The sequence below is a fragment of the Pongo abelii genome, chromosome 3, assembly GCF_028885655.2.
Source record: "Pongo abelii isolate AG06213 chromosome 3, NHGRI_mPonAbe1-v2.0_pri, whole genome shotgun sequence".
Classification (NCBI taxonomy): domain Eukaryota; kingdom Metazoa; phylum Chordata; class Mammalia; order Primates; family Hominidae; genus Pongo; species Pongo abelii.
Window position 1 is genome coordinate 66947796 of NC_071988.2, and position 121896 is coordinate 67069691.

General features: G+C 39.6%; 3 protein-coding genes across 9 annotated transcripts; 2 read left to right on the plus strand and 1 right to left on the minus strand.

Moving 5' to 3' along the window:
* Positions 1-20757: 20757 nt before the first annotated feature.
* On the minus strand, positions 20758-64091 carry SPATA18 (spermatogenesis associated 18). 7 transcript variants are annotated; one of them, XM_009240027.3, is made up of 13 exons: positions 63609-64064; positions 54879-54984; positions 54514-54629; positions 53081-53193; positions 45509-45604; positions 43620-43859; positions 38704-38971; positions 36878-37036; positions 35863-36038; positions 33282-33405; positions 30789-30872; positions 21218-21263; positions 20758-20910 (listed from the first exon to the last, which is right to left on the minus strand). In XM_009240027.3, the coding sequence occupies exons 1-13, from the start codon at positions 63693-63695 to the stop codon at positions 20903-20905; spliced, it is 1623 nt and encodes a 540-aa protein (XP_009238302.1). In that variant the 5' UTR covers positions 63696-64064; the 3' UTR covers positions 20758-20902. The 7 variants fall into 7 exon arrangements, 6 of the variants coding, with proteins under 6 accessions (XP_009238302.1, XP_002814840.2, XP_054409991.1 ...); XR_654761.3 differs by having other exon boundaries at positions 20845-20910; positions 33232-33405; positions 63609-63985; XM_002814794.5 differs by lacking the exon at positions 45509-45604 and having other exon boundaries at positions 63609-64091.
* Positions 64092-77032: 12941 nt separating this feature from the next.
* SGCB (sarcoglycan beta) lies at positions 77033-92850 on the plus strand. The gene is given in 6 exon segments (NM_001132393.1): positions 77033-77080; positions 81648-81857; positions 85411-85596; positions 86352-86543; positions 86865-86996; positions 90776-92850. Coding segments are annotated over 6 exon segments (960 nt in total). The 5' UTR covers positions 77033-77044; the 3' UTR covers positions 90980-92850.
* Positions 92851-94328: 1478 nt separating this feature from the next.
* LRRC66 (leucine rich repeat containing 66) lies at positions 94329-120719 on the plus strand. The gene is made up of 4 exons (XM_002814793.5): positions 94329-97812; positions 110947-111116; positions 116398-116587; positions 118170-120719. Exons 1-4 carry the CDS (start codon positions 97317-97319, stop codon positions 119954-119956), a joined length of 2643 nt encoding a protein of 880 aa, XP_002814839.2. The 5' UTR covers positions 94329-97316; the 3' UTR covers positions 119957-120719.
* The last annotated feature ends 1177 nt before the right edge of the window (positions 120720-121896 follow it).

Here is a 121896-nt window from a genome sequence, read left to right on the forward strand (position 1 = left end):
TGGCAATGCGGGCTCTTTTTTGGTTCCATATGAACTTTGAAGTAGTTTCTTCCAATTCTGTGAAGAAAGTCATTGGTAGCTTGATGGGAATAGCATTGAATCTGTAAATTACCTTGGGCAGTATGGCCATTTTCACGATATTGATTCTTCCTACCCAGGAACATGGAATGTTCTTCCATTTGTTTTTATCCTCTTTTATTTCCTTGAGCAGTGGTTTGTAGTTCTCCTTGAAGAGGTCCTTCACGTCCCTTGTAAGTTGGATTCGTAGGTCTTTTATTCTCTTTGAAGCAATTGTGAATGGGAGTTCACTCATGATTTGGCTCTCTGTTTGTCTGTTATTGGTGTATAAGAATGCTTGTGATTTTTGTACATTGATTTTGTATCCTGAGACTTTGCTGAAGTTGCTTATCAGCTTAAGGAGATTTTGGGCTGAGACAATGAGGTTTTCTAGATATACAATCATGTCGTCTGCAAACAGGGACAATTTGACTTCCTCGTTTCCTAATTGAACACCCTTTATTTCCTTCTCCTGCCTAATTGCCCTGGCCAGAAATTCCAACACTATGTTGAATAGGAGTGGTGAGAGAGGGCATCCCTGTCTTATGCCAGTTTTCAAAGGGAATGCTTCCAGTTTTTGCCCATTCAGTATGATATTGGCTGTGGGTTTGTCATAGATAGCTCTTATTATTTTGAGATACGTCCCATCAATACCTAATTTAGTGAGAGTTTTTCGCATGAAGGTTGTTGAATTTTGTCAAAGGCCTTTTCTGCATCTATTGAGATAATCATGTGGTTTTTGTCTTTGGTTCTGTTTATATGCTGGATTACATTTATTGATTTGCATATATTGAACCAGCCTTGCATCCCAGGGATGAAGCCCACTTGATCATGGTGGATAAGCTTTTTGATGTGCTGCTGGATTCGGTTTGCTAGTATTTTTTGAGGATTTTTGCATCAGTGTTCATCAAGGATATTGGTCTAAAATTCTCTTTTTTGGCTGTGTCTCTGCCCAGCTTTGGTATCAGGATGATGCTGGCCTCATAAAATGAGTTAGGGAGGATTCCCTCTTTTTCTATTGATTGGAATAGTTTCAGAAGGAATGGTACCAGTTCCTCCTTGTACCTCTGGTAGAATTCGGCTGTGAATCCATCTGGTCCTGGACTTTTTTTGGTTGGTAAGCTATTGATTATTGCCACAGTTTCAGCTCCTGTTATTGGTCTATTCAGAGATTCAACTTCTTCCTGGTTTAGTCTTGGAAGAGTGTATGTGTCGAGGAATTTATCCATTTCTTCTAGATTTTCTAGTTTATTTGCATAGAGGTGTTTGTAGTATTCTCTGATGGTAGTTTGTATTTCTGTGGGATTGTTGGTGATATCCCCTTTATCATTTTTTATTGCATCTATTTGATTCTTCTCTCTTCTTTATTAATCTTTCTAGCGGTTTATCAATTTTGTTGATCCTTTCACAAAGCCAGCTCCTGGATTCATTAATTTTTTGAAGGGTTTTTTGTGTCTCTATTTCCTTCAGTTCTGCTCTGATTTTAGTTATTTCTTGCCTTCTGCTAGCTTTTGAATGTGTTTGCTCTTGCTTTTCTAGTTCTTTTAATTGTGATGTTAGGGTGTCAATTTTGGATCTTTCCTGCTTTCTCTTGTGGGCATTTAGTGCTACAAATTTCCCTCTACACACTGCTTTGAATGCATCCCAGAGATTCTGGTATGTTGTGTCTTGGTTCTCGTTGGTTTCAAAGAACATCTTTATTTCTGCCTTCATTTCGTTATTTACCCAGTAGTCATTCAGGAGCAGGTTGTTCAGTTTCCATGTAGTTGAGCGGTTTTGAGTGAGATTCTTAATCCTGAGTTCTAGCTTGATTGCACTGTAATCTGAAAGATAGTTTGTCATAATTTCTGTTCTTTTACATTTATTGAGGAGAGCTTTACTTCCAACTATGTGGTCAGTTTGGGAATAGGTGTGGTGTGGTGCTGAAAAAAATGTATATTCTGTTGATTTGGGGTGGAGAGTTCTGTAGATGTCTATTAGGTCCATTTGGTGCAGAGCTGAGTTCAATTCCTGGGTATCCTTGTTGACTTTCTGTCACGTTGATCTGTCTAATGTTGACAGTGGGGTGTTAAAGTCTCCCATTATTAATGTGTGGGAGTCTAAGTCTCTTTGTAGGTCACTCAGGACTTGCTTTATAAATCTGGGTGCTCTTGTATTGGGTGCATATATATTTAGGATAGTTAGCTCTTCTTGTTGAATTGATTCCTTTACCATTATGTTATGGCCTTCCTTGTCTCTTTTTATCTTTGTTGGTTTAAAGTCTATTTTATCAGAGACTAGGATTGCAACCCTTGCCTTTTTTTGCTTTCCATTTGCTTGGTAGATCTTACTCCATCCTTTTATTTTGAGCCTATGTGTGTCTCTGCACATGAGATGGGTTTCCTGAATACAGCACACTGATGGGTCTTGACTCTTTATCCAATTTGCCAGTCTGTGTCTTTTAATTGGAGCATTTAGTCCATTTACATTTAAAGTTAATATTGTTATGTGTGAATTTGATCCTGTCATTATGATGTTAGCTGGTTATTTTGCTCGTTAGTTGATGCAGTCTCTTCCTAGTCTCAATGGTCTTTACATTTTGGCATGATTTTGCAGCAGCTGGTACTGGTTGTTCCTTTCCATGTTTAGCACTTCCTTCAGGAGCTCTTTTAGGGCAGGCCTGGTGGTGACAAAAATCTCTCAGCATTTGCTTGTCTGTAAAGGATTTTATTTCTCCTTCACTTATGAAGCTTAGTTTGGCTGGATATGAAATTCTGGGTTGAAAATTCTTTTCTTTAAGAATGTTGAATATTGGCCCCCACTCTCTTCTGGCTTGTAGAGTTTCTGCTGAGAGATCCGTTGTTAGTCTGATGGGCTTCCCTTTTAGGGTAACCCGACCTTTCTCTCTGGCTGCCCTTAACATTTTTTCCTTCATTTCAACTTTGGTGAATCTGACAATTATGTGTCTTGGAGTTGCTCTTCTCGAGGAGTATCTTTGTGGCATTCTCTGTATTTCCTGAATCTGAATGTTGACCTGCCTTGCTAGATTGGGGAAGTTCTCCTGGATAATATCCTGCAGAGTGTTTTCCAACTTGGTTCCATTCTCCCCGTCACTTTCAGGTACACCAATCAGACGTAGATTTGGTCTTTTCACATAGTCCCATATTTCTTGGAGGCTTTGCTCATTTCTTTTTATTCTTTTTTCTCTAAACTTCCCTTCTCGCTTCATTTCATTCATTTCATCTTCCATCACTGATACCCTTTCTTCCATTTGATCGCATCAGCTCCTGAGGCTTCTGCATTCTTCACGTAGTTCTCGAGCCTTTGTTTTCAGCTCCATCAGCTCCTTTAAGCACTTCTCTGTATTGGTTATTCCAGTTATACTTTCTTCTAAATTTTTTTCAAAGTTTTCAACTTCTTTGCCTTTGGTTTGAATATCCTCCTGTAGCTCGGAGTAATTTGGTCGTCTGAAGCCTTCTTCTCTCAGCTTGTCAAAGTCATTCTCCGTCCAGCTTTGATCTGTTGCTGGTGAGGAACTGCGTTCCTTTGGAAGAGGAGAGGTACTCTGGTTTTCAGAGTTTCCAGTTTTTCTGCTGTGTTTTTTCCCCATCTTTGTGGTTTTATCTACTTTTGGTCTTTGATGATGGTGATGTACAGATGGGTTTTTGGTGTGGATGTCCTTTCTGTTAGTTAGTTTTCCTTCTAACAGACAGGACCCTCAGCTGCAGGTCTGTTGGAGTACCCGGCAGGCTGTGTGAGGTGTCAGTCTGCCCCTGCTGGGGGGTGCCTCCCAGTTAGGCTGCTCGGGGGGTCAGGGGTCAGGGACCCACTTGAGGAGGCAGTGCCCATTCTCAGATCTCCAGCTGCGTGCTGGGAGAACCACTGCTCTCTTCAAAGCTGTCAGACAGGGACATTTAAGTCTGCAGAGGTTACTGCTGTCTTTTTGTTTGTCTGTGCCCTGCCCCCAGAGGTGGAGCCTACAGAGGCAGGCAGGCCTCCTTGAGCTGTGGTGGGCTCCACCCAGTTCGAGCTTCCCAGCTGCTTTGTTTACCTAAGCAAGCCTGGGCAATGGCGGGCGCCCCTCCCCCAGCCTCGCTGCCACCTGGCAGTTTGATCTCAGACTGCTGTGCTAGCAATCAGCGAGACTCCGTGGGCGTAGGACCCTCTGAGCCAGGTGCGGGATATTAATCTCCTGGTGCGCCGTTTTTTAAGCCCGTCGGAAAAGCGCAGTATTCGGGTGGGAGTGACCCGATTTTCCAGGTGCCGTCTGTCACCCCTTTCTTTGACTAGGAAAGGGAACTCCCTGACCCCTTGCACTTCCCGAGTGAGGCAATGCCTCGCCCTTCCTCGGCTTGCGCACGGTGCGCGCACCCACTGACCTGTGCCCACTGTCTGGCACTCCCTAGTGAGATGAACCCGGTACCTCAGATGGAAATGCAGAAATCACCCGTCTTCTGCCTCACTCATGCTGGGAGCTGTAGACTGGAGCTGTTCCTATTTGGCCATCTTGGCTCCACCTATAGTCTGTTCTTTTTAAAAGCTTCTGGGGAGCAATTTTCTTAGCTTTGTTTGAGAACATACTCCAACATTCAAGAGTTCCATCACTTTATCATTTCTTCTGCCCTTTCTGGTATTCAGTGATCAGGTCCCTTGTACCTTTGTTGGCTTCCTAAGAAAGTGACCCATCAGCTTCTAGTTGCTGTTGGTTTTGAACATGAAAACACTAATTGGCTTCATTCCCAGTTTTTTGAAGAATGGCTTTCAACTGTGACTTCTTAGGTATACCTGAAGGAAGAAATACTTTGAAAAATACCTCCCCTGCCTTGTAAAGACGATGGTCCAGTGAAAGGAATGACACTTTTATTCAACCAAACACCATGTGAAATTTGGACATGAAAAGGTAAGCCTGGATCTAAGTTGGGAATAAGGATTGGAGAGAACTGAGTTAGAGAAATATAGAATCCCTGGGAGCAATCTGGGAGATAAGTGGAAATTAAGGAAAAAGGAAATGAAGAAGACAAATTAAAATTGGAAGAAGAGCTAGCAAAGTGGCAAGAAGCATAGGCATTATGCAGAGTCCATGGTGGTGGCAGAGCTAGTGAGACATCATGATGGTGCTGGATGTCTTAAAACAACATTTAAGAATAAGTCTACAGTTAACTCGAACAACAGGAGAGTTAGGGATGCTCACCTCACGCACAGTTGAAAATCCATGTATAACTTTCAACTCCCCAAAAACTTAACTGATAAAAGCCTACTATTGATCGGAAGCCTTACCAATGATATGAACAGTCAATTAACACATAATTTGTATGTTATATGTACTACATGCTAATTCTTACAATAAAGTAAGCTAGAGAAAATAAAATATTATTAAGAAAATAATAAGGAAGAGAAAATACATTTACTATTCATTAAGTGGAAGAGGATCATCTAAATATCTTCTTTATCCTCCTTGTCTTCATGTTGAGTAGGCTAAGGAGGAGGAAGAGGAGAGGTTGGTCTTGCTGTCCAAGGAGTGGCAAAGGTGGAAGAATATCCATGTATAAGTGAACTCATGCAGTTCAAATCCACAGTGTTCAAGGGTCAGCTGTATTTAATATATAATTTTATGCTGATTCCCATGCAGTGTGGTGATACGAAGCCCCCTCCTAGTAAGATGAAGAACTTTGGTAAAAGTCCTGCTACAGTCTACAGCCATGTACTTAACAATTGTTTGGAGGAGAAAAATCAAGAAGAAGACCTCAAGTTCGGGGTAATATGGGGAAGAAAAATTGAAACAGCTTTAAGATGCAAAGTATAAAACAAAACTTCAGAGGACACAAGAACTCAGAGCCAGAGGTGACAGTGAATTTCAGAATTTTGGCTGGGAATTGAACTTTCCTGGTCCTTATTTGGGGGCTTGAGCTATTCTTATCTAGATTATAAAGGTCCAGGGAACTCCAGATGAGATCTGAGTTCCACAACCATTGTGTTTAATCCAGAATTTCCTACCAAAACCTCCCAGCTGGTTCATTCACCCTGCCCCCAGATAAATACAAACCACAAGTATTTGACCCTATTGGAGGGAACTTGTGTCCAGACACAGTGAATGTGTGGGCCACAGTGTGTGTATTTTCCCAGCAGCCTCTGCAATTTAGAGAAGTTTGCAATTCAAGATTTGTAAGGTAGTGGTATGAAAAAAGAAAATAGAATCCATCTGAGGTTTCTAGATGAGGTATGAATAACACAAATTCTTAACTTGCGCTGAGCTGTTTACTTTCAAAAGCATGTCTTCCAAATAAGAGACTTTTTGTCATCTTGACCTGGTGGAAATTTCAATCCCAAGTTCTTGACGCTAAAGACTATTTCACAGCCAAATTCTACCACAGGTACAAGGAGGAACTGCTACCATTCCTTCTGAAACTATTCCAATCAATAGAAAAAGAGGGAATCCTCCCTAACTCATTTTATGAGGCCAGCATCATCCTGATACCAAAGCTGGGCAGAGACACAACCAAAAAAGAGAATTTTAGACCAATATCCTTGATGAACATTGATGCAAAAATCCTCAATAAAATACTGGCAAACCAAATCCAGCAGCACATCAAAAAGTTTATACACCATGATCAAGTAGGCTTCATCCCTGGGATGCAAGGCTAGTTCAATATACGCAAATCAATAAATGTAATCCAGCATATAAACAGAACCAAAGACAAAAATCACATGATTATCTCAATAGATGCAGAAAAGGCCTTTGACAAAATTCAACAATGCTTCATGCTAAAAACTCTCACTAAATTAGGTATTGATGGGATGTATCTCAAAATAATAAGAGCTATCTATGACAAACCCACAGCCAATATCATACTGAATGGCCAAAAACTGGAAGCATTCCCTTTGAAAACTGGCACAAGACAGGGATGCCCTCTCTCACCACTCTTATTCAACATAGTGTTGGAAGTTCTGGCCAGGGCAATTAGGCAGGAGAAGGAAATAAAGGGTATTCAATTAGGAAACGAGGAAGTCAAATTGTCCCTGTTTGCAGATGACATGATTGTATATCTAGAAAACCCCATTGTCTCAGCCCAAAATCTCCTTAAGCTGATAAGCAACTTCAGCAAAGTCTCAGGATACAAAATCAATGTACAAAAATCACAAGCATTCTTACACATCAATAACAGACAAACAGAGAGCCAAATCATGAGTGAACTCTCATTCACAATTGCTTCAAAGAGAATAAAATACCTAGGAATCCAACTTACAAGGGACGTGAAGGACCTCTTCAAGGAGAACTACAAACCACTGCTCAATGAAATAAAAAGAGGACACAAACAAATGGAGGAATATTCCATGTTCCTGGGTAGGAAGAATCAATATCGTGAAAATGGCCATACTGCCCAAGGTAATTTATAGATTCAATGCCATCCCCATAAAGCTGCCAATGACTTTCTTCACAGAATTGGAAAAAACTACTTTGAAGTTCATATGGAACCAAAAAAGAGCCCGCATCGCCAAGTCAATCCTAAGCCAAAAGAACAAAGCTGGAGGCATCACACTACCTGACTTCAAACAATACTACAAGGCTACAGTAACCAAAACAGCATGGTACTGGTACCAAAACAGAGATATAGACCAATGGAACAGAACAGAGCCCTCAGAAATAATGCCGCATATCTACAACTATCTGATCTTTGACAAACCTGAGAAAAACAAGCAATGGGGAAAGATTCCCTATTTAATAAATGGTGCTGGGAAAACTGGCTAGCCATATGTAGAAAGCTGAAACTGCATCCCTTCCTTACACCTTATACAAAAATTAATTCAAGATGGATTAAACACTTAAACGTTGGACCTAAAACCATAAAAACCCTAGAAGAAAACCTAGGCATTACCATTCAGGACATAGGCATGGGCAAGGACTTCATGTCAAAAACACCAAAAGCAATGGCAACAAAAGCCAAAATTGACAAATGGGATCTAATTAAACTCAAGAGCTTCTGCGCAGCAAAAGAAACTACCATCAGAGTGAACAGGCAACCTAAAAAAATGGGAGAAAATTTTCGCAACCTACTCATCTGACAAAGGGCTAATATCCAGAATCTACAATGAACTCCAACAAATTTACAAGAAAAAAACAAACAGGCCCATCAAAAAGTGGGCAAAGGACATGAACAGACACTTCTCAAAAGAAGACATTTATGCAGCCAAAAAACACATGAAAAAATGCTCACCATCACTGGCCATCAGAGAAATGCAAATCAAAACCGCAATGAGATACCATCTCACACCAGTTAGAATGGCAATCATTCAAAAGTCAGGAAACAACAGGTGCTGGAGAGGATGTGGAGAAATAGGAACACTTTTACACTGTTGGTGGGACTGGAAACTAGTTCAACCATGGTGGAAGTCAGTGTGGTGACTCCTCAGGGATCTAGAACTAGAAATACCATTTGACCCAGCAATCCCATTACTGGGTATATACCCAAAGGACTATAAATCATGCTGCTATAAAGACACATGCACACGTATTTTTATTGTGGCACTATTCACAATAGCAAAGACTTGGAACCAATCCAAATGTCCAACAATGATAGACTGGATTAAGAAAATGTGGCACATATACACCATGGAATACTATGCACCCATAAAAAATGATGAGTTCATGTCCTTTGTAGGGACATGGATGAAATTGGAAATCATCGTTCCCAGTAAACTATCACAAGGACAAAAAACCAAATGCTGCATGTTCTCACTCATAGGTGGGAATTGAACACTGAGAACACATGGACACAGGAAGGGGAACATCACACTCTGGGGACTGTTGTGGGGTGGGGGGAGGAGGGAGGGATAGCATTAGGAGATATACCGAATGCTAAATGACGAGTTAATGGGGGCAGCACAGCAGCATGGCACATGTATACATATGTAACTAACCTGCACATTGTGCACATGTACCCTAAAACTTAAAGTATATAATAAAAAAGACTGTTTCACTACATATTTTAATCAGAATAATATCTACATTGATGAGTCTCCATAAACCATTTTCCAGGGCAAACCTATTTACTGGAAAAGCATGCATAAACCCCATTGCAACCTATTGATTGCAAACCCAACCTTATGATCCTCCAAAATGTCTTCTGACTTCCTGAAATGGTTATGTAGCCAGGTTCCAGTTCACAAGAAGCCAAAAGATCGTATGCAACTTTTTAGGGTCCAAAAATTTGAGCTGTGTTCCCTTTAAGATGGACTGGAAATCTGGAATTGAAAATGTTTCTAAATCAGCTTCTCCTGGGCTGTGTGCTCCAGCGGCTCGAGTTTCATTAGGATGACTTCTCGGGGCCTTCAGATCTTATTTCACATCAGGCTAAGTCTGGTCTTGATTAAAGTCACTGTGAGGAAAGCATATGGCAGGCAGAGAGACGGAGGCTGTGTAACAAGCCCCTGCAGGTTCATGCTGAAAAAAAGGCAGAACCTGTAAACTGTCTGCTGTTCCTTCAGTTTGGGCTCCAGATGAAATCTGAGCTTGCACACTGCCTGTGCTTATATATTTGAGTTAATTGAGTTTTTAATTATTAAAAGTAAGTCCAGTCAGGCAAGGGATTTAGCAAACTAAGTATTAAAATAACACATGACTGAGGCAAATTTTTTCTAAAGTTTCCCCAAACACAATTAATGTGGGACTCTTTGCTGTCATATGTTTCAATAGCAAAGGAGGGGTGAAGCTGTGACCATTCTCATTTTGTTAAGCTTTTGCATCTGCAGAGTGGGAAGGATAATGCCTTTAGCTTTTGAATTCCGTTAGGACCAGACAAAACACTTCTCCTAGGAAACACTTTCATTTGATGCAAGAACTAGCCATACAAAGAGGAAATGGAGCTTCTCTTCCTGTCATCACAGCTGCAGGCCAGACCAGACCAGAAATTATTCTGGTTACTTCTACAGATATAGGAAGGAGAGAGCCTTGCAGAGAAGTCTCATTACAGGATGAATTGGTGCATGGATTTTTGTCTTAAATGGTCATGAATTCTTTACGTTGTAGGAGAAAAAAAGCTTTAGAGGTACAGTTTCCATACTTCATACACTTTTGCTTGTCTCTTATAACCATGTGAAATATTTCAAAGTAGAAAGAGTATTACAGCAGCGTACTGTTTTTTAGAGCTATCTGCTCCCCTTCCTGTTAAAATAATTTTACTTCTTTCTCTTATGCATAGCTCTTAATTAGTTCTTTTCAAAAATGTTAACAGTTTCAAAAGAAACAGCAACGATGTGATTTTACCATAGCTGGTATGAGAACCAGGTCTGCCCTGGTAACCTGTACACTCTTCATGTTTTTCCCTGGCTAACATAGTGTCCTGCCTTCACTGGCAGCTTCTCCCAGGTAAAGTCCCAGGATTCTTGGAAATGCCCATGATGGCCCATGCCCAGGAACTGAAGGCTGGAGGCCCAGGGAACTCAAAGAATGAGCAGTGGCTACAAGGGAGAAAGGGATTGGGTTTGGGGAGGGTAGGTACACAGAGCAGTGAAATGCTCAGCAACTCCAGCAAGGAACAACTTGTCACTTTATAGCTGCTTCTTTGACGTTCTATAGAAATTTGGGTTCTCAGCCTTGCTTATTTAACACATCTTCCGTATTGTTTCAAATTCAGCTCCCACAAATGTTCCATTTTCTTCATCAAGAAAGTGAGTCTCTGGGAAGTTAAGTGACTTGCATAAGTTCACAAAGGAAGCCATGGGCAGAGCAGAAGTTCTCACCTCAATGTCCTGAATCCAAGGCTTGGGCACTAGTTCCACAGAACAAACAGCCTGACCATGTGGCTCAGGCGGGTCAGGAGTTTGTTCTCCCTGAGTAATAGAGCTATGCAGGGCTCAGCAATTCTGGAGAATGGGGATGGGATAACCCAGTTATCTGCCATCCTTCTAATCTACCTGTATTTACTCCAGTATCTCTCTCTCTCCCCTGTCTCTCTCCACTTCAAATATGTCCCTTACACTAACTCATCTACAGCTTTCTTTCTTGCCCACCGAAATCACTCTCTGCTTCCTTCCAGTGCTCAAAGAGAATTCCCACCTCTGGTAGGAATGTCTGGTTGCAGTGAGAGATTTTTCCCAGTTAGGGCAAAATCCAAGTAGAGAGGAAAGGAGAAGGGAGAGAAGGTAAGGAACACAAATCAACACCCTATATCTGCAAGATGGCACCTTAACAGGAGTCAACCTCAGGGAGTCATTTCTGGTCTTCTTTCTATACCCTTTTATTCCTGACACAAGTCTCCCTACAGGCCTTACATCCCTCTACAAAAATAAGATCTCCAGGGTCCTTCTTCTGAAGTTTCTGGCTTGAGGGTTATTTTAGAGTTGGCATCAACTCAACTCAGACACTACTCTAAGAAGGGGAAGATATTTTACTTCACGAGGAGTGAGTGATTTTTTTTCTTTTAAGACTCAAGGTGTGAGTAGCTTCTCTCTTTGAACCCTCCCTCTCAAAAAAAAAAAAAAAAAAAAAAAAGACAGGCTTTCTAGCTGGAATATTTTACATATTCAAAGTAAAACTGCCCACAGCCACATCTTGGGCCTTTTCAGCTTGTCAGTATCTGTGTGTGTGTGTCTGCTCACGTCTGTGTGTTCGTGCAGAATGGACTCAATCCCACACTCCTTAAGCCAGTCCTGGAAGGTCTGCTGGTCTAAACCTGAGGGGAACCAGCCCAGTGAAAACGCAGTACCTTTGGCTCAGCCATACCTTGCAGACTTCATTACCTGGAGCCCTAAACTTTGCACAGAGCATCCACAATCTGCTGCCCTCAAAGCATGGCTAGAGAAATAATAAAGTAGATACCACGCTCACTACTCTCAATAAAACCCACATAGAGTTGAAATATTTCTTTCTGCAGAGATTTTTTTTTTAAATAATTATTATTAACTCTATAACTTTTTTGCCTTCATACAGAATTGTGCCTCTTTCAAGTACCCTAGGAATTTCACTCTGGTGAGTTCCTACAATTTCTCTGAGAGTTGCTTAGCAATATTATTCCATCTTTTAGGGGAAAACTAAAACACTTACTTGAAATAACCCTAAGAGTTTCTGAAACTGAGTTTGGGTCATGTAAAATATTAATCATTTGAAAATCTTGGAAATCATAGAGGATCATGAAAGAAACCATTATTTTCTCCTTTTTTCCATGTTTAAGAGCAAAGACCTACATCCAAAACATTTGTTAACAAACTGCAATAAGAACTCTAAGTTGACAAGATGATGGTATTGGGTTGCATAAGGGGATTTTTTTAAAGTAGCAAAAAAAATGTTCTAGCAGAAAAGTTGCTTCCTGAGCCTTAATGGGAACAAATGCATAAATCCTTTACTACATATACAGTTATTTAACACTCCACATTTTCTTTTTTTTCCACATTTTTTTATTTTTTATTTTTATTTTTATTTTTTTCTCTCTTTTTTTTAATTGTCTTAATGGGATCAAATGCATAAATCCTTTATTACATATACAGTTATTTAACACTCCACATTTTCTATCACACTTTTTATTTTATCCGGCCACCCTCCATCAATTTATTATCCAAATTCATGGAGAGCAGTAAGACCAGTAATTAAGTTATAAATTTTATCTGAGGAGTTGCTATTTCTTTCCCAATTTGAATCTTATTACTAACTGGTATCCTCTCATTTCCTAAGCAACATTGCCATCTCGTGGCTAACTCCATACATTTCCCCGGGAAACACTAGGCCTAGGTGAACTAGAGAGACCCTAATAGGATCAATGATGAGAACTGATTTATGTCCCTAGAATTTCCTCCAATTGTGGATCAAGTTTGGTTGCAGAGGGAGAGCTCATCCCAGGAAATTGTACAACTTTGGTTTCCAGTAATCAGTGTCATTTTATCTTACATTATCACCTTTGGCTATTTGATGAAGAAAAGTTTAATTCAGTCAAGGAAAACACAAAGAGGAAAATCTGTCATTGCCACCAAGGCATCTCTTAGATCTATTAGCCCATGTATTTGAAATGCTGGCACACTCCAAGTGGAGTTACTTTTGGCCCTTTCCTGGAGATTTTCAGAACCTACTTGTCAACACTAAGATACTGTAATGATAAAAAATTATACCCAGACTTGAAAAGAAGAAAAATGCTTCAATTTTCATGAGTGGAAATTGCAACAAGTTCAATTCAAGTATTATCTTTGGAACATTTGCCAAGTAAACAGAAAAAGCCAAATTTTTCTATTCAGTGTTTGGGAAAATTTTAGTTGAGGTAGGCCACCTGTGAGATCTAATATTTGAATGTCAGTTTCACTCCATTTTAGATTTTTCTCTAGAGACTCATATGAATAACTATAAAGATGTTCTCAAATCTGTATCATCCAGGTGACATCTAGCTCTATTTGGCAGATGACCATGACTAATCAAACGATGACCAATAGGGACTCATTATTCTAAGTCTATGACTGCAAATCTCAGTGACACACAGTGAACACAGACTTGTAAGATAGAAGGAAATGACTTATTAGTTTAGTAAGAAAACATATTCTGTCAGTTCAACAAAGAAGCTGTCCAAATATAAACCACAAGATAAGCAAATTTTTACCTCTAGGGAATAAAGAATTACTATACTTTCTCATCCTTCTCCTTTTATTGAAAATTTAATTGCATAGCCCATAATTAGCCATTTACATACGAATTTTCAGTAAATTATCTATTTCTGGATTGTAGCAAATAACTTAACATTCTCAGTCTTTTAAATGGAGACATCATTTTCCATTTAGAAATTTCCATCTATTGCATGTATGATGCTGCCCTATCATATATGCAATAATTTATTTTTGCATATTCTCCTTGTTGGGCATTAAGGATGGTCCAGACCAATGTTTTTCAAACTTGGCTACTGATGTTGAAAATACAGATGTCCCTGGAGATTTTGATCCAGGGAGTTTGAGGTGGGATCCAAGAGTTTACCTCTAATAATCAAGCCAAGTGATTTTCATCATCAAACTTTGAAAATACTAGTCAATATTTTCATTGAAGTTACTCAAGATATAAGTATATTCAAAGCTCAGACTTATTGGAAGTGTAATTCATCTTAAAACTTGTCATTTTTTAATAACCCATATATTTTTTAAATGTGAAACATAATTTGAAATGTTCATAAAATGCATTCATGAATTATGATATAAATGAATCTTCACATGAAATGCTATTTAGTGTGTCCTAATTTTGAATAATATGTATTTGTCACTTTCATTGGTTCATAATTCCATTTAAGATTAGGGCCTGTATTTTTTCATAAATTTTTTGATGCCCAATATTTCTACATATTTATGAGGTACACATCATATTTTGTTACATGCATAGAATGTGTAATAATCAAGTCATGGTATTTAGGATATCCATCACCTCGAGCATTTATCATTTTGTTGTGTTGGGAACATTGTAAACCCTCTCTTCTAGCTATTTTGAAATATATATTGTTATTAACTGTAGTCACCCTAATGTGCTACTGAACATTAGTACTTATTCTATCTGCATGTATGTTTGTACCCATTAACTCACCTCTCTTTATCTCCCCACAATTCCCCCAAAACACACACAACCATCCCAGCCACTAGTAACTATCATTCTACTTTCTACCTCCATGAGATCAACTACTTTTAGCTCCCCCATGAGTGAGAATATGTGATATTTTTGTCTTTCTGTGCCTGGCTTATGGGTTCCTGTATTTAAGAAGCATAAATGGATTTGCATCAGGGAGATTAACTAGGAAAACTGAAACCACGAGAAAGAAAGAAATTATAAGAGAAGCAGGGAGAAAAAATAGAAGTGAAGATGAAAAGGGGTAAGGGACTTAAGGAAAAATAGAAACAGGAAAAACAACACTGACATAAATATTAGGGCTCAATTGAATTTTATTTTATGATACAGTTGATAGAAGGGTGTAGAAAATAGATGAAAGGAAAAGATAGAATAGACGAAAGGAAAACATAGATATAAAGAAGAGATTTCTGTAAAAGGTTTTGGCCTTTTACTTAGTAGATAATTTGTTGGGTGAAAACTCTGTTTATCTGGTGATAAAACATAACTCCAAATGGTCAGCAACATCTTTAATTTGAAGGAAACAGGTCCCAAGGAAGCATTTTCTAAAACAGATCTTCTGGCACAGTACAGTGGCAAGAGCTTCATGAAGAAAGGGGTTCCTTGGTGAAATCAGTTTGGAGAATGCTGCATATTAGATTCTCCTTCTTAAAGATTCTCAGGCACAGTAGAGGATTAGGAGAAGACCTGTTAAACTCACTCTTACCTCAGTGTTTTCCAGGCCTGTCTGACCATAGGACTCATTTCACTCTAAATCTTACTAACATCCTATAGAGTTATTGACAAGAGGGTGGGTTCAATATCAGAAAACCTGGGTTTGAACCTTCACTCCAACATTTACTAGCTATGTGACCTGGGGCAGATTACTTAATAATAACCTTAAGCCTCAGCTTCTCCCTGTGTGAAATGGGTTTAATAATGTAAAGTTTTGGCACAATGTCGGGTACATGGTAAATGCTGGATTAAGTACCAGTTATTAGTTATCTTTCAGAAGATATTTTGGGAAACCTATGAACATCCTAAGCTTTCTGTCAAATTATCAATAAAAAGTATCAAATTATGCCATCATTCTTAGAACATCTAGAAGAAATATATTTTTCCAATCAAAGAAAATTAAGAAGTTTTTATTTTATTTTTCCTTCCCTGCCTCCTCCCCAAACTTTTTTTTTCCAGTTAGGAAATTTCAAATCAAACTAAGAAAAAACATAAATTAGTCACATCACAGCAAGTCAATGATTTGCAGCAAGGAGGTGTCATAAGCAACAGTCTATAGTATAGACATAAATAGATCTTGGATCAAAGATAACCATTTCTAAGGTGAAGCTGCCTTAGAAAACCACAACTCTCTCACAGGCCAGTAAGACTGTGTTCATGCCAAACACAACAGTGGAATAGGCGAAACCTGGTTTCCTGCCCTTGACTATCCAACTCAGAGAAAAAAAAGCCTTCCTTACATAACCTGCCAACCTTAATCATGTACTAAGGGCCCTACGAGTCTGCATTGCTCCCTCTACCCATATGACTTTCAGGAAGAATCTAAAACCTCATTCATGCTATGGGGTTACTGCTCTGGATTATGTGCATTTGCATTCTAACATCCTTCAACTTCAGTCTGAGTAAAATTCTAAAAGTGAAATGTCAGGAATTTGCTAATAAAGTGTGGAGTGGGGAGGCCTTCCTAGGGAGGAATCCTACAAGTACTTCTGTGGAAAGTAGATTCTCCCACCTCTGTGTTCTCTGGTTCTAAAGCCTTATTTCTAAGGGTGCATGCAAGGTCCTTTGGGACCTACTTGGCATTTTCAGCACTTTACTTAGGCAGCATCTGGATTTTCTCAGATCCATTCTCACTGTATGTTACACCAGGCAGGGAAACCTCCTGTTTGAAGCCTGGATGAGTTATCACACATTGCTAAGTCTGGGCTTCCAGGTGACAGTGCCAGGAAAGATTGATTCAACCCTCTATCAACATCATGGACTTACTATTATCTCCCAAACAAGATGTCATTAACAGCCACTGCCCCATCTTTCAGAAAGATCACAGATCTATCCCATAGGTACACACTGCCAAGGAGTGCTAAGAGCACTCTCTCCATAACTGAAAGTTTTGCTCACCATTAAGTCCTCAGGGTCTAATGCAGTGCCTGGAACACTACTTAACAAAGCATCAGCAAGTGCTTCTTAAATGAATTAATGATGAATGAACAAATAACTTTTTTCCATTCCAACTTCAAACTTGTGACCCACAGAGCTGGGCCAATCCTAAGTATACTATTCTAAAGACATGGTTCCAAAACCTGTTCCCTGGCCTAAGAAAACAGAAATAAATAGGAGGAAAATGTCATGCTCAATCCTCAGCATCCCAACCCCAGAAATCAATTGTTGAAGTGTCTAATTCATCAAATTACACTCAAGGTCTTCAGACACTTGTCCAATTACTAAATAGTTTTGTAAGACATATTTTATCCCACATTTTAATACACTTATTTCCACTGCATCTCCAAAATTATGGCTTAAACTACATTGAAATAAACCTGTAACATAACCATTTATTACATTCATTTGTTGCTTACCCAGCAAAGAATAGAGATAGCTGCTTGGTGTTGATAGGCAGCTGTCAATGATACTATAGAAAGTACGATGTTCATGCTGACACCCAGTAGGCAGTTTTTTAAGAGTAAAATTGTCCCATTGCATTTCATTTTGAAATAAGAAAATTAGTTCCTCTTTTATTTTTAAGGCCTCTGCCCACACCGTATTAAGGCCAATGCACTTCATTGCTTTGGTATTTAAGTGGCATATACTGAATGTCACTTACCTATAGGGCTCCTGGGCTCATGTTTCAATGACCTCATGTGGTGTGTGACATTAGTTTCTTAAAAGCTCCATAGCATCTTGCCTTTAATTATAGGTATAAAATTATTCAAAGCAATACTACTAAGAAATCTTCCACTCAACCCAAATGTTATAGAATGCTATTGGCAGCAATCCACCTCATGAAGGATTTGTGGGGTACTTAAAAGGAAATTAGAATGGCCTGCAAATTGTCTTTACTTAGGAATACAGCAGGTGGAGCACCCAGCTATGGTCATGGGAGGTGCAAGAATTGATCTTATGAGCCCATCCTTCTCCCCACACTCATTTTGTTACTAATGATCCTAGGATTATAAGCTTAATAAATCTTTGTTAAAGGACTGAGTAATTCACCTGTGGCTGACATAATTGAGTTACACTATATTTTGTACTTCACCATACTATTTTTCTACTATTACCTTTCAAAGTTTTTTTATGTGCGGGTATTTGCTCCATAAATTCATGTATTTAAATCCTTCAACTGATATATAACATTTTCTCTTTTAATTTTGCTGTACTCTTATTTTGTTTATTTCTTCCATCATATCTGCTCTCTATGACACAAAAATCACCAAGGAATGCAACTGGACATGACATAAAACTCATAAAAACCAGAGCCTTGTCCACCACTATATCCCTAGAAGTGTATATTATGGGTAGCACAGAGGAGGTATTCAATAAGACTATGAATGAATAAATGAACAATCAATAAACAGAAAAACTGATACTGTATGTCATGAAGAAACAAAAAGAACAGGATAGAATCTTATTCTGAAATAAAAGTCAGTCTTGGAACAAGACTGAATAGTGTATCGGATGAACAGATTCCTTACATATAAAGTTGACACACCTTGATTGCTGTGGTAAGTGAAATAATGTAAGTGAAAGCTCCACAAAATGGTAAAGCACTACTCAGAGAGAGTGTCTTGAACATGACAATGAGCTGTGAATAAAATAAAGCTAGCAATTAAGGCTACAATATGGAATTGCAGCAATCCCATGGTCTTCCTCAGAGCAGGGTGCAGTAAGTATTTCTGAATGAATTTATGGTCCTGGTTTGGACCACAGACATTGATATGGTTTGGTTCTGTGTCCCCATCCAAATCTCACCTCAAATTGTAATCTCCATGTGTGGAGGGAGGGACCTGGTGGGAGGTGACTGGATCATGGGGGCAGTTCCCCCCATGCTGTTCTTGTGATAGTGAGTTCTCACAAGATCTGATGGTTTAAAAGCGCTTGGCAGTTCCCTCCTTGCACTCTCTCTGCTGCCACCTTGTGAAGAAGGCATTTGGTTCTCCTTTACCTTCTGCCATGACTGTAAGTTTCCTGAGGGTTCCCAGCTATGCAGAACTATGAGTCAATTAAAAAACCTCTTTGGTTATAAATTACCCAGTCTCAAGTAGTTCTTTATAGCAGTGTGAAAATGGACTAATACAGAGATTACAGATGGGTAAAGGACATCATTGAACTTGGGACTATGGAAGGAAAGCATTTTATTGCAAATAACTAATAGTTACAAAAGCACTTTTTAAATGTTATTATTAGATGTCAAGCCGAAAATCTAGAAACTAACATTTACCCAGGTTACAAAATAAGAGCTTTACATTTTTCAAAGTCTCTAAGGGTAAGGTACATCCCCAGATAAAATGAGTATAGGCCGGTCTCCTTTGGCTTCGTGGATTCTTTCCAAAATTTTTCCAGACTATTTAGCTTTCCTCGTGTAGTTATAGCTCAAATTAGAAACTTAAGAAACAGCAAGTGGCCAGGCAGGGTAGAAAGCAAATAAACTGAGCTACCTGTGCCTTTTTCCAAATCAGTATATGTGCTTGGCTCCTGAAAAAAAAAATTCTGATATGTAGGCATTCTCATTACTTAGTGAGATATTAGTGAAGACCTTTCAACATATAACACACAGTAACTGTTGCATAGTTTTAATAAACACTTGAATTCCTCACCCTATGATAAAACCAAGGCTCAGAGAAGTGAAGTAACTTGCTCAGTGCCACAAAGCAAGCTGATGACCAAGTCATGACTAGCAGTTACCTAGGCAGATAGTGATCCTTCCAGCACACTGCATTGCTTCAAAGTGATGACTAATGTAAATATGTAAAGAGGGCAAAAAAATTCAACTCATACTTCAGAATGAGGTGGTGACCATTAGACTCAAGGAACAGGCACTGAAGAGGTCCCCCAAACCTCCAGCACAGGGGTAAGATGCTTTAGAGAAGCTGTTTGTTTTATTTTCACCTGAAAAGCATCAGGTGCTGGTTCTGGCACTGAGCTTATGTAAAACTGAGCTGAGGCCAATTCAGTGTCTCTCTCAAAGGTATATGGAGAAAGTAGATGTTTGTGAGACATGTGTTTAAGGCTGATTTAAAAATGAAAAAAAGGCAGAAAGAACATTACTTATTGCAAGAAAGCAACATTCCATTCTTAATTCTTATCTTGAACGTGAAGTTTCAAAAGTATTTGACAGTGAAGAAGTCAAGGGATATATACTCAATTTAAAATCAGTAAATGGTGCCCCTAGTTTTGGGCCTTGAGTTTAAGTAGTTTTGGTCAGAGTTCAATAGGAGGTCTGAATTTGCAAATAACTAGGTAGAACAGGTGAAGAGCATGTCCCAAGAAACTTTTATATATAACACATGCATTAAAACCGTTTGAAATATTCCCAGGAGATATGCATGAGGTAATTAACATTTATCTCAAAGCTGGCTTCTAATCAAATCACTGCTTTACATTTATGGAACACGGAAATTCTCTCAACTAAGTAGCTTTGACATTCATTAGTCAACTAAACCAAACTGGGCACTCTCAAAATCAGAACGGAAAAGCAAGCCAACCAATAAATGTAATTTGTTGGCTAATACATAAAGAAAATATATCTTAAATTATCTTCTACACTTAGCCTTAAGTCACTGCTACTAACATGAGCTCTCCAACCTGAGATTAGGGCTGTCTTCCAAACCTTAAAAGGAAATTAAAACACCTAACATTGGTTTTGAGCTAAAGCTGATACCAACAATTATATTTATGATCCATCTGCAAACTGAAATGATTCATCTTTTCTTTTAGCCTCAGCATGGTAAATGCTTTCCACTTCAGTTCCCATAGTTCCCATAAAAGAGCCTAGTGTTTTGAGATGGAAATCCTGAACCTTTGTAATGGACTTTGCTTTGAATGAATATGATCCTAAATGCCTATACAATCATTTTTATGAAATTAATGGAATTAGTATCTATAAAATAAAATAGGATGCAATATATCTAAAGTTACAAATGCACCAAGCCAAAACATTTAACTCTCTGTGTGGGGTGACACACAGAATTGCCTTTTGACATTATCTTAAGTGAGGTCTGAGGCAGACACAGAAGACAGATGGCGGCACTGGAGATAGCAGCTGTTTCTACGCACTGGGGCAAAGGAGCAGGTCTGGTGGTTTTAAAATCCTAGGGAGAAAAATAGACAGTTCATTATTATGGTCACTTTCTTCGATTTTCTTTTGGAAGCACCTAAATGAAAGAGGCGGTTAATCTAGGTTTATGGCAATGAAGCCTCTTGGTTGGAAGCTCCTTCTACATGACCCATGGGACCTGCCAGGGTACCATCAGCCAGAGGCCCAGACATGAAAGGTGTGAGGAATAAGAAAAAGATGCTCTCTAGGAAGCAAAGCATTCATTTTGCTGCTCAGTGCTAAGTACTAGAAGGAGTATTAAAAAGCAGAAAATTTGATCCATCTGAACTAATCCCACTTACTTGGCAATCCACATCTTATTGGAGAAGGACTCCGACTTCGAGACATCTGGAAAATATAAAAGAATAATGTGAATTACACGGTAGATGGAGCTCAAAGGATGAATTATTTTGACATATTTTTTTTCCCTAAAACCAACCAAATAGCTTGGTCTGAGGCACTTTAGCACTATGATTTTTCGCCCTAAGGTTGACTATTGTGACTCTTTTTAGATTTCTGAAGTATTGGTTTAAATTATATTATTAGTTAAAAGCTGGGTTCAGTGGCCTAAGAGCAGCCATACTGAATTCAGTGCTTTCCAGAAAATAAAAATGTTTATTAAAACTCACAAATTAAAGCTAAAATGATGATATAATCTCTGGAAGATCCTTTATAAAAATTATAAGTCATAAACTCTGCTCTATTAAGAAGGGTCACCAGGCAACCAGAAAATCTTCATCTTTCAAATCTCACCTTTACTTTCACTAAGTAGAAGGTACTGCACTGGAACCACAAGTCTGTGACATAGCCGGTCAGGCATAACTGGCTACAAGCATCATCCTTGCTCTGAGCTTTCAAACACTCTAGATAAATAGATGCTGATAAAGATGGAATCCATTCTGGATGAATCAAGACCCCACATAAGCAAAAATAAACCCGACTAACCAAAAATATTTGTATTTTATTTTGCAGGTATACCCAGTTTTGTTGTGGCAAGAGGATGATGGAAACAGACAGAAAGTTGGCTGCAGTCGTACCTTTGGGATTAGATTTTATTCTCATCTGAAGTTTAAATTAATATGTTCTTTCTGAGCACAACATGAGAAAGAAAGAGAAGGTATAGGGGATTCTCACAGAGGACATTGCCCATGAATAAGCCTTTTGATGGGAGTCCGGAGTTACAATTTGCCATGGCTGTTGCACAATAAGTGTCTAATAGTATTTTCTTCTTATATGCCATTTCCTCTTAGAATGAGGAATTGTGGTTCTCTCAGCATCATGCTCCCAATGTTTCCTTTTTATTTACCAGTCCACTAAGTGCACTATTGTTTTGCTTTTACTTACCATAAATACTTATTCATGAAAAAAGATAATGAAGCTATGTGAAAATCTCTAAGAGCAAAAGGATTGTGCCAGATGCATGACTTTTCCATTTCCCTATCATTTTTAAGGTCCTTTTCTTCACCTGAATATTCCTTCCCAATTTCCTAGCCCATTGAAATTCCACCCATTCTAAAACACCAAATTAAATACTACCTCCCCGATGAATGCCTTCCTCATGACCAAATCTGGGAGGAATCTCTATCTCATCTGATGACTCTAGCCCTTTCTGCTTCTTTTATTGACTATCATATTGTATCATATTATGGATGTATTGGTTTGTTGACTGTATCACATTCAGCTAATCTGTTTAAATCATAATAATCTTTCTCTTTCCTATATTTTATTTTTCTTTTTAAGTTTAGGGATACATCTGCAGGTTTGTTATATTGGTAAAACCTTGTCATGGGGGATTTCTGGACAGATTCTCATCACCCAGGTATTAAGCCTAGTACCGATTAGTTATTTTTCCTGATCCTCTTCCTCCTCCCACCATCCACTCTCTGGTGGGCCCCAGTGTCTGCTGTTCCCTCTTTGTGTCCATGTGTTCTCATCATTTAGTTCCAGCTTATAAGTGAGAAATGTATTTGGTTTTCTGTTCCTGTGTTAGTTTGCTAAAGATAATGACCTTCAGCTCCATCCATGTTCCTGCAAAGGACATGGTCTTGTGATCTTCCTATATTAAGATCTATTCAGAGAAGATAACATGTTTTTGTCATTTTTGTGTCCCTCGCAAATCTAGCATCCATCAGATCCAGAAAGAATGTATGATAAGGAGCATGCAGGAGTCACAATAGATGCTCATTAAAGTCAGTAAGGGGGAGGAGATTCAAGATGGCCGAATAGGAACAGCACTGGTCTGCAGCCCCCTGCGAGATCAACGCAGAAGGCGAGTGATTTCTGCATTTCCAACTGAGGAACCCAGTTCATCTCACTGAGACTGGTTGGACAGAGGGTATAGCCCATGGAGGGCGAGCCGAAGTATGGTGGGGCATCACCTCACCTGGGAAGTGCAAAGGGCCAGAGAATTTTCCCCCCTACCCAAGGGAAGCCGTGAGGGTCTGAGCCTGAGGAACTCTGGCACAGATACTGCGCTTGTCCCATGGTCTTTGCAACCCGCAAACCAGGAGATTCCCTCCAGTGACTACCTCACCAGGGCCCTGGGTTTCAAGCACAAAACTGGGCGGCCAATTGGGCAGACACCAAACTAGCTGCAGGGACTTTTTTTTTTTTTTTCCATATCCCAGTGGTGCCTGGAACACCAGCAAAACAGAACTGTTCACTCCCCTGGAAAGGGGGTGATGAAGCCAGGGAGCCAAGAGGTCTGGCTCAGTGGGTCCCACCCCCACGGAGCCCAGGAAACTAAGATCCACTGGCTTGAAATTTTCACTGCCAGCACAGCAGCAATCTGAGATCTACCTGGGATGGTCAAGCTTGGTGGGGGAGGGGTGTCCGCCATTGCTGAGGCTTGAGTAGGCAGTTTTACCGCCACAGTGTAAACAAAGCTGCTAGGAAGTTCAAACTGGGTGGAGCACACTGCAGCTCAGCAAGGCTGCTGTGGCCAGACTGGCAGATTGCTCCTCTTTGGACAGGGCATCTCTGTAAAAAAGGCAGCAGCCCCAGTCAGGGGCTTATAGTAGACTTAAATGTCCCAGCCTGATGGCTCTGAAGAGAGCAGCAAACCTCCCAGCACAGCATTCGAGCTCTGCTAAGGGTCAGTCTACCTTCTCAAGTGGATCCCTGACTCCTGTGTATACTGACTGGGAGACACCTCCCAACAGGGGCCAACAGACACCTCACACAGGAGAGCTCTGGCTGGCATCTGGCAGGTGTCCCCTGGGTCAAAGCTTCCAGAGGAAAGAACAGGCAGCAATCTTTGCTGCTCTGCAGCCTCCGCTGGTGATACCCAGGCAAACAGTGTTGGCAGTGGACTTCCAGCAAACTCCAGCAGGCTGACAGTTAAAAGGAAAAGAAACAAACAGAAAGAATTAGCATGTCCACTCAAAGACCCCATCCAAAGGTCACCAACATCAAAGACCAAAGGTAGATAATTCCACAAAGATGGGGAAAATCCAGCACAAAAAGGCTGAAAATTCCAAAAACCACAACACCTTTCCTCCTCCAAAGGATCACAACTCAAAGCCAGCAAGGGAACAAAACTGGATGGAGAATGAGTTTGATGAACTGACAGAAGTAGGCTTCAGAACATGGGTAACAACAAACAACTCCAAGCTAAAGGAGTATGTTCTAACCCAATGCAAGGAAGCTAAGAACCTTGAAAAAAGGTTAGTCGAATTGCTAACTAGAATAACCAATGTGGAGAAGAACATAAATGACCTGATGGGGCTGAACACAGCACAAGAACTTCGTGAAGAATACACAAGTATCAATAGCCGAATCGATCAAGCAGAAGAAAGGATATGAGTGACTGAAGATTAACTTAATGAAATAAAGAGAGAAGACAAGATTAGAGAAAAAAGAATAAAAAGGAACAAACAAAGCCTCCAAGAAATATGGGATTATGTTAAAATACCAAATCTACATTTGAGTGAAAATGTACTTGAAAGTGATGGGCAGAATGGAACCAAGTTGGAAAACACTCTTCAGGTTATTATCCAGGAGATATACCCAAACCTACCAAGACAGGCCAACATCCAAATTCAGGAAATACAGAGAACTCCACAAAGATGCTCCTCAAGAAGAGCAACCCCAAGACACATAATCGTCAGATTCACCAAAGTTGAAATGAAGGAAAAAATGCTAAGGCAGCCAAAGAGAAAGGTTGGGTTAACCACAAAGGGAAGCCCATCATACTAACAGTGAATCTGTCTGCAGAAAACCTACAGGCCAGAAGAGAGTGAGGGCCAATATTCAACGTTCATTAAAGAAAAGAATTTTTAACCCAGAATTTCATATCCAGCCAAACTAAGCTTCATAAGCAAACGAGAAATAAAATCCTTTACAGACAAGCAAATGCTGAGGGATTTTGCCACCAGCAGACCTGCCTTACAAGAGCTCCTGAAAGAAGCACTAAACATGAAAAGGAAAAACCGGTACCAGCCACTGCAAAAAAAAACCAAAATGTAAAGGCCATCGACACTATGAAGGAACTGCATTAACTAATGGGCAAAACAATCAGCCAGCATCATAATGACAGGATCAAATTCACACATAACAATATTAACTTTAAATGTAAACGGACTAAATGCCCCAATTAAAAGACACAGACTGGCAAATTGGATAAAGAGTCAAGACCCATCGGTGTGCTATATTCAGGAGACTGATCTCACATGCAAAGACACACATAGGCTCAAAATAAAGGGATGGAGGAATATTTACCAAGCAAATGGAAAGCAAAAAAAGCAGGAGTTGCAATCCTAATCTCTGATAAAACAGACTTTAAACCAACAAAGATCAAAAGAGGCAAAGAAGGGCATTACATAATGGTAAAGGGAACAATGCAGCAAGAACTAACCATCCTAAATATATATGCACCCAATACAGAAGCACCCAGATTCATAAAGCAAATTCTTAGAGACCTACAAAGAGACTTATACTCCCACACAATAATAGTGAGAGACTTTAACACCCCACTGTCAATATTAGACAGATCAATGAGACAGAAAATTAACAAGGATATTCAGGACTTGAACTCAGCTCTAGACCAAGTGGACCTAATAGACCTCTACAAAACTCTCCACCCCAAATCAACAGAATATACATTCTTCTCAGCACCAGATAGCACTTATTCTAAAATTGACCACATAATTGGAAGTAAAACACTCCTCAGCAAATGCAAAAGTATGGAAATAATAACAAACAGTCTCTCAGATCACAGAGCAATCAAATTAGAACTCAGGTCTAAGAAACTCACTCAAAAGCACACAAATACATAGAAACTGAACAACCTGCTCCTGAATGACTACTGGGTAAATAACGAAATGAAGGCAGAAATAAAGATGTTCTTTGAAACCAATGAGAATGAAGACAACTTGCCAGAATCTGGGGGACACATTTAAAGCAGTGTTTAGAGACAAATTTATAGCATTAAATGCCCACAAGACAAAGCAGGAAAGATCTAAAATTGACACCCTAACATCAAAATTAAAAGAACTAGAGAAGCAACAGCAAACAAATTCAAAAGCTAGCAGAAGGCAGGAAATAACTAAGATCAGAGTAGAACTGAAGGAGATAGAGACATGAAAAACACTTCAAAAAATCAATGAATCCAGGAGCTGTTTTTTTTAAAAAAAATCAACAAAATAGATATACTGCTAGTCAGACTAATAAGGAAGAAAAGAGAGAAGAATCAAATAGACACAATAAAAAATGATAAGAGGGGTATCATCCTGATCCCACAGAAATACAAACTACCATCAGAGAATACTATAAACACCTCTTCACAAATAAACTAGAAAATCTAGAAGAAATTGATAAATTCCTGGACACATACACCCTCCCAAGTCTAATCCAGGAAGAAGTCGAATCCCTGAATAGACCAATAACAAGTTCTGAAATTGAGGCAGTAATTAATAGCCTACCAACCAAAAAAAGTCCAGGACCAGACGGATTCACAGCCGAATTCTACCAGAGGTACAAAGAGTTGCTGGTACCATTTGTTCTGAAACTACTCCAAACAATAGAAAAAGAGGGAATCCTCCCTAACTCATTTTAAGAGGCCAGCATCATCCTGATAGCAAAACCTGGCAGAGACACAACAAAAAAAGAAAATTTCAGGCCAATATCCCTGATGAACATCAATGCAAAAATCCTCAATAAAATACTGGCAAAGCAACTCCAGCAGCACATCAAAAAACTTATCCACCATGAACAAGTTGGCTTCATTCCTGGGATGCAAGGCTGGTTCAATATATGCAAATCAATAAATGTAATCCATCACATAAACAGAACCAATGACAAAAACCACATGATTATCTCAATAGATGCAGAAAAATTCAATAAATTCGATAAAATTCAACACCCCTTCATGCTAAAAACTCTCAATAAACTAGGTATCAATGGAACATATCTCAAAATAATAAGAGCTATTTATGACAAACCCACAGCCAATATCATACTTGCCGAATGGTAAAAACTGGAAGCATTCCCTTTGAAAACCGGCACAAGACAAGGATGCCCTCTCTCACCACTCCTATTCAACACAGTATTGGAAGTTCTGGCCAGGGCAATCAGGCAAGAGAAAAAAATAAAGGGGATTCAAATAGGAAGAGAGGAAGTCAAATTGTCTCTGTTTGCAGATGACATGATTGTATATTTAGAAAACCCCATCGTCTCAGCCCAAAACCTCCTTAAGCTGATAAGCAACTTCAGCAAAGTCTCAGGATACAAAATCAACGTGCAAAAATCACAAGCATTCCTATACACCACTAACAGACAAACAGAGAGCCAAATCATGAGTGAACTCACATTCACAATTGCTACTAAGAGAATAAAATACCTAGGAATATAACTTACAAGGGATATGAAGGACCTCTTCAAGGAGAACTCCAAACCACTGCTCAAGGAAATCAGAGAAGACACAAACAAATGGAAACACATTCCATGCTCATGGATAGGAAGAGTTAATATCGTGAAAATGGCCATACTGTCCAAAGTAATTTATAGATTCAATGCTATCCCCATCAAGCTACCACTGACTTTCTTCACAGAATTGGAAAAAACCACTTTAAATTCCATATGGAACCAGAAAAGAACTCTCCTAGACAAGACAATCCTGGGCAAGAAGAACAAAGCTAGAGGCATCACACTACCTGACTTCAAACTATACTACAAGGCTAGAGTAACCAAAACAGCATGGTACTTGTACAAAAACAGATATATAGACCAATGGAACAGAACGGAGGCCTCAGAAATAAAACCGTACAGCTACAACCATCTGATCTTTGACAAACCTGACAAAAACAAGCAATGGGGAAAAGATACCCTATTTAATAAATGGTGTTGTGAAAACTGGCTAGCCATATGCAGAAAACTGAAACTGGACCCCTTCCTTACACCTTTTACAAAAATCAACTCAAGATGGACCAAAGACTTAAATGTAAGACCTAGGACCATAAAAATCCTGGAAGAAAACCTGGACAATACCATTCAGGACATAGGCATGGACAAAGACTTCATGCCTAAAACACCAAAAGCAATGGCAACAAAAGCCAAAATTGACAAATGGGATCTAATAAACTAAAGAGCTTTTGCACAGCAAAAGAAACTATCATTAGAATGAACAGGCAGCTTACAGAATGGGAAAAAAATGTTTGCAGTCGAGATCTCCATCTGACAAAGGGCTAATATCCAGAATCTACAAAGAACTTAAGCAAATTTACAAGAGAAAAACAAACAACCCCATCAAAAAGTGGGCAAAGGATATGAACAGACGCTTCTCAAAAGAAGACATTTATGCCACCAACAAACATATGAAAAAAAGGCTCATCATCACTGGTCATTAGAGAAATGCACATCAAAACCACAATGAGATACCATCTCACACCAGTTAGAATGGCAATCATTAAAAAGTCAGGAAACAACACATCCTGGAGAGGTTGTGGAAAAATAGGAATGCTTTTACACCGTTGGTGGGAGTGTAAATTAGTTCAACCATCGTGGAAGAGAGTGTGGTGATTCCTCAAGGATCTAGAACTCCAGTTCTAGATACCATTTGACCCATTTGACTCAGCAGTGCCATTACTGGGCATATATCCAAATGATTATAAATCATTCTACGATAAAGACACATGCAGACATATGCTTATTGCGGCACTACTCACAAAAGCAAAGACTTGAAACCAACCCAAATGCCCGTCAATGATAGAATGGATTAAGAAAATGTGGCACATATACACCATGGAATACTATGCAGCCATAAAAAAGGATGAATTTATGTCCTTTGCAGGGACATTGATGAAGCTGGAAACCATCATTCTCAGCAAACTATCACAAGATCAGAAAACCAAACACCACATGTTCTCACTCATAAGTGGGAGTTGAACAATGATAACACATGGACACAGGGAGGGGAACATCACACACTGGGGCTTGTCGGGGGGGGTGAGGGTCTAGGGGACGGATAACATTAGGAGAAATACCTAATGTAGGCGATGGGTTGACGGGTGCATCAAACCACCAGGGCACGTGTATACTTATGTAACAAAACTGCATGTTCTGCACATGTAACCCAGAACTTAAAGTATAAAAAAAAAAAAAGAAAAAAGTCAGTAAGGAAGCTGGGTCTCATCAACTGCAGGGGTTTTTGGTTTTGTTTTTGTTTTGCTGAGGAAGTTTTGCAACTTTGGGGCTACAGCTGCACGCTAGAGGCAATTTCAGAAAAGTGTGTAGGGTTGCCGGATGTGATTCTCCTTCTCTACCACTCTCTCTAAACAAGGTTGAACAAATATTTAAATAATTATTATTTGGAGGAACAGCACAGTGTTAGCCTATTTGGTGTCCACATGTCTTGGTCTAGCCCTGTATTCAAAAGGCACTGACTAAATATGTGTTGAATAAATGAATAGTGGTGAATCGTAATTTTTTTATTGTTTTGGGGAGTTTTGTTTTGTTTTGTTTAAGACAGGGTCTCACTCTCTCACCCAGGCTAGAGTGCAGTGTGGTACAATCACGGCTAACTGCAGCCTCGACCTTCCTGGGCTCAGGTGATCCTCCCAGCTCAGCCTCCTAAGTAGCTGGGACTACAGGCGCATGCCACCATGCCTGGCTAATTTGGGGGTGAATTTTTTGTTATGCCCAGCTAATTTTGGGGAGGATTTTTGTTTTGTTTTGTAGGGACAATGTTTCCCCATGTTGCCATAGCTGGTCTCAAACTCCTGGGCTCAAGCAATCCTCCCACCTCAGCCTCTGAAAGTGCTAGAGTTACAGGTGTGAGCCACCCTACCCAGCCCATAATAATGTTTTTAGGGATGTTATCTTCATAGTTTTCATGATGTTTTTGCTGTTATTTTTTTCTTTAACAGAAGTATTAGCAATCTTTCCAAAAACTAACACACAAAAAAAAACCCTTATTTTTTCTAATTTGAAGTTGAGGCCACATTAATACCTGCAATGCCCTTTATAAGGTATTGAAATCCAGACCACTTGAGCAATTTCTCTAAACTCATACACAAATTTCTAGAGGAACCAGGGACTTGTGCCAAGATCAGTTGAATATGGTATCCCATTCACTCTTCAGTCCACTATCTGATCTCTAATAGCCCATTTCATCCAAAGATAAAAATAAAACTATGAAATACATAAAATCTACTATTCCTTGAACTAAGAAACAAAGATAAAACTAACTCTACTCCTTTCTAGAATAATAAATTATTTAGCCCACAGTAGTATAAAAATCAATTTGGAGCTAGCATTATTGCAACAGGTTCTCTTTCCATCTGTAGACTTATAATCACCTCTTTTGTACTGCTGAAGCAAAAAAAAAATGCCAACCATAGATGAATTTTGTGTTAAGATGATTAGATAGATATGTACCGTGTTTAAACCAATTTGGCTACGGGGGCAAATGGGACTTAAACTCCTGCTTCGACATCGACTTAGAGATCGCACCGAATTCCACTTAAAAAAGAGAAAGAAAGAGAGAGACATAGTCAGGAGTTTGTGAAAACTGTCATGGCTCAAAACAACATGCATATCCCACAGAATAAGAATTTTACTTATATGATTACACTTGCCCATTACTGATCATCTGCACAAGCTACACTCCTTTCACCTCCTATAGCTGCCCAATATTTGGCAATAACTTCAGGTACTTCTTAAATAGAATCCCATTACAATGAACCTTGGGATATTCTGGTGTTTGATGCCAGTGGAATGTTTTTATGAGTAAGCTATTGGAAATTACATAGGAGTTTGTTAGTGCTGGAGAATGTAAGCTCCATGTGGTTAGAGATTTGTATCTGTTTTATTTATTGCTAAATCTCTAGCACATAAATACAGTGTTTGGGTCATAAATAACTATTGAATAAATAAATATCATTGGATGAATGAATAAAACACCACTACTGCCTATTTGCTTTCTAACTAAATGAATAAGAAGAAAGCTATATTCACTAAAATTAGATTTTACTGGTAAAATCCTTGAAATTTCCCTACTTCAACCCCTTTCTTTTCCAAGTTCTTTCTTTTAGGAAAAACTTCCTATTATTTTGTTTTAGGGTTTAAGCTTGGACAAATGTTCATGATATGCTTGATGGGAGAGAAGAAGGAAGTTAAAAGGCAATTGCTATTTGATGTAAAACATAAGAATAATGGGTATTACTTCCACCTCCTTTCCAAACTACACAGCAGATAAGATCTTCTTAACAGAGTGTGACTGCTGTGGGAGCAAGAAGTATGTTTTATTGTAGAACATGTGTAGCTGTTGGATCAATAAAACCCAATTTCTATTTCTATGGACTCAACTTTTTTTTTTTTTTTTTTGACAGGATCTCAGGCCGGGTGTGGTGTTTCATGCCTATCATCGCAGTACTTCAGGAGGCTGAGGTGGGCGGATCATGAGGTCAGGAGTTTGAGACCAGCCTGACTAACATGGTGAAACCTCATCTCTACTAAAAATATGAAAATTAGCCAGGCATGGTGGCATGCACCTGTAATCCCAGCTACTCAGGAGGCTGAGGCAAGAGAATCGCTTGAACCCGGGAGGCGGAGGTTGCAGTGAGCTGAGATCATGCCACTGCACTCCAGCCTGGGCGACAGAATGAGACTCCATCTCAAAAAAAAAAAAAAAAAAAAAAAAGGACAGGATCTCACTCTGTCACCCAGGCTGGAGTGCAGTGGCACAATCACGGCTCACACAGCCTCAACCTCTCCAGCTCAAGCAATCCTCCCTCCTCAGCCTCCCAAGTAGCTGGTACTACAGGTATGCATCACGATGCCCAGCTAATTTGTTTATTTTTTGTAGAGATGAGGTCTCGCTATGTTGCCCAGGCTCATCTCAAACTCCTCAAACAATCCTCCTGCCTTGGCTTTCCAAAGTGCTAGGATTACAGGTGTGGGCCACCATGCCCAGCTAAGGACTCAACATTTATGGAACAAAACATTTTAAGATAGTATTCACTGTAATGGGATTTTTAAGCTACAAAAACCCTTTTCTCAAGTTCTTTTAAAATAAAATATTCCCCTTCTCCACTGTATGTGTGAAAGCTGCCATAAAGCACTTCCCCTATTCTTCAGTTCAAGGAGAAGAGGAACAGAGATCAGCCAGCTATGGGCATCATCCTGGACTAAGGGGCTTCACTTAACTCTTTCTAGGAAAGGCAGGGGTAAAAACTACATAACATAAACTATGCAGAATATCCAAGCACTACCAGTTCCATCACCCAATCCCCACTACAACACGTACACACCCACATGCTCACATACGGTACCTAAGACTCCATTTTAAAGGCTGTTCAAGTATTGAACATTCTGTAGGTTCAAAACATTCTATAACCAATGGATATAGGAAGCGACCTTCCCAAACTGATTGGTTCCTCTCTCCCGCCTCCTCTGCCCTCTTTGTCTCCATCCCTCCCCTCCATACACATCATACCAAGGAGAGAAAAACAGGGCACATTCACAGTTTCCCAAAATAGAGAATTGTCAGTAAAAATTTGGCAAATAGTTTCCTGAAAGTTAATTGATTTTAAGTGCTTAGGATTATGGAAATCCTCCTACAAGATAACTTCAAAGGGCTTTGTTTTTAAAATATCATAATAATTCTAAGATGGAGGAGGTAAATATGGCTGATTCCATCTTCTAAATAAAGCAAGAAGTAAAGAAATTACTGCCAGGAAATTATGCAGAATTATGGAAGAATCAAGGAAAAGAATCAGTTCTTTCCGAGATCATCTCCAACCTCTCCTTTGTATGAAATCTTATCAACTCTTTATAAACTTCTTTTATAGAATCTCTGGGTTTATAAATGTTCTCGAACTTGTGAATCAAACACTTGGGATGAATTGTCACTATGCAAGGCCACCGTACAAAAGCCCCTCTCCTGGTGACAGCTTCTCCCTTCATAATGACACAGTCATTCTCCATGAGAGCAGGCCACACGTGATAGAGGACTAAGGGAGCAGTGAAATCCGAGTCGTAGCTGCGGCGGTATCTGTTTTCAATATACAAAACAAGAAAGAGAAGTTAAGAAATTATGGAGCATATCTAGGGGAAAACATCAGTGTGAATTTTCATTTTGTATTACGCTCAGATCTGAGTAAATATAGATCAAATTCTGTTATTAAAGAATGTTTGTGGCCTCTTAGAATAGGAACTAATGATAACTGGGACCCAGCATGGATGCACTAAGACCAAATTGTGTCAAACTAATTGTATTCCTTCTCTTCTCAGGATTACAAGAGTTGCAATTCAGGGGAATTCTAAAGACGTAGACTAGCTATCTGAAGTCCCATTAGGCTTCCCATAGAATTTTTCATGCTGTCTTTGTGGACAAAATAAAAGAAATATAGGAGGATGATTAACTTAAGTAGGTGGATTGGAAACTAATTAAATGATCATATCCAAAGAGGGGTAATTAATGGATCAACAGAAACCCGAAGGAAGATGCTGAGGGCTCTCTCTCAATCCCGTGATAAGTTATCATGTTTATGAATGAGTTGTATGAAATATAGAAAACATGCTCAAAGATGCAGGTGGTTAGCAAAAAAAAAAAAAAAAGATGACATTAATTAAAAACAGCTCAACAGGCTGGAACAATAAGCTGAATTTAATAAGATAAAATAAAACGTGAATACATATGAGGTCCTATAATTGAGTTTAAAAAGCATTTGCACAAATAGAGGAGATATATGGTTTAGTCACAGTACAAGTAAAAATACAGCAGGTTTCAGTTGTACTCAAAATGAATAAACACTGTTAGAAGGCTAAAAAAGAAAGAAAAACTACTGTAAGTTAGCTGAATTAATGGAGAATAAGAATAAAAAGGGTGTTAGTCCCTCTAGGCTGGTCAGTTCACTTTCTTTAAAAGGTGCACGGATCAAGAACAAGACAATGAATCTATTTGTCAAGAACTCCCAAATCTACTTCATATGAAGAAACCCTGAAGTCCTGAGGCCAGAAGGAGGAGGGTTTGAGTAATTGTTTTCAAATGTACAAAAGGCTGCCAGGGTGAAAAAGGGTTAGCCTTGTTCTGTGAAGTTCTAGAAGTAGAACTAAATCCAATCATTGTTAGAAAATCCAATTCCAGCTGCACAGATGTCCAGGCACACAGGCCAGAGAATGCCCTAGAAGTTGCACATTCCCTCTGGTTAAAGGCATGTCAGCAAGAGGCCCTACAGAAGTCTTTGACATGTGCAGATTCCATAAACTAAAATGGTGAATGGTTCTGAATGGCACTCTCCATCCTCTAAAGGAGAAAGGAATAAAGGGAGACAAATGAAGATAATGTGCTCTGTGGAACCAAAAAGACCCAACTGCAGTGTAATGTCCTAATATCAGCTCTTCCATGAGTTGATCCATGTTGGAGAAACTAGAAGCAGGACAATGGCAAGAAAATATGACATGCTATAAGGCAATTGGAAAGTTCATTATTGTTGTGATTTGCATAAGTGAAAGAAAGTGAATGATTCTGAGTGGTACTATCCATCCTCTCTCATCAACAAGCTTGCAGGAATGCTGGGCATAACTTTACAACCTGAACAAAAACCCACAGTGAATATTTCCTGGGCACCCACTTCATGCCGGGCAGCATCCTAAGTGCTTTGTCTGAATTATCTCAACTAACGTTCTATGACCCTAGGAAGTAGGCATTATTATTTCCCCCATTGGATAGAGAAGAAACTAAGAAATAGAAAAATTAAGTGGCATGCCTAACATTATACAGCTAATAGGTGATGGAGCTGAAATTTGAACGTAAGCAGCTTGAGGCCAGAGCCTGTGTTCTTAACCACTAGCTTAATTTCTTCCCAGATAATCTCCAGCTATATCCTGTGATCTCAAGAAATCACAATACAATGTTTTAAATTAGTTTAATGTATTTTAATTTATAAGGGGAATATTTATCCTGTAAAAGTTGGTAGCAATCTATTGGTCCTAGACAAAAGAGTCAAGAGCATTAATTTTCAAATATTAGTGTGCATAAGGAACACCTGAGTGCTTGTTAAATTGCAGATTCCTGAGCCCTTTCTTAGACCTACCGCATAAAATGTCAGGAAATGTAATCCAGGAATGTGTATTTTTAACAAGTACCTTCAGTAATTCTGATGCGGGTGATCCACACATCATACTTTGAGAAGCCTGGCCTGAGTAATGCAATAAAAACCAATAGAAAGTAATGCTCATTTGTATTTATAGAGCATCTTTAAAAAAGTGTTCTAGATAGGCTCCAAGTCCTCATTAGTTCTCTCCCAAAGACCAATATGTTCAATGGAAAATGACTCTAGGAGTGGGTCCTGCCTGGAGTACAGAGAAGTATACGGTAGGGCCTGAAAATCAGGTAGTGTCTGTTAATTTCCCCACTCAGAGTTCTTTTCCCTAAATTGTTTTCAGGAAACAGACAAGACAATGTATTCATGATGAATCCCTTAGCTTCTGCTCTTGTGTCTCTTACTTGCAATCATTAAAAACTTCTCCATCTGCCCCATATGCAATATCTAGGGGTGGTTCTAAGGCCTGCATTGCAAAGGCAATGCAACATATCTCCTGGATGAAGTCATTGAGAAGGCAAAAGTCAACGACAGGAGGGAATGAAATCTTGGGATTGACATTCATGGCTCGGATCACATCCTGCAAAACAAAAGATGGCATCACTTTGTTACCAGCCTGTGACAAATACACTCTGACATTCTAAGAATATTAGGACTGATGGGAGGTGGGAAAAGAGAATGTGAGCCAAAACAAGTTAAAGCAGAAAAACAGTGCATGTGCTAAAAGGAGAAAGATGTTGCCACCCATTCACAGGGAAGAAGGAAAGAGGACACAGAGGAGAAATGACACTGTAAAAGCCAAGAGAGTCCTAAAAAAGCAAGGAAAAAAACCTTCCATGGCTTTTATTTATCATTTCCTTATTTTTCTATTCTGGGCAAGGGTATGATGTGCCAACACAGAACTCTGAATTGTTCATAATCCATAACAAACATTATAATAGTTTGCTTTTATTGAGTGTTAACTATGTGCCATGGCTTGTGCTAAGCAAATTGCCTACTTTCTTTCATTTAATGCTCTCAGTGACTCTATGGAGTAATGAAAATTGTTACTCCCACTTAAGGATTAGAAAACTAAAGCATATAAAGATTAAGTAAATGTGTAAGATCACACAGCTAGTGTCAGGAAGCAAATCCATACTTACTTTTCCCAAAATCCTTGCTCTTAAGAACTATGATATTCCATCTCCTGATCATAACAGCCTATCTAAAGAAACTCAGACAATTTTCCCCCATAATATGTTTAAGGAAGAAACAGTCAATAATGGCAGGTACTACCAAGTAAATTGAATGCTGTTCCCTTCTTCTTTTTCATTACATAGAATTAATACTAAATACTGGATGGATTTCTGAGTTATTAGTACTCAATATAAACTGCAGCAGCAGCAGCAAACCAGTCCTAATAAGAGACTCAACACTTACATTGACACTGCTTTGAGAATTATACAGATCAAGATGACAAATGACATAATCTGAGACAGCATTCTCAAAGTCATTCGACCCCACGTAAGATGGTGTCAACGATTTTCTCACACGGATCTTGAAGTGTCTGAATGCCATTTTTGCTACATGGAATGCCTCCTGCACATAAAAACGCAGCAAATTTATTTGGTGAAAAGAGGTAGGTGAAAAGATCCAAAACAAGGAATTAGAAAGAATCCGAGCTTCAACATCATATTGGTCTTCTGATAACTAAACACAGTTGATCAAAAACATTTTTAATCTGGAAGAAAATACATCTCTAACTTTGAAAAGTACATAAACATATAATAATCCATGCTCACTAACATCAAGACAGTTGACTATTGTGCTAGAAATTCTGAGTGGAGGAAGCAGGACAGTGCAGAATTTGAAGGAAATAAATCCCCTGCTATGAGCCCATAGCAATAACACATTACTGGTCAAGAAATAAGAGAAAATTATCAGTCTAGTGTTTATGTTATAAACACATATCCAGACTCAGACATGTGTCCTGGCATATGTCAATTCAACAAATATTTATTAAATGCTTATGGTGTGGTAAGCGTTGGGAAAACTCAGTTATGCAAGGAAGACGTGGCCTGTACATTGACAGAGCTTTAACTAACTCAGTAAGTGGTTCTTAATTATATAAACCAGGGGATGGCAAATGCTTTTCAATAAGGAGCCAGATAGCAAATATTGTATGCATGTTGAGCTACATACAGTTTCTGTCTTTTTTTTTTTTTACAACCCTTTAAAAATCTAAAAACATTCTTACATTCTTAGCTTTCAGACAGTAGTATTTCTCTTAGAAATATGAGCCAGGTCCAGATATGGTCCATAGATCATGGTTTGCTAACCCTGATTTAAATGAATAAATACAGGATAAAGTTCAGTATTTCTGATAATTCTGCTCTCATACCAATGTTTTGTTTTGTTTCTTAATATTTAACAATTCTCCTCATGAACTCTCAGTATCTTAGTATGGCACTAACCCATAGAACAAACATATTTGTTTTGGAAATTAAGGATACATATGTGTACTTTTAAAATTTGCCATACTCAAATAGCTGATATGTAAGCAGTTTTAATAACTACTCTTAATTAAACAAACAGAAGCATTAACACAATCACAACCTTCTCATTTTTTTAAGAACTAAAGTAAACCAAATGACAGCCATTAGCAATGATATATCCACTGTGTGTGCATATGCCCATATTAGACAAAAGGTACAGTGCAAATCTACTTTGTATAAACCCATTTGAGATAGTCCTGCGTTTATGGATACTTCTTAAACAAATGCCTGGTCAATATAACTAACTAACTAACTAAATATTATATAACTATTCATATATATATATGAATAGTTATTGATTGTGAAAATGATTCACCCCCCAAATATTAGTAATGAAAGGGAAGGAAGGAAGGAAGGAAGGAGAGAGAGGAAGGAAACAATGGAGGAAGAAGGGAGAAAGGAAGAAGGAGGAAGAGATGGAGAGAGGGAGGGAAAGAGGAAGGGAGGGAGGGAGAGAGACGGGAAGAGACAAAGAGGAAGGAAAGAAAGGAGGGAGGGAGGGATGGAGGGAAGAAGGAAGGAAGGAAATAGGAAAGGAGGAAGAAGGGGAAGGAGGAAGAAAGAGAAGGAAGGAGACAGATGGGGAGACTGGAATCTCCCCCACTTCAGTGACCTCAGGATCCACTAGTCTTTGTAAGTTGTTCCATTCACGTTACCAAACTTGTCTCCCGGCTGCCCTAAGGAGCCGGGAGTCCCGCAGGCGTCACATACCACTGTGGCGATGTAGATGATCCGCTGAACGGTCTCAGCCTTGTCGATGCAGCGCCGCAGCAGGCACTGCGCGTCCAGGCGGGCCTGGGAATAGGAATCGCTGAACCGGGACAAGAGGGCAGCCTTGCGCGCCACATTGGACAGCTTGGAGCGGTTTGGGGACGGGCTCCTGACCTTGACAGCGGTGGAGGGGCTGGCAGATCTGCTGCGGCTGCAGCTACGGCTGCGGCTGGGAGGGGCAGGGCTGGGAGACCGGCTCCTGGAGGACCTGTTGGTGAGCGAGAATCAGCAAGGGAAATCCTTTGATTTGCTTCTTGAGTAAAGCAAAGATCACCTGGTGGCCAATGAATCCGACCATCCGGAGGCAAAACTCCTTATCTGAGGAATTCAGAAGTGATTAGACTTCCCTATTATCTGACTCTAGCATCACCAGATGCTAGAGTCTGGTACCAACCAGACCTCTTTCCCAAAAATTTATAAGCAACTAGAATTTCTATACATCTCCAGAATGCATGCGTTCTTAAAAATCAGTCCCATTTTGGCCCATAAACGCTCAAAAGGAAGCATATAATTTTCTTTTGTAATCCCTAATACATCAAATCGGCCTATTAATGGAACTTTGCATCACGATATTATTTTACAAGTAGATGCATTTTACCAGACCCTCAAAAAGGATATGTTCTGGTCTTTTTGTCTTTATCCCATATGTTCAGGTCTTTTTGGCTTTATCCCAAAACTCAAAATTACATAAAAATGTTCATGTATCCTTCCAAGAAACTTCCTCCCTCCTCGAGTCTGGTATCTTAGATGACCCTTTTGCCTATCACACTGTCCTCAGCCTGCTCCTGCTTCACCTACACTCTCCCCATCTGCTCCATCCCCTAATCAACCACCCCCATGTCCAGATACTTTATCCCTGTCAGATACTCACACAGGAGTTACATATGCCACTAGTACAGTCCTCGGAAAATCCCAAAATGTTTTTCCTCTCTATGAGGTAGCTAATGGAGATTTAGGAGCAATCCAAGTTCGTGTCCCTTTTCCAATGTCTGATTTTTCACAAATTTAATCCAAGTTTGGGTTCATTTAACCAGGATCCCTCTAAGTTCATTCAAGAATTTCAGGTTTTAACTATTGCCTTTGATTGAACCTAGCAAGACATATTTGTGGTATTAACTACTTGCTGTTTCCATGAAGAAAGGTCACGCATATGGTCAAGCTTGGGCAGATGAAGCTCATGTTCATAATCCTAACAATGATAAAGCCGGGGCAGAAGCTGTCCCTGACCCAGAACCCAATTGGCAATACCGGGTGGCTGACGCCGGCCCAAAGAGAGGCAGGGGCAGATGAGATTATATGATCTCTTTTTTGTTGGAAGAAATGAAAAAGGCAGTAATAAAAGCTGTTGATTTTTCTAAATTACAAGAAATCACTCAGGAGCCATCTGAGAGCTCCATCCTTTTCCAGGCTACACTGGTGAAGGACGTGCATAAATACACAAGTTTTGACCCCCAAATTCCTAAGAGTCTATCCATTCTGGCCATACATTTTATAAGTCAGACTTCCCCAGACATCAGACAAAAACTCCAAAAATTAGAGCATGGCCTACAAACTCCCTTTCTTACTTTATTAAATGTAGGCTTTAAGATTTTCAATAATCAGAAGGAAATATCCAAAACAAAAACAGTTCTATTGCAGAAGGAAAAATGCCAGCACCACACTAATTACATGGTGACAGCATTGGCACATTCTTTTTCATTAGCCAATAACCCCAAGGCTTGTCCCCATAACACTAACAGAACACGGGCCTGTCATCACTGCAGAAATCCAGGACACTAGAGTAGAAAATGTCCAAAACCTCCAGGTTACAAGCCATCCCCAGGACCCTGTTCTCATTGCAAACAAGAGCATCATCAGAAAAATGAGTGTCCCTCCCTCCCTTGTGACGGACAGGCACTTCTTTCTCCTAAGCCATCACAGCCACAACCTCACCAACATACCTGACAAGGGGGTTCTTCAGAACAAGGACAAGGGGAAGGACATGCACCTCTAACTCTATTCCTGGATTATAACCAAGCCTCTGAAAGTCATCCTCTAGATAACTGGTGGGGCCTTGAGTCCTTCTAGGCCCCTGTCTTTTCCTTTTCTATGGATGAGCCTTGGGTAAATCTAATTGCGGCTGTGCAAGTCTTCTTATCACACCTTCTTACCCCAACCATTTCTCTCCATGCTGGTAAAATGGGAAATACCTCCACCTTTGTGTAATCTTAGTACTCCCCCCACCATCCATACTTATAACATCATTGGAAGTTCTTTAATTTGTAATGTTACTTTAGGATGTACACCCTGTTATAATGGTACTCCTGTGGGTAACATTAACCGATTTGAGGCCTTAGGCTCTTACAACAAAACTCTGAATCTATCTAATCACTGCCCATTTTTAAGCCTTTCAAGCAAACCAGTATAGTAAGGCCTCCAGTATACACCACCCCTTGCACTCCCAATACCACTCATGTATGTTACTAGAATGATATAACCAATGTCAGAAAAAACCATCATGCCACTTATATCCTATTCATTGCACATACGCCTCCCTGGTTTTGAACACCACCGCCGCGCCCCCCACTCACCCAACCAGTTGGGACATTAACATGACTTTTCCTCTCACATGGGGCCTCTCAAAAACTGTCAAGAGGCCCCTTTCCTTTGTTTCCAACATTTTAATCAAACTAATCAACACCATATTACCTGGCTGCCACTCCTGGGCTCTTACGGCTTTGCGGCACTGCTAAAAATTATTTAAACTCCTTTCAAGCTTTGGCTTTATTCTATCTGCATAATTCTCTTCATTATGATGTTCATACTCTGGGTACAATAGCTCCCACTCAAATCACTGTCCTGAACATAGCTTCCAATCTAGAATCCCATTCTAGAAGAAAAAGGACCCTAGGATTTATTGTGGCCAGAGTTGTGGGAACTATCATAACTCTTGCCCCTTGGTGAGGTTTTACTTACCATGAAATCACTATGGGAACTTACCACCTCCCTTGAAATACTGGCAAATACTGGCCTTAGCAAATACTGGTGCAAGTCTATCGTTGCTAGAAAAGTCTTTAGGCTCACTAGCAGGAATGGTTTTTGAAATAGACGAGCTCTAGATTATCTCCTAGCTGAACAAGTTGCTGTCATCAGTAAAACCTGTTGATCTACATTAATGTGTCTGGAAGAGTGGAAACTCACGTCCAAGAAATTTTCAGACAAGCCAAATGGCTTAACACACTCTCCCAAAGTAACAAAAACTGGGCCAGAACCTTTACTGACTGGTTTCCAAAAATCCCTTGCTCAATCATAGATCACTGCAGCTTCAAACACCTGGGCTAAAGAGTTCCTCCTGCCTCAGCCTCCAGAGGATCTAGGACCACAAGCATACCCAGCTAATTTATTCATTTTTTTAACTTTTTTTTAGAGATGAGTTCTTGCCACGTTGCTCAGGCTTGTCTAGAACTCCTGGGCTCAAGCAATCTTCCCCACCACAACCTAGGTCCTAAGTAGCTGGAATTCCCAGTTTTCACATACATAACCTTTGCCCTATTTTAGGGTGGAGGTGGGGATTGGAAGGTCAGATGAGCAAATACATGTGGAAGTACTGGGTATATTGTAAACTACTGTATCAGTAAAAAGTTACATTGCCCTCAAGTACGAAGTAAATTATCAGACTAGCTAGCCTGAAGTAAATGGGTCTCCATAAAGGGAGGATTTACAGAAGAAACTACCTGGCAAAAAGTACTGCAAAACTGAGTACAACAGTCAGGGAGGTTGGGTTGGGTAGGGCAAGACTTACTTATGGTGTTTTCCAATTCCCATGGCGTAAATACTACTACCATGTCAAACAGGCACAGAATAGGTTCTTGGAAGCCAATACAAGTGGGCACAAACCCAACACTGACAGAATGATTCCCCAAAATTAAAGACTGTGGTGACATTTAGAGAACGGGAATGGGGGCTCTCATAGCCTGGAGCAGAACACATTAGGGGCTTGAGGGGGGTTGTTAAAAAGAATAAGGGAAATGCAGACTCCAGAGAAACATCTACTTTGTCCTTACTTAACACTATCTGGATGACCTGTCTTAAAATCTGTCCATAAGTAGAAAGGGATTTCACAAGAACACTTCACCTACATATGCCATCAAAGTCAGATATAAAAGGGAAATACCCTGCAGTGAAATGGACAGTATCCCTGGAGGGAGGACTCCCAGGCCTCAGAGAAAATGACCCCTCATATTACAGAACATTTTTTCCATGAGGGTACCACCTCTTGCACCATAGGCCCGCACAAATCTGGTTTCAAGCCAAAGAACTTTCCTTTAGCCGGGCGTGGTGGCTCATGCCTGTAATCCCAGCACTTTGGGAGGTGGAGGCAGGCAGATCACCTGAGGTCAAGAGTTCGAGACCAGCTTGGCCAACATGGTGAACCCCCATCTCTACTAAAAGTAAAAACAAAATTAACCTAGCATGGTGGTATATGCCTGTAATCCCAGCTACTCAGGAGGCTGAGGCAGGAGAATCACTTGAACCCATGAGGCAGAGGTTGCAGTGAGCTGAGATCATGCCATTGCACTCCAGCCTGGGCGACAGAGCGGGACTCTGTCTCAAAAAAAAAAAAAAAAAGAACTTTCCTTCTCCATATCTCTCAGCCCAAAGTTAATTAGTGTCCAAGTGCTGGCAACTCAGGAGGTATTTTCTCTCTCTGGAAGGGGTGCAGTTAAGAAAACAATCCCTTTACAATTCAAAGCTTGGCAGATTGCTGAGGTTTTGGTTCAGGGTATCATTTTATCATTTTACTTATTTCCCCCTCCGCGATCCCTTAACTCAGCAAAAAGAGCCTAAATGAGAAGATCTTTGGGAGTTTGTCTGACCTTCCTTGGAGTGCACGTTTCTCAGCAGACAGAACAGCTATCTCCTCCTTCAGGTTTTGGAGCTGTTTCTTATAGTCGGACATGGCTTCTGTGTCCCGCTGGTCTGCATTCCGCTTGAGTGAGTTCCACTGCTCCAACCTCCACTCCTCCAAGCTCTGAGGCTCTGACCGCCTATTCTCTGAGCTCCTCTGATCTGTGTTTCTGTGGCGGGCATCCTCCTGAGCTTGAAGAGATTTAAGCCTGAACAGCAAAGAGAGAGGGCAGAGGAAGGGAAGAGAGGAGAGGGGAGGGAGTGAAGGAAGGAAGGAAAGGTAATAAGCAGCAATTGGCATGCTTAACGACAGACCCTACTCAGCCTGCCATTATTGCACTGGGAAACTCTGATGGAAATACACATGAATGAACAAATTAGCAAGGAGCAGAACTGCCAGGGTCAGGGTGCCATTCCATGTCTGCAGCTTGCCTGGGGAAAAGTTCCTAAAGAAAGGACACTCATGCAGATCCTCTAGCAAAAACACTGGACCCATAGTCATACTGTCCCATGTTGGACAGATCTTAACTGCATGCTCATTTGACCTCCAAAAGCTATTCAGGAAGCTGGTCTAAAACACAATCTCCTACCCTCATTAGTTCTTTGATTCTCTGAATAGTCTCAACTCTATTTTTAACATATTAATTGGAATATTTAATATTAATTAGAATCTTTGATTCTCTGAACAGTTGGAATATGAGAGAAAACTACAATGGAAATTGAATAACATCCACAAAACTAGCTAGAAGTGTGAACCTATGAAAATAATGTAGCAAACAAAAAAAAATCTTTAGAAATAAAATTGGCATCCTTATCAAGATACAAAGTGGCATGGCCACCATAAAACAAGAGCAAAAGCCGGGAGAAGAGAAGATGCTGTGATGAAAATGACAAGGGTGTAAAATGAAAAGGTAAGATTAAGAAGATAAGAAAGTTAGTAAGATTAAGAAGGATGCAAAGAAGCTAAAGATATAATAGAATGAAAAGCTGCACTACAAACAGTAAAGAACAGAATTGGTGCTATAGGTAATTGATGAGTAATATGATTGATGGATTTGAGAAGGTATAACAAATAGGAAATTAGAGATTAAAATGATGAGGAAGGGGAAGACAGAAGTAGAAAATAGGACAGTGTTCCTAGCTAAGATTTATGGGTGTTCCTAACGAAATCAGAACCATTGGAACACGTGTGAAGATAATCAAAAGGGGTGTGTGTGTGTGTAAAACACACCCCCCACTTACTCTTTTGGGAGGGGGAGATCAAAATTAAGATCCAGGAAGGTATAACCTTAAAAGATCAATGTTAATTTTCCCCTTCTAGAAGTTTATCTTTAAGGAATAATATGACAGTTCAACTGAGATTTTTCCACAAAAATTATCCCAATATTATTTCCCATGTTGAAAATTAGTATACAAGTAAATATTCAATATGAGGGAAATCCCCAAATGATGGACCATAATGAACCTATTTAAAACTAACTTCTGCAGTATTTTTTATTAGTGATAGAGAAAACAATGTCAGGTGAAAAGTTAGGATCTAAAATCGTATACTTATATATTTTATTCTGTAGTCTCAACTCTATTTTTAATATATTAATTGGAAAGAATGTAAAATGGTAACAGTCACTGGCTCTGCAATTATGAAAGGGTTTTTATTTGCCTTTATACTATGTTGTACTTTGGAAGTTTTCTATAGTAGATAAGCAATATTTTTGTAGTAAATATATATATAAAATTAATAAAAATATTTCTGCATTTTCTCTCTGATGGTGAACAGATTCTTTCATGTTGTAATGGAGCACCAAAAAAGCTAAATTCAATGATTTAGGCTGCAATAATCCTGTAATTTTTTTCTTACTGCTTTTTTAGCTGACTTATTTCCTCCTCTGCAGCCAAAAGGGATATGGCCGATCTGTTCTTGCTTTCTTCAAGATTCGTTTCAGTTTCAGCCAGACTGTAAGATAAATCAGTAACTAAAGATAGATTTTTCAAAATTGGCAGACTTTCTAAATCAAGGCAGAGGCTCACTTAGGAACTTCTGGTATATGACAGTTCAACATAAACAAGATCAAGTTAAAAGACATCTGCATTCAATCAGGTAATATTGCAAATATTGTGGTGGACTTGTACGCTAAAACATGCTAACATCCTTTGCTCAATGTCAAACACTAGGAAATTATAGAGCTACTACCCCCAAAAGACTATTAGTATTAGAATATAAACAACAAAGAAACTTGTTCAATTTCTCCTTCTCACCCACCTAATTCATCTGCTCTAATTACATCAAAGCCCCAAGTTGGCTTTCTCTACAAAATCTCCATTTTTCTATAATATACCAACATTGATTTTTATTGCTTTGGACTTTGGGGCTGCAAACTTCTTCAATATTTAAAAAAATTATGTGCCCACCTATAAAGTCCTCACAATCACCCTTGACAATCAAGTACTTCATGTCTTCCTGCCTCTGACTTCTACTACTTATTGAGCACAAATTCTCTGAGTTTTCACTGTATCTCTGTCATAGTTAGTTTCACATCCTCTTCATGGTAGACAAATCATAATAAATCATATTATTTAGGTCTACCTAGTTTAAAAAATAAGTGGGGCTGGGTGCAGTGGCTTATGTCTGTAACTCCAATGCTTTGAGAAGCCAAGGCAGGAGAATCTTTTGAGCTCAGGAGTTCATGACAAGCCTGCGCAACACAGTGAGACCCTGTCTGTATAAAAAATAAATAAATAAAATTAGCCAGGTATGGTGGCGTGTGCCTGTAGTCTCAGCTACTCAGGAGGCTGAGGTGGGAGAATCTCTTCAGACTAGGAGTTTGAAGCTGCAGTGAGTTATGACTGTGCCACTGCACTTCAGCCTCGGTGACAAAGTAAGAATATGTCTACAAAAAAAAAAAACAAAACAAAACGGAAGTGAGATAGATGATACTGAATGAAGACCAATGGTCCTCAATGAAGTTGCCCCAGAACAGTGAGACTTGAATTGACAAAGTCTTCTTGACTTCTCTGACCCTGCCAGATATCATAGCACTTGTCCTGAGGCTAAGACAGTGCAATTGCCTTCCAAACTCACACCAGCCTTTATCCTTCCCTCTGGATGGAAGAACAGTGGAAGGCAAAACACTGGGATTTTCACTTAGAGAGTGAAGCAGCCTGAGAAATAATGTGCTAACAGCATCCCTGTCAATCCCATAGATCCTAACCAGACACCGAAAATTCCATCCCCCACCTGCTTCCTCCTCTAATAAATGCCCACTCGGCAAGGGCCTTCCACATAGTATCCCCAATTCTCCCAAGCAAAGTTTGTTTCCCCTTCTCGGCACTCCATTCACATTTACCTCATTGCATTCACACTATAAACTATTTGAGGGCAATAATCTTATTTTATTCATCTCTATCCCCAGTACCTAAACAGTTCCTGTCACATGGTATATTTTTTAAATGAGAAATGAATGAATGAATGAAATGCCTAAAGATGAAAAGAAAGCAAAAAAATAGCATTAACTTGATAATATGGCTATTGGAGATTGAAAGGAAACTAATATATTTAATTCAAATATAAAGATGTAACAAGTTCTTAAAAGTAAATATGTGAAAATGAACATTTTTTTTAAGAGAAAATGAACTGTAGAAAATGGATCAAGAAAAGGAGGAAAATACAAGCAGGAATGAAGAACTTGGGTATTTTTCTCCTAACACATACAAGCAGATGCACATACAAGCAAACATATATGCTAATTTCACATGCTTGGATGACATACAGAAAGAAGAAAGAAAAGTACATTCATATGCTAACAATTGTTTTAATCAGACTGACGTTCTATTTAAATGTTTTGTAGCATATCTGTTCATTCATTGAGCAGATTATTGAGGACTTACTATGAGCCAGGCATGATGCTCAGTACTGGGGATACAACAGTGTCAATTCAGCAATGCAAGACAGTAACACTTTGGATCTTCCAGGCTAGTTGGGGAGATAGATCATAAATATGCAAGCAAGTTTATTTTTTTAAGTTCCCAGTTGTGACTTCACTCTCTAACTTTTCTCATAAGTGCTATTATGAGAAAAGCAGATCACCGTGAAAGAGAATTAAAGGAGAGAAGAAAGACCTTTCAAAGTATGGTGGTCACAGAAAGACTCTGAGAAAGGCACATTTAAGCTGAGACTTGGAGGATAATAAAGAGCCAGGCATGCAAAGAGCCAGTGGAAGACTGGGAAGTTCTTTCAGGCAATGGAAGAGCACAGGCAAAAGCCTCAAGGTGAGGAAGTAGAGAGTAGACTGGGTCAGGGGAAAGTGACAGGAGATGACAACGGAGCAGAAATACAGCCAGATCAGGAGGGGTGTTATGAGAGCCCTGGTGAGAAATTTAGAATTTTTTTCTAAGTATAAAGGGAAGAGAATAGTTAAACAAACTTATAAGAAAAAAACAAACAACCCCATCAAAAAATGGGCAAAGAACATGAACAGACACTTCTCAAGGGAAGACATTTATGCAACCAACAAACATATAAAAACAAGTTCAACATCACTGATTATTAGAGAAATGCAAATCAAAACCACAATGAGATACCATCTCATGCCAGTCAGAATGGTGATTATTAAAAAGTCAAGAAACAACAGATGCTGGCAAGGCTGCAGAGAAATAGGAACTTTTTCACACTGTTAGTGGAAATATAAATTAGTTCAACCATTGTGAAAGACAGTGTGGTGATTCCTCAAGGATCTAGAACCGAAATACCATTTGACCCAGCAATCCCGTTACTGGGTATATACCCAAAGGAATATAAATAATTCTATTATAGATACATGCACATATATATTTATTGTAGCCCTATTCACAATAGCAAAGACATGGAATCAGCCCAAATGCCCATCAATGATGGACTGAATAAAGAAAATGTGGTACATATGCACCATGGAATGCTATGCAGCCAAAAAAGGAATAAGATTATGTCCTTTGCATGAAAATGGATGAAGCTAGAAGCCATTATCTTCAGCAAACTAATGCAGGAACAGAAAACCAAACAACACATGTTCTCACTCATAAGTGGGAACTGAACAATGGGAACACAGGGACACAGGGAGGGGAAAAATACACACTAGGCCCTGTTGGGGGTTGGGGGAAGGGAGAGCATCAGGTATGCATGATCAGAATGCATGTGGGGCTTAATACCTAGGTGATGAGTTAATCTGTGCAGCAAACCACCATGGTACACGTTTACCTATATAACAAACCTGCACATCCTGCACGTGTATCCCAGAACTTAAAATAAAATATAACATTTTTAAAAGGAGGAGACTAATGGCTTTTAATCAGAAGGATGATTTGATATGGCCGGGCGCCGTGGCTCATGCCTGTAATCCCAGCACTTTGGGAGGCTGAGGTGGGCGGATCATGAGGTCAGGAGATCGAGACCATCCTGGCTAACATGGTGAAACACCGTCTCTACTAAAAATACAAAAAATTAGCTGGGCATGGTGGCGGGCACCTGTAGTCCCAGCTATTCAGGAGGCTGAGGCAGGAGAATGGCATGAACCCGGGAGGCAGAGCTTGCAGTGAGCCGAGATCGCGCCACTGCACCCCAGCCTGGGTGACAGAGCGAGACTCTGTCTCAAAACAAAAACAAAAAAGGATGACTTGATACAATAAAAAATATACATATTTGCTAAGTGGAAAATGGATGGTAGTTGACCAAGAATGGAAGTGGGGAAGCCAGTTAGAAGGAAGGCAATTGGTTCAGGAAAGAGATATCAGAGGATTGAACCAGGGCAGGGGTGGCGGAATAGAAAGAAAGGGGCAAGTGTGAAAGTTTAGGCGATAGATTCAATTGGACATTCTGATAGATAGGAGAGGAGGAAAAGCAAGATTCATAACCAGAATCCAGGCATAAAATCTAGAAGTCTTCCCTTGCTTGGGGGTTCATCAAACCTGTGCAGACTTGTGGCCATTTGCCCATAATTATTGGAATTTGCATTTTGGAACTAAATCAGAACCAAACCAGTCTCCACAAGGTTAGATATAGGGAACCTCCTTGGGTGGTCCATTCATTCCATAATGGGCAGCACCCTGGCTTAAGAGACAAGTAGGCAAAGTAAGGGAGGGAAGAGAGAGCTGGCTACCATAGAATGTGGAGAACAAATTCTTTTAGTGATACCTTAAATTTAAAAACAGAATAAGAACTACAGGTAGGTTAAAACTAAACAAAGTGGAGAAAGGACACCCTATTCAACAAACGATGTTGGGAAAACTGGCAAACCACATGTAGAAGAATGAAACTGGATCCTCACCTCTCACCTCATGCAAAAATCAACTCAAGATGGATCAAAGACTTATATCTAAGAGCTGAAACCACAATCTAGAAGATAACACCAGAAACTCTTTTAGATATTGGTTTAGGCAAAGAATTCATGCCTAAGAACCCAAAAGCAAATGCAACAAAAAACAAAATAAATAAAATGGGACCTAATTAAACTAAGAAGCTTCTGCACAGCAGAAGAAACAAAGAAACAAAAACAAACTTCTGCTCAGCAGAGTAAACAGACAACCCACAGAATGGGAGAAAATATTCACAAACTATGCATTTGACAAAGAACTAATATCCAGAATCTACAAGGAACACAAAAAAAATCAGCAAGAAAAAAAATTAATCCCATTAAAAAGTGGGCAAAGGAAATGAATGGACAATTCTCAAAAGAAGACACACAAACAGCAAATACACATATGAAAAAAATGCTCAGCATCACTAATTATCAGGGAAATGCAATTTAAAATCACAATGCAATACCATCTTACTCCTGCAAGAATTGTCATAACTAAAAAATCAAAAAACAATAGATGTTGGAGTAAATGTGGAGAAAAGGGAACACTTTTATGCAGCTGGTAGGAATGTAAACTAGTACAACTGCTATTGAAAACAATGTGGAGATTCCTTAACTAAAAGTAGAACTACAATTTGATCCAGCAATCCCACTACTGCATACCTACCCAAAGAAAAAGAAGCCATCTTATGAGAAAGACACATGCACATGTATGTTTATAGCAGTACAATTCACAATTGCAGAGATATGGAAGCAACCTAAGTGCCCATCAACCAACAAGTGGATAAAGAAAATGTGGTATATATACACCATGGAATACTACTCAGCCATACAATGAAATGAAATAACGGCCTTTGCAGCAACTTGGATGGAGCTGGAAGCCATTATTCTAAGTGAAGTAACTCAGGAATGGAAAACCAAATATCATATGGTTCTCACTTATAAGTGGGAGTTAAGCTATGAGGATGCAAAGGCATAAGAATGATATAATGGACTTTGGGGACTTGGAGGGAAAGGAAGGAGGAGCGTGAGGGATAAAATACTACACATTGGCTATAGTGTATACCGCTCAGTTGACAGGTGCACCAAAATCTCAGAAATCACCACCAAAGAATTTATCCATGTAACCAAATACCACTTGTTCTCCAAAATCTATTGAAATAACATAAAAATAGAAACTAAGAAAACCAGGGAAAAGCAGCAAGCATCTTCATGTATGCAACTTCCAAATGGTTGGTGGAGAGAATATATATATAGAAAGAGAAGGAACACATACGTGATAAAGCATATAGGGCAAAAGGCATATGAAAGGGCATATGGAAATGTTTAGCGCTATTCTAGCAGATTTGCTGTGTTTGAAATTATTTTCAAATGGAAAGTTTTTTTAAAGCATGCATGAAGTTTCTTGATCTATGGTACCCCTTATAGGTAACAACAGTGTCACTGAAACAAGAAAGAGAACTGGGAAACTCTGGCCCCTACTGGTGCTGACAGCCATCAAGAACCAGTAAAGTTTTGATGCTCTGCCTCACAACTAGATGAAAATGGAGGGTCATCTGCAGCCATTGCTAGCTAATGTCCCAGGAGACCTACCCAGACAAGACATGCACAACTCAGGACCCATCAGCACGAGACACTAGTGCCTACACGAAATTAAGGCCAGCAAGAACCCAGAGGGCAGTTTAAGACCAAAAACTCCTCATGTCCGTCACCAGGAGAGTATGCAAGCATCCCTTCCCTAGAAAGGATGAGGGGAAGGGAGACCCCATGAGAGGGCAAAAACAGCTCTTAATGCATGTTTGCACTTGGAATGAGCTGAATGTTTACAGAAAATGGACTACGGTAAACCAAAAATGACTGTGTGACCTTGAAGTGGCTTATTGAAGAATCCTTCAAAATGAGCTCACATTGGTTGAAATAAATTATATATTTTATGCTTTTTGCATATTACATTTATAAATTTTGACTGCTTCAGGTATATAACTGCTCATTGATTATGATTCCAGTTGGAAATATGAATGGATATGTGTGGAGGTGCAGGCACAAAGAAAAATGTCTGGAGTAAAATATACCAAAATGTTAATGGGGACAAGAAAACAAGTGATTTTCATCAATTTTTATTTGTTGTATGCATTTTGAGAAAGAAATTTGTATTACTTTTATAATCAGGCAAAACTAAATCAATAGAGATTTTTTCCTTAGAAAAATGGAAATGTCATCAGGGAACAAGGCAGAGCACCACACATTATTCCATCCCAAGCCTTAACTAGTTATTAATTTTTTTTAAAAAAAGACTTACTTTCTGTCCCATTTATGTCAGCAATGAAGCAATGCTGTGGTAGGAGAAATTCCCATTGATGGATTTTTTGTTAGGTATGTCAAACACAGTTTCATACATATTTGTCTACCTGCCTCAAGTACAAACCCAAAGTCTACATACAATTTTCTTTGCAGTGATTCCCTAAGCTTGCTACCCTGGCTCTGCGCACAACATGCATCTGATATGTGTTGTTGTCTGGAATTGCTTAACTTTTTAAAAATACATTCTTATACCTAATAGTTATTGCAAAATCTTGAATTCTTCCTTTCTTAAAAGACTCTGACTCTCTCAGATTCAGAGAAGCACACATACACCCCTAAATGAGTATAATGGACAGATAGATGCAGCCTGCTTCATTTGACTTTTGCTGTCTTTCTCTTAATTTTCCTCTTTGCCTGATTGTTCACTCTCTTTTATTCTTTCCCTTTTGCATCTTTTTAAAAATTTTCCTCCCAAAAGGTAGATTTTTGTCTAACAATCTTTACCTGTTTGTCAATATAGGCTGATGATGTGCCTATGAAGAAGGAACTCCAAAGAAGGAACCAGGGGACCATGTATCATAATATATCCTGTCCCCAGATCCACAGACACTGACCACTGACTCTAAACTCTCTCTCTGTCAGTCTCTCTGTCATACACACATGCACACAGACACACACACAATCATATTACTTATTTGCAAATGCCCACATTTTACATGAGCCATTATTCTCCTTTTGAATTTAAAACTTAATTAAATTGAAAACAATTCTTTTTGGAAAAAGATAACTTGCATTCCTCTTACTCGTCTTGAACCTGGTTGAGTTGACTCCGGGTTGAGTTCAAATTAGAGTCTAACTGTTGCACATCCCGATCCCGAGGACTGGGATCTTTATGTCTCTCCCTATCAAATGTGTCCTGGAAAGATACATGAAAAAAAATAAAATAAAAAAAATAAACCAGTCTGAATACATTAAATGACATGGATGAATTTTTAAAAAACAGCCCAACTCAAAAGAGCACATTATGCATGGCTCCATGCACATGAAGTTCTAGTGCAGGCAAAATTAATCTAGAGTGATAAAAATCAGAAGATGGTTGCCCTGGGGAACGTGCAAGAAATGCTCTAGAGTGATGGAGATGTCTGATATTCCAATAGGGATGGGAATTTACACAGGTATATGCATTTGCTGAAATAGCAATCTATGGATTTCACTGAATATAAATTATACCTCAATTTCCAAAAAGAGTTTGAAACATCATTCTACATCTTTATACCTAGAATAACACCCACACAGAGGATAAAAACCTGAGAAGCGTCCATAAATTCTCAGGGAAAAAAATTACTTAATGATAACTGAAGTCTATAAAGTACCTAACATGTGTCAGGCCCTGTGTAACTTGTTTAGTGTGCTTATCACATTTAATTCTCACAAATGACCCTATTAGATCAGCAAAACCATTGTCTCCATTCAGCAAATAAGAAAATTGAGACATAAATGTTTAGATACCTACCCAGGGCCATAAAAGAGGGACTGGTTTTCTGCTCTGTGATCTCCAAGCAGGGATCCTTCAGCCACTATCTTATAAGGCTCTTGCTCAGAACAGACTAAATGCTTTCTTTCTGTTATTATTATTATTACTATTTTTTACTTTAGGTTCTGGGATACACATGCTGAATGTGCAGGTTTTTTACATAGGTATACATGTGCCATGGTGGTTTGCTGCACCTATCAACCTGTCAACTAGGTTTTAAGCCCCACATGCATTAGCTATTTGTCCTAATGCTCTCTCTCCCCTCACCCCTGCAATCCCCCAACAGGCCCTGCTGTGTTGTTCCCCTCCCTGTGTCCATGTATTCTCATTGTTCAGCTCCCACTTATGAGTGAGAACAAGTGATGTTTGGTTTTCTCAGAACAGACTAAATGCTTTCTAAATGCTGCTGTTTTAGAAAGGATTATAGGTAAATCCATATAAATGTTTAAAAGTAAAGTAACTAATGTTTTGGTTGCCCAGATGTAATGATGCGGATGCCTTAAGCAAGGTATGTGCTCTCTTTCTAGTCTGATCTCCACCTGTTCAAAAACTAACACCGTCCCATGGAAACCACCAATATCCATCACAAATTGTGACATTCTATCAGTCCACCAGAATTAAGTCCTCTTCTTCTCTTGGAGGTTTCTGATTCGTTTTATCTCACTGTTCAGAAAGTCAAGGGTTATCCTTCAGCATCCCTACCTGCAGAGGGGGGACCTTGCTGTCAACAGATTTTCCCAGGGAAGCAGCAGTAAAGGAAGCCTCCAGCCAAGGCAAAAGGCGTGACTTGATTGTTTCCACACCATCATTACGTCCTCCTAAAATGTTAAATGACGAGTTAATGGGTGCAGCACACCAACATGGCACATGTATACATATGTAACTAACCTGCATGTTGTGTACATGTACCCTAAAACTTAAAGTATAATTAAAAAAAAGAGAGAGAATACACACATCACGTCAGTGAGAGAAACCCAACCACACCAACAGTCAAAGAACACAAAAAAGCACCAAGAAAAGAGAGAAAGGCAAGCAGAACTGGATGGGAAATTACAAGCCATTCTCACCTTCTTGGGCTGCTGTTGTGAGGATCCCAAAGAGTTGTCCCTGCACCTTGGCAACTTGCTCAATGAGTTCAAGGCAATGGTTTAGATTTTGATCACACGTGTTTGTCTGCAAGGGCAAAACAGTAGATAACCAGGGTAATTACTTCACTCTGGGACCCACTGCAGGCAAACCAGGGCCTCACTTGACCCAAGAACTGCCTGGCTCTGGTATGCTCTTGTGGCAGGACTGCTGTGTGGTCACCAAAACCCATCTCCCTTTCCTCCTGGACACACAACGAGACCACATTTCACAGTTACCCTAGCAGTTCGTGTGGCCATGTAACTGAATTCTGGTTAACTGGATGGGAAGTGATATATGCCTGGGGCCTGGCCCAGAAGAGAATCTCTTGAACGATTGTTTTTTCTTTTCCCCTCTGCCAACTAAATGCAGAAGAGCCAAGAGAGAATGCTGAGGGCATAAGGGATGGTGGAGCCACAAGATTTGCAAGGCTACTGACTGAATGCTTGCACTGAACTGTCACATGGTTGAGAAAGTTGGTTTGTGTGTGTTAAGCCACTAAGATTTGGAGGTTGTTTTTTATAGCAATAATCCTACTCAGTAAAACCCTACAAAAATACATTTAAAAAGTAAATAGACCTGTTATAAGACAATACAAATGACTGCCGAATTTACCTGCTTTATTGGTTCCTGTCCTCTACATAAATTCAATTTGTATATATTATATATGCATAGAGAACATTACGTCTTAACAGCAAGAAGGTATTGCTGGGTTGAGGATATAAGGCACTTGGCACTTGCAGACTCGTGGGGCAGACAGATGAATAGCCAGTTACCCTGCAGCGGAATAATAAGTCTTACCTACACAGATGAGTGCAAGCTCTACCCAAGAGTCCATTGTCTTGGAAAGTCTGGGAAGGCTTCCAAGAGGAAGTGAAATCTAGTCCAAGATGAAATTAGCCAGACTTGGAAAAGGAGGTGGTTCCAGTGGTTGTGAAACATTCTAAGCAATGAGAACAGAAGACGAGGAGGCCAAGAAGTGAACCTTTTAGCTATTATTCTGCTTTCCTCATTCCTTTGAAAGATTCTGCCATTTCAACATAAGCCAAACCTCTAACTGACTCTAACATTAGAAGAAGGAATACAACTACAAGCAACAAACATCATGTGGTTGTAAAAATGCATCGATTTATGTGTCACCTCAGGGCTCAATAAGGCATTGGTCCTCGGTGCCTCCTGGACACAACAAATCCCAGAACAGAAAACAGCATACAAGGCGGATAGAAACTAGGAGTAAGAGAAAAGTTGAGATAATCTCTAGGCAAAAGTTTACAAGTCAAATGCACATCTGCGTCAACCAAGGAAATGGTTCAGACAGGCAAGAAGCTCCTTGAGGACAGAGACTGGGCCTGTCCTGTTGGTTGTTGTATTCCCACTCCTGCATTCTACAGTGCCCCTGTATTCAGACTCATTGTGTATTGGATGGATGCATGTAAATGAGATGATTCACTCACTTTGTATTTATTATATCTCTCCTATATGCCAGGCTCTATTAGTGCTTTATATATACAAACTCAGCTAATTCTCTCACTAGTACAATAGGAGCTAGAAGAACTATTATTATCATTCCCATTTCAGATGAGAAAGCTGAGGTACAGAGAGGTTAAGTAGCTGGTTCTTGGCTACCCAGTTAGTAAATTATCAGAGATGAGATTGGACCCCAGCAGCCCAGCTTCCAGAGCCCATGCTCTTAACTACTAAACTATACTGACTTTTAGATCATGATTCTTGCTGGCAGTAGATGGAGGACTGGATGATGCAACCAAGAGTGAATGGGGAAGGCATCCAGGGAACGCTTCTCTGTGGAGGGGACCCTTGAGTATTCCTGGGTTACAAGATTCAGGGAAGCACAGCACTAGGGAAAGAGCTTGCCAGGCAGTGGGAACAGCAAGGACAAAGGTTCTGTGACAGGAACAAGTTTGGCAACCTTGAATATGTCAATGTGGCAGAGGTACAGAAGGTCATTTAGAGGTTGGCAGGGCAAGTTGACCGGGAGAGCCTTCACACCTGGCATGGAGTTTGGATGGGATGGACTTGTAACTGAGAGGGCAGCTGGTTTAATTTCCATGCTTGGTAAATGGTACCTGGTGACTAATTCTGTTGTAGCATTGATTTCTCCTGCAGCCATTTTTTCTCCATCTCATCCATCTAATCTCTCCTCCCAAAAAGATCATGAGTTCTTTTTAAAAATGATCTTTCTTTGCTCATGTTTGTATCTATTGCCACTAGTATCCTAGCAAACTGAAGGGTCTAAACAACAGTTGATGAATGAATGATTTAACAGTGTAATGTTGATGTGATAGAGCATTTAAAACCCATAGCCTGAACAGCTATCTCCATTTCTTCCTCATTAATTCAGCAGCTCCTTGCCCTGGCCATTTTATACCTGCACTTATTACACTGAACTTCAATTACCTGCTTACAAGCCTTTTGCCCTCTGGCTAGATCATTCCACGTGCTAAGTGGACGGAGAATGAGCTCGGGAGTCAAGCAAACCTGAGTATCTCAGCTCTGCTGCTTGCCACAGTTCTATGTGACCCTGCACAAGTTACTCAACTTCTCTGAGCCCATTCCACTCCCATGCAATGGGGATAATAATGCCTTGTGGAGCATTAGAATTAAATCAAAATAATACATGCCCAGCACCTCAGACACAGAAGGTGTTCATCAATTGGCACCTATGAGGTAGCATGCAGTATTGAAAGGAGCCAGTGGCTTAGGAATAAGGCAGACCTGTGTTCAAATCTGGTTCTCAACTTATCAGCTGAATTCCCTTAGAAAAGACGTTTAAATATGAGGCTCTGTTTCCTTCTGTTTAGGAGGTAGCTGATCTCATGAGCAGAGTCTAGCATAAAAGAGGTACACAATAATTAGAAGTATTATTGTGGTATCATTACCATCTATTCCTATGCCTTGCCCAGTGCCTGGTACATACTGGGTACCCAGAGGAATGGTGGTCAAATGAGTTTTTAAACACATCTTAAATAACAGGAGAGAATATCCTATGTCACACAGTTCCGCTTCCCAAGACATATTACAACATGCTGCAACTTCTAAACACAAAGCATTGCACAAGATAATCAAGTTGCAATAGGGTCACATTATTCTAGTAAACACATACCCACATACCCACACAAGACAAACAGAGCAAAGATATGGACTAATTATACTGTCTCCAAAGCACAGACTCTCCAGATTTATTCATTCATAAATCATTGAGTTTCTTTTATATGTAAGGCCCTGGAAACAAAGCTCAGGCAACAAAGCTATATTAAAAAAAAAAGTTGCCTGCAGTCAGTGAACTAATTAGATAGGGAAGTGAGATGGAGAACAAGAGGCACATAGGGGATAAATAATTACCTCAGAGTTTATATTAAGTGCTCTGTGTGGATAACAAGCTATAGGAGCAGCAAAATAACCTCTGGTGATGTGTGAAGGGTAAGAGGGAAGGGCATTTCAAGAGGAGGAACAGAAGGTACCAAGGCATATTAGAGGAAAGTGAGTACAGGGTCCAGAGACCAAGTTTGAAAGACTTGACTTGCCACATTAAGGGTCTTGGGCTTTATTCCATCATCAAAATGTTTAAGGATGCAACAGAGGAAGGTGGGTGTGACGTGCTCATTATTTGCTTTGCATGTTACAACAATCTGTCTGGCAAAAGCAGATCAGATAGAGTTTGGGTCACAGGGTGAGTCTGGTGGGGAGGTAGATGGGTATAACCATCTAGCTGAGAGATGCTGGAGGCTATAGACATACCAAGGGTCTCCCAAAGGTCCTTCCCAGCCCCAAATTACGCCTGTGCCAGTAAAGGTCCCACTGATTTCAGCATTACCTAAGAAGGTCAGAGAGTTTAGAAACGAGTAAGAGGTATGAGAGGGATGATCCTGAGTTTGGGTTTGAACAAGTGAGGGGGCCTGCAGGACCTTCGGATGGAATGTCCAGTAGTAGTACCTAATAATTACTGATTACCTACTCTATGCCAGCCAGGCCCTGTGCTAAGAGCTTTATATACATGGCTCCATTTAATCCTCAGAACAAACCTACAAATGGGATGCCATCATCATCCAAAATTCACCACTGAGGAAAAACAAATTAAGTAATTTGAAGAGACAATGGTGGGGACCCATTCCTGCAGCCTCCAGCACTGGAGCTGAGCTCTCAACCACAATGCTTTCCCCAAAGCAGATGGAAAGTAAGTCTGGAGCTTAGAAGAGAGACAGGACTGGGAGGTGTGGCTTTGGAAGGCTTCAGCAAGTGGGAGAGTGCAGAAGCCACATGCACAGATGAGATTACCAGGGAGAGGAAAGAGTGAGGAGAGGGCTGAGGGCAGAACGAGGGGCAATTTTGCCATGTCAGAAGTGGTCTGAGTAAGAAGAGCCAGTGGATAAAAAACAAAACAAGAGCAATCAGAAATCAGAGGACACCCAGGAAGCAAGATGAAGAAGAATAAGGAGGCCAAAGAAGCAGATGGTTTCAAGAAGCAGAAGGGCATGGTTTATTCATGCATTTATACTCTGAAGAAATTTTATGGAGACGCCACTATGCAGTAGATGCTAGGGACACAATGTCTCCTGCCCTGGAGGAATTTATAGTCTAAGATAGACATGAAAATAAATGCAAAAACATATGCTACTTACTATAATAAAAATTGGTCCAGATTTCAGAGGTAAAACTCAAAAGAGAAGCTGGTAAGGGCCACGAAGTTTCAGGAAAGGCTTTGCCTGAGGAGTTTTGTGGGCTCCCACTCCTAGGAATAGATTTAATTGCTCTCGTGTGGGGCCTGGTCATTGGAAACATAAAAGGTTTTTAGATAATTCCTATATGCAATGAAGATTGATAACCACAGCATTAGTGGGTAACAAAATCAATTTAGTGAGTCTCAAACAGCAACTACTACTAAAAAGAAAATAGAAAAACATACCACAATGAGTAAAGGTAAGAATTATTGTGAAACTTGAGTTTTTAAGTATAAGGGTTTATGTGTGCTATACTGTGAAGTAAAATGCATTGAGTCCTGTAGGTAAGTTTTAAAAACAATGTTCTAGGGGACAATGCATTGCCTGTGTTGAGAATCACTAGTATTGGCAATGAGAGCCATAAAAATGATGCCTCAAACAGCTGTATCAAAGTTGGATTGGAAGTGGGCATGAATGAAGGCAGGGAAATGAATAAGAACTTTCCATGTTATAAGTGTAGAACTGAAATAAATAAACTTCAAACACATTCTAATGGCTTTGTGCAGACAGGAAAGCAAGAGTTAATAGAAAAGAATAAAACATTCAGGAATATAACCACCAACATTACTAACATAAAGACATGTTCTTTTAAAGCTACTAACCCCTGTGACACAGATATGGGCTAAGAGCCTCCTTTTGCTACCATGATTGCTGCAAAAATACTGCTAGTTCTGTTACAGGCAGAATTTTCTGGACTGCATGAAGCTACTGTTAACACAGAGATCTTAAGACTAATATAACAGACTCTTTACAGCAATAAGATAAAGACCTAAGGTCATGCCAGGCAAGGATTAAGTCACATACCCCTACACATGAAGAATCAACCGTGTTCTAATTGTCAAAGGCTTTTTTCTTTTTATCTAGTAGCTAAGCAAGTACTGGCCTCAAGATAAACAATGTTAAAACAATTGCAACTCACTGACCACCAGACTGACTAAATGATCCCCTCCCCTGTTCCACAGTCCATAACTGCAACTTCGACTGGATAAGAGACTGATTTCAGTAGCTTTCTCTTGATAAGAGACCACGGACCATAGGCTGGTTCTGGCCGGTCCACAGAGGCTGTACACTAAGTTCCTTCATGTCCCTGCCTCCACCTTTGATGTATAGGGCCTAATTGTAATACATTTAAATGTTAAGCTTCTACCCCAAAATGAATATAGGATGAACGTAACATGCATGTTTGCTTACTATGCTTGTGAGCATTCGCCCTTCGTGAATATTACCTGTTGAATATGTATACATGTGGCCAACCCATTCATCATTAATTCCTGATTACATTTCCTACTTCCAAGTGTCTGCCTCTGGTTTCAGCAGGGGCCTGCTTCCCAGCCTGCAGGTTGTTACCCTTTCTAAGAAGTAAAGCTCTCCTAAGAAAGTGAGGATGTCACTATCTCACTCAAATATCAACAGGTGAAAAGTTTTCCAGGCAGACAAAACAGTGAGTGCAAAATTCCCTGAAGCAGAAGCATGTCCACATCTCCAGAACTGTGCTGTCTGAGACAGCAGCCATGAGCTGCATGTGGCTATCTGAATTTAAATTGGACTTAAGTCAAATTAAAAATTCTGTTCTTCAGTGTGCACTTGCCACATTTCAAGTGCCCAATAGTCACCTTATTGGACAATGCAGATATAGAACCTGTCCATCATCATACAAAGTTCTATTGGACAGCATTGCTCTAGGACGAGCAAGAAAGCTAGTACTGCTGGAGTGGGCTGAGCAAGGGAGAGAGTAACAGATAAAGTTAAAGAGCTTAAAGGGGCACAATTGTGTAGGACTTTGAAGGTCATTGTAGGAGCTTTGGCTTCTTCTGACTGAAATAGGAAATTTAGAGTGTCTTGCAAAAAGAGTAACTTGATCTGACTTGACATTTAGAAGAGTCTCTGTGGGTTGTTATTTTTGTAATAATCCAGGTGAAAGATGATCAAGGATGGAGAAGGGTGGTAGCAGTGGGGGTGGTGAAAAGTGTTTAGATTCTGTATGAACTTTTAAGTTAGAACCAACAGATTATGATGGTGAAAAGGGAGTGGATTATATAATGATGAAGATTACTTAGAAACATGAGACCTGTGGTTGGGGCATGGGAGAGGCTAAATTCCATTTTGGACAGATTTGACTTTGAGCATTTTGAGCATTTCAATAGCATTCACTATTGAAAGATGTCCAGTGGGCAGTTGGAGAAGTGAGAGCTCAGATGGGAACACATCCTATAGAAATAAGATTCATCAGCATACTTGTAAGAGATGAAGCAGGAGTGGAGGGGGAAGAATACAGGTGTCAACATTCCAATGTGATAAAGATGCCTGCAAACTCAGGCGAAATGATGGAACCTGGGCAGTGGCCACAAGGTATGAAAAACACTGGTGGCTGTGAGTGCAGCCTCTACTGTAGAGAGATGAAGGGAACAGCTGGATGGAAATGGTTTTAATGAGAACAGAGAATGGGATGTTATCAAGACAGGAAAATGTAATAAACTAAGGCGCTTCTCATCACTTACAGGGAGTTTCTAAAATAATTGTTTATTAGTTCCAGACAAATCCTAGTGTTATTTGTAATAAACATTGTGACAAACAACCTGTTTTTTAAAATTCAGAGTTTAGTTAGGCCACTGGGCAAAAAAAGGGGTAAATACTGTATACATGTTAGAATTTCTTATTCTCAACCTCCTGAGACTAAGTAGTAGGTACTTTTAAAATTAGTTGGGGGGAACCCAAGTCTTTTATGATAAAGAGGTCATTTTAACTTTCCAGAATTCTTAATGGAGAACGAATGGTCAGCGCTGGTTCTTTAAAACGGAGCAAAGAGATTGAACAGGAAGCACTAGAAAGGAAGGCTAAGGAGAAAGCTGTAGCTGCTCTTTGAGCTCCCCTCCACTTCAGGAGCACTGGTTAAAGGGTGAATGGAGAAGCCTAAGGACCTCATAACAGGCAGGATCACAGAAACAAGCTAATCTAGGTTCAAAAAATTAAAACCTGAACAGGAAATTTACATATCATCTAGACCAATCTCTGCTATTTCACAGATGAGGTACTAAGACCCAGAGAAGTAAAATAATTTGACTCCGTCATTCAGCTAGTTATATGCAGAGCCAAATGTAGAAACAAGGGAGGGCTAATTTCCGGTCCACTGTTCTTTTGCCTGACCGCTCCACTTATTATGTAAGAGGGGAAATCCCTATTTAAGACGGACCGACCGAATGTAAAGCAAATTCAACACTCACATTTCTATTTGGGGGAAGGGGGGAATTATGGGGAGCCAGGGTGCGAGTAGGGATTAATGAAATTTGAAAAGTGCTCATGGGTTTGGTGACAGAATACTGGCTTCTCACAAATGCCTGGAAAAAGGCCTGAATCCGCCCTGGTGTTGGAACTGTGCCTCAATTGCCAGGCCCACCAGCACGCAAGTGAAACCCGCAAGGTTAACAAGTGTCCGTTTCGCTGATTTCTGTGTAAATAACTCCTGGGTTGTGTTTATACAAATCCATTCTGATACAAACCCTGGGCAGGAGAGGGTTGTAGTAAAAAATAATTCGGGATTGGGGAAGCAGGCGGTGTGGATTGCGCTGGCAAGGGGGATGGGAGAGAGTGGCGGGCATGACCAGACCAGCCGCGGACAGCAGGGCTTCCCTATTGCTAGGTCGCCGGCGTCCTTAGTTACCACTGATTGGAAGCACTCTCCAGTCTCCGCAGCCTAGTGCTGCGCTCCGCAGGCCGCGCCACCTGCGCCCCGCCTCCCGAAGCTCGGAGACAAGGGCACGTACACACATGTCCTTCCTTCCCCAGCGATCCCGGTCGAAAGCTGACATCCTGGTTAGGAATCACAATCGCGGAGGCTTTGCAAAGTGGCCACCAACTCCAGCCCTAAGAAATCCCCGACGAGGGCTGTGCTGGAACCTATGGGAGGGCGAGCCCCGGGGGTTTTTCACCCAGACTCACGTTGTACTCCTTCAGCCAGAAGTCTAGCTTTTCCTGCAACGTTCGTAAAGCTTCGTTTGAGACCAGTCTTTTCAGGTTTTCCGCCATCGCTCACTATTCCGCTCGGCCCCACGCTGCGCGATGGAGACTTGGGGGGACCAGGCGGTGGCCTCCGCAGGACCGTGGGGTGATATGGCGGGAAGGGTGTTCTCTTCTGGGGGGCTCAGAGCGCGGCAGGTGTTTCCATCCTCCCCCTCGGGTCGGACCTGGCCGGGTTCGGGAAGCCGGGGGGGAGGTGCCCTGGGCCGCAGCCGCCGCGCCTCATCCGCCGCCCCGCGCGGTCTCCTGGCTCCCCAGCAGCCGCCTGAGCCCGGCCATAAATACCCTGGCGATTATTAAACAAACCTTGACGTGGACGGGTTGGCTGCCAGGGACGCGCGCGGCCCGCGTCTTGGCAACGCCCGCGCCGCCCCGCCCTGGGTGACAGCCGCGCGCCCCAGGGGTGGACTGAGACGCGCCGCCGCGCGGGCTGGAGGGCAGCAGGGCGCCTAGAGCATTCCTCCCCATTCGGAGTTCTGGGTGCCCATGCGTGTCCAGAAAAGCAGAAGTTAAGTCTCTATAGAAGTTTGGGGCTAGGCTCTCAGGAGATCACCTCTTTGGCCCCTTTATTCTTTCGCCTTTCATTCCTTTAATTCTTCATTTGTAGCGCCTTGGGTTTACCTGTTTGAGGCTTGTAACTAAAATTTCAGTACTTCTTACTTCTAGCTTTTGCTTTGTTCCTTGACCCGCTTGGGTACCCAAGAGTTTAGCTCCAGCATGTTCACAAATTAAAGTTAATCCCTCAGGTTTGGATAAAATTTGGCAGTATGTATTTTAGTACTTTTTTTTAGAGTCATTGAGCACTCTAAAGCTTCATTTAATTCTGAATTCTCTAATTGGGACTTTCTTGACCTAGTTTGGCACTATTTCAAAAGTCTGTATTCTGCTACAGAAACAGGTTCAACTACTTAGGAAACCATTTCGACCATCTTTAAGCACTTTCGAAGCAAGCTCTTTTATATACCATCAAAAAATGTGCTGCTTGTAAATCATTCCTATCCATTCATTAAAACAGCGGTGGGGAGCACAGCCTCAGCTGGTTAGCTAACTAGTTTAACTTAGTTTCATCTCTGTAGGTACTTGAAAATCTGTGAACACTGCATATATTCAAGTATTGTAAAATCAAGAATTTTCACCACCTCTCATTTTTTATTTCTCTTGATTACAGTGGCTTTACTATCTGCTAATGAAAATGAAAGGCTCAGTTTTGGAGCCTGTGTTCCTACTATTTTCTGTAGACCACAAAATAAGGACTATAGGGGTATAAGATGTTATTTGATTGGAGTAGAATAATAATTTCTAATGTTAAAAATACCCGCTCAACAAAACAACTAAATATTCATTAAACAACTTCATATATATATATGTAAAATGAATTGAGAAAAACTTCAAATTTCTCAATTTGGACCTAATAATTACATATTTCTACAGGCATTTGGAATCTTTGAACAGTCCCATTTACTTATTCATAAAAAACCATATTGGAACATTTATGTCAGATAAATTAGAGGTAAAGGATTTTTCCTTGCTGTGAGCACCTTAATTAGCCTGTAATCCTTGGTTTCATCATCTGTAAAAGGAAAATAATTCTCTCATAGGATTATTATGAAACTTAGTAAGATAATTCAAGTATTTAGTACAATGCTTGGCATATGCAGTAGCAATTGCTCTAGTAATTGCTGTTTATTAAATATAAACTAATACCGACCTACATTTGCTATTATTAGGAATGTAGATTAGTATTAGTTTATATTTAATAAAGAAAACTAGTTGTAAACAACCTAAACCTCCAACAATAGGGTAATGGTTGAGCAAATAATTCAATGAAATGTTGCACAATAAAAATCTTGTTATTGTGGAATATATAGTATCTACAAATTTTCACTATAATGAAAAAGGCAGAACACTAAATTGTATATACACAATGTGAACCCAAGGTATAATTGTGGGTTATTTTAATTGCTCTTTTATATTTTTATTTTTTCAAGTTTCTACCATGAACATGAATTGTTTCTATGAAAACTTATTCAGAAAAAAGTTACCCCAAACAGTTATACTAATATGGTTTGGCTGAGTCCTTGCCAAAATCTCATCTTGGATTCCTACGTGTTGTGGGAGAGGTCCAGTGAGAGGTAATTGAATCATGGAGTCAGGTCTTTCCTGTACTAGTCTCGTGATAGTGAGTAAGTCTCACAAGATCTGGTGGTTTTGAAAAAGGGAATTTTCCCTGCACAAGCTCGCTGCCACCCATATAAGATGTGACTTGCTCCTCCTTGCCTCCCACCATGATTGTGAGGCCTCCCCAGCCATGTGGAACTCTAAGTCCATTAAACCTCTTTCTTTTGTAAATTGCCCAGTCTCAGCAGCTTGTAAACCAACTAATACAGTAAATTCTTATGGGGATTGGGGTGCCACTGAAAATATATCCAAAAATGTGGAAGCGCTTTCGGAACTGAGTAACTTTTTGGAACTGAGTAACAGGCAGAGGTTGGAACAGTTTGGAGGACTCTGAAGAAGACAGGAAAATGTAGGAAAGTTTCGAACTCCCTAGAGTCTTGTCAAATGGCTTTGACCAAAATGCTGATAATGATATAGACAATGAAATCCAGGCTGAGGTGGATGGAAATGAGGAACTTGTTGGGCACTGGAGCAAAGGTGAATCTTTTTATGTTTTAGCAAAGAGACTGGCAGCATTTTGCCCCTGACCTAGAGATTTGTGGAACTTTGAACTTAAGAGAGATGATTTAGGTTATCTGGCAGAAGAAATTTCTAAGTAGCAAAGCATTCAAGAGGTGACTTGGGTGCTGTTAAAGGCATTCCATTTTGAAAGGGAAGCAGAGCATAAAAGTTCAGAAAATTTGCAGCCTGACAACGCAATAGAAAAGAAAATCCCATTTTCAGAGGAGAAATTCAAGCAGGCTACAGAAATTTGCATAAGTAACAAGGAGCCAAACATTAATCCCCAAGACAATGGTGAAAATATCTCCAGGGCATGTCTCCAGGGCAGCCTAGGGACTTGATGCCCTGCGTCCCAGCCACTTCAGCCATGGCTGAAAGGGGCCAATGTAGAGCTCTGGCCATGGCTTCAGAGAGTGCAAGCCTCAAGCCTTGGGAGCTTTCATGTGGTATTGAGCCTACAAGTACACAGAAGTCAAGAGTTGAGGTTTGGGAACCTCTGCCTAGATTTCAGAAGATGTATGGAAACACCTAGATGCCCAGGCAGAAGTTTGCTGCAGGGGTGGGGCCCTCATGGAGAACCTCTGCTAGGGCAGTGCAGAACGTTAATGTGGGGTGTGAACCCCCACAAAGAGTCCCTACTGGGGTGCTGCCTAGTGGAGCTGTGAGAAGCCTCTGTCCTCCAGACCCTAGAATGGTATATCCACGGAAAGCTTGTACTGTGTGCCTGCAAAAGCCACAGACACTCAACACTGGCCTGTAAAGGCAGCCCAGAGGGAGGCTGTACCCTGCAAAGCCACAGGGGCAGAGCTGCCCAAGACCATGGGAACCCACCTCTTGCATCAGCATGACCTGGATGTGAGACAGGGGCTCAAAGGGGATCATTTTGGAGCTTTAAGATTTGACTGGCCAGATGCGGTAACACAAGCCTGTAATCCCAGCACTTTGGGAGGCCGAGGCAGGTGGGTCACCTGAGGTCAGGAGTTCGAAACCAGCCTGGCCAGCATGGCAAAACCCTGTCTCTACTTGAGCGTGGTGGCGGGTGCCTGTAATCCCAGCTACTCAGGAGGCTGAGGCAGGGGAATCACTTGAACCTGGGAGATGGAGGTTGCAGTGAGCTGAGATCACACCACTGCATTCCAGCCTGGGTGACAGAGCAAGACTCTGTCACAAAAAAAAAAATTTAAAAATAAAAAAATTTGACTATCCCACTGGATTTCAGACTTGCATGGGGCCTGTAGCCCCTTTGTTTTGGCCAATTTCTCCCATTTGGAATGGCTGTATTTACCCAATGCCTGTACCCCCATTGTATCTAGGAAGTAACTAACTTGCTTTTGATTTTATTTTTTATTTTTTTTATTATACTTTAAGTTCTAGGGTACATGTGCACAACGTGTAATTTGCTTTTGATTTTGAAGGCTCATAGGTGGAAGGGACTTGCCTTCTCTAGGATGAGACTTTGGACTTTGGACTGCGGACTTTTGAGTTAATGCTGAAATGAGTTAAGACTTTGGGGGACTGTTGGGAAGGCATGATTGCTTTTGAAATGTGAGAACATGAGATTTGGGAGGGGTCAGGGGCAGAATGATATGGTTTGGCTGTGTTCCCACCCAAATCTCATCTTGAATTTCCACAGGTTGTGGGAGGGACCCGGTGGGAGGTAACTGAACCATGGAGGCAGGTCTTTCCCATGCTGTTCTCCTGATAGTGAATAAGTCTCCCAAGATCTGGTGGTTTTTAAAAAAGGAGAGTTTTCCTGCACAAGCTCTCTCTGCCTGCTGCCATCCATGTAAGATGTGACTTGCTCCTCCTTGCCTTCTGCCAGGATTGTGAGGCATCCCCACCCATGTGGAACTGTAAGTCCATTAAACCTCTTTCTTTTTTAAATTGCCTAGTCTTGGGTATGTCTTTATCAGCAGCATGAAAATGGACTAATACAGTTACCCCCAAATTTTACAACCCTCAGAAAGAAAAATATTGGCTAAAATACCAATATTTAAGCAGCTCCCTCAAAACAGAACACACTTTGACTAAATGTCTGTATTGCTCATTTAATAATTAGACTTACAGTGTCTTAAGATAGAATGGATCTTCAAAATCACCTTATCATATGCTACGTGATATTTATCTCTACATATGCCCCAGCGCCACAATTAGGTTCAAGACCTTCAAGGCCTGCAGTCATTTCATGTACATCTTGGCTTCCCTAGAATTCAAGAGATGTGTTGTGTATAGCAGGAACTTGTGTTTATGATAAGAAGTATTGGTCTTCCTCCTGATGATCAAAATAAAGGGAATGTTTCACATGTTTATTCATTATTTACCCTCCCTACCCTAGTACTTCCAAAAAAGGATCTGAGATGGCTTATAGTAAGACACTTGAAAATACTGTCAGATTAGCAATATTTTTTAAAGGAAAAAGCAAATATGCCCAAAATGTATGCCCATGTACTAATAGCCTCATTTTATATTTCTTTCTGGGCTTAGTGGAAGCCAAAGCAGTAAGGAAAATGAGTTTTATGATAATGATTGATGTTTAAAGTACACATACTAGCTCTTTCAATGAAAACACATTTTATTGGTACCAATCTAAAATGTGTTTGCTCATTTCCAAAGAGTACTGGACAACCTAGATGAGAGCTCTCTTAATAAATCTTTTTAAAAAATATGTAGAAAAAGTCTTGATATTATTGTTTTGTGAAACCACCTTTGATCAATGCTGAAGGAGTAATGCTAGAACAGCTCATCAAAGAGTAGGCCAAGTAATTGACACCCCATTTTTAGTTCTCAGGTGATGTTATTTGATACAAGCTTAGAACTTGCATAACTGTTGGAATAAGTGGATGTCTTCGTAAATGCCGTTAATGATGGTCCCCTCTGCAGAGCTTTTGATGGGTGCTAAATAGCAATCAATTTAAGAGACAGCAAAAGCCTGGAGTGCAAATAGTTTATATTGCTAATTAAAGAGTCCCTGTGTTTTAAATTATAAGCATGTAGTCAATATGGCTGAGATTCTATTTTAAAAGTTGATAAGCCTTGGCTGGGAGTGGTGGCTCACGCCTATAAATCTCAACACTTTGGGAGAGCAAGACAGGCAGATTACTTGAGGCCTGGCCAACATGGCAAAACCCTGTCTCTACTAAAAATGTAAAAATTAGGTGGTGCACATATGTAGTCCCAGCTACTCGGGAGGCTGAGGCATGAGAACCACTTGAACCCAAGAGGCGGAGGTTGCAGTAAGCCAAGATGGCGCCACTGCACTCTGTCTTGGGTGACAGAGCGAGGAGACTCTGTCTCACATAAATAAATAAATAAAAGTTGATAAGCCTCATTTTTTCGCATATGACAGAAAATACCAGATAAGTAATGATTCTCTTTGGGGAATATTCTGATGCTCAAATTTTGTCCCAATTTGATTATTTTAGGACATTACCAATTAAGCAATTTTGGGAGAAGTTGAAAGAACAGCAAACTCAAAACATGAACACTGTTGCCAATTAGTGAATTCTTATGACTTCGTATAAATCTTTAGTCACTCGGAGACATTTTTTTCATCTAAAAAATGAGTAATATGGAATAGATGAGCTCCCAGATCCCCTGCAGTTCTGACAGTCTTTAATACTGTTTTACCATACTGATTAGGTTCAAGATTGAGCAAATCTTGATCTTTGTTTCAATTTTTGGTTCATAGTTCACTTTAGGTCAAGCATTGATTTTGAGCGCATTAGCCAATCACCAAAAGTTGGGCTCCCTTTTTTAGTAAAATTTATTCTGCCAGCTTGCTGGAATAACTACTATTTCTAACCTCCAGTCAAGGAAGTTCTGTATAGTTGCACTTTTAACAAATTTAAACCCAGCTTAAACTGATAAACTTTCCCTAATTACCTCAACCCCTCAGAGCTCATCACTTTCTTCTTTATGCTTTCTCTCTTTAACTTTTGGACATGTCAATATTCTTGCAATTATCATGCTATATTATATTTATTTGCTTCCTATCTAAGCTTTTGAGCTTCATGAAGAAAAGGAGAGAGGCTTATTTAGCTTCATATCCTCAGCACAGCAACTGGCACATAAGAAAGAAGAAACAAGTTGGGGGCCAGGAGGAGGAAGGGAGGAAGGAAAAGGAAACAGATTGGAAAGGAAAGTATGTGATTGGCTGCTCTGTATCTGATGTCATAATCCACTGAGATAGAAGGCAATTTTAACAGCCAATTGGTGGCTCTTACAGTGTCATAATTCTACTACCTAGCCAGGAGTGATTTCTTCTAGAAAGGATAATGTGTCAAGTACCTAGATGGAATAGGGTTTTTGTTTGTTTTTGAGATGGGGTTTCACTCTCGTCACCCAGGCTGGGGTGCAATGGCATCATCTTGGCTCACCTCAACCTCCACCTCTCAGGTTCAAGTGATTCTCCTGCCTCAGCCTCTCGAGTAGCTGGGATTACAGGCATGCACCACCACGCCCGGCTAATTTTATATTTTTAGTAGAAACGGGGTTTCTCCATGTTGGTCAGGCTGATTTCAAACTCATGACCTCAGGTGATACGCCCGCCTTGGCCTCCCAAAGTGCTGGGATTACAGGGGTGAGCCACCATGCCCGGCCTTGGAATAGATTTTAATTTTGTCTACCCTGGATTTTTACCTACATCAGTCAGCTCGAAAGATTTTTAATTGGGTATTTTAAGAAGCCAACAAAAGATGAGCTGAATCCACTGCCTGAAGTGAGAGCTGAAGTGAGAGCTATGTATATTTAGTTCACACTACACCAAACATAAATATATGCAATAAATTACAGGGGATTATATTACGCAGTAGGATTTTCATCTTAATTTCAAGTCTTCCTCACTAAGGACAGTTGCTAACCCTTAGCCAGGGGGCTGATAAGAACAACCTGTGTTTGGCTTGGATGCTCTTTTAAGCACTCCTCAACCTCTCCTGGCTGAGCCACGGTATTCTTGTCCTTCTGCTGTCTGTGTTTGGATCTTGTGTCTTTGGATCAGGGCCTGTATTACTATTTGAAGAAAATCTTTTAGTCTTTGCTGACCCACTTGCATAAAGTTGCCTTTAAATGCAATGTTTATCCAAGGTATTGCTTAGGCCCTTTGTGCTCAGAGGCACTTTGTTCTTGTAGGTAGCAAAACACTTCTTTGTCCACTTAAGTGTTTTCTAACCTGAGTGTTCTGTGTTCTCCTTTCAGGAGTTCCGTTTTGTCCTTTTCTCTGCCACATTAAGGGAAAGGAAAATATTTTCTAAAAAACACCCACTGGAGAACAAATGAATTTATTGGGAACTGAGCGGGAGTCAGGTTCCCCAAATGACAGAAGCAAGAATGCTGTTTCCTGTGTCATATCAAGGAGCACTACCCACTCAGAGCAGCAGTTCAGAATTTTTTTGTACAATTATTTCATGTGCACTATTGATTAAACTATAAAAAACAAGAGGAAATTTTAAATATATCACAAGTGTATCACCTTAGCACCTAAATAAACTATAGAACATTTGCAACAAATACAGATTAGAAGGAGAAAAAACCCAAGGTAGATGTAGTGTGATTCTGGAGAGCTGCACAATATTTTTCCTATTGCAACCCAGGTTTCCATCATAGGTTTTTCAGAAAAGAAGGCGTCCTCACCCTCCATCTTTTCAGCTCTGCTAGCTAAATGCAATGGCAAGGTCATGCTTCTGTGAAAATCCCCAGAGGAGGAGTAAGCTCAGGACATATCAAGCTATTGCAGAGACACAGTGGGTATGGTCTACCTTGCAAGATGTCCTTAAGCACATCAGGAGAGGGATATGGGATAGCACGAGATAGTCCCTAGGATGAGTGATGTTGAAATAGATCCTTTTCAGCACTTTTAAGAAACATTTACTGGATTTTGTAGTGTGACACAACCATCTGCCTTAAGCATGGGCAGAATTAAGCTCAGTCTCTGTTCCCTAGAATCTCATAATCTATTCAAGAGAGAGAAAAGCAACCATACTTCAACGTGATCAGTTAGAGTAGATAAACGTTCTGCGGAAAAAATGACTCCTCCTTTGCCTCCTTTCCCATCTTCTGAAAAAGGATCGGGGAAAGTCATAGAAAGGTGACGTTTAGTGACTGTTTTGGAAGGATGGAGAGACGTTCACCTGGAAGAGATGAGCAACTTGAAACAGGAAGAATCACAGCAAAGAGGCATGAAATTGAATGGAGGGGCACAAAATGACAAATAGTAGTCCAATGTGACTACAGAGTAGTCAGGGAATCAGAGACAAGACTGCAAAGACAGTCCTGGTTTCAACTATGATGGGTCTTATATATCAGGCTAAAGGAATTGATCTTTATTTCATAGGCAGTGGGGAGGCAGCAAAGGGCTGTAAATAGACAAACTGTATGATTGGGTCTCTTTTATATCACATTGGAGGTCACAGAGGTTAAGTATGGAAGGGGCAGAACTGAATCCTTGAAAGAGCACTTAGAAGACACAGAGATGAGGGTTAGTCTAGTGGCCTTCTCTGGGGTATGGTATGGTGAGCATTAGATACCGATGTCAGAGATACTTAGATGCTAGTAATATTTTTTACCCAATAGAAAAAATTAATTTAATATTCATCAGAGCTATTAAGTATGTATTATATACTTGGTTCTTAATGTGTTCAGGACTTAGAGCAACCTGGAAAATAATAACACATTACCTCTGCTTTGTAAGGAACTCAGTCTAATCAGAAGCAAACTGTATATGCATGAAAAGTAAAGTAACAAGATACTGCACTAAGTATCAAATGGGTGGTTACAGCAAATTAGTGCAATAATAGTTAAAAGGAAAGAGCAATAAGGACTGGCTGTCATTGTCAGGAGGTGGTAGAACTGAGGTTGGTTCTGAAAAATGGGAAGAATCTGGAGAGGCATGAATTCACAGATAAGTAAAACAGATGGACAAATAAATAAATTTCAGTATAGTGTGATGTGATAATAGCAGCATGCTTGGGGATCACAGAGAGGTCCACACAAATCAGAAATGTATGACTGGGAGAAGGTTTAAGAAAGGCTTTTCAGAAGAGATATCCCTTGATCTGAGTTTTAGTGGACAAGTAGAGAACAGCTAGATTAAAAGGAGAAAGAGCCACATATGCAAAGGAACAGAGCCATTAAGAACTTGATGAGTTCGGGCAAGTAGATGGGGGCTGCAAATATTGCACATGGATAAAGGGATAGATTACTTTGTCTCTGATTCCCTGACTCCTCGGTAGTCACATTGGATGTGTTTGTGGGACAGGCAGGAAACAAGGCTAAAAAGGGGCAGAAGGACCAAAAGGTTCTAACCTTTTGGTGAAGGACCTTATGTACTAATATAAGGAGCTTAAATTTTATCATGAAAGGTATTGGAGTATGGTAAGCTTGAGGATGAGGAGTGACACGATCAGATTTGTATTTTAGAAAGATCATTCCAGAAATAGTATAGAACTACTTTGAGGTGTCTGACTAGATGGTGATATCATTCACTAAGGGAACATAGGAGGACCAGATTGGGAAGAAAGGTTTTGAGTTCAAATTTTTCATGTGTTGAACTTGAACTGTGTATTTGTAACACACAAACTTGGTGGCTTTAAACGACAGAAATTTGTTGTCTTACAGTTCCGGAGGTTAGAAGTAAGAAATCAGAGCCTTCTGGAGGCTCTAAGGGTATGTCTGCTCCATCCCTCTTTCTTAGCTTCTGGTAGCGGTTGGTAATTATTGGTATTCCTTGCCTAGTAGAGTGATCACTCCAATCTCTGCTTCTATGTTCATATCATCTTAGTGTATGTTGCCATCCTGTCCTCTTATAAGGATAAGGGCTCATCCTAAATTCAGAGTGATCTCAAGATCCTTAATAACATCTGTCTTAGTCCATTTGGGCTGCTATAACAGAATATGGACTAGGTGGCTTATAAACAACAGAGCTTTATTTCTCACAGTTTTGGAGGTTGGGACGTCCAAGATCAACATGCTTAGAGATTTAGTGTCTGGTGGAGGTCTGTTTCCTGATTCATAGATGTCACTGTGTCCTCACATGGTGGAAGGAACAAACCAATTTTCTTGGATCTATTTTATAAAGGCACTAATCCTATTCATGAGAACTAATCATGAATAGTGATAGCTAATCACCTATCACTTCCTTCTATGATGTGAATGTGTCCCCAAAAATTCATGTTTGGAAATTTAATCTCCAATGCAACAGCATTGGTAGGTGTTGCCTTTTGAGAGCTGTTTAGGTCATGGGGGCTTGGCATTCCTCCCCTCAGAATGACAAGGTGTTCAAGGTAACATCCTGGAAACAGAGACCAGACCCTCATCAGACAACTGAACCTGCTTGGACTTCTCAGCCTCCAGAACTGTAAGAAAAAAAATTTTTGTGCTTTATAAATTACTCACTCTCAGATGGTCTGTTATAGAAGCACAAAATGGACTAAGTCAGCTTCTAAAGGCCCTACCTCCTAATATCATCACACTGAGGGCTAAGATTTCCACATGTGAAATATTCAGGGGAGACACAAACATTCATTCTATAACAATCTGCAAAGACTCTGTTTCAAAGTAACACCACATTCACAGATACTGGAGGTTAGGACTTGGATATGCCTTTTTGTAGGGCACTATTCAAACCACTGCAAAGTGAACAAAGGTATAAGTGTCTTCATAATCTGACTCATACTCCAGCCCTGGGGACCTCTGTTTTGTGCTTCCAAATGCTAATATCATGAAACAGTCAAAAGAAAGAGCAAAATTAAAGGCTGTGATGTATGGCAGAAAGAGCAAAGACTAGTCAGATGGACCTAGATTCAATACTGCCTCTTTAGGAGTTGAAAAGATGGTCAGCCATTTAACCTCTACAAGCCTTGATTTCTTCATTTGCAAAAGAGGCATTGCCAGGCACAGAGTTGACTTTAAATGTCATTATTTCAGGGGAAAAAAAGCTGACAATAGTACATTTGAAAATAACCCACGTTAAAATGTGGTCATGTGAGTGAACTGGATCTCTTTAAAAGAGAATACAAATTGGCATTAAGAATAGTGGGATGTCCTGTCAGAGATGGACATCAGCGATGAGGAAAGAATCCAAGAGAAGGTGATATTCAAATAGCCAAAGGGGCATTGGGTTTCAGGAAAATTGGCTACCAGGTATCTCACCACCTAAGTGGGAGGGAGGTTGGCAAAATCAAGTCAGGGCTTAGAAATTGGGATACTGGGCAGATTTCTAAGATATCTATTAAGTTTAATTACTGTGCTAGACATTGGAGATTAAACGATGAGTAAGACACCTACCTTCCAGATAGAACACACCATCTTTTGAATGAAATCAGCAGGTGGACAAGATAAAAATACAATGCAATCTGAAGTGCTAGAAAAGGCTAGGCATAGAGTTAAGGAACAGATCTGTGGGAGCCTCTGGAGCCTTTAGAGAAAATATGACGTTTGAATAGACTCTTGAAGGATGAATAAGAGTGTGCGTGCCAGGGAAGAAGAACTTTCCCAGCAGAGAGAAAAATGCAAAGCTTAGGAATTAAGGACTAGAAGATAGGAACTCAGAATCAGTTAAAAGCCCAGTTGTGCAAATTGATCAATGAGACCACAGGCAGAATATTAACACAGAGCCTTACTGCTGACTCCTGCATCATTGGGCTTTAACTTAGAATTTTCCTGCCTAAAATGCATGTTTATCCCACAGACTCGGAGAGGAGTGAGTCTAGAGATATGAGTCAAGTGGTTCCAGCATTTAGGAAAAAAGAAATGCAGAGAGACTGATGACCAGCTAGGTACTGACTCCTACTGAATTAGACAGTACTAGGGCCCAAAGGTGCTTATTAGAAGTGATTCAGCTACATGAGGAACAGTTGCTATTGACTTCACTGCATTTTTTTTTCCAGCTAAAATAATTATTGGATTATATCTACAACAGGGAACAATGAATGTCTACTCAAGTACATTTGAGTGGCTTCCCGGTGTTCAGTAAATGTCGGTTCAATTAGGTTCCCAAGGATATACATGGTAACACTATCTCCAACACTAAATGAAAAATCCATCCCCAGTATCGCAGGATAAAAACATCAGACTTCATAGGCCTCCAAAGTCAAGCAGCCCGAAGAATTCAACGTCCTCCTTGAGGACTCTCAGTCTTCAAGACTCCAGCCACCTAAGTGACCACTTGTTCACTTCTGCCCACGCAGTCACCACGCCTGTCCGCGTCCACTTGTGGTCTCGATATCGGCCCTTCCCACCCTAGTCAAGGAGACCTTGGTCCGAGAAACAAAGAGAGCCTCGCAGCTCCGGATGGCACCGATCTTTCAGCGATGGGGAACAAAGGGGAAGGGGAGAAGCGTTCTCGGTTTTTGAGGGTGCCCTTTCTGAGGAATCTGCAGGCGGCCCGAGGTGGAGCGGAATCCCCATAGGCCCCTTCTGGCCCCTGTGCAATACAACGCGCCCCAGGCCACGGTCCTAGGTGCAGGGGCCGCCGCAGAGCCTGAGCCCGCAGGGCTGGGATGCGGGTCGTCAGGGATGCGGGTCGTCAGGGATGCGGGTCTTCAGGGATGAGGGCTGGGGAGGGGAGGGTGTGAGCAGCGGGTGCCCCCAGTCCCCGCCAGGACGCAAGCGCAGGCGCGCGGGGTGCGGTCGTGGAGGGGCGGGCACAGTCGGGCGCGGAGCGCGGCGGCGGCGGGCGCGGAAAGATGGCGGCGGCGGCGGCGGCGGCGGCTGCAGAACAGGTCTGTGAGCACCGCCGCGGCCGCGGGCTGGAGGAGCGGGGGAGGCCGGGTCCTGACGGCTGGGCCCGCGGGAGCGCTGGCCGTGGGTGCGGGGCGCGCGGGCCGCAGGGTCTGGGTTCGGCGGGGCCGATCGGGGCGGGGCGGGGCGGGAGGAGCTGTCCCCCGCCGAGGATGCTGGCACAAGCTGGGGACCAGGAGCCAGGGGCGGCCTCGGCCTCGGCCCGGCCTGGCCTGGCTGACCCTCGGAGGGGGTGAGGAGGGGTCTCCGTCTGGAGAGTGTGGAAGGCGGTCGAGCCAGCCTGGAAGCCTGCGCTGGGACGTGCCAGGGACGTATCCTGTTCAGCCGCCAGCAGAGATTTGGATAAAAATAACCGCAGCCCCAGCGAGAAGGCTCCTCTTACATTAGACAAGAAACGGGTCAGCTGTTGCCCTGGTGTCAGCTTGCCATCTTTTTTTTTTTTGTTTCTGCCATCTCCAATATGCAGACATCCCAGATTTCACCTCCCGCTTTGGTTTCTGAAGATTTAGTCACCAGTCTAAAACTATCTCCTGTTCACTTTTAAAAATGATTTATCCAAGATTTTCTGACCTGCATTGTAAACTTGTAACTTAGAATGGTTTAAAAGGGTCCTCATCCCCCCAAAATCTAGTTATACGTATGCATACATGTACATGCATATGTGTGTGTGTATTAATATATACATACACGTAATCGCTGGGGTGATTTATTATAATACAAATAATTTTCAGTAACTTTCCCTCTTACCTAACTTACTTTTCCTTTGAACAATTATAGTAGTTTCTCTTTAAAAAGTCTCATTCTAAAACATTGTTGAAAAAAATGAGTCAAGTTTTGACCTTTGGAACGATTTTCTTAGATAATTAACTTTTTAGAGACCTATTAGATATATGTCACTGGAGGGCTCATTCTGAAGATAAAACACGTAAAATCTGCCTTCAAGGAGCTTAAAGTCATACAGCCAAATACATGCAGAAAAATCAGCTAAAGACAATAGGCAGGCTGCAGATTTGTAACAGTAAAATAAAACGTAGAGGAATGAGTGAAACTGAAAGGAGACAAAACTTCTTAGAGTTGGGATTTAAATTGTGCCTTGGCTTTCCTCATTTCCCGCCTAAGTTATCAGCTTCTGTTTCAGATGATTCTTTTTCCATCTGGTTCTATTTTTGCTTTACACATAAGTGGGGCAGTCTGATCCGTTACTCAGTCTCCACTTCAAATTTACGCCTTACGTCTCTAGCCCTGAACTTAACTGAATTTTCCATAGGCATCTCAAGCTCAAAAATGTTCAAAACTGGACTCTGTCATACTTACTATTAAAAAGGCTACAACCATCCATTCACTTGTTTAACCTAGCCAGAAACTTAGGACCAAGGCCAGTTTAAGGGAGCTGAGAAGGACCTGCACTTGGTTTAATGTTCTGCCGTCCTGGGCTTCAGATTTAAACAGTGAGCCCCACATTTTCTTTTCCCCCTGGGCCCCACCAATTATATAGCCAGTCCTATTTGGGAATCATCTTCGACCCCTTTGTGCCCCATTCATATCCAAACAATCACGAGATCCTGACAGTTCTGCCTCTTAACACCTTTCCCCAGACTTCAGCTTCAAAGTCAAACCTCAGTCAGTACCTCATTGGGACTCTTAGAGAACTCTGCTGTTGATATCTTCATCTCTAGGCTCTTCAGTTCCAGTTCATCTCTTTTTGGAGTGATTTTACTACAATGCAAATCTGATTGTATAGGAAACCTATTTTAACTCTTCAGTAGTTCCCCTTTGCCTTCAGGATAAAGTCCATTCTTGTCATGGTATTTATGTTGCTTACTGGCCCCTAAGCACATCTCTCACTGTATTTCTTGCTTCATCCCTACACCTATCCTTCTCACCATCCACATAAAGTGACCAAAATTAGTTCTCCCAGAGATGGTTGCCTCTCAAAGTCTCCATGCTTCTTCCTCTGCCTAGAATGACCTTCTCAGCTCTTTTGCCTGGTTAACTCCTGTCCGTCCTTCAAGAGTTAACTCAACCTTCAGCTTTTCTTAGAAACTCTCCCTGATGCCCTTGCCTGCTAGGTGGAGATGCATTCCTCTTCTGTACCCTTTCCGTATTGTATGCATTGCTCCACTACAGCACTTGCCATGCTGTGTGAACTGTTAGTGACCTTGTCTGTCTACCTGGCTGGCCTGTAATTAAGCTCCTTGAGGGTGGACACTATGTTCATCCTGGTAGCTTGGAGCACCTGGCTTATAGTAACTATTCAATAAATGTTAAATGCATCAAGAGGAAGACAGTAATGTGCATGGTTTGGCAGAGAAGAGTAAAGACTACGTCTCAGGAGGGATGAATTTTGTCCTTTCTCTCTTTCATGTGGACCTATATTCAAACTTTGGCTAACACTTTTAAGTTGCCCATCTGTTAGGGCTGTCAGAAGCCTGACGTTCTTTTTTGGAACCTGACTACAAATTCAGTTAAGTCTTTTCTTAAAGTATCTTTTTAATCTGTCCTTTTTCATCCCACTTTAGGTCCTCTTACCACAATCCTCCATTACTACAACATCCCCAGCAGCCTACTTACTGGTACTCCTCTTTCTTCTCTCTCCTACAAATGCCCACACATTTAACATTCTGAATTTGTGCTCAAAAACCTCCAGTGACTCCCAATTAAATAGAACATAAAGACTAGAATTTGTACCCTGCTGTCCAAGAACCTTCACAACCTGGCCCTACTTTTCCAACTTCCTCTTCCCTGCCTTGCCATATCTGACCCATCTACTTCTCCCCATTTCCCTAACAATTCCAGGTCATCCTGTCTCTCCTCCCTTTGAACTCTGCAGTGTGTATTGCCTAGACTATTGATTTTGGCACCTGAACATACAGAGTGCTTTATTGCATTGTTAAAAAATAATGTTAACATGTACACAAATCGTATCTGTTAATACATAGAGGATAAGGACCCTTTCCTATAGTTCTTTTGTGTTCCTATCTATGGAATTAGTGTTTAAGCATAAAGTGCTTAATACATGCGTATTCAACAACTGAATTTTCTCAGAGCTCTAAGAAATAAGTAGGACAGTATCCATTTCTGCCCATTTCTTTTGTGCTCTTGATATTCAGGATTATTACCCAAAATGTCATTCAACCATAGTCTAGGTCAGAGGTTCTCAAATCATTTTGGTCTCAGGTTCTCTTTACACTCTTAAAAAACGGAGGATTCCAAAGAGCTTTGGTTTATGTGGATTATATTCATTGATATTTACTATAGAAGTTAAAACGGAGAAATTTTTAAAATACAGGGCTATACAAGCATACATTCCCTTGAGTGATGATGCCATCACGTTGGTCATGTAGCCTTTACATTCATGGGCCTAGGAGAGTAAAAACAGCAAACAGTATCTCAGTGTTATTTCGAAAATACAGCCCCCCAAGGGGTTTGTGGAACCCTCCCAGGACTCCCCACCCTGCATTTGAAAACTACTGATCTAGGGTAATGTGAGCTCTAGTCAGTGAAATTATAAGTAACAAACTGTGTCAGCCTTTCCAGTCTTATTTTCATATAAATGAAAATATATACCGTTGTCCCTCAATATCTGGGGGATTGGTCTCAGGACCCCCAAAGGATAGCCGAATCCATTGATGCTCAAGTCCCTTATATAAAGTGGTGTAGTTTTTGCATGTAACCTCTGCACATCCTCCTGTATACTTTAAATCCATCTGCAGATTACTTACAACACTGAACACAATGTAAACACTATGTAAACAATTGTTATACTGTATTGTTTAGGGAATAATGACAAGGAAAAAGTCTGTTGTACATGTTCTGTACAAATGCAACCATTCACTTTTTTTTTTTTTTTTTTTTTTTTGAGACGGAGTCTCGCTCTGTCGCCCAGGCTGGAGTGCACTGGTGCGATCTTGGCTCACTGCAACCTCCGCCCCTCTAGGTTTAAGCAATTCTCTGCCTCAGCCTCCGGAGTAGCTGGGATTACAGGTGCGTGCCACCATGCCCGGCTAATTTTTTTGTGTTTTTGGTAAAGACAGGGTTTCACCATCTTGGCCAGGCTGGTCTTGAACTCCTGACCTCGTGATCCACCCGCCTCAGCCTCCCAAAGTGCTGGGATTACAGGCGTGAGCCACCACGCCTGGCCCCAAATATTTTTGATCCACAGTGGTTAAATCCATGGATATGGATCCCACAGATATGGAGGGCCAGTTGTATACGTAAAAAAATTAATAAATTATTAATAAAAGCAGTTACTCACTATAGGATATGTATGACAACTCTGCTCAGAAACAAGCTGTATACTTTGACAGTGGGACTGTTGAAAGCAGAATGGAAAAATATCAGATAGTGACCTTGAAGTTTCTTCTGTACTTTCCTTCTAAGTACAGTTATGCCCTTACTTGGAACTGCAACTCAATGTGACTTGTAGTTTATTCATGGAAAATGTGTCTAACCAATTCAGCTTGCTATAGGTATGAATTTGCACCTAATAGATAAATGCACCAAAACGAGAGGGTATAGCTGTTCCATTATGTTGTATTTCATTTTTAGCAAAGTTCCAATGGTCCTGTAAAGAAGTCCATGCGTGAGAAGGCTGTTGAGAGAAGGAATGTCAATAAAGAGCACAACAGTAACTTTAAAGCTGGATACATTCCGATTGATGAAGATCGTCTCCACAAAACAGGGTTGAGAGGAAGAAAGGGCAATTTAGCCATCTGTGTGATTATCCTCTTGTTTATCCTGGCTGTCATCAATTTAATAGTGAGTATATCGTAAGAATACTCATTTTAGTTGCCATGGGGAATTTTTTATCTGCTTTATAGTGAAATCATAGACTCTATTTTCTCCTTTTCTTTACATGTCTTGTCTCTTACTGAATTTTAATGAATACTTTATAAAAAAAAACTAGTGTGCTAATATTTTCATATATTAATTTCATTTACAAAAAAATGTGCATGGGTTTATCCCTTTAATGGACTTAATTTTTAGCAAGGGTAGAATTGTGAGGCTCCCAGCTAGTTCAGTCGGTAGAACATGAGACTTTTAATAAGGATAGGATCAACTCAATAGAAGAGAACTTTGCCAAGATGATTTTATTGCTTTCACATCTCCTTAAAAATATAATCCTTTCTGTTTTCATTTAACTTTGCCTACATTTAATATTGCCTCCTCAGCTGGATTTTAAAATTTTAAACCCTTTGATGGCAGTAAAAAGTTATATTTTATAGTCCTAAGTCCCTTTTGTCAAAGGATGCAAGAATCTGGTAGGCTGATTCACACTAAAGTACTGAGGACCTGATAGGATGCCTTTTCCAAAGATATTTGCTTTTTTAATGAAGAAATCCTTTTAATCTGAAGTTGTGACTATCTGGGGTTAAATTTGAAACTCTGGCATGTGCATGTACATATATTTTCAGAAGGAATGATTATTTGTATACTTAAGACTGATCATGAACATAGTCTGCAACAGTTTTGAAGTGATTCTTTTTGTGTTATTTTCTACTTCTAATGCATGCAAGGCAGTCTTTTTGTATTTATGTATGTCCAAGGCACTTCTAATTCTTCACTCAAATCAGAAAGACCTCTTCCTATATATTTCATATTAGATATATAAATTTTTACTAGGAGCACAAATTCTGAATGGATTTTATTTTATAAATGTATTTTATTGGAGACTTCTGGTCAAGATGGCAGCATAAAGGCATTTTTATCTTCTTCTCTAAAAAGCTCATTCCAAAGTAACAATGTCAAGAAACAGAAATATCTTTGAAGAAAGTGGGAAGCAAATGAAATCCTAAACCATAATAAATGAAGACACAAAGTAGGAGGAACAATGGCAGATAACTTATCAGAGAGGAGAATCTGCTTGTTGGGGAGGGGATGTTGGTGGAAGTACCTTGTAGAACCCTAAAAAGCCTTGGGAATTAGAAGTTCCAGTACCTTGAAAAGCAGAAGTGAGGCAAGAACTGAAAACAGAGAAGTCATTTGAAAATCTGTATAAGAAGCAGTGAGATCCCTAGGCCTCCTCTCCCTTCCAGCCAGCAGTTAGACAGCTACCCCTCCTAATGTCATACAAAACTAGTGTGTCTCTGGACACACTGGACCAGAGAGGATTCTATCTGCCTGAGGATACTGGAGAGTAGGGGTTGGGTTTCCATACTGAAACAGGAAAGTCTGGGTCCTGAGACTCCCTTTCCCACGCTCTCTTTTCCTCATCCTCCACCTCGAGCTCCCTGGCCGCCAGGCAAGAGACAGAAGAGCCTTCTCTGGGATTCCTGATGCATGTAGAAAAAAGATCTGAAGATACTGTCATTTGGCAAGTCCCGGTGAAAAAGCCATCTAATTTCCCTCTTGTGACACCTGTCAGTCACAAGCCCTACCCCTCAAATAATTTTCTATGAATTCATCACTAAGTATGAATACTGAGCCAGGGATCAATAGACTTTTGAGGAAAGTGCCAAGAATTGAAAAATGATGGAGACGAAAACTCCTAAACCATGGAAAAAATAGAAACTCATGGAATAGAGAAAATGCCACAAAAACTACCAAAAAAAAAAACAAACCCTGAATTCAGTATTTTCAGAGAAATAAGAATATACTGCATCAATGAAACAAGAATAACATGCCATTTAAAAGGCGCAAGCCAGGCATAGTGGCTCATGCCTGATAAAGTGAGACCCTGTCTCTACCAAAAAAAAAAAAAAAAAAGGAACAATTAAGAACTCATAGATATGCGCGTGCACGCACACACGTGCGCGTGCACACACACACACACAGAGATGAATGGGTGGGTGGGTAGATGGATAGATAGGTAGGTAGGTAGGTAGGTAGATAGATAGACAGATAGAAGATATTAGAAGATAAAAAAAACTCTTCCAGAAATTTCAACAAAATTAATCAACTCAGGAGCTCTAACATGCTATTAATAGGAGTTTCAGAAAGAGCACAGAAAACACTGGGGGGAAAATGATCAAATACATAAATCAAGAAAATTTCCTAGAACAGATTGAAAACTACCATACTGGGTCCAGCGTAATGCATAAAAAGACACAACAAGGCCATTATGAAATTTAAGAAAACCAGTAATAAAGAAAAGATCCTAATATCTTCCAGCGGGGGCAAAAAAACAGGTTATGTGTAAAGAATACAAAATCAGAATGGAATAGGACCTCCCAAAAGCAGCATTGGGACCTGGAAGGCAATAAAGCAATGACTTTCAAAATTCAGAAAGAAAATAATTTTCCATCTAGAATTGTATACTTAGCCAGTCTAGCAATCAAATATGAAGCATTATAAGGACACATTTTTGCCATGCACACTTCCCAAAAAATTTTACTTCTCATACATTGCTTAGAAGCCACTGGAGGATGTGCTCTACCAAAAGAAAGATGAGGATACAGGAAACTGGGTGTCCATCACAAGAGAAAGACAAAAGGAAGTTCAGCATAAAAGTAAGGGAAAGTTTATGATTACAGCTGTGCAGGGGGCCCATACAGACCAGTCCAGTCCACACAGACCAAACCAGAAAGATAGAGGTTCCAGAAAGATTTCCCGAGAGAGAAAAATAGAACTAATACATTATCTGAGAGGCTCAGACCTACAGAAAATTGTATTGAGAGATTTTACAGAAATATTGGAGGATTTGAGATTAATTAGATTTTTAAAGAAACTAAGGAAAACGAAGTATTAAACTCTGAGAGACAGGTACAGGAAAGAAACTGCCATTATAGGACATATTTGGTTTGGTAATGAACAATATTTACATGGTTGTAATACTGAAAATATGACCTCGGATTTAATTAAAACTTGAGATTGGAGCTGGAAAAGAAAAGAGATATAAATGAGCTAAATTTCTCATCTGCTAAAATAGAAAATTAATAGATAAAACCTAAATTATGATAAATGAAGAAATAACATATATTTAGAAGAAATATTTGTTAGATATTTTAGAAATATATGTTTAGAAGAAATACATATATTTAGAAATGAGGAGATAGATTCTAGATGAAATAGCTAAATTTGTTGAAAGTGGTTGTTCTTGGGAATGAGATGTGGAGAGGGTAGAAAAAATAAGAAACTATTCTTTTTAAATTATAGACCTTTAGCACATTTTGACTTTTAGCTATTTGCATGTAATACCTTAATAAAAATAAAATTCATTTTGTTTGTAAGTGGAAAATTAGTTGATATATTTACCTCACTGATTAAACATTTTAGGAGGTCTTTAACATTTTGGTGATAATATTTTCTATTTCTTTTCCAATTACATTAAATGTATGCGGCCTACCAACAGTGGACTTGTGTTCTTTTTCAGATAACACTTGTTATTTGGGCCGTGATTCGCATTGGACCAAATGGCTGTGATAGTATGGAGTTTCATGAAAGTGGCCTGCTTCGATTTAAGCAAGTATCTGACATGGGAGTGATCCATCCTCTTTATAAAAGCACAGTAGGAGGAAGGCGAAATGAAAATTTGGTCATCACTGGCAACAACCAGCCTGTAAGTTGCCACATTAACTGAAAGAAATGCGAACAGGAGAGGGGCATTAGAGAAAAATACTTTGCAAAAACCTAGAGTTGATTATTGGAAAGAGATATTTTCCCTTAGAAAAATTAGTATATTTATAATATATCTATAAATGTATGAATATAGTGAATAGTTTAACACATCCATAAATATTAATATTTAATAATACTATTGCTTTTATAATCTGTTAAAATTAGATGATTTCTTAATATTTGAGATTTTGTTCAATGGTAGCATTTCTATGACAGATGTAATTAGTATGAGAATACATAGGTTACTCTTTTCTCCTCCATATGAGGAAGCCATTAAGAAAGCACTTTCCCAGGTGAGAATACTCTGTAGTTTTGGGGGCTCTTGAAGAGAATATGCCAATCTAGTCAGTGGCATCCTATGCCAAGAGTTGAAAACATAGTTTTCAACTGAATAAAACCTGAAGGAGGTATTCTTACCACCACCCCTGCCTATCTTAGGCCTTGGGCCATGTTCCTCCATGACTCATGCATTTTTGCAGAGCTAATAAGCAAATAAATGTATAAGCCTTCATTCTAAAGAACTCTTCTTCCAAGTGGATGGAGGGAGGACAGACAGAGTTAAAAGTATTTGAAATTAGTCTATTATTGCGGTTTTTAAATTTCTGTAATTTTTGTAATTTTTAAAATATATTGTTCAGGAATTTTGTTTGCAGTCTTCTTTGAAAATATATTCACAATAAACTGTTTTTTTTGAAGATTGTTTTTCAGCAAGGGACAACAAAGCTCAGTGTAGAAAACAACAAAACTTCTATTACAAGTGACATCGGCATGCAGTTTTTTGACCCGAGGACTCAAAATATCTTATTCAGCACAGACTATGAAACTCATGAGTTTCATTTGCCAAGTGGAGTGAAAAGTTTGAATGTTCAAAAAGCATCTACTGAAAGGGTATGATTTATTGGCTTTGTTTTACTAATGGGAGAGAGTTATTCTCTAGAGTTATAAAGTGGGAGGAGAGTTATACTGTTTTAAAGTAGTATAAAAGAATATATTCAAGAACACTGGAAAGGATTAATTCTAGATTTGTCATTAACTAGCTTGTGTGATCATTATCAAGTCATCTTTATCTCAATTTCCACATCTCTAAAACATTAATAGAAACATTTGACTTTCATATCTCATGACTGAAACTTCTATTTCTCTATCTCTGATAACAATTCTCACATTAATTTAGAAACTCTTTTTAGTACTTGTTTTTTAAATTTTCAGATTACTAGCAATGCTACCAGTGATTTAAATATAAAAGTTGATGGGCGTGCTATTGTGCGTGGAAATGAAGGAGTATTCATTATGGGCAAAACCATTGAATTTCACATGGGTGGTAATATGGAGTTAAAGGCGGTGAGTATTCTTTTAAGAGCTTAAGAGAATTATTAGGTTCTTGGGTACATAAATCCATATGTGGAATAGTATACAATTATTGAAAATGATATAATTGTCTATTTTTTGACATGGAAAGATGTTCAAAGTGGGTTGTGAAGTAAAAGAAAGTTACAAAACAATTTGTGAAATACATTATTTTTATTTTTCAGAACATATGTATGTTTATAAAAACCTGGCAGGGTGTGCCAGAATGTCAACAATGTTTAGCTATGGATAGCAAGATAACAGATTATTTGTTTTATTTTTATTTCTACTAGCCTGTATTTTCTGTTTCTTTCTCTCTCTTTTTTTTTTTTTTTGTATAATGATCACTTGTATTGTTTTAGAAGGCAAAAAAAAAAAAACCTTCTAAAAGAGAATTCTGGAAGATCAAAGTAAATATTCATGCCTTGGAGTTGTTTTTAATTAAAGATTTTTCACATCCCTCCCTGAGTTTCATATGCAGTGATGTGAAAAAAACAATTAGCAAATTTATAAAATTACTTTATTTAGATATCTTTATTAAAAATGTATTTTTAATCTATTATTAATTGTAAAGGAAAAAGGTTTTTGTCTTTATCGTGGCTGTTGAAAGTGAATTTTCTTTGTGCTTAACAGATTATATCTGAACTTTAACAGGTATGGTGTTTCATGTGCCATAAGTCCAAAAACTTTTTAATGGCTCACAATTCTGGTCAAAGTATACTTATTCAAAATGCCTTTGGGTACCTGCAATATGCTATTTAATTAAAGCGAATTAAATTTGTCTTACCAAGTATTACATGACAAAAGTGAACTTAAATGTAGGGACTTATCATTCTTTCTTATTTAAAAAATTTCAATTTCATAGTTCTTGGGAAAAATACTTTTTAAAAGTAGTTGTTTTACTTTTATAAGCAGTTTTTCCCCCAGAACACATAATCCCATCTCTAAATAATAAAGATGGACATAAAATGTAATTCTTGCCAGAAACTCAGTTGCCTACCGAGTTAATTTGTATATATATTGTGGTGTAAGAAGCCATTCTTCTAAGAACACTGTTGAAGAATAGCCACGGTACAACTGCTGTTCTCAGCAGTAGAAAGTCACAGAAGCAAGAGATTTGTTTAGAGACCATTAGGAACTTACCAAACCTTTTATTTTTTTCTACCTGCCACTTCTTGTCCCATTCTACCTTGTAGTTAGTATGACAAATATTTAAATACTTTGTAATATACATATACACATATCAGTTTCTCTCCTGTTAAAGGAAAATAACCTAGTATTAAAAAGATAACTAGCTTTATAACTTCGTTAATATCAGTGGTTGGTTCTAAAGTGTATAAGCCAATCATTAGAAATAATTTTATCAATTAAACTGCTTTTTTGAAAAAGCTGTTTAAGAAACAATTTAGGCCGGGCATGATGGCTTACGCCTGTAATCCCAGCACTTTAGGAAGCCAAGGCGGGTGGATCACGAGTTCAGGAATTCAAGACCAGCCTGGCCAACATGGCGAAACCCCATCTGTACTAAAAATACAAAAATTACCTGGGCGTGGTGGCGGGCGCCTGTAATCCCAGCTACCTGGGAGGCTGAGGCAGAAGAATCGCTTGAAACCAGGAGGCAGAGATTGCAGTGAGCCCAGATCGCATCACTGCACTCCAGCCTGGGAGACAGCAAAACTCTGTCTCAAAACAACAAAAAAAACAATTTAAAGAAAGTAAAATTAAATGACCACAAGATGGCAGCATTGGAACAAATTGGAAAACTAGTCACTTAAGAATTACTGTCTATTGCATATACTACCACTGCATAATCAGTTAACCATCTGCATTATTTATAACCAATTTTCTCTCTTTGCTTTAAATACCCTCTGTAAGCTGATGCCTCCCAAAGTTGGAATTTTGCTTTAACCTCTCCTCTGAACTAAGAGTCGCATATCTAGCTGCCTACTTAACATTATCCATTTTGATATCTGATAGGCATCTCAAATTTAACAGTTGAAAAGTTAGATTCTCCATCCCCACAAGCATGCATTTCTTTCAGTATTCCTGTACCATTAAATGACACCCATCAGTCCATAGCAAAGCCTTCTGGCTCTACCTTCAGAAGATACAGAGTCTCGCTGTTTCTCACCACCTCCGCCATCACCACCCTGGTGTAAACTGCCATCATTCCCTGTCTGGATGGTTGGAACAGCCTCCTGGCTGATCTTCTTACTTCCAAATATTCACTCCCATAGTCTGTTTTCTACCCAACAGCCAGAGTGGCCATTTTAAAAAGATCAAGTCATTTCTGTATTCAGAATCCTTCAAATGCTTCCTGTATAATTTGGAATAAAATCCAAAGTCTATTCCCTGCCTACATGTCTGATCCTCAGTTATTTCTTTGACTTATCTCCTACTGGTTGTTCCCCTCACCCTCCGTGCTTCTTCCACACTGGCCTCATAGCTGTCCCTGGAATCCAGGCACATCTTCACCTCGGGGCCTTTGCAGACACTGTTACCTCTGCTTGGAGTACCCTTCCCCAGTTACCTAGACAGCTTCCTCCCTCACTTCCTCTAGTTTCTGTTGGAATGTGACCTTATCAAACCACAGGTGGTCCTTCCTGAGCACCCTGTGTAAAACTCAGTCCCCACCTGCTCACTCTCTCTCTACTTATCCTGCTTTATTTCTCCTCATAGCATTTATCCCACCTGATGTCTTATGTGTTTTACTGTTCATTTTTTTTATGGTCTCCCCCTACCCCATTAAAACATCAACTCAATAAGAATTTGGGCTTTGCCTGTTTTACTTTCTGTTGTATTCCCCAGCACCTAGAATAGTGTCTGGCATATAGCAGGCACTCAGTAATTATTTGTTGAGTGAATGAAAAGAAGAAAGGAGGAAAGGGAGAAAGCAAGAGAGGCCTAAGAGTCCCTAAAAAGAAGGATTTTAAGGAACTACAATAAGAGAATGTTTCTGGAACAGTGGGCATGAAGAACCTCCAGACTAGAATGCCTGGTCTTTAAATTATATGGTTTGAATCTTCATTTGCAGTGTTGCAAAAACATTGGAAATCAAAATTAATTCCCTCTAGGAGGAAAAGTCTTTTTTTTTTTTTTTTTTTTTTTTGAGACAGTGTCTTGCTCAGTCGCCCAGGCTGGAGTGCAGTGGCGTGATCTCTGCTCACTGCAAGCTCCACCTCCCGGCTTCACGCCATTCTCCTGCCTCAGCCTCCCGAGTAGCTGGGACTACAGGTGCCAGCCACCATGTCCAGCTAAGTTTTTGTATTTTTAGTAGAGACGAGGCTTTCACCATGTTAGCCAGGATGGTCTCGATCTCTTGACTTCGTGATCCGCCCACCTCGGCCTCCCAAAGTGCTGGGATTACAGGCATGAGCCACTGTGCCCGGCCAGGAAAAGTCTTTTTGTACTCATGATCACAAACTTATCAATCAGTACCTTTGTTATAGTTCTCTTAGGACTTACAAATGAAAATGATCTGAAACTTTATCAACATCAATTTTATTATGCACTTAGGAATTCTGATGTAATTTTAACTAATAATAGAGAAATTATGTTGCAGATTTATTTACATATGTCATGGATATATGAAGTGAAGAAGTCACTCGTTGAATCCTGATATTTTGTTTTTTATTGTTGCTGTTGTTGTTTTGTTTGTGACTTTACTCTTATTGCTTGCTTTTCTCGTTGATATTTCAGTAAGTTTTGTTAACTGACTTTGTTCTGTACCCACTCATGGAGGTAAATAAATCATATTACTATTCTCCTAATAGGAAAACAGTATCATCCTAAATGGATCTGTGATGGTCAGCACCACCCGCCTACCCAGTTCCTCCAGTGGAGACCAGTTGGGTAGTGGTGACTGGGTACGCTACAAGCTCTGCATGTGTGCTGATGGGACGCTCTTCAAGGTGCAAGTAACCAGCCAGAACATGGGCTGCCAAATCTCAGACAACCCCTGTGGAAACACTCATTAAAAGAACCCCAGAGGTCACCAACATGTTTATATCTTGACTTTTTTATGCATGCAAATCATTGTTTTTACAAAGTTTGTGATAACTCGTAATTATTTTAATGGCAGAGCACTGCTGTATCTGTTTTATGGTCTACATAGTTAAAATCTTCTCAGAGAGCCTAAATTCTAATACATTTTATTAATTTACACTAATTTCATATTTACTGTTCCCTAAAATAATTATGAGAAGCAAATAAAATCAAAATTCATATTTAAATAAGTGTTTTTAAAATTCTACTATCCCTTTTCTAAAGGTTAAAGGGCTGAAGCAGCTGTTTAGACTCACTGTAAGTAAACTTTGGTAACTCTAATGGGGATAGACCCACTTAAGATATTTAAAAGGTACGGCATCAGTGTTTCATGCTCTGCCTTTTACCTTCTAAAAGGAAAGATGCAGATTTCTAGTGCATTAAGCCTGAGCCATATTCTCACATGCAAGTGAAGTCATTAAAGAACTGTACATATGTGAGATAGAAACAATGGTTCCTTAGTTTTGCACTAGGAAGAAAATATTTTGTAAGAGAATGTTTATTTGAAATAATGATAACTATCAGTTGTTCACAATGTGGTAGAAATTAAAACACCATCTCAGCTTTAACTTTTAAATAATAATGATAACTATCTTTATTGAACGTCTTCTACATCCTAGGCATTGTCCTAGGCATTGCATGTTTATATCCCCAATTCTCACCACAACCCTGCAAATAGGTGGTATTATCCAAGTTTTACTCATTAAGAAACTGAAGATAGAGAAGTTAAGAAACTTGCCCAACATCACATAGTAAGTAGCAGAGTTGGGATTGGAATTCAGGCATAATTCAAACCTGGATGTACTTGATTCCAAATGCCATGTTGTTTTCACTATCTGCACTGACTTTTTAATTATTTAAAACTCTACAAAGATGAACAAAGGTTAATTTAAACTTACCTAAGAAGATGAGAATCAAACAAAACAGATATGCTTATTCTAGTTAAAAAGAAAATAAATCTCACGTCAGACCCAGAAAGGACCAATCACTGTCCGATTGTAAGCTATGTTGGGCCAATTCCAAAATATTATACGATGGAGAGGTCAAATTTACCTACTTGTGAGTTACCTCAGTTTCCCAGCAATGGACCTTGGCACACTGGAGTAACAATACGTAACAGAGTTGCCAAGATATTTATACCCCCAGCACTCGGGGCAACACAGTGGAAAGTGGGGAGGCCATAGACCCAAACAAGTTCTTTGGGCCATGCATGGCCTGGTAAGTACACCATGCCTTGAAAATAAGTCCAGAAGCACTGGACTAAAGAGTGCTAATGCAGGAAATAATACACATAATTTTTAGGTAGGGATAATAATTTATCTCTGCTCCTAATATTACTATCCCATTGAAATTATTTATAACCCTCAAGCTGGTTGATTTTTAATGTATTTGATTGGAAAAGAACTCTCTGGTATTATTAAGACTCACACAGAATCAGGGACAGGACCCCCAAAGGAGTTTGCTGTAAAATAGGCTGTAGAGATGTGGCATGGGCCCAACCCTGCATTCAAGTGTAACAGCATTCTGTCAGGGTCACTTTGAATTGTGCACATAAGAAAACCAATACAAAAAACAATTTGTATTCAATATTGTCACATTTCTGTGGTAGAAAAATCAAATACCTTAGAGATTATGAAGTCATTAAATTCTACTGAAATTGGATTGACTTACTGACACTGAGCGCTGTTTTTAAATGAAAAGAATGAGATTTATAACCTCTTGAGTGTTATTGCAGTGATATTTGAACTCATTTGAATTTATTCAATATCATTTAATATCTGAATTATATTCAGAAAAAAATGCCGAAATTTTTATTCAGATGGTCTGTAAATTAAATTGCATATTCATTACTTGTCTGCTCTATTTAGATTTATTTTAAAAGTTTAAGTAAATATTTTTATAAAAACCAGAAAACACTATATTACAAAATATTATTTATTAAATGTAGTTCATGAAATAATCTATTTTTACTCTTTTTTGGGAAATACTTGTGTTTTTGATACATCTCCATGAAGTGCTTTTGACATGAGAGGCTATTTTGATGTTTTTATACAACTGAAGGTTAACAGCCATAGCATTTTATGATACTTTACAGGTAGTCCTGGCTTTTTCCCTGAAACGTAGGCTTGGAAAATCTATTAGAAAGCAGAACGGGGCAAACTCTCCATTTTACTTATGACTTTTTTAATTTTTAATTTTTAATTTTTTTATTTATTTTTTTGAGACAGAGTCTCGCTCTGTCACCAGGCTGGAGTACAGTGGCACAATCTCAGCTCTTGGCTCACTGCAACCTCTGCCTCCCGGGTTCAAGCGATTCTCCTGCCTCAGCCTCCCGAGTACCTGGGACTACGGGCATGTGCCACAATGCCCGGCTAATTTTTGTATTTTTAGTAGAGACGGGGTTTCACCATGTTGGCCAGGCTGGTCTCGATCTCTTGACCTCGTGATCCGCCTGCCTCGGCCTCCCAAAGTGCTGGGATTACAGGTGTGAGCCACCACGCCTGGCCGGCTTATTTTTATCCGCAGTAAATCTTCAACAACTCATTGTCTCCACCAGATGGTATTTTTCTGTAAATGAAATGCTGACTTCGCCTCTTCCTGCTGTGTGCTCATCCCTGCACTGAGCACAGATATGACAAGCAGTAGCCGTGGGGGAGGTGGGTGACAAAGACGGGACCCCGGGAGGGGGTGCAGGTACATGCTAGTTTCAATGACCACAGTATTCTAGAGGTGGGTTGCAATGACAAGGGGGGCAAATGAAATCAATGCAAGATTTCTTAATAATGGGCATACAGAAAAATGTAAAACAACACAAAACAGGGACTGCTGATAATATTTTAAAATATACTTATTTGTCTTCTTTTTGCGTTGTGAAAAAAACAAAATAAATTTTGTGTGATAATTTTGATGATGAAAGGTGGAAATTCTACCTAGATTTGAATGAGTGTTTTTTTAAGGGAATGAGAATGTCATGGTGCTAAACTTGACAAATAAGAGATCATTGAAATGCTGAAAATTTTAGCAGTCTTCTTAAAAGTATTGAGGGGGCAAAAATTACCAATTACGCTATACAAAAATAAGCCTATAAATGTGTTTCACATTGCTAACTTGAGTTTCAGTTGATTCAGTTTGTAATAACTAGTAATGAGCTTCTGTTTACAATAAAAATTATGTAAATTGTTTGCTGTTAATTTTTTAATGGTTACATATTAACTGTTTTCTACTTAGTCATGCAAACGTGATGAATTTAAATATGGCTTGAGAATGGGACACTGTCGGTATTTGTGTAATCTCTCTGGACTCCTAGAACTCAAAGTTCGGAAGTTGTACATTCCCAGTTTTGAATGCCCTCCTCTCTGTGCATTGCAGAAGGCCTCTCTCCAGTGGTGCTTCCCTGGTGTCCTAGGGGAAAGTGCACACTGTCACCATGGCAGGAGGCCAAAGCCGGAGATGAAAGGGTGAGAGCTGGCCACTGGCAGCCTTGATGGCAGGATGGGTGGAGCCTCAAAGGTTCAGGTCTTAAATCCCTACCTGGCTTGATCCAGATATATCCACCCATTTGAAAACCACTTAGGATACGAAGGTATGTCTTAGAGGCAATATTACTTTCCAGGTCTTGTCCTTACCCGAAATAGCCTCTGTTGCTTTTTTCCTTCAGTTTTGCCACCCTTTCTTTTATGTATAAATGAACTCTACATTGCCTTTCTATAATACTTTGTTTTTTTCTGCTGCCTTCTTCCTATCTTTCACTTGCTGACACACAAATGTACACACCCAGTATTTCTAACTGCTTCCTCATAGTTCAGCTTGACTATGTCCATTTTGAAATTTACATTTTGCCTAATTGTTTCCAGTTTCCTAAGCAACTTTTTCTGGAGTTCTCAGTGGTTCCTTACCTAATACATATAAATTTATAAATAGTATAATTTTTAACAAATTAATACCTTTCACTTTAAGATATAAGATTGTCCTTGTCTAGCTGTTTTGAACTGAAACCTAACATGTATAAATCTCCTCAGCTTAAAAAGAACCAGGGCAATTTTAATTCATGTCCCCTTAAGAAAAAGTATTTTTCAACCATGTCTTTCTCTTCAACACTACAAAGTAATGTACCTGTGAATGGTGACTGTATTTTTTTGTTGCTGATTTTGTTACATTAGCTTGGTGCACCATTGTATATATAATCTCAGCTTTGAATGTAGAAAAAATATCTTTCTTCCTGGGCAAATCAATTCAATTTCCAGTATTGCACAAGAAGCACACTAAAAATAAATCACTCCTCCATGCTGTAGGCCACCTTTGCTGTTCATGGCCATGTGTACCTGAATTTAAATGCCTTGAAAATATGGGAGGATTGACCTTGTATGAAACAAAAGTTTTAAAGTTACATTGTAAATTTCATTCACTTCACTCCATGCATTCATTTACACACAAACAACATAACCCAGTGACAGACTGCAGACTATTAAAAATGTAAAACATTGGATAGCTAGCTAGCTAGATAGATGATAGATAATGTTCCTTTTTTTGGGAGTTCAGAAGAGATACAAAGCAAAACAATAGCAACGCTGAATGTTACTAATGTGTATCAATTCCTTCAGTGTTTACTGAAAGATTTCTGTAAAAATAAAGACAAATATGGAGGCTAAAGCCGGAAAAATGACCAGGCCATAGGATGTGAGATGAGTCTGGAAGGATACACAAGACTGTGGCTGGCTGGGTGTGGCGGCTCACGCCTGTAATCCCAGCACTTTGGGAGGCCAAGGTGGGCGGATCACCTGAGGTCAGGAGTTCGAGACCAGCCTGACCAACATGGAGAAACCTCATCTCTACTAAAAATACAAATTAGTGAGAGTGGTGGCACATGCCTGTAATACCAGCTACTCGGGAGGCTGAGGCAGGAGAATTGCTTGAACCCGGGAGGCGGAGGTTGTGGTGAGCTGACATGGCGCTCTTGCACTCCAGCCTGGGCAACAAGAGCGAAACTCCATCTTAAGACTGTGGCTAAGAAGAAAAGGTATTGAACTTGGAACTGGGAATGAACTGAAAGTTAATTTCAGTATGCGATATGCATAGATCATTCTTTGCACAAGCCACATCTTGTAGTGGCTCCACATGAACTTATCAAGCTAGGGCATAAGTTTACCTAGATAACACAGGCTTTGAATACCAACCTAAGGGATTTGGACTATAGGCAATAAGGAGCCCTTTGAGGATTTCAAATGAAGGAATAATATAGGAAATACGTTATTGTAGGAAAATAATCCTATGGAGTCGCCTAGGATGGATCACAAAGAAGGAAAGTCAAGAGGCAGAGGCAAGAAAATCAGTTAAGCCATTTTAGTATTTCAGACTGCAGTGATTAAAACTAAACTGAGTGCCATTACAACAGAAAGGAAGGGACAATTTCTTGGAAACTCATATACTCAATAATGTGATTATTTGTACACACGGTGGCTTTTAAGTGGAATTTAGTTTAAAACAAATCACAAAAATTACCCATTTTAAACTTATTTTTGTGATACATTCAGCCATTGTAATTTGTACACACTTCTTTTTAAAAACTTTCATTTTGTTCTCCAAAATTTTCGGTACGAAAGATACTCAATGTTTCTATATCGTATTACATCTTCATGGCTCGGAGCCAGAACATGTATTTGATAACACATTATGTTGTATGTATCTAAATGATTTCATAATGATTTGAAAAGTCACAAAAGCCACACAGCAAAACTTGTATTTCTTCTAGTCATGAAAAGTAAGAGCCTCTTTTGTGAGTTGAACTTTTTACTCATAGAGTTATGGAGGGTCATGGTTTAGTGTAACTGGTTGTCATTTATGTAATAAACCACATGGTTGATTACGATGTTGTATATAAGCATAATAGACTTTGCTCTGTATTAATGGCCTGCAAGGAAACAGGGAAGTCTTTAATCTTGGTAAGGTTTCATTTATCCCAAAGCACACTGCGGAGTGAAAAATACTGGAAAAGTGGATGCAGAGGTGAGGCCTAAGTGAATATGTATTTTCTGAAAAATCGGGAGTCCTTTCTTTAAAATGTGACATAAATGTAATTTTATACTACGGCTATTTCATTTTGGTAGCTACATTTTCATGCCCCGGTAAGAAATCAAACATTCGCTTAAATTGGCAACCAAGACAAGATAACTTTCGTAAATCTTAAATTGAAAATTAAATTTTCTGCTTATTGCTGTTAGTTTTTATATATTATTGTGAGTAAGTCAATTCATTTTCCTTTTTCCAGGCATTATGAAAAACCTCTATTTCAGAGTCATTACCATAGTTATAGGTCTTTATTTTACTGGAATAATGACAAATGCATCAAGAAAAAGCAATATTTTATTCAATTCTGAATGCCAATGGAATGAATATGTTCTGACAAATTGTTCTTTTACTGGAAAGCGTGATATACCTGTGGACATATCACAGACAGCAGCCACTGTGGATGTAAGTTTCAATTTCTTTAGAGTTCTCTTACAGTCTCACACGAAAAAAGAAGAGTGGAAAATAAAACATCTGGACCTCAGTAACAATCTCATATCAAAAATAACCTTAAGACCTTTTGCATATTTACATGCTTTGGAAGTGTTAAACCTCAGCAACAATGCCATCCACTCCCTCTCATTGAATCTACTCAGTCCTAAGTCCTCATGGGTGAAACGCCACAGAAGCAGCTTCAGAAATAGGTTCCCATTGCTGAAGGTGCTCATTCTTCAAAGAAATAGACTCAGTGACACTCCCAAGGGTGAGTACAATTTTAACTAGACAGAAAAACAATGCTTACGTGGAGTTGTTTCATGTTCATAAGAATTCCACATTTGTTTTCAGGTTCAAGGAGACAGCTGAAAGTAAAGCAATTTGATCAGAGCACATATAATAATGTTTCTTAGTAGCATTAGAAGTTATAGTGTGTGGAATTTACAGCTAATGAAATTTAGTCTCCCATTAGTATATCTGACATTAATGTTATGTGCAGTTATCGAGACACTAGGAAGTATTTAAGTGCTAAATAATAATGAGTGATTCTAAGTTACCTACTTTGATTATCATGTGTTTGTTAATATAGAAAAGCACTGAGCAATAACTAGTTCAAATACATTTAATATGTAATGCAATTCAAATTAAGTGTTGCCATATTCATAACATTTTTATTCTTTGAGTACATTTTGCCTCAGTCTATCTAGTTGTCCTCCAAACGTACAGCAGAAGTATCCTAATATTATATATTGGTATGTAAACCTTCTGATTATCAAGTCAAAATCAGAATTCCTTATCCTAGTTTCTAACAGGGTACTCCAAGTAGCCTCCAATTATCATAAATTCTCATCTGACATTCAATAGTCTACATGTTGGAGTTCCTTAACGGATACACCAATGTTTTCTTTGGAAAATATATCAAGTTCATAAAGCAAAACTTCCTTTGCCCTTTTTATATTCCAGAGTGCTAGACAATTAATTTCCTTTCCTTGTTTGTTTTCAGGCTTGTTCACTCTTTGCTAAGCACCTACTTTATATAAGACATTATGCAAAAAAAGTATAAGGTTATTGTTCTCCTTCTCCATTCCAAATTGTGCATACTTGGTTTTTCTTATTATCCAGTTCTGACATTTCATGTTTTTATTTTCATGCTCTTTCTCCAGCTTTGTTTTAAGCATCATTTTGGCAATAATAGCCTAGCAGGTATAGGAATTATTACAGTCACCATGTCAGCAGAATTGTTCAAGAAGGGTGGGAGTCTTATCTCCCTGACCTTCTCCATAAAAGTAGTGTGCCATATTTTCAGTGTAAATGAATTGCATTTTATTTTATTTTTATTGTATTTTTATTACAAGAAGAATACCTGTTACTTATAGAACATTCAACAACTGAAGAAAAATTTAAAGGGAAAAATTAAAGTCATTCATGTTATATATATTCTTCAAGTTTATTATTTATGCCTATTTGTACCTTTTTCTTTCAAAATTGTATCATACTGTCCATATTTCTAATTTGTATTTTCATATCATAGAATATTTTAATATCTTTATATAATTAAGCAATCTCACAAATATTTCAAATAGTTGGTTTTTATATATGCATATATCATAATTGGTTTAATCAAGCACTAGGTTATTTCCGGGTTTTGTTTTTTGATGGACGTCATTATAGCTACATATATCCATATAATATAACAAAATTTTTTAACCGGTATGGTAGATGTGATCTCCATCCACAAACTCAAGTGTACTAGAGATATAACCTTCTATTGTCTGTAGTAACATAATTTCCGATTCTGAGCCCCCATTAGGGGGGAGTCGTAGGGATACTTAACATCAGTCTTTCATCAGCTTTCCTCTGCCTTTGCCTAGATTTGTACCCAGCTTGAGAATCGTGTACTCTAACAAGGCATCGAATCATATACTCTAACAAGGCATCGAGGTGTGAGCATTCCTTACCCCTGCTACCCAGAGAATATTTCTTTTCAGCCTCTTCAGTTTGGAGAAAATTTCTTCTCCTATTTTTTTTTTCTTCAAAACCCTCTGTCTGGAAATCACTTTCTTCTAAAGGTTTAGGGTTTTGGAAAACAAAAGCCAGAAAGACTTGTAGACTCAGCTACTTTCTGCCTTGCCATATGCCTTCCCTGGGACAATGAATGTGGAGCCTACTTTCTGTGTGAATAGAGAGAAAGAGCAAGAGGAAAATATAGCGAGGTAAGAGATTAACATGTCAAAATATTACCCCACCACAAGAGTAAATAGGGAAGTGCTGAGTTTCTCTCCTTAAGGCAGATGAATTCCCCTGAGCTAACTGGGGGTTAGGACTAATACAGTTCCACTTAAAGACCAAATATCCCTATAAATGCAGATACAGATCCATCTTCTTTTTTTGAGTTAAGCTTTTGCCTCCCAAAAGATCAAGAAAAATGTTCAACTTGAAGAGGAGGGGGAAAAAAGAAGTGAAGTGAGCAAATTCTATATCTGAAATTCTATTAAAATTCTAGCAAATAAAGCCATAGAGAGATGAATGAAAAGGATAGACGTTGGAAGTTCAGTGCAAGGCATGAATCTGATTGGATATAATTCAGAGTCCTTTTATCCATAGTATTTTGTGATTTAAATTATTTTCCCATAATCATCATATTAGTTTTCAGTAGGTTGAGTCTCCTCTAACAACTTTTCCTATCTTATGATTCTGTGACTATGGCTGGGTTGCTCTGACTTTGAAATCTCATTTTGAGGGGAACTGCTGGTGAGAGAGATGCTGCCTAAGGCATGCCCTATTTTTGGCCTGTTTCTTTGTTCTTCAGTTCTTCACTCTAAGTCTATTTATAGGTGACATCTGGATAATATAAGATTTACTCATTGGATCATTGTAAGGATTAAATGAAAAAATGTATCTCAAAGACCTAACTTAACATGGTATTTGGCATAATAAACTGTCACAATTTAAATATATGAAAACTACTTCAGAATCTTGTCTGAAGATTTACCTTGCAAATACTAGTTTTTATTATTCTCTTGGCATAAATTGAGAATAACAGTATATTTAGAAACAAATAATTAATTTTTGTCTAAATCTCAAGTTTTTTTTTGTTTTTTATTTTTTGAGACAGAGTTTCACTCTTGTTGCCCATGCTGGAGAGCAATGGCACGATCTTGGCTCCCCGCAACCTCCGCCTCCCAGGTTCAAGCGATTCTTCTGCCTCAGCCTTCCAGGTAGCTGGGTTTACAGGCATGTGCCACCACGCCTGGCTAATTTTGTATTTTTAGTAGAGACAGGGCTCCTCCATGTTGGTCAGGCTGGTCTCGAACTCCTGATCTCAGGTGATCTGCAGGCCTCAGCCTCCCAAAGTGCTGGGATTAGAGGCCTGAGCCACCATGCCCGGCCTCAAGTTATTTTTTAAAATGTTCAACAACTATTGCAGTATTAGCCCACTATAATTCATGAGCAGATAATTATTTGTGTCTGACTATATAGGCACTTGCATTCATCTAAAATAATAATAAATTGGATCTCAGAAAGCAACAATCAAGCAACCTTTGTAACTATGTACCACATATTTTAAAATGGGGACTGTTTCTAGAACCAATGAAAAGTTGCTTTCACTCAGGAAAGCCCATTTGTGTAAGGGTGAGATATCACACGAACTAACCCTGTCTTCAGAGTCAGTTGTGGTGTCACCAATAAGCTTCATGTTGGGAAAATGCCCAAAAGAGGTGCTGGCCAATGCAATTTATAAAACAGAAGCCAGCCGTGAATTTAATTTCAATGATGCTTCTACCTTCCTCCCATATTTTTTGGAATACAGCATTAATAATTGAAAAACTAGTTTAAAAACATGAGAACAATGGGATCAGTCTCTGGTTAATCTGTCCTACCTTCATCAAGCAGTATTTTTGGAGTGCTCACAGAGTAACTGGAAATGTAGCAGGAACATCTTGTTGGGATTCCAGTTAGGTTGATAGACCAAATGCAGCAGCCTCACATTAACCAACTAAGTTCTAGAACCTAAGAGATAAATGTGTTAGAAATAAGATGAAATAATACCTAACATTTGAATCTGGGGGAATTAAAAAAAAATACAGTGTATTATAAAAAATTAAAGTATATTGTGTTCCTTTATTCATAGAAAATTAAAGATTTCATCCTGATTGCTACTGGATTATGGAATTATCAATAAGCAATGTACTCAAAACTAATTCAGGTTCTAAAGAAACAAAGAGTATATAAGACACTAAACTAAGAAGGCAAGGCCTTTGGCTCACCTACATAATTTGACCACAATAAGATCTGACCTAATGAGTCAAATATCTTACCCAGGACCATTCTAGACTCTATTCCAATTCTTATTGCTCTTTGGACTAAAAGCCATAATCCCTGAATATTGTTTTATGTTATCAGGTTATCACACTTGGGAGAGCACTTAAGAAGTTCATAGTACAGAGGGAGTATTTACTAAGCGTAATGTCTGAGTATCCTTTCTGTGGCCTTTTTTTCTGAGAGACAGGTCATTTCTTGGAAATAATAAAACTGCCTCTGGCCACTTAAATGCAAAGGCTAATAAAATTCCTGCCTACTGTGGCCTTTGTAATCTTTAGAAAGCAGTTCAATAAATATTTCCGTTTCCACAGAGTACCTCTATATTTTCCTCCCAGCATTCAACTCTCCTCTCTTGAAGTATAAAATGTAATGCTGATGTCCAAGCCCCAGCCGTGAATGCACCATACAGCCTCTTTTCACTCATTTGACTACCCTCTGAACATTGGCTCACCAAGCAAAAATATTAAAAGAACACATTTTCCCATTGAGAAGTGCAGTCAAGTACCATGCAAGAGTTTTCTTAAATTTCCCAACTCCATCCTGAGAGACCCTAAACAAACCAGGTTATCTGTAAGGACCAAACCAGTTCCCTTAAAAAAATAAAATCTTAATTATCTAAAATTGAAAGTAAAGGAAAAGTTTTCATCCAGGAGGTGTAAACTGAACTTCCTGGTCTTTATTCTCATCTCTATTAGAAGTTTACCTTCCTCTTGGAAAATCTCAGCTTGAAATTATGAGGGGAGTTAAATAAGAGGATTCTCTAATAACTGCATTCAAAATCAAAATCACCCTCTTCCCACATGCTTGGGTATGTTCGGGTCCCATTCTTTTTATTTACTCCTTTTTTTTTTTTTCTTTTTTTAGATGGAGTCTCACTCTTGTCACCCAGACTGGAGTGCAGTGGCATGATCTCAGCTCACTACAACCTCCACCTCCCGGGTTCAAGAGATTCTCCTGCCTTAGCCTTCCATGTAGCTGGGATTACAGGTGCCTGCCACCACACCCAGCTAATTTTTTTGTATTTTTAGTAAAGATGGGATTTCACCATGTTGGCCAGGCTGGTTTTGAACTCCTGACCTCAAGTGATCCGCCTGTCTCAGCCTCCCAAAGTGCTGGGATTACAGGCATCAGCCACCGTTCTCAGCCTATTTACTTATAATTCTTTTACACATCTTATATTACACTATTTACTTGTTTATTGACCTTAAACAAGTCACTTAACCTAAAAAAGTGACCTTAAACAAGTCACTTAACCTGAGAATAATTATCTGTGTAGGGTAGGTGTAAGGTTTAGAGACAGTGTGTATCAAGACTTTAACACATAGAGTGATGATACATGTAAAACATCTCTCATAGTGCCTGACACACAGCAGGTGTTCAGAAGCATTAGTTCCCCTTTAGTGCCACTTGATCGTCCCGAGTCTTTAATTCTATATTTCCCACCCTGGTCTTTGCTATAATGGTAACTTCCTTGATTTCAGGCACAATAGATAATTAAAGGGGATTCTCATTCTCTGTCTTCAGATGTTTAGAGTATTCACCAACAGTCTTGGTGCCTCTGTTCATATTTATATAGGTCTGCATAATGTTGGAAGCCTCTGCTCTTCCTTTTTCAGAGCACTTTCTGATCTGTCCTCTGACTCTCTGAACCACACTGACTCATGAAACCATCACCACTATCAAGATAATTAAAACAAAAAAAGAAACAAAAAGTATATAAGACACTAAACTAAGAAGGCAGGGCCTTTGGCTCACCTACATAATTTGACCACGATAAGATCTGACCTAATGAATCAAATATCTTACCCAGGACCATTCTAGACTCTATTCCAATTCTTATTGCTCTTTGCACTAAAAGCCATAATCCCTGAACATTGTTTTATGTTATCAGGTTATCATACTTGGGAGAGCACTTAAGAAGTTCATAGTACAGAGGGAGTATTTACTAAGTGTAATGTCTGTTACCCCAGAAGCTTCCTCATCCCCCTTTGTAATCTGTCTTTTCCACCCATCCCTTCTCCCCAACCCAGGAAACTGCTGATCTCCTTTCTCTTTCGTTATAGATTCACTTGCATTTCTATACTTTTATATAAAAGGAATCATACAATATGTACTTTTATTTTTGGTCTAACGTCTTTTTTCAGCATAATTATTTTGAGACTTATCCATGTCGTTGTATATATTAAAAGTTCATTCCTACTAAAAACAGAATTACAATTCGACCTAGCAAGCCCATTAGTGGGTGTATATGCAAAGGAAAAATAAATCATTCTACAAAAAAGACACATGCACTCATATGTTCATCACAGCACCAATCACAATAGCAATTACATGGAATCAACCTAGGTGCCCATCAACAGTGGATTGGATAAAGAAAACGTGGTACATATACATCATGGTCTCCTACACAGCTCTAAAAAAGAATGAAATCATGTCCTTTGTAGCAACTTGGATGTAGCTGCAGGCCATTATCCTAAGCAAAGTAATGAAGGAACAGAAAGCCAAGTACCACATATTCTCGCTTATAAGTGGGAACTAAATCTTGGGTTCAAACTGACATAAAGATGGGAACAATAGACACTGGGGACCACTAGAAGGAGGAGGAGTGTGGGAGGAGGGAGACTAAAGCTGAAAAACTACCTATTGGGTACTATGCTCACTACCTGGGTGATGGGATCATTTGTACTGCAAACCCTCAACATCAGGCAATATACCTGTGTAACAAACCTGCACATGTACTCTCAAATAAAAGTTGACATTATTTTAAAAAATAAGACAAAAAGAAAAAATTTTGTGAACTGTGGGGAAAGGTTCATTCCTTTTCATTGCTGTGTAGAATTCCATCATGTGGATTCATTTATCTGTTGATGGACACTTAGGTTGTCTTTTTGGCTATTAAAAATAAAGCTGCTAGATCTTTCATAAATGCTCTATGCCAGGTTGATGAAATTCTCTCTATTCCCAGTTTGCCCAGGACCTTTTCTGGATCCACTGAGAGATCATAAGGGTTTCTTTTTTAGTCTGTTAATTTGGAGAATTGTGTAGATTTTCTAATATTAAATCAACTTTGCATTCGTGGGATGAATTCCATTTTGTCGTGATTTATTATCTTTTTGATATATTTTGGATTCAATTTGCTAAAATTTTAAGAAATTTTACACCTATGTTCATGAGGAATATTGGGTTATCATTTTCTTTTGCTATATTGTTGATGTCTAGTTTTGGTATTAGAGTAATGTGGGCCTCATAAAATGAATTGGGAGATATTTATTCCTCTTCCATGTTCTGGAAGTGTTTGTTTAGAATTGGCTTTGTTTCTTCCATAAATGTTTCATAGAATTCCCCAGTGAAGGTATCTGAACAGGAGTTTTTTCATGGGAAGGTATTTAATTACAAGTTTACTTTCATTAGTAGATGCAGGGTTATTCACATTATCTATTGCTTTTTGAGTGAGTATTGGTAGTTTATTAGCATAAAGCTGTTCACAATGTTTCATTATCCTTTTAGTATCTATAGACTCTGTAGTAATGCCACCTATCTTATTATTGATACTGATAATTTATATCTTCTTTTTTCTGATCAGCCTGGCTAGAAATCTTTTTAAATCAATTTTATTGTTGTTAAAGAACCAGCTCTTGGTTTTATTGATTTTTCTCTATTATTTTTACATTTTCTACTTTATTTCTTCTCTGGTCTTTATGATTTCCTTTCTTCTGCTTACTTACAATTTAATTCATTCTTGCAAGTTTCTTAAAGGGGAAGCTGAAGTCAATGACTTGAGGCATTTCTTCTTTAATAAACATTTAGTGCAACTTAATAATAAATTAGTAATTTCCCTCTAAAAATGGCTTTCGCTACATCCCACAAATTTTGATATGTGATGTTTTCATTTTTAGTTGAGTCAAAATACTTTATTTCTATTTTGATTTTTCTTTGTCCCATGGGTTATTTAGAAGTGTGTTATGAATATCCAATAATCTATGGATATCCTAGAATTCTAGCTTTGGGGTTTCCAATATATATCTTAAGATCACCGTCTATTTTTATTTGGTGTTATACTACTTGCCTGTAACGTAAGAACCTTACAATGGTGTTCTCCCATTTTTTCCCCTCTTCTGTCCTTTGTGCAAGTATTGTCCTACATTTTACCCCTATATATGTTATAATTTCCACAATATGTTTTTACTATCTTTGCTTCACAATGTTGCTTTTAAAGAGATTTAAATATAAGAAAAAATATTTAACCTACATAAATTTCTGGAGCTCTTTGTTCCTTACTTATATCCAAACTTCTATCTGGTTTCATTTTTTCTTCTAAAGGACTTCCTTGAACATTTTTTCTACTCTGGGTCTACTCCTGATGAATGCTTTCAAATCTTTATTGAAAAGGTCTTTATTTGCCTTTGTTTTTCAAATATATTTTTACTCAATAAGGAATTCTAGGCTGACCTTTTTAAAGATTTTCAGTTTGTTTAAATGTTGCTCCATTATTTTGAATTTGCGTTGTTTTAAGAAATCTGCTCTCATCCATATCTTTATTCTTTTTATAGTGTTCCTGACATACACTCAATTTAAATTTTTGGCAATCAAATGTATTAATATTTTCCTTTATAATTTCTTTTTTTAATCTTAAAAAAACAGCTTTCCCCATGTGCAACTACACCAATCTTTTATTTATATGTGCCTTAACTCCATGGATGGCAAAATTGTCAGGGAAGATTTTTCAGGCATATTATACTTCTGATCCAACTGGAATTTACTTTGTTGTGTGGAGATTAGAATAATGTCTGCAGCAGATCTCTGGAATTTACCTAGGTCAAATTATTTAATCAGGAGCTCTTTTTCTGAAAATTTGATCTCAGAGCATCTCATCCCCACCAGTCAGGGCCAGCTAGATATCATGACCTGGATTTTCTGCAGACCAGAGTTGGGAAGCCATCTAGCCTATCAAACAGCTTCTGTCCTCATTTTCATCCTAGCATCAGCCCATTCACAAGATAGTGTCAGTACTTACAAAACTTAATCCAGCGTAATTCACACACAGTCACCTGAGGCTAGTAAAACTCCTGCCAGATCTCACTAAACAACTTTGATTCTATAAATTAAAAAAAAAAATTGGCAGTCAAGTGCTCTAACCCTACTCTAATATAGTTAGTTGTTATTCCTCAAGGACTCGTCCCTATTATCTTGAAAGTTACACATGGGTCCCAGTCTGTTCCACAAGGCTGTCATTCAGATCAGCAGGCCACCAGGCCATGTTATTTTAATGACACTAGCAGAAACCAAGAAAGCAAGCCCTGCCACATAAGCATGTTTCAGATCTTTGCTCACACCACCTCTGCTGCCATTCCTTTGGCCAAAGCAAATTACATGGCCAAACTCAACTCAGTGGGATGGGGAAGTGTATTCTGCCCACAAGACAGTGAATATTTGATGAACAATCATCCAAACTAATGGACCTGGCTTCCACTGGACTCCAAAAGCTTGAAGATCATAGTAATCAAAGACATATCTCAATTCCAGCTATGAGAAACAATTTTTAAGGAATGTAACAAGCATGGAGGCCTTAAGTGATTTTCTTTGGCTCACATCAAAAGTCACAAACAGGGCTGGGAGCAGTGGTTCACACCTGTAATCCCAACACTTTGGGAGGCCAAGGTGGGAGGATTGCTTGAGGCCAGAAGTTTGAGACCAGCCTGGGCAACATGGTGAGATTCTATCTCTGCAAAAAATTAAAAGAAAAAAAAAATAGCCAGACATAGTGGCACACACCTGTAGTCCAAGCTACTCTGAAGGCTGAGGCAAGAGAATCACTTGAGCCTAGGAGTTCGAGGTTACAGTGAGCTATGATTGTGCCATTGCATTTCAGCCTGGTGACAGAGCAAGATCCTGTCTCAAAACAAAACAAAACAAAAAGTCACAAATAAAGGTGGAATAAACCTCAGTCTCTTAAGTTCCTCTCCAGCACTCTAGTACTCCGTGACACAAGCAGATTAACTAAGCAACCCCCAATACATCTGGCAATTTCATTATGTGCCATGGCCCAGACCACCCTTTTGTGGTTTTGAGGGAGGGTTGTTTTTATTTGTTTTTAGTTAATAAAAGATGGGCATGGTTAAAGGGTAATGATTAAGAGATCTAGGTTTTGATTCCAGCTCCACCTACCATGGTGTTGTTGGGCAAGTTCTTAACTTTGCTGAACTTAGTTCTTTTTCATTTGTAAAATGTTGATAACTCCTCAGGCTTTTTGAAGATTAAAAAGAGATGTCTGTGAAATGCTTAGAGCATAAAGAGTACACAATTAGGCGCTTAAAAATAATTTCTTCTGTCACTTTAAAGCTAGGCATGATCACTCCCTCCACTTAGCTCCTAGGGCACTTACTCAATTCAATTAAGCACTGAGATATTTTAGGAATCATGAGTTCACATCCTTATATAGGCCAGGCAGGTATCATGAAAATGTTAAGAAAGCTGTAGCTTCTTTCATATTGGTGTCTTATTTTGCATTTTTTCTGACAGACCCATATTAAAAGATGTAGGAATATGCTTCTATGCACAAAGAAACATTTTCTCCAGAGGTTATGTTCAAAATATTTAACAACTGGCCTTCAGCCTGGGCTCCACAGTTGGATGCCTCCTGGCTGTAGTGCTGGAGCCAGGTGCTGCTGGACCGGGGGAAGGGAGAAAATAGACTGAAGTAAGTGCTCAGGGCAGCAGGGCAGTGCACAGGGACTTGTGCAATGGTCATTTCCAAACCAATATGAAAATATTTTTTAGCAGAATAAGCTGACTATAAGCCTTAGTTCTCTCCCATTTAAAAAAAAAAAAAAGAAGTCTTGGCCTATCCTTTGTTTTCCTGTTTTTTGTTGTTGTTGTTGTTTGTTTGTTTGAGACAGAGTCTCACTCTGTTGCCCCAGCTGGAGTACAGTGGCATGGATCTCGGCTTACTGCAACCTCTGCCTCCCGGGCTCAAGCACCACCACACTGCTAATTTTTGTATTTTTAGTAGAGACAGGGTTTTACCACGTTGCCCAGGCTGGTCTTGAACTCCTGACCTCAAATGAGTCACCCACCTCGGCTTCGAAAGTGCTGGGATTACAGGCATCGGCTACTGTGCCCAGCCTGTTTTCTTGTTTTTGATAGAGACATGAGTACAAAGAAATGATAGTCTTCTATAAGCTCATGCCCCCATTGACAGCAGGCAGCCTTCATTCAGCTCCAGCCAAATGTCATCTTTTGCCAATTAGAACTTCCAGTTTTCTTAAGAGAAGCCAGAAATGCAAATTTTTATTGAATTTTTAATGTCAGTGCAATGATTTTTAAATCACTATGCAGGCCAAACATGGTGGCCTCTGGCCTACTGAGTATATACTATATTCTACCAAGCACTGCAAAAATTCAAAGATGTGAATTCTGCCCTGAAGGGACTTGATCATCTGATAGACATGCAAACAAACAAATAAAAATTAATTTTATGGTTGGATGATCTGTGTGATGAACTACTCTGTATAACTAGTAACTTTACCTTGAGTTTATGTCTTATCATTGGACCATATTAAACTCTTTAAAGAGTAAAGATTCTATGCTGTCCATACTTGTCCTCAGCACCGACTGCCTTGCCCATAATGTTTTGATTGATTCGTCGTCCTGATGATCTCTTGCTTAGCGTGTATACAATTAAATGAACATATGACAACCTTGATGGTGCAGCCATTTCAATTAAGTCATCTCCCTGTATAATCAGTCTTACAATAAGTACCTTGCAGACAGTAGGCAAGGAAAAAAGCCTCCTGTAATTGAACCAACCTGATCTTCTTATGTTGATTAAAGAAACAGGCTACATGCAAGAACAGAGCAGAAGGAAATGTAAAAATGCAGGCACTTCCTTCTGAGACCCATATGGGAAATGAAATTTGAGAGACAGCTATGATTGGCACCTCCTTCTCAACCTTTACTTATTTTCAGTGCCAAATGGACCTCCTGGTTACTCTCTGAAATCAAGTGAAATACAAAGGCAGAGACCAAAATTCAATTTGATTATTTTCCTGGAAAACAAAATCTAGCTATAGCTTACTACGTTTGGAAAACACAAGAATGCCTAGGAAATAGTCATAATGTCAACAATAAGTAGCTATAAGAAAGGACATGGCTACAAAATAGAATAAGACAGCCGGGTGTGGCAGCTTATGCCTGTAATCCCAGCACTTTGGGAGGCCAAGGCGGTGGATCACTTGAGGTCAGGAGTTCGAGACCAACCTGACCAACATGGTGAAACCCCGTCTCTACTAAAAATACAAAAAAAGAAATTAGCCTGGCATGGTGGCAGGCGCCTGTAATCCCAGCCACTCGGGAGGCTGAGGCAGGAGAATCACTCGAACCCAGGAGGTGGAAGTTGCAATGAGTGGGGATTGTGCCACTGCACTCCAGCCTGGGTGACAGAGCGAGACTCTGTCTCAGAAAAAAAAAATAGAATAAGAAAAATCTTAAAACTGGAAGAATTCGTCCATGTAGATAAAGCATCAAAACAATTTTTTTCCTCTATTGTTTAGCAAGATTATTTAGTTTTACTGTATAGTTCAATCAAATAAATATTTATCATGTCTTTCAATCAAAGTTATATTTTTAACTGATTCTCTTATTTTGAAAGTAGTACATGCTCATTGAAAGAAAGAATTCAAAAGTGTTCAAAACAACGTTTCTTTTCTTATCCCTCTTCACTTCCCTCAACCATCCTAGTCCTAACTCTAACTGTTAGTAGTTTAGTTTATCTCCTGCCAGACCTTTTCCTGTTCACTCAAAATCTATGTATATGTTTGCATATGGCTCTTTTTCCCAAGGACATTGGACTTTATACTATTCTGCACTTAACTTTTTTCTTCCAGTTCAGTCAGTTTATATGTTGATCTGTCTCATTCTCCTTTGAGACCACCTATTATTTCATAGTATTAATATACCATACTTTGTTTAACAATACCTCAATTGAGAACTCTTAATGTTGTCTCCAATTTTTCACCATTACAAACAGTGCTGCAGTAACTTTTACCAGTTTAGATTTTAACTTACTTTTTCATTTTAACAGGACTGTGGAAACTGAAGTCATTGCAGAGTTTGGATCTGTCATTCAATGGGATATTGCAAATAGGGTGGTCTGATTTTCACAACTGCCTGCAACTGGAGAATCTCTGTTTAAAGAGCAACAAGATATTCAAAATTCACCCACAAGCCTTCAAGGACCTCAAAAAATTACAGGTTCTAAAATCATTTTTATAATATTTGAATAAGGAAGACACACGGGCAATTACATTAGAAGCGTATTTCTATTGAAGAGTTTCTTCATGTTCAGTAGTACTGGCTATTAATCAAAAACAGTCTATTTTAAGATCCCCTAAAAGAGCTGAAGTCTCTTTCTTGCCTCAAAAATCAAAGGCCACAATAAGGGACATGAATTTTACTCCAACATAATACTCAACAGCAAGAATTGACACATTATTTTTCTAAATCAAATTATATCCAACTCCAAGATTCCACTTACCAGTTGGCAAGTAATTAAATCTTAGTGATTAGTGAGGCTGTCTCCCTAAGCTACAAGATTGGTCAAAGGTCCCAGGGGTCTTATGCAATATGGAACGCTTGGGGAGGCCCTGCTAAACCTCCCTGGCTGATGCTAAGATGTCAACGACCCTGGACTAGATGGGCCTCTGAAACCCAGTGACTCTGTTGCTTCCATTTCAAAATTGGACACAAAACAATAAAAATGATAATGATATTTCCATACTTGTATAGCACATGTGCTACAGTCAGTTCTAAACGTCCAACCCCTATTGGGGAGATTTATGTCACATTTTGGCCCCATAGTTCCTGTCTCTGGCGCATTGCAGTTAATCTCCCAAGGTGCCAATTATACTATTGTAAGGGTAAGGAACTCCTGAAGCCCTGTTCCAGGTCTGGCAGCTTCAGCCCCTTCTTCTCCAAGCACTTTTCTCCACATCCTTCCCTTTGGGAGAATGTTGTAAAATCTCCTCTCAGTGATCTTTTAGCAACACTGGAGTGGCCTGCAGTGTAGCACTACTAGATGGTTTGGAAGAGTCTTCAGTCCCCCATCTCCATAACCTCCACGACAACTCCCATTCTTTGTATAGGTCAGCACCATTCAATAGAAACACAGAATGTGAGCCGCACATGCAATTTTAAATGTTCCAGTAGCTACAGTGAAAAAGTTAAAATAAGCAAGTGAATTTCATCTTAGTGGTAAGTGTTATTTACCCAATATTATCTTTGACACGTCATCAATATAGAAATTATTAATGAGATATTTTATATCCCCTTTTCATAGTAAGTCTTCAAAACCTGGTGGATATTTTGCACTTACCACACATCCCAATTTGGACCACCCGTTTTAATTGCTCGATAGCCACATGTAAGCTCTTTGAGGACATACATGATATCTGTTTTGTTTTCCAGTGCTTAGCATATGCCTGGTACCTGATACATATGTTTAAATACTTGTTAAATGAATAAGTGGCTCATGGACATGGATAAGTGTATTAGTCATCTATTGGTGTGGCTATCATATTAAGCAATGTCAACATAGAAAACTGAGGTTTTCCCAGTGTTCTGCAAAGTGCTATTCAGGCATAGCTGCAAGATAAGCCTCCAACTCCCCACTTCCAACCAGAATGGCTCCTGGAGTCCCTCTTCTACAGAAGGGAGACTAGTGAAGCAGTGATGGGGAGTGTGGCCTTGAGCCAGCTGCCTGTGCTTAAACCCAGCCTTGGCCACTTTCCAGCCACACTGTCTTAGGCAAGTTACAAAATCTCTCTGTGTCTCACTTTTCTCTTCTGAAAAATGAAGATAATTTAGTTTCTCTCAGAGTTTTGTGAGAATTAAGTGCTTAGAATACAGTAAGTACTTTATAAATGTAGTCTGTGTATAGAAATTTTAAAGTGGCCACTGTCCCCTGCTCTTTTAACATAGAAATCTGATTCTGCCACTTCTTGGTTAAAACACTTCTAAGATTTAACTGCAAGGAACTGACCCCTGTCTGCCTCTCCAGCCTCCTTTCAAGCCTCTTCCCTGGCTCCCTGCACTCCTGCCTCTGTTTTCACCTCAAGTCCTCCCCACTTGCTCATCCTTTGCCTGGAACCGACTTCTGTTAATCCTGTCAGTTTTGCTAAAATATTATTTCCTCAAGGAGGCCTTCCTTGGGCCTCCAGATTAAATTAATTCCCCTTTATAAACACTTATAACATGCTATACATTTCCGTTTCCTCTCATTGCACTTATCCCAGCTGAAATTACTTAGTTTTAGGTATGATTAGTTGTTAATGCCTGTGTCCTCAAACCCTTCTACCCTATGGTAAGCTCTTTGAGGACATACATCATATCTGTTTTCTTTTCCAGTGCTTAGCATATGTCTGGTACCTAACACATATTTTAAAATACTTATCGAATAAACAAAGGAATGAATACATGGGTGATGGACATAGATAGGAGTATTAGTTATCTATTGCGGCATAATACATTACTACAAACTTACCAGCTTAAAACCACACACATAGATTATCTCACAATTTCTATGAGACAGGAATCCAGGCCTGGCTTACCTGGGGACTCCTCTTAAGGCTCTCTCAAGAGGCTGCAATCAAAGTGTTGGCAAAGGCTGGAGTCTAACCTAAAAGCCCAGCTAGAAAAGGATTCACTTCCAAGTTCATGTGGCCGTCAGCAGGATTCAGTTCCTTGTGGGCTGCTGGAATAAGGGCTCAGTTTCTTGCTGGTTGTTGGCCAAAGCCTGCCTTCAGTTCTGTGCCATGTCATGTGGGCCTCTCCATAGGGCTGTTCACAACGTGGCAGCTTGCTTCAGAGCCATCGAGGAAGAAAGTCTGCTAGCAAGAACATTATAATTCTTTGTAATGTCACCATGGAAGTGGCATTCCATTGTTTTCCATAGTCTGTTGGTTAGAAACAAATCACTGGTCCTGCCTGCACCCAAGGGAAGGAGAGTACTCAAGGGCCTGATCACCAAGGAGGCAGGATCACTGGAGACCATACTAGAGTCTATCTGCTACAGTAGTCATGAGGACAGATGAAAAGGTCCACTTAACTTGGTAGTTAATGGGTAGTATATTGTATACTCCTTGTATATGTAATTTGCCCTTCATCTGTTGTATTTCCTGTGCATTTTTATTGTGCTCTATGAGTCTTCTGCAGCTCACAGGTAATATATGTCACAGGCAGACTAAAAATCAACCTCGAGAATGTTTTATATACAGCTATAATTCTCAATGCACTGTAACTGCCCCAGAATCATACCATTTCTTCTCCTCTAATATCCCTTCTGCATGTTTGGCAATATCTCTAAAAACTGGTTTTGGAACATGATGAACATATTTGGTACCAAAAAAGCTGAATATCAAAATGGATGTTGTTTTCTTCTGGGCAATGAATTTGATACTTGCACTATTCTATGTGATTTCCCATGTGGAAATCTTTTCAGTAGTCAGATTTTTCAAAGCATACATTTATCACCATGCTTTGATGGGATGAAATAAGTTTCACTGACATTTCAAATTAGCATTTCTTTTCCTAATCTTATCCCATTCTTCTTAAATGCAGTGATTTGTGAAGCAATATTACATATGCTTCTCCCAACCTTTCCATAATGTATACCCCTTTCAAAATGCTGGTAGATGGGTATTTCTTTAGCCAAATTGGACCATTCTGTTTTACTCCTCTCTCAGAAATTGTTCCTCCCGAGTCATTTTATTAATTTCGTATCCTCCCTCCAGTTTTGCTTCTGGTTCCATGATTTGTAATATAATAAGACGCTAGGACAAAAAATAAATGTAGACATGCACTAAAAAGAAAATAATTATCTGAAAAACATCAGAATATTTCAATCTGTTGTCAAGCGATACATAAGAAAGCTACTGATCCTCACCAAGACCAGGCTAAAGCTAAGTATTTTTTCTTTCCAATCCCACAGTCTCTTACCTCCAATTTTTGGCAACCTTCTTTTGAGAGTCAACACTGCTTGGCTATTCATTAATGGAAAACTCACGCTTACTACCCAAGTTCACAAAAAAATTGTGATTCTGTATGTAATAGTCTTGTTTGTGACAATGTTTGATTATTTGCTTGAATAAGCCCTTCTTTAGGAATTTACATAACCCAAAATGTAAATGCTGATTTTTCCCGGGTGTCTATAAAACAATTGGCCTTGATAACATTCAGCCTTTCTAGATTATATTCATCATCCTCTTTTTTGAAAGCAAGGACTGTGTTTTCATTTTTATGATTCTCTCTTCTCCTAATAACCATGTGCCCCTCCCCAAACCTCATGAGCCAACCTGGTGCCTCTGCCCCAGGCCTCCTCAACCCAGCCCTTCCTTCACTCTAGTGCAGCAGGGGCTCAGGCTCCAAGAGGGTATGTTCTGCATTGGAAGGCACACAGCTGTGAAGCCAAATCAGATCTCAGCTCTACCATTTCATTCATTCCTTCCTTCCTTTCTATTGTTTACACAGCACCTGCTATGTACTAGGTGCTAGGGTCTATGTGGGATATACTGTGTGGCTTAACCCAGCTTTTTCCTCTGTAGAATAGGTGAAAATGAGGAAATTGTTGAGATCAGAGATCATGTATGTGAAGCACCCAGTAGCATGTCTGGGACCCAGCAGGGCTCTGCAAATGGCAGCTAAAGCTCCTCCTAACTGTGCTTTCCCTGCTATGTCATGCTCCTGTCGTGTCCAACATTTACAGATCCTGCTCTCTGTTTCTAGAGCCACTGGATCCTTCTTGTTCCCCTTTCCCCTTCATTTCTGATCAGACTAGAAAAATTACTCATACTGCATGTACTGAATAGCCATGGATATGGAGAAATGTACTACTACTCTTGAGATAATATTTGATTCAAAAGACCTCTCTTTGAGGTCAGGTGCATGCCTGTAATTCCAGCATTTTGGGAGGTCAAGGTCTGGGGAGGATTACTTGAGCCCAGGAATTTGAGTCCAATTAAGCAACATAGTGAGATTTCATCTCTACCAGAAAAATAAATAAATAAATAAGATTTCTGGTCAATCACAATTCTGTGTTCTGTGTCTTCATCATCCAGTATTTTCTGCTGCTTTCAAGATTGCAGTAGTTCTAGAAATTCTTGACCTGGTATCCAATTCTAGACCTTGATAACATGAGTATCTAGGTTTTATTTAACAGTAGAAATTACACTCAGGAAACAAGGAAGAGAAAATGATTAGGCATCAAATATAGGCATGATACTTAAAGCTTTCACATACAGTTAATGCTTCCAGCAACCCTGGGAGGGAGACTTATAGAAAGTAAACAATTTGTCAAGACTCATAAACTTTTTAGGGGTAGAACAGAGACTTAAAACCCCACTATTCCCTGACTTGTAAACCAGTGTTAAATCCATATTGCCTCCATAGAGACATAAACAGTATTTTTCTGTAACTCATTTATTTTATCTGTAAATGTCTTTATCCACAGACCATCCTAAACTTGTTTCTTCTCAAACAGGTCATAGACCTTAGCAACAATGCTCTGACTACCATCCTACCAATGATGATCATAGCTCTAGAATTTCCCCATCTAGTGGTTGACTTGGCTGATAATAACTGGCAGTGTGATGATAGTGTGGCAGTCTTTCAAAATTTTATTTCTGAATCCTGGAGGAAAAAGTGGAATGTCATTTGCAACAGGTCTATAGGTAAGTCAGTAATGTCTCTCTGAAAAGGCTCCATTTATACTGAAAAATGCACATAGACATTTTAGTCTCTTTTGAAAATAATGACAGTCCCCATGAAAGCAAAAGTACGATCCTATTAGTCAGTCTTGGGCTGTGTCATAGAAAAATCATTGGTGTCAAATAACTGTTTTCCTCAGTTCAGCAATTATTTTCTTCATGTGGTCAAAGAAACACAGTTCAACTCACTCAGCATCAATTGGATTTGGTCAAAAGGAGAAATTCCACTAGAAGCGAGTTTTGTTCTGGCACACCAAACTTTATTCTCAAGAACCATAGACAGGCTGTTGGCATTAGACAAGAATTAAAAATTGAATAAAATTTAATGTCACAGTTTTATCCAAATTCCTAACAAATAATCTATTAAAGAAAGAACTTTTAAAATTAGAAACATCATTATTTTAAATGTTTGCTAACACTCTAAAAGTGTGATCCTCTACATATGCAAAACACACACACATATTACAAAAGCATATTTTCCTTTAATTTGTTCCTTGCCCCTCTCCCAAAGTGCTGGAATATGTTACTGGGGCTGAACATTCTGGGAAGCTTTTTTCACTATTAACTACCTTGGCTAAATCTCAACCTCATCTAGAAAAAGAAAAAGTCCATGAAAAAAAATGAGTCATAGATTCTGTTCTATTCAGGACTGCCATTCAAGTACGAACATGGCCATGCCTACCAGGTTTAGAGGAAATTCATGAAGATCAGAGAGAAGTCTTAATGTCATCAGCTACATTTGTTTCACTCCACAACTGGCATTCTGAGGGTAGAGAGCAAAATGTAAGGAGCCAGTAAAGAAAACAGAATATTTTTGCTGTTTATTAACAGCACACAGAGTCGGTAAGATTATGGAGAAAGGAGAAGCCATGTACATGTGGCTGTCCCTCTAGTCTGGCTTCTTCCTCCCACAGGCAGCAGTGAGGCAGGAAGCCTAAGGCACATACAACCTCCAGGACCTCTGAGCAACAGACCTCAGCCTGATAGCCATGTGTAAATGCGTACAGCCATAAACATGCTGTTGGCATTAAACAAAAATGAATGAATGAATAAAATTTTTAAACTGCTTATCATCATGTAATGTACACTTTAACATATAGCTAGATAAGGACTGAGGAGGACTCACAGAAGCTTCTGAAACCACTAGAATCTGGAGCTGGAGCAGCGGCTCACACCTATAGTCCCAGCTGTTCAGGCTGAGGGAGGAGAATCGCTTGATGCCAGGAGTTTGAGACCAGCCTTGGCAACATAGTGACAACCCTTGTCTCTGTAAATAGGAAAATAAAAAAAAAGCAGCCCAGGCGTGGTGGCACACACCTGTAGTCCCAGCTACTCTAGAGGCTGAGGTGGGAGGATCGCTTGAGCCCAGGAGTCTGAGGCTTCAGTGAGTTATGATTGTGCCACTACACTCCAGGCTGGGTGTGCCTGGAATTCAAAATTCAAAAAAATTGAATTTTTTTCAATTCTGTAAAAAAGAAAAAAGAAAGACCCCTGGAATCTTATTTCAATGTTCGCTCAATGTGCATTTTTTTAATCCCACTTTCAGGCAGTGAGGAGGCCAACGGGGGTACTCCCCAGAGCAGGATTTCCAGGGAAACCCGCCTTCCTCCCATTCATCTGCATCGCATGAAAAGCCTCATAACGAGCAAAGCAGAGAGGCCCCAGGGAGGAAGGCACACGGGCGTTTCCACTCTGGGAAAGAAGGCAAAGGCCGGCTCTGGTTTCAGGAAGAAGCAGAGACGGCTGCCAAGGAGTGTTAGAAGCACCCGCGATGTGCAGGCTGCCGGCAGAAAAGAGGACGCTCCCCAGGACCTGGCTCTGGCGGTGTGCCTGTCAGTGTTCATCACATTCCTTGTCGCCTTCAGCCTGGGGGCTTTCACAAGGCCTTATGTTGACAGACTGTGGCAAAAAAAGTGCCAGAACAAAAGCCCTGGCCCGGACAACGCGTATTCAAACGAGGGCTTCTACGATGACACGGAAGCTGAGGGGCACACACCACACCCAGAGACCCATCTGCGCCAAGCATTTCCTCATCTAAGCCTCTACGAGAACCAGACCCCTTTCTGGGTGACACAGTCACACCCACACGCCACCGTAATTCCTGATAGAACTCTGGGAAGGAGCAGAAAGGATCCTGGCAGTCCGCAGCGCTCAGGACAGGGCGGGGACAACACCGAGGCAGAAAGTGGAAATGATGATGCAGTCTATTCCATTCTCCAGAGACATCCACATGCCGGTAACCGTGAACTAATGTCAGCAGTGCAGGACCACATCCATAGGAATGATGTTCTCAGAGAATGGACTTATGAAACTGTGGCCCAGGAAGAGCCTCTCAGTGCACATTCAGTGGGCGTCTCTTCTGTAGCTGGCACGTCTCACGCTGTCTCTGCCTCAAGCAGTTATGATTCCAATGAATTGGACCCGTCCCTCTCCGGAGAAATGACACCTTCCCTCTGTAAAATGCTAACACATGCAGAAGCACAGAGGACTGGAGATAGTAAGGAAAGAGGGGGCACTGAACAGTCACTTTGGGACTCGCAGATGGAATTTTCTAAGGAAAGGCAAGTGAGTTCGTCCATTGATTCGCTGAGCATACAGCAGCCAAGGCTCTCCGGGGCAAGGGCTGAGGAAGCGCTTTCAGCCCACTACAGCGAGGTGCCATACGGTGACCCCAGAGACACAGGCTCATCAGTCTTTCCTCCAAGATGGGACGGTGGCCTGGATGTCACTCCTGCTAACGAGGAACCAGTGCAGAAATCCACTCCTTCTGACACTTGCTATGAGTTGGAGAGTGACTGTGACTCTGATGAGGGATCTCTGTTCACTCTGAGCTCCATAAGTTCAGAGGGTGCAAGGAGCAAGACTGAAGAGGCAGTGCCTGACGAGGAGTCCCTGCAGGACGAGAGCTCAGGGGCAAGCAAGGACAATGTGACGGCCGCAGACAGCCTTGAGGACAATGTCACCTTCCAAACAATTCCAGGGAAATGCAAGAATCAGGAAGATCCCTTTGAAAAACCTCTCATTTCTGCTCCAGACTCTGGTGTGTCCAAGACTCATCTGGAAAATGCCTCTGACACTGATAGATCTGAGGGCCCGTCACCCTGGCCCGGGTCACCAGGGAATAGTCCCTTAGGGGATGAGTTTCTGGGCATGTTCACTTATGATTATGACACAGCTCTTCAATCCAAGGCAGCAGAATGGCATTGCTCACTTAGAGACTTAGAATTTTCAAATGTGGATGTTTTACAGCAAACACCACCATGTTCTGCTGAAGTTCCCTCAGATCCTGATAAGGCTGCCTTCCATGAAAGAGACTCAGACATTTTAAAATAAGAGTCTTTCATTAAGGAAATATTCACAGCTCTAAACAATATTCCTTTAAAGATCATGGCAGGGGAAAACTAAAGCCTTCACAACAAGATCCTGAAGGAGACAACATGAATTCCAACCAGGTGGACACTGATGCAAATGAGAGTTTTGTGGGCCCACTTGAGGACAATGATTCTAGAAGGGTTATAAGCTAAACACACTTGTTAATATCCTATGGGGATGAATCTGCTCTTGAGTGTGAAAGACAAAGAGGGGAATATTTTGAGATCATTCCAAGAACCATGCACCATTATTACAAGAGCTCCCAAACAAAACCAGTTCACTGAGAACACAGGAGCACTTCATCAATAGGTTGGGGTAAATATTCAGAAGAGAATCTGTTGCAGTTAGACAAAATGATTCTAACTTTCCTTCTCAAATACAGACCTGGAGCAATCTGATGGGATTTGGCTCTCTGAAAAGAACAGCTTTAGGATGACAAAGACAAGGATGTTCAACTTGATCATCAAAGAGAATTCAAATGACATTTTTTCATACATATTGAAGCACTTAAGTGAAAATGCTGGATAGATTTTAATGAATTCTGAACACACACTAGCACAACTTTTTGGAGGCTGATCGTGCACCTGCAAAATTGGAAAAATTCTGAGTAATTATAAATGTTTTTAAATAAGTTATGTTAAAAGAGAAGAGGGACCACTTTTTAGAACAAAGTGTAAATTAAAAATCAATTTTCAAGAAAAGAATTGCTTCCTGTAAAGAAAAAGACTCTCTGGCATATCCTTGCCTAGCCCTTCCTTGGCGTGACTCGCTACACTCTAGCCATCATGAGCTGTGTCCTTCTGTTCATGCTCTGCTTTGCAATATTTTCTCATCTTCCTTCCTGACATCCCCCCTCTGCTTGCCCTCTTAAAGACAGCACTCCTCAAGGGTTTTGGTTTGTTCCTAGTCTTTCTTTATGATTCCTTTCTCCTTGAACCCCACTGCCTCAGCAACCGGCTCTACACAGATATGCCAGATCTGCATGGCAAGCCCTACCTCCCTCCCAAGCTCCAGACTCGCATTCTCAACCCTAGTTGCTCAAATTCATATAGGTCATCTGAGCACCTAAAATTCATTGTTTTTTTTTTTTATAAAATAATAATAGACTCAAAGTTTCCCTATATTGCCCAGACTAGTCTTGAACTCTGGGGCTCAAGCAGTCTTCCTGCTTCAGCCTGTCAAAGTGCAGGGATTACAGGCATGAGCCACTGTGTCTGGCCAAATTCATCATTTTCTTTCACAGATATAATCTCTTATATTCCCTTTCTTGGTCAACAGTATCATAACATCCACCCAGTAAACCCAGTTAAAATATCTGACTTATCTGTCTCCTTCTTTTCATTTTCTATATCTGAGCAGCCTCTAAGCTCTGTGCAGTGGAAGTTCCTGAATGTCTATACAGGTGGACATTTAGGCCTGGCAATATGGAGGAGGGCTAGCCAATTTGTGTTAAACCATTGTTTGCATAGAAAGCACACTGTTTTTACTTACAGTGTATATTTATTTAGGGTAGACTAAGGTTGAATGTTTTGGGGTTCTGTGGAAGGGCCTTAAGAGCCCCCTAGTCCACCTGTTGGCATCATCACTAGTCCAACCGGATCTAACTCCTCAATAACTCTTAACTTTGTTACATCTGCTCTCAATCCCCAAATAAAGCACATCCCTTGTCTATTGCCTAGATTATTGTGACCTTTAGTACTTCTTCTTGACCTTCATTCACCCCTAAATCATCTTATATCCAACCCATCGTGCTCCTGCTCAAAAACTTTTGATGACTCCCCACTGCCTGTATAAAAACAAAATTCCATAATCTAGACACACTCTATCTTTCCATTTTCATCTCATCACATTGTCACTTGACTGCACATTCTACATTCTGGTTTACGTCATGTAACATCAAT

Excerpts from the sequence above, each read along its gene's own strand:
- SPATA18 (XM_009240027.3), bottom strand. The coding sequence starts at position 63,695 with ATGGCGGAAAACCTGAAAAGACTGGTCTCAAACGAAGCTTTACGAACG. Across the intron at positions 38,972-43,619 it reads AAACGTGCACTCCAAGGAAG|GTCCTCCAGGAGCCGGTCTC; the intron begins GTCAGACAAACT and ends GCTCACCAACAG. Across the intron at positions 30,873-33,281 it reads TCACCAGGAGAGGGGCTTTT|TGGAATTCGGTGCGATCTCT; the intron begins GTACGGTGGCCT and ends CTCTTTTTTAAG.
- LRRC66 (XM_002814793.5), top strand. The coding sequence starts at position 97,317 with ATGAAAAACCTCTATTTCAGAGTCATTACCATAGTTATAGGTCTTTAT. Across the intron at positions 97,813-110,946 it reads ACTCAGTGACACTCCCAAGG|GACTGTGGAAACTGAAGTCA; the intron begins GTGAGTACAATT and ends TCATTTTAACAG. Across the intron at positions 116,588-118,169 it reads CATTTGCAACAGGTCTATAG|GCAGTGAGGAGGCCAACGGG; the intron begins GTAAGTCAGTAA and ends TCCCACTTTCAG.